This window comes from Limanda limanda, chromosome 21, assembly GCF_963576545.1.
Source record: "Limanda limanda chromosome 21, fLimLim1.1, whole genome shotgun sequence".
Taxonomy (NCBI): domain Eukaryota; kingdom Metazoa; phylum Chordata; class Actinopteri; order Pleuronectiformes; family Pleuronectidae; genus Limanda; species Limanda limanda.
This window is the reverse complement of record NC_083656.1, coordinates 6,032,198-6,164,231: the sequence shown is the minus strand read 5'-3', so window position 1 is coordinate 6,164,231 and position 132,034 is coordinate 6,032,198. Positions and strand designations below refer to the sequence as shown.

Genomic DNA, 132,034 nt, shown 5'->3' with positions numbered 1-132,034 from the left:
CATGTTAAAGCCCTCAAAAAGCCAATTCATTTGCCTGAATAATAATAATAATAATGATGATAATCCTTACAATTTCAATAGGGCCTCACCTGACCTTTGATATCAGTGCTCGGCTCTAATAATAATAATCCTTACAATTTCAATAGGGCCTCACCTGACCTTAGATGTCAGTGCTCGGGCTCTAATAAAATATCAATATCTAAAAGTAATATCAAAGGGGAAACATACTTATATAAAAAATATATATATATATATATATAAAATATATACAACTATGTAAAGTAATATAATAAATTAAATGTAATGGTATGACCTTATAAAGTAGCTTAGTTAAAGGCACTTGTGAATAACAAAGTTTTATGTGTGTCTGTTATGTATTTGGGAGCGGCTCCATTCAGAGATTTAAAAGTGAGCATCTCTATCTGGTTGGTGTACTAGAAGTAATAAATGATACTTACAGATGTAATGGTGTTTTTACCTATAGCACTAAAAATGATGCTAATAGTCACAGTCCGACTTAAACAGCAAAGGTCACAGTAAAAAATAGACACCCAGTAAAATAAAAATGTTTATTGGAAATGTATTTTTTTGCATTTGTTGACATATACATAATGTTTGAAGATGAAATATCTTTAATTTTGTATATTTATACATACATTTCAATTCAATAATCCCATTATTCCCAGACATTTTTCAGTGGTGCATATTTTCTATATCTCATTTTAACAGCAGATATAGAAAATAAGCTGACTAATGATACAATCAAGTGGAATTCCTTTGTTCACAGATGCATTATGTTCCTGTGAAGGGCTAGATCCAATATCCTGGGGGGGGGGGGGGGGGGGCTCCCTGAGGAAATGGACTACAGGCTCCTCTAGAGTCCAAATGTTCTCCACTCATAAACAGCATTTCTATGCCATCCGTCCATTACCTATACTGTATGTCCTTGAAAGGTCGCAGGGCTGCTGGAGCCGATCCCAACTGACACTGGGCGGGGGGGGGGGGGGGGTACAGCCTGGAGAGGCTACACATCCATCAAAGGGGCCGATTAACCGTTCACACTCACATGACCTGAAGGAAACCCCACACACTGACAGGATTGATATGGCAGATTATTAAAAAAAACAGATTTGCTCTCTCATAATATGTAGAAATTTGTTTGGGAATACACACCATGTAAGCCACAGTTATATAATTTTGTTATTCAGGTCAAAGTCTGTCACTGAGGCCCTTGTCAATATTATCAAATCCAGAATCCCGCTCTGGACTTAATGTCCGTGTTGGCGAGATCTCTGCTGTCCATCTCACCATCTAATACATATCAAACGTGATGTCACCTTCCTCTTCTTCCCCCATATCCTGTGGATCAAGAGTTGATATGTTATACTATCTGGATGCACAGCTGCAAACCTGAATATATATATCTACAACTATGATTTAGTTTTCAAACCTCATTGCAGTCTAGATGGACCTCTTCTTCGTTACTGCTGCTGTCCTCAATGTCTTCATCTTCTGAATCCTGTGAGACAACACATGAACACTGAGAAGCGAGCTTTTCAACCCCGAGTGCAGCATATAGAATATATCTTTATTCTATGAGATATATATAATATAACTTAAATGGTAATTTATGACTTCACTAAGTAAAATACCTTTACTTCAGTTTAGAAGAACAAATTCACACAAGATGTATTAACAGTGCAACTTACTGACGATCTTTTGACATTGAGGTATCGTGATTTCTGCAAAGACAGGTACATGTGCAGGTTATTGTGAATTTTAAAGAAATGGTCACAGAAACACTATTACAGAAAAATAAATAGCTACTAAAATACATACATTTGGATTATATGCCTGATATTCCTCTTGCTCTGCTGCCGTCAACGTCTGCAGAATGTAAAATGCGACACAATTTAAAGAAAAACAAACAATAAACGTGCTGAGATGAAAAAAATATTTGATATGGATATAAAATATTGAATATGGATTCTTTATACCTTAAACCACTTCTGCAGGTCATTTGAATATTCTATAATGTCTTCTAGTGCTTTCTTTTTTTGGCGATTGTTCTTTTTAAGACCGCTGAGAACAGACAACTGTAGAATTAATTTTGTTGCAAGTTGTAATGAATCCAGTGACGTAACTGTTGTCTGACGTTGCTCACCGAGATGTCACCTTGGGCTCGCCACTTTTCATATCAACCTTAGAAGAGAAGATTGATCCAATGTAATTTCCACAAGTGAAGAGCACACAAACTATCAACACTGAGTCTAAACTAATGTTAATATGAGGCAAAATGAAAAAGGCTTAATCGTCATTACAACAAAATAACCTCTCACCTTTTTAGATATGTACCTGGCATTTTCGGTTAAGATCCTCTTCTGTTTCTCCTCATCCAAAGTCTGAGAAACGTAAACAGCAACGTTACAAAAAGTCCATCAGAATCAGTTCGAAGCTGCATCTGAAATATTATAAATGACTCACCTTTATATATTTATGCAGCTTGATTGTATACGTTTTCTTCATCTGAAAGAAATCAACCAAGGACTACATTAAAATTTAACAGAATACTGCAATCAACCATGATGATCTTGATATCAGAAAATTGTGGCGCAACAATTTGTTCTGCACCTAAACTCTGCGCGCACGCGTGTGTTTGTGTATGTGTATGTGTGTGTGTGTGTTTGTTCATACCTCGGAGCAGTCTTCAGAGTACTCTCTCTTCTGACTCTTAGTAAGGTCCCGCCAACGTTGGGCCCACACTTTCATATAGTCTCTATGCGAGACCCCAGCCATGGACTCCAATTGCTCTTTGCAAAATATCTTATAGCCATTTCTAAAGATACACAGAAAAATAGAAAAGTAACAAAAAAGTGATTAGGAAGTATAATAAAGTCCAAAGGAAGCAAGACTAAATTAAATCCATTGTGTTTGTCCTCGACCAGGCACAAAATGTGATGCATCCTCTCTCTCGCTCTCGCTCTCTCTCTCTTTGTCGGGTGGGGTATGAAGAGGGTGTGCTTAAAACCCGACCGGCCTATTTAAACTGAGTGGTAGTGGCCTGTGTTCTGTTCAATTGAGGCAGATGGGCACGATACATGTATCGACAATGCTGTGATGATACCGACAACTTAACACATTTCACACATGGCTTGTCACGGGTGATTTACCAGAGAATAATTTGTGGATTTTGATGAAGAAAAAAATCAGGCATGTTTAGGGGACCGATAATTAGGAGTGTCAAATGTGAATTAGTGAATTTTAAATAAAGAGATAAATTAATTAACCAACATCTAGGTACCAATCATTGTCTCTAGAGTGTGTATGTGTGTGTGTGGCTTACATAGGAGGCTTGGGCGGCAGACCTTCTGCATCTTCACCCTGTTAACAAGTCACACATAAGTTTAACACAGGTGAGATTTAGAACCTTGTAAGAAGTTGAAGCAAAAACTATACAAACAGCTCACTGCAGTTCACAAAGAGAACTGCCTCATGTAACTTGGATCACTTACATCTACAGTCACCTGGTTACTCGTGTCCACAATATCTGAAAGCTTGAGATGCGTTTCCCTGAAAGATAAAGAATTTGCAAAACAGTGAACTTACAGTGGCTGCCTTCCAGTTCAAATCACATAGTGTATTGTAACACTGCATTTGTAAGTGTGTTCATTTCCTACCTGAACTCCTTTGTCTTTTGCCTGTATTCCTGATAGGCACGCTGGTATTTCTTCACATATAGAGCCTGTGATTTGCATAAAGGTCAGTACTTCATGTTAAACGGTGAAAGCAACACTGAATGTGAATGTTTCTGCAGTAGCCTCCCACTCAAAGTACCTTTTTGCTATCTGGGAGCTCTCTGTACGCCTTGCCCGTGGCCGCCACTACCTCAGTGTGACTCAGCTCTGGATGCTGTTCTTTAATCTTGACCCGGTTCTCCTCATAAAACAAGACACATGAAGTAGGGGGTCTACTCGGGAAGTCTGGATGGATCTGCAGCAAAAACATTCACTGTTAATTTTTCTTTTCTTGCTGGCAGCCTTTGTGACCGCAATAACAACATGTTACTACTTCACATCTATCAGTGTCATTGTCTAATAAATGAAAATATAACGTTGCACAGAGCCATCTTATACCCTTTTAAAGAGCTTGATCGTGCTGTTCTTACCTTGCTGTTCAGGACAGGGTCTGACAGGACATCTTCAGCTTCAACAATGAGCTCTGTGAGAGACCGTTGTTTGCGCATCTGAGAGACAACAGCAAGATTATTAAACTCTATTGAAGTTATAACGTTTGTTGCCTCTCTATTACTGACCAATATGGTTTTAGGGTTTCTGGTAGTGTAGCGTTAGCCAGAGCTAGCTAAAATGATGGCAATTTGGCAATATTTCATGCTGGAAAGTCCCCCAAGTAAAACATCTACATGATTGGTGCCTGTGTTCAGCAAAGGCCAGGTGTCAGAATCAGGAAGTGAAAAATGGTATCGATCATCCCTAATCGTAGTGCTCCATGTCACATAACTAAAGTCGTCTTAAACTGGTTCCATGAACATGACATTGAGCCCAGTTGGGATCTGGTAAAGTAGAATATTTTTGAGAAACAATGTGATGTAATCATTTTAACGTGCAGGAGAATCCCAAAGGTGTCTTTCCATCTTCTTGTGGAATCAATGACACAGAAATGAGGCTGATTCCAGACCCCAGGCAGACTCTAGTATAAAGTTCACAATAATGTTCATGTTGAGTGCAAAGAAATGAATCCTATCCTAAAAGAAAAGCTATTGTACACTATAGAATGAGTTTGTAACATGATAGAAAGCTCCAGAACAGCTGCTGAGTGGCTCCTGTCTGACATATTGATTTGAAACCCTGATTCACCTTCTTCATGAGCAGTCTCCACTTCTGCTCGCAGTCTCCCGCAGAGAAAGGAGCGAACGCCACCTTGTTCCAGTCAACGTGCTTCAGTCCCTTCGTGTACGAGCACGTCGCGTAGGTCCTGGGGATCCTGCGCTTCATTTCAACAATCAGCCTGTGGATGTTCTCCATGGTCCAACCTGAAGTCAGCAAAGACACAAGCATGGAGACGAACATGAGTGAATCCAAGTCCAGAGCTGCTGTTGAGTCCGGCGTGTGGTTTGTGTGATGTTGTGATGTTGTGAAGATGTTTACAGGTTTGTTTAATTATACTTACCAGATGTTTCTGCGTTCATTTTCCCAATAACACACGTTTCTGGTGTAGAGGTTCAGAGTTAGCGAGCCTAGCTAGCTAAGTTCAGTCCCCGACGAGTAAACTACGACCACGGGAATGAATACGTTCACTAATTATTTTGTAACCGTTCCGCTGTCTTGCAAAAAAAACAACACGTAGAATCATTCACGTATTTTGTATAAAAGAACCGAGAATGTGCTTCGAGCGTGTTTGTGTTTTATTTTGAAAATCGGTTGCATTTCTGGAAGGCGGGGTCCCTGCTGTGAGAGCAACCAATAAGAGACGAGAAAAGGGGGTGAGTCACCAGGAGAAAGGCAGCTAACAGCCAATGAGCTCACGCTTCGTTTTCTTCGTCATGGTTATTGTTGGCAAATGGAACATTTCGGTGAGAGGCGCCACCTACTGGGCCGGAGTGTGTAGAATAATGGCAGTAAATCATATTGATACTGAAAAAGTACAAATATAGGAAACATAAATGATTTTAAGTGTTTTGTGAACGAATGCAAATGAATAAATAAATCTATAATCCACAAAGATGGGTCTTTAAGAGGTAGTTTTTATTTTTATTTTTCCATATATAGAGAGATGGCAAGAAAATAGCAACATGTACATTTTCATCAACACACAAAAAATGCAACATTTTCTCTCTCCTTGTGTTTCCATTCAGTGGTGTTGTCATTTAGTATTAATGGTATAGAAATACTTCCACGTTTAGCTTGTAATGCATTCAGAGTTTGGACTTAATCCACATCAAACAAGTCAATGCAACAAAAACATTACATTCAATGTGCGATTGCCTGAGAGAACACACGATTTTGGCTTTAACATTGAAAGATTTTCCCCCAATCTTTGTGCTGACATGACTAACATTTATTTTATTTCATGTATGAGTGCCTTGCCCCAAACCTTCATGTGAAATGTATCAAGTTTTGGTTAAAGATTTCAATATCATACAAATATTTCCAGCTTCAGTGGTCGATAAGGCACTTAAAAACCAAACCACATGCGATGCAAATATTTCACCTGAGAGACGTTTGACAGTTTCTCAGAAATATACCATTGTCTTCCACACTGACACTACCTGGGTAACTATAGTTGCATTTTTCAATTAAAAAAACATGTCTTTGCTCATAGATTGTGGACACTATATAATCTGAACTATAAACAAAATAAATATATTTTTGTTAAAATAAAAGATTTCTGGCAGCAGACATGGAAGACGTCTACAATGGCATTTGAGATTCACAGTATACGTCCTGTCCCGGCTCCTCCTCGAACGTCACCTTGGCATCATCAGCATCCAACTGAAACACAACAGGTACAGAAGAATCAGGGCGTTGGGATACAGGGAAAAGATACATTACCACACACACATATTCCACATAACCACTCAGGCTCATCATTTAAGTTTTTAAAATGCCAAGACCATAACTTACACATTTCATTTCCACTTCAGTGAAGAGACGCCCAGTCATAAACATGCGTAGAGGGATGGTGAGGATGAGTATGAAGGGAAGTGCGAGGGAAACTGGACTGGACTTCACGATCCAGAGCAGCGCGAGGCACACTAGCTGAATGGCTGTGAACAAGTGCATCCGCCCCGTGCTCACCTGTGTCCAAGATAAACAAACATTAGCTACACGAACAAAGCAGCAGACATGGAGGTGGTTTAGCTGCAACAGACTGTTTTAGAGCAGTCATGTTCCCCAGAGGATGAATTCTAATGGCTTGGGTGAGATCATTTGTTTCCTCTGTTGCTACCATGTGGTTCGTGAGGTTCACAGTGAAATATCTCAATAACTGTCGGACGGATTGGCACAGTTAGTGCGAACATTCGTTGTCCCCTGAGGATGAATTCTAATAACTCTATTTGATGTTCCTTTGCCATTGTGAGCATCAAACCCTTTAATCCTGTTCAGTGTTAGCACCATAATCATCATGTTATGACAGGACTCTTACTCTGGTGGCGTAGGGCTCATCCGGGTGGTATTTCTTCGGGATGAGCAGAAGCAGGATACGATCCCACAGCTGGATGCCGTTCAGCGACGTGACTCCCATGTAGAGGAAGATCCCAAACAAGGCCGACATGGGGATCATCTTCAGGATCGGCTCCATCAGTATAGACAAACCTTAATACAAAGAAACGTGTAGATAAAGAATAATCTACTAACTTTTAATGACATTCTGATATTCTCAGATTCAAATCTAAACAAGCAGCTGTAGTACAAACGTTTATTTTGAAGGATTAAAATGCACCTACCGACCAGCAAAGCCACCACAATGCCACTGATCCTCTGCTCCATCGCTTTCTCTATCACAGGCTTTGGTCCTTTGCTCATGACGGTGAGGGCATTGGCGTGCGTGACAGACCGCACCGTGGCGGCGCTGAGCCACGGCACGCCGAATATCGCACCGAGCCCTCCCATGCCAACTAAAACCAGCAAGTCAAAGTGGAACCCGGAGCCCTTGACCATCTTCCTCTCGGGTTTACTCACAATCAAACTGTTGACAGATGCCACATTTGAGTCAAGCTTGTGGTGAGAGGCAGGAAATGTCAAGTTTTCAGAGCATGTATCCAGTGCGATTGAGATTTAAATCACTCACGTGGTGATCTGAGACTCCAGAAAGATGAGGATGAAGACGAGCAAGGCCGGGACGCAGCACGCAAACATCACCCACACAGGGAAGGGCTGGTGCTCTCCGAAGGGGTTGATGAGCCAGCCTCTTTTGGCCGGATTAGACACCATCAGACCTTTGGGAACCACTAGTTTCTGTGCAGAAAAAGCCACTGGTTAATATTGTGCACGAATTCAGACCATGAAGTGGAAAAGCGAAGCCCAACCTGAGTGTAGGTATCGTCGATGTTGTAGTCCACGACAATCATGAGGAAAATTGCGATAGGGACCCCAAAGTCGCCAATCAAACGTCTCACCTGGACACCACAGATGAGGAATATTATAATAAAGAAAAACACCTTGTCATAAGTGGCAGAAAAACAACAACAACAACAACAATAACAACATAGCAAACTCACATTCCCAGGAAGAAATGTCCCATTTTTAAACTGCCGCAGGAAAAAAGCAATAAAGAAACATCCTAACATGAGGCACATGGAGAGCAGAGCTGTGTTGGGATAAGGCGGCTTAATGGTTTGGATGAGGACAGTTGTATTGCCGGTAGCATTGTCAAAGATGACGGTCTCTTCCACCTTTGGGTGCCAGGGGTTTTCCAGAGTGGAATTCAGATGGTCGTAATTCAGAATGAGCGGATGTGCCTTATAGATCTGGAGAGAAGTCGGGAGAGAAAAGATCAAGAAGGATTAGAAGCTGAGTCATCTGTGATTTCGTTGAGATGAAACGTGGGAAATGGACGCGGATGATTTACCTTCGCCAGCTTGGCAAAAGTTTCATAGATGAAGATGAGGGAGATGAGGATGGAGAAGATTTCCTGGGTGAAGCGTGAGATGTATCGCACCAGGAAGCTGCCCTCAAAGGCCACAATGATCACCACGATGATGACCAGCCACACTCCGACCCACACTCGCCCCACGATGTACTCAATGTCCTGGGACTTGCAGAACTGATTGAGGCAAAGGGGGGATGAGTTGATGATTGATAACTGTGCCATTTGCCACAGTTTGCACATTTGAATGAGTTAGTCACAGTGTTATAACGTACAGCGTAGAAGGCCTCCTCAAACACTAACAGGGGACCAGAGAAGCCGATGACCAGGACGGGCTGAGCAGCAACAAAGCAGAAGATGATTCCCTGGATGCTGGTGGAGATGAGGAGCTCCGGAACGCCCATCATATTGTCCACCTTATCAGCTGAAGGGGGAGAGATGACGGCAAAGAGTAATTATCTGGGTCCACAACAACAATACATGTTGACTACAAATATAAACACACACACACACACACCCAGTAGCCCTCCGAAGGTGATGGCTGGAGACAGGGCGGCAAAATAGATGAAAATGATGGCGGCAAGGACCTGGGAGTTGAGAGCATCTGTGATGTCACTCTTGTAGTACCGGTAGCGTCTCTTTACGTCCCGAATCATCCCCCCAAATGGGCGACCCGTACGGGACAGGGGGTCTTCAGAGCGAGAAGACCCGCTAGCGATAGAAACTGTGGGGAAACAATTAGAATCTAATGGCAATAATGGACATTTATATTAAAACTATTCCATCAAATAATTGTTTATGTGTCGTCCAGGTCGGAAGCACCCCTGCGAGGTTTGGAGTCCAGAGGGAGAATGGGCTTGGAGGTCTGGAGTCGGCCCTGAAGCAGCTTCTTCTGAAAGCTGATGATGGAGCTGAGCATGGCTTCGTTCTGGATCTCGGTGGGGGGGATGACGATGCTGCAGTCCATGAAGTCGGCCACGGTGTCCGTCAGCTCCCGGGCACTCTTTGCCTTCAACGCCGCTTGATTGAACACCTGAGATGGAGAGAAGAGTGCAGCAGATTTCAAACCCCTTTAAAAGTCAACATATATTTTACTGTGTGTAATTTGTCAACGGTAGACCCGCTCACTCACCTTGTCGGCCATCAGCGCGGCCATAGCACGGCCCGTCTCGTGGTAGTCCATGTCCGTCTTGTTTGGGCCGACCAGAACAAAGATGAAGCGTACCGGCCCCCGGGCCTCCAAGGCCGAGTCGAGCACCAGCGCCTCCTTCAGACGCACAAACACGACTGTGGGCTTCTCCAGAAAGTCCAAGGCTCCTGGTTCGAAGAGAGTTAGTACATTTGACAAACAAAAACACATACATTGAAATCGGCTTACAAACACACACATATAACCACTCACGCTATATATCTTTAATGAAATATGGAAACAGTGACTCACCTACTAGCACCAAAGAGACCTCATCACGGTCAGATTCATCCTTCTACAGAAACACAGTGTGAACAGATCTAATGAGCAAACACCAGACTTTCCAATTCCTACATTTTTAAAGTGGCGCTCCTTCCTGAAAATGACTCTAACCCCTAAAATGGCAGGAGTCACTTTCCACCAACATCTCATCATTGTCATGATTCTAGATGAAGATATCAGCAACTTGATCACATCAGTGAGGAACTCACCCTCTCCTTGACTGAGAACCTCTGCAGGTCCACCCTATCAGTCAGCGCCTGGCTTTCTGGGTCGTCTGATTGGCTGAGGGGAGAAATCCACATGAGTCATTGGCTGAGTTTGTGTCAGGCTGAAGACTGAATGGCTGACAACACTGAAGGTGATGATAAAACAGATCAGCAGCTGGTGAATCTACATCTTTCGCTGACTGACATGAGACTTGTTCTTCAAACCTGTTTCACTAATTTAACAAAATAACCGGCAGTCTAAGAGGGGAGCGAATGAGAGTCATGGTTGGTGTCTCCTTTGTGAGTTTGCCTTTCACATATTGTGTTGTCAACATTGTACAAAATGCCTTTATGATATGCAGTGACAACATGTATTCTTGTTGGACACAGTGAGCTGGTGTTAAGTGCGAGCTCGGTGCAGCACTGACAGTCAGGCTGGTTTGGTGGTTACAGACCATAATTACAAGTTGGACCGCCACAATAGCTACATGCTCCGTTCAACTTTCTCCGGGCGAATTACTGACACGTCCCCCTCTCAGCTTCGGAAAACAGCATCAGCTAAAAGCCTAAATGTAGGTCATTTGTGTTTTGAGTCACTGTCGGGTGATTGTCTCCTGGAGGATACCTGCGGTTCTGGAGCAGAGCCTTCAGCACGCCCTCCCGGTCGCCAGGCCTGATCTCTTTCTTGTTAACCATTTCGTTCAGCATCTTCTCGGCGATGGTGTTCAGGTCCCGCTCTTCACAGTCGAAGATCGTGACGCCTTGATGAAGGAAAGTGTTGGAGAAGGGTGAGAAGCTTAGGATGGCATTTTAAGGGTTCGATTCCCATGGTGTCATACAGTCAGGGAAAGAGGACGCAGGCAAGAGAGCACTAACACGAAAATCTGATGCTATTTTTTTTAAACAAATTCATAAAGAGCTCCAACACTGTCCACTGAAAATTAAAACTTTTTATCTTTCTCTAAGTTGTCAATATGTAACCTTCAGTTTACATTTAGTGTTTCTATTAGTGTTAGAATCAGCATAAGACATTAAAACACAATAAACAAGTAACATCAAAATGTAAAAAAATGTACCTACCCTAGACGTTCCCCTAAATTATACCTAAAGTCCCATTGTACTTGATTATTGATGCACCAGTGATTTAACTGATACAAATTCATTAATTATGACAAAATAATATTGTTGACCGAGTTCCTTCACTGACCCGTGTTCATGGTGCGTCGCAGCTGGATGAGGCTCTTGAAGGTGAGGTAGGAGATGTGCGGGGACGCCCACGCCCCCGACTGAGGGTCGAAGGTCTCCTCGTAGCCCGCCCATCGGCCCGTCTCCTGCCAGTAGGTCTCCTGCTTCTGGTCCGTCATTGGCTCCTTTGGCTTCACAGGGGGGCACAGAGAGACAGAGAGGGGAAGAGGATGAATAAAAGTTTCACCTCACACCAGAACAGCTTAAAGGTCACAGAATTCACCTATTTCCAAATCTAAAATCTTATTCTGGGATGGGTGAAGAGCTTGTGAGCACCGCCTCTCTCTCTTACTGATGTGGAGGTTCAAAAAGCAAACTGTAAAACTAACTAACTAGAGAAGTGAAAGAATTTACTTTTTCACTAGTTCTCTGATCCATCTGTACATGTTTGCGCTTGAACTGGATGGAAACATGAGAGTGGACATCACAAACTTGTGCAGCAACACAGATTAGCACCTCTCTGTTTAGTAAACAGTAACGTAATATGGACATTGAACGTTGGAACATTAATTACAGCACGGAAAATAAGGGAAAGCACTTAATGAACTCTCTAAACTTGCAGTGGTTCGTCACCGTGAGTGAAATGTGGGAACAGGTTTTTGAATATTTTTATCATTTTTTACTTTTAGTCTGACGAAACGTGGAAATCCAAAATGGTTTTCACATTATTTTAGTAAATTTAACTGAAATTGAAATAGCGTCTTGTTTTCCAACAGTCCTGAAAAACTGCAAACATATCTTTAAAGTCATATATAATAAATGTGAAAATGTCCCCACTATTATCAATATTCAGATGTATTGATAGTTAATGCTGAGCTGATCATCTACTGGTATAATCTATTAATTGTATTGCTACTACTACAACCAATAATAATAATAATAATGAGCCTGTTTAAATAGAAAAAAGGTTTCTGGTAAATGTGAGTTTTAAAAAGCGACTTGACTTTAAACAGACTTCACTGAACCATGTCGGGAACTTTCAGCTGAGGGTCACACTTCTACAAAGAGACTCGTTCTACAGAGAAATCCTCTGGGGGACGATCGGATTAAAAACAAGTTCGTGCTTCACTACGATACACAAACACTGATGATATTTTGGGTGTTGTTTTCCACCACAGGAGCCACTATCCCTCCTGTCATCTTTTGGCAGCATCAAAGTGGATGTAGATCAGGCAAGCGTGTAGAGGTGATGTCCAGGTGACACTGAATGTCTATGAGGTAAACATGGTGGTTGTCCTGGCTCAACAACCAGCGGGGTCCAGGATCTGGGCCACTGCGATATCCGGTGAGGACACGGATGATGGTTTGTCCCAGGCATGTTTGGACTGTCAACACATGTCTTGTGCCTGGAGTAGGGATAACGTGCATGTGTGCGTGTGTGTGTGTGTGTGTCTTCCCCTCACCTGACACTCTGCACCAGGGTTGGTGTCAATGTTCCACGCAGCTGGAGAACAAACACAATGGACCCAGTTAGAAACTACTCAATTTGACCAGTAACAGTGATTATATCTTTCCTGTGTGTTGTAGTGAGACAGAATGAATGAGTGAATATTGTTTTTTACATGGGGTCAGGTTGTGGTTGGCGGGCGAGTGCAGTCTTATGTAAGTTATCCTCAGAGTGTCCATTTTATCTCAGATTGGACCGACACGCTGACATTGTCAGTCACAACAGGGAGATTTATTTCCAAAACACAGCTGAGCGAAGGGGTGGAAGATTCAGATCAGACTGATAGACACTGTCTACACTCCATACATGTGTGTTTGTGTGTGTGCATATATGGATCCTATACAAATGTGCATGTTTTTAAAGGTATATTATTATTTTGTATGAGTGCATGTGCACATGTCTGCAAATCTGTCTTTCTGTAAAGTGCATGTCTGTTGTTTTGTAAGTATTTATGCATCTAACACACACATACACGCTGAATAAAAATTAATATTAACAGATGTTTCAAATGTGTATGAAACTGAGAGTATTGTCTTGTGGTTAATATTCATGAGGGAACATAATTATTTATTTTTGCAAACATTAAATTAATTTTTATTAAATAAAATTAAGTTTAAGTTTTTCTCTCTCCTGCGATCACTCACACACGAGTCAGACCTGCTTTTACCTCCCTTGAAGTTGCATCATTACAATTAAATAATATAAAATAATATATTATATTCATTATTAAATAAAACACACCTACACGTTGGACCTGGACCTGCAGAGAAGACTTGTTTTGCGCCTAGGGCTCATTCCCTTGTCGTGACATGTGCGTTACCTCCTGATGTAGATGGCTGAGAGCCTCCATAGATGTATTACTATACACTGAAATAAAGTTACAATTTCCTCCTAAGTTGTCCCACATTATTAATTATTATTAAACTGCAATCTTTAGTCTTAATTTGATATATTGTTTGTTAAAAAGACTGAGATTGAAGACAACATCTTGTCTTCACCATCCCACTGCACAACTGACCATTAGACAATATTAATAATAGTGCAGATTCCTAGTTTTAATATTTTCCTATTTTTCATACAGTTTTACATTTTTTACATAAGCAAAATAAGAATGACACTTACCTCCTGCAGGTAATTGCCGAAGCCAATACCGACGACAAGTGACCCCAGAATGGCCGGAAAGTGTGACTTTATACACACGACCTCTTTACAGCTGCACGTGTGTGGATGTATGCTGCCTGATGATGGGTGGGACTATTGCACGTATTGCACACACACAGAAATGCACATGCACACTCGAATTCTCTCTGGAACACACACATACTTCCGACAGGTTGATGCATTCAGGTCTCACCCATAATATTGATAGTAAATACAGCGACTTGGTATGTGCAGAGAACCATACGCACTGTGTCATTATCCAACCAGCATCTTATCACATTTAATGTCTGTGTTTGGACGACAACAAAAGCTTGGATTACAGCGCCGGGCCCGCCTGCTCACCTTCAACACCATCAGGGCAGAGAGTTAAAATTTGGTTGTAGTCGTCTTTTGTCTCCTAATCCACCTGTATTATTGAGTAAGGTTGACATCTTGTGTGCTTCCAATACACACAAGGCCATTTATGGGGCAAGAGGGCGAAGAAGGCAGGTTTTGAAACGTAACATCAAGGCACTGACCAGGAGAAAGCTTTTAAGGTGACCCAACCTCTGAAAGGTAAACAGAGCTCACCTCTTCAATTTTGTTAAAAACTCAACAAATGGAACCTGATCTAAATTGATTTCTAATCTTGTTCTATTTTATATTCTATCAGGCTCTGGTAGGACTCGCAAAAGACAGGAGCTGAAAATGGAAGCAGCCAAGGGCTTCCTGACTTTAGGTCCCTCGTGTGGATGAAACTCAAAAGCTGCTGGATGCTACTTTACCCATAATTCTTTGCTTTTAAAGTAGCGTTAAGTGTCCACTGCTCGCCAAGGCCCTATATACAACTGTTCGCACAGGCTGAATACTGTACAGCTCATGGAACTGTGTAAATCACAGTAAATCTACTGTGTAAATCAGTGGAACAGCCATTCACATAAAAAACCTCACAGTCAGTGTCTCGGATAAATCCTTAATCCTCTGTGTGTGTGTGGATGCGTGTGTGTGTGTTTGTGTTGACTTACAGTCCGAGGCACCAGGTGAGAGTCCATTGAAAGTCAGCGAAAGAGCAGCATGCAGTCATCCATCCTTCAGTCAACAACAGGCTGAAGTCATCCAGGACCATTTCTGCAAAGTGTCTTTTCTCAGCGCCCTAATCACAATGACTCAAACTGGGTCTTTAACACACTGTCTCCCAGGTGTTATTACAGTAACCTTCACACTGCATGTTGCCTCACACACACAGACACACAGACACACACACACAGAGGCATTCTTACAGGTAGCTGACAGAAAATACAATAAGACACTATAGGCACGTCTTGTGTTATTTCCATGTACCTGTAGATATCACATTATACCCATTTGTATGGTCATTATTGTTTCATCGGGATGTTACTGGTCTTTCTGCAGTGATTGTGCATGAACTCAAATTACATAAGGACCTTGAATAATCATGTGACTTTGAGGCAACATCCACAAAACTATGTTTTAGTTTTAATACATTAAAAGGTATCTACTGTGTATAATTAAAACATCAAGTATAGAATTAGAATCTACATATTCTGAATATAGAAAGTTAAAACTAATCTATGGTACTAAAAAGAGGTCAAAAGTGTATGGAGATATTTGAAATGCTTATTTCTAAGGAAGGAACTATGTTTGTAAGGAAATAGTTCATTCATCTAGAAGGAAAAGATCAGACATATTTGATATTTCTCTTCGGAGTCACTCTGTCTAGAAGCGTACCAGTCAGAAAATCTTTGAGTTGAAACTGTGAATCTGCAGAACTTCTTTCCACACCACTGCCGCAAAGTAGAACTTCAGCCTCTTGAGGTCAGCAAAAAACCTTCTGCCTGTGTTACTCTTTAAATGATGTATCCACTCAAAACAATTGATTGTTGATGTATAATTATAGTTTGAAGCAGCTTTAATTAGACCAAACTTTAAAAAATATGTTTGATTTGATGTGATTTGAACTTTCTTCCCCTTGACCCACATGGACGCTGAGTAAAACATAATAGGACGACACAAACAAAGACCTTTACGGGTTTATTTTCATTACGCACAGCTTTATTTTCGTTAAAGGGATCCAAGGCCTTCACAAAAGGGTTGACTCTTGGTAGCTATACAGTGCTAACACGACACGCGACAACAACAGAAACAACACGGAAGGACTTATGTGAACGAGTGAGAACACAAATAAATAAGAGTTGAAAGACGTTTCATACAAGATCAAAACCGAGATGCATCAACGAAACCAATAGTCAGAGGAAAGTGAGCAGAAAACCCTGCAAACGACAGTAACAGTTTTTTGTACAATACTTGATTCCTTCTGCGAGTAGCTTGATTGTCTACAGCGGCTTATTTTTGGTCATGCACAGTTGATAGAGTCATTGCTATTCAATGGACAGTGAGGCAATGATTTCACAGTTTGTTATTATTACTTTTTACATTTGGATCTCCTCTACCTCCAGTTTTGATTGTCAGTCTCAGGTCTGTTTGTCACGATGCTTGATTGTCACTGGCTCATGGATATGTTTCATTAGTGCTAATACTGGGGACGCCTCATGATAAGTACAACACCCCAAAAACTGTCTCTAATTTAAAAAAAAAACTAACATCCTCATATTTGTGACAGAAGAAAAAACACAAGAGTAGTTTTTGGTAATAGTCTGTTAAACCTGTACATGATCTGTAGTATTTCTATGTTTCAGAAAACATCTGAATCCAACAGTGATATGGTGCGTCCCTATTATTTTATCCCAACAAATGAAACTTGTGCTTGGAGGATGATTCGAGTCCACAACATGCTACATTCTTCCCTCTGATAACATCTGACGATAGTCCGGTTAATCTTCTTCATACACAGACGTCTGTACAAAAATATGCAGTTTGAGTCTCAGTGTAACTTTGCTGGCAGGATAGGCAGGATGTTTTTTTTATGGTAAGTTTTTTGTTATACGTTTTAGTAAAAGTGATTGCCTTATGCAAGTCTAAAATCTTCCCAGCAGCTTCACACTAGCTTATGCTCGGGGGGGAACAAGCAAGTTATCACAATATCATTGAGCTGCTCAAGTAACAAGTAACTGTGGTTACACCTCACAATACATACATCTGCTGGCATTTACTTAGTACCACTCAATCCTTTCCTTATCTATTATAGGTCCATACTTATTGGTCACATGTTGATCATTTCAACGTTCAAGGCTACAGTTCTACTCACAGTTTGTTTTTAAATTTACTTCCATAAAATTAACTTTGGGGAAGTATCTATTGCCGGGGACTTCTGGTATTTTTCAACCTGGATCGTCTCCGCTATCAGCCCTGACACGGAGGCAGTAGCTACCATGTAACCCTATGGGTCAACTGCCACAGTCCAGCAAATTCTAACTAAAGGTCCTTTATTCTGTCAGGTCTGCTGAGATGTGGGTTGTTGCAGGAAGACAGAGGAGGAGGTGAGAGTTGGAGAGAAACTATTACGGCTGAATCTTATTCTGATGAAGTTGATGAAGCATTGTGAGGGAAGATGCAAAGACGCTGTGTCTTAGCTGCTGATTGAGATGATCTACTGTGCTCATTTCAAAAGTTTATATAAGTACCATTCATTTACACACCCATAGTTATAAACATAGGACCCAGGTTGAAACATACCAGAAATCAAACCTTAAAGCAGTCTCCTGCCACCTCTATGGTAAGAACACTAACTCCTCTTAGTGGTTATCCATTCCTCATGGTTCAGGCAGGTATCCGCCCTTCTTGTTTTTGTCGTTATAGTTTGTAAAAGCCAATTTATTTTGACTTCCCAAGGGTTCAAATCTATTTCTCAAATAGAGCTAATCCTAAAAATATACACTTCCACCATGATTAACACACTTATCCCCCCCAAAAAGTGCAACTCGATAATACTAAGCAAATACCAGAGTCCTGTCAAGTGCAACCAAAGCTGCTCTCGGCTGAATTTGTAAACATTTAATGCATTTGGGGGTCTGCGACTCATCCGGACCCCTCAAGAGCTCAGAACTGTGGTCCCTCTTGTGTCCCCCATAATTTTTTTATTCCCATTTTTTTTTTTACGTGCCCTTTTTCTCCTTCTTCTTCTTCTTCTTGTCCTACGACTGTTGGAAGTGAGTGTCTGTTGCTCATTGTAATCTGGCCCAGTACTGACCCAGGTTCTGACTCATGTTCTGCTGCTCACTTCCTGGGACCTGGACCGGCACTGAGACACCCGGCGATATGAGCCCTGAGAGACAGAGGGCGGAGGAGGAGAAGAAACACAGTTAGTCAGACAGATTCATATTTACCATGTAAGCACTGATAGACAGAGACATAAAATGAAGTGTGTCTGCCCCATTAGACAAACCCACATCTGCCTCAGAAACACTCACCAGTGTTGGAGTTGGCTGAGGACGGAGTCTGCAGATGAGGGGAGGAGTACGCCGATGAGTCAAAGCTGCGCGGGGTGGAGGGGGATGGAGGCAACATGCAGGAGTAGGACGAGGCCGACTGGGGAGAAATAGACTGAAAGTGAACACAGGAGCGGAGGAAAGATTTAGATTAGATATACATTCACAAGAAAAGATTAAATCAAGTAGGGATCTTTAAATATTGCCAATTGTTGTAAGTTACACCATGTGCTGTAAAAGCCAGTGACAATATGGTTTAATTTACACCACAAGGGGGTGCTAGAGTACTGTTAGTGATCGGAGTAACGCACAACCCCAGCTTCCACATTCATTGTCTCACATGTGGAAAAGTATTTCATGGATCTTTATGTGAACCTTATTCTGGCTTTTCTTCCTCCGTCGATACCATTTTATTTTTAATTGCAGTTTTTAATGATGAATCAAATCATATTTAATCTATATAGCGCATATTCACAAATCACTATTTGCTGCATGGGCCTTAACATGGTGTGACATCCCAGAGTTTAGAAAAACCCTTTTACAAAATGAATATTAATTAAATGATGGTTTCTTGTATAAATTAGATAAGTTCTTGCATTTTTATGATTTTGCAATTTTAATTATGATTAGTTCCTGTGACTATGTTAATATTATTAGAAATCTTACAACAGCAAAGATAAGATTACGATAGAAGAACAATAAATTCTATATTATGTATTATAATAATAATATTCTTATATATAATTTCTGCAGTATATCTATTATTAATTTTCATTTTCATTGTTGTACGTTGTAGACCCGTGACGTAAAGCAGCTTCTGACTCGCTCCTGCTGAGTGGTGACATCGTGTGTTGTTAAAAGTTTGGAAGGTGCTGATGAAGGATGAAAGTCTAACCTGGACTCCAGATGAGAAAACTGACAGGGAGCTGTAGCTGGGCAGGGACGACTCAGCCTGACTCAACATGGACCCTGGGGAGGAACACACACACACACAGAGCGAGATGGTGAGCGTGCACACACACACCCACACACTCATACACTTACACGCACACATATTTGTGCCTTTACACAGATGTGGTGGGAACATCTCGCTGTGGAGATGCTGTAATATAGATGTTCTCTAATGAAGAACCTCTGAGAGTTGGCCTGGCTGCAAATATCAAGCAGGAGGGATCTGAGGTTCTTACTAATAGACTATAAAATACATTTACATGTCCGTCACCATATATATATAAATCTGAAGACACCACATGTAGTGTAAGTGTAATTAAGATTAAGGGTTAAAGGTGCAGGGAGCAGCTGTTTACCTGAACTGCTGCCATGCTGCTGATGATGATAGACAGATGTGTTGAAGGAAGTGGTCAGAGGAGCTTGACTCTGAGAACAGGAAGTCACGCCCCCTGACCTCCTTTGGTTCCGCAGCTTCTCCTCCCTCCTCCACTTGGCTCTTCGATTGGAGAACCACACCTGTCAATCAAAGACTCCTGTCAGGCCGGTTTCTTTCATGCAGGAATAGATCTTTTTGAAAGCAGATGATTTATGGCGTGTTGCCACAGGTTGAATGAGATGCTCCCCACCTGTATCCTGGCCTCTGGCAAATCGATCTTGTTCGCCAATCTCTCCCTCGCAAAGACATCTGGGTAATGTGTCCTTTCAAACTCTGTGGAAGATATGAACTAATGTCAAACACACAGTGTGAGTCTTAATCGGGGCTGACAGGACGACTGGAGAGCAGCTCGCCACATCACACGTCCTGCCTGGTGTTATCATGTTTTGCATTCATCTGAACCTTTTTCTATTAATATGAAATATTAAAAATGTTAATTCTAATGACTTGTTTATTATCTTTAATCTCATCATCTGTGCAGATATTTCCCGACCTACTGGGGAATTACTGTTTAATATCAGCATGACTAATTATCTTTCAGTGGAGTATACAAACCCAGGAAGCTGAGATGTATCCTTACAACCATATTTGAAATATTTATCTGTTGCACTTTGTATAAATTATTTACCATTATGGAACATGCGGAAAGTTCAAATGAAAGGATTCAAGTTGAGAAGCTGCCTAAGCACTTCATTTCAAAGGAGAGGGACCAAAGCTAAACCGAAGAAGAATCCTGAGAGGTTTCTAATCTTGTCGTCATTTGTCGTTTTAAATTAAAAAGTATCTAGAATTGCATTTTGTGTGTGGTACAAATCTGTAGTCGACTAATTGAAGAGTATATCACAGACAGAGTCTCACTGCGAGTCCATTCCTCTCGTTATAGTTGCTTTAACGTTCATATCTAAGAGACTTTCTGTAGCAGAGTATCATTTCTCATTGTGGCAGCTAATTTATAGTTGACAAACTGCTGACATTTTTGTTGTTGACAAGTCGAAACAGGAGCCGGCCTCTCCTTCTAACTGACAGTCTGAGTCACTCGGATGAACTCGTCCAGTAACAGAGACGTCTTTTACAGATTGAACTGTCGGCACTCATGATGCTTAGCATTTGTTTAACAAGTCGATGACATGTCAACAGAGAAGCTATAAATCACCTAATGGTTTGTTTTAAACAGATGTGGTTGAATGATGGAAATGTAATTATGTTTTTTTTATACTGCTGAGAAAATAATATGAAACGCAGAACCTCTGCTTTGAATGACACTGGTAGCACGAGGTTAATAAATCCATATTGCACAAAGACAACAGCCCGATGAATTAAGTCTGTCTAACAAATTGTTCTAATTGGCTTGGTTATAATTGGCGTCTGTGTCAACACATGATTGTTATTGTGCCTTGGCCATGCACTGAGGTCAGGGTACCTCATTAATGTCATTTGCACGGAGTGACCACACTGATACGTTTCCACTCGGCTGCACAGCGGACATTGCGTCCTGATTTAGCTCAGGGGCCCGCTGCAGCCATATCCAGTCAAGGGTGGCTTCCTGATCCCTCTCAGTGGATGTCAGCGTGCGAGGGTTCAGATCTCGCTGCATAATGTAACCACGTAGATGCATTATCACAACTCTCTGCTGCACTCGCTGCCAGAGGCCACGAGAGTTTAGATTCTGAAAAATTTGCATCTGGAAGTCGGCCCAGATCCCTCGCAGGGTTTGATTGAACAAAAGTGTCCTAAAATTTCCAAGCAGTTACAAAACGTGATTAAGAGCTGGATTCATTGGGATTTCTCATATTTAATGCCTCCTGTCATTCACCAAAAAGCTCTAAACAAGGTGTAAAGGCTACAGTCCAATGACAAGAGTGTTGTCAGGACGAGCTGCGTCATGCCGCTCTCTGGAGGGTCATTGGCTGGAGAGCGGGAGAGAGTGCTGTGCGTGCGTGCATTGGCCTGACCTTTCTCCAGAGCCTCGATCTGCTCCTGTGTGAAGCTGGTCCTGTTCCTCTGCAGCTTCCTCTTGAGCTGCAGCCTCAGCTGAGACTCCTCGCCCTCGTCCCGCTCCACGGGTACTCCTCCCCCTCGGCCCGCTCCTCCACCCCCTGCCTCTCCCCCCATGCTCCCCTCGGTGTCCAGCAGACAGCCCTCAGACACTGGCAGAGAGGAAGGTGACAAAAGAGACGTGTGATTGCCAGGCACAATTCCTCCGATGGCGCGTCACAGATTGGCAGATTAACACTGTGAGCTGACAACAAGTTGGTGAGACAGTGCAGAGGCTACTTCTGATTTCTCTGTGGAAAATTCCCCTCACCTGTGCTGTGTTGTGTCTGAACTCCAGTGGGGTCATGGTACCAGTTGTTGGGCCCGCTCCAGTTTGAGCCGCTCTGCAGGTTCAGCATGGTTAACTTCTCATACATGCTACGAGTGTCCAAAACACCATGAAAAGAAGCCGAGACGTCCTGCGCGGTCCTGTGCGTGTCCGCCCGTGTTTACTGTCACCTTTGGCTCCTCGCTCCCTCCTTCAGACCTCACGCTCCTTCTCTGTGAAAAGAGGGTGGAGAGGGTGGGGGTGAGTGACGGAGGGAAAAGAAGATGGAGAAGGAGGGGTTCATATCGCATGAGTTCACACATGGTCGGCATTGTGGTGAATTAGCCTCATGATGACAGACAGAAATGGAGTTAGTTATGTGTGCGCTGTCGTACCGTGTGTGTGTTATACATTGTTAGGCTGGTATACCGTGGGGAGCAAAGGTACATTAGAACCCACTCTGATCATGCTAGTTGCTTTTAGCCCTATTTTCGCTGGGAAGCCGGAGCCTGAACTCGCACACACACGTATGCATGAAAAGACAGTGCATTTATATGAAGTCACAAACTGGCATCACGAACACACACTTGCACGCATCCAAACGTACACAGTCGTTGTTTTTTTTGCACAAAAATCGGATAAAAGCTTTCAACCAAGCCCATGTTTAACTTCCTGTCTAAGAGCAGCAGTACATCTATAAACATTAATAACGTGTCTATAATTCTGACGTTAAAACGGCTGATCTTACATTCACATTTTTTATTGAAATTAGCTTAAGGCAGAATCAGAAATGAAAACGACGATGTGTCGATTCTGAGTCGAATCTCGGCTACTGCAGGCACAAAATGTCAAAGGTCAAACTTCATTCGTTTGGATGATGCAGCCCCCTGAACAACAATTTACCAGTCTGCTTTTCATTAAATTACAGATAATATATGGTAGACACTGTCGGTGGCGTGTTGGATCCCAAAGCCTCCAGAGAAGTCAGGATTAAAGAAGTTACAGCTCCGAGCGAAAACACACAAAACCACCCTAAACACACAATTTCTGCAAACTTACCAAGTGTCCAGGTGAAATGATGCAGGGGTCCTGTGTGTTACTCTCCTCTTCCGTGGACCTTTATTCCCCTGCTCCCTTGTTCTCCAGCTTTGTTGACAATACTGTGTGTGTGTAAAGCAGAGAGATGGAGAGAGTTAGACAGGGTGAGAGAGAGTGAAAGAGGGAGAGCGAGGAGGAGGGGGGGGTGCTCTGGAGAGAAATGCGTCTGCGGGCACTCTTGTCCTCCAAGCGATGGAGGATGGAGAGAGAGACAGAGGGAGAGGCAGAGGGAGAGAGAGAGAGAGAGAGAGAGAGAGAGAGAGAGAGAGAGAGAGAGAGAGAGAGAGAGAGAGAGAGAGAGAGAGAGAGAGAGAGAGAGAGGGAGAGCCACCGAGGGGTGACAAAGTGAGTCAACATCAGTGTCAAGTTTGAACTTAATGCCAGCAAGAGGAGGAGGGGAGGCCGAGAGAGTCGAGCAAAAAGCCCAGATAATGGAGAGATAGTGGATGATAAATAGATGATGGAATTCAATTTTAGCCATAAATTGCTCATCGGTATTGAGGACAATTGTCAGTCAAGTGTGTTTTTCTTTTCTTTTTTTTTAACACTAAAACATGTGCAACCAGACAACTGAGATTATCGGATTAAATGTCATGTTCACACTCAGGACTCGTGTCCATTGATCCTCATTTACATGCTCAGGAGAGATCAATTAAAACTTTGATAAAGCTTTTATAAGATCACATGCATCTGTTGTGGAACTGCATTCATTGTGCTGCGATAGTAAAATACTGACAATTCTGCAGCCGCACGTAGCCATTAACCTCAGGCCTATCACATTGTCATATGGATTTTTCTTATTGTTTAAATAAATCATGATAAAACAAACTTATCTTATTAAGAGTTACTTCTCTGTAATAATACATGGTAGTATTAAAACATTACTTGGTTATTTGCTTGAGTGAGATCTGAGACGTCACAAAACAAGGGGACAAAATGAGATGTTTCAAGATAGTAATACGCAGTAATATTAAGTTTAAAATTACATTAAAGTTTATTTATTTAAGACGACATGAGAAATGATGTCGCAAAAGATTCCCAGTCTGTATCATTAGCTATTGAAACACATTGAATTTCTTTGTAACCAGACATTTTCTATGTAAAAAGGTATTTTTTTGTTTATTACAAGTTATTTTGTAATAACAATATATAAAATGTTAATTTAGCAAAGGCATTGCAGTGACAAATTTAAGGTCAATGACTAAAACAAAAGCATTTGAATAACAATACATATTATATGATGATATAGAATTAAAAAAACATGGTATGGATAGTATCTTAAGGCTGGGAGATAAAACAATATCCATAGTTACAGCAATATAATTTTCATAAATAACAATATAACAATATAATATATTGCTTATGCATTATGAAAGCACAGCCAGGATCTAACACATAATTGATCTACCTCAGATTTATATAATGTTTGGTTGTTTACTAAGTGCTTGTCATATTTTGCTCATAATTAAGATAAATAAGAGTTTAAAACCACGACCTTCACTCAACCTACCCACTCAAAATGAAAAGTAAGGAATTGCGTGACATTTATCGTGATAATTATGAACCTTTATATCTTGATGTTAATTTTTAAATCAAAGCTCATCCCTTTTGTATCAATTGTTTTACAAAATTACGCTCTGTATCTATATCTTTAAGCAGAAACTAAAATATTGTAAAATAGCAATAACATTATTGGTGATCAATCTACAACCCCAAAATATTCAGTTTACATCAAGAAAATATAGCAACTTATCAGATAAAAGAAGCTGGAAATGGATAATGTTTTTGCTTGACAAATTATTGGTGGTTGATCTGTTTCCTGATCATCTAAGTGATAATTTGATTAATAGCTTCAGCTCAGCTTCTGTTCATAATCAGATATTTGCTAAGTTGCATGTAACAAAACCCCAGCACCAGTACATGTGGCCTGTTGGGCTGTTTCACAGAGTTTGAGTCGCAGCTTTTTTCAGAACACCTGAGCATTGTCCTCTGACAACAGAGGTATTGTCTCCTGCTATAAAACACTGAGCTGCAAGCTAGGGGGACAATAAACAATGGCACTGTATGGCCCCCGAGTGAAGGAGCACCACACCGAAACCCAGGGCAATAAAGACACAAGGTTTGATGTGAGGTAATGACGCAGGTATGACGGTATGTATGGTGGAGTCAAAGAGCGAGAGCAGGGTAGAACCGGGGTTTAAATATATCTCTGCAGCGGAAGGGAGAGAAGAACAGAGAGATAGAAGATGGAAGCAGGGAGGCAGAGGAGAGAGACGGAGAGAGTGAAGAGGAAGTATGTGACTTTGGGGTGGGTGTAGGGGCTTGGGGATGGGGAGGGTGCCAGCTTGTTTTATTTCCGGTTGACAAGACTTTGCGCTCCCTTTCTCTCTGTCGCTCCCTCTCTCTTTCATACTCTGCTATTCTTTCTCCGCTGCCCCCGCTGCTCTGTCTCTCTTACCCCCCCTCTTCCTCTGTTACTTTCCTCCGAGACGTGCCTCGGAGAAAGGAAAGGACTTGACAAGTTCAAAGGTAAAAAAAGGAGTAAAAGCAGGGGAAGAAGTAAAAGTACAGTACAAGCACAGGAATCACACTAGTCAAATACTCAATTACAAGTACGAGGCCAGTAATCCACATTTTAAAAATGAAAAAGTATATACGTATCAGCAAATATACTCTAAGTTTGAAAATGAGTCCTTATTATGCAGGTATAATTAAATATATTGTATTAATGTATTATTATTTCTAATGCATAAACATACTGTATATCTGTCATTGTAATATATGTAGGGGGAAATTAATAAAACTACCAAATGTATTTATCATCACTATGTGTGTTTTTGTGTTTAACGTATCTATATTCTATTTTATTCTATTTTATTATTATTATATTGTTTTTATCATTAATAATTCTGTACTTTGGCTGCTGTAATACCAGAATTTCCTCCATACGGATCAACAAAGGATTTTCCTTTCTTGTCTTTATTTTAAAATTACACATTTTATAAATTCATGATATGTTTTATTCAAAATAAAAAATCTACACTGTCATAAGTACAAGTAAATTTTAAATAAATGAGATTGAGTAAAACTTGCAGTGTTTCTCTTGTGAAAATTAAGCATAAAGAAGCTGGAAACTGGAAGTAAGTATCTCATATTTGTACCACTTGAATTCATTTTTTAGTAAGAGGACAGAAACGGGAGGAAAGAAATGAAGTACACAAGGGAAAGTTGAGTAACACAACTGCTTGGTTAATTTAAATCTGAGCTCAACAACATACACTTCTATTCCATGTTTTCTAGCCGGTTACTTTCCTTTACTCAGAAATCATGATAACATCTTATTGTGTTCCAGTTGTTGGAATGTGGCCTAACCTATGTGATCCCGATGTGCTGAGTGCAATACTGTGTGTGTGTGTGTGTGTGTGTGTGTGTGTGTGTGTGTGTGTGTGTGTTGAGCTGTGTGTGTGTGACGGCGCGTGCTTCGCTGCAAAGATTCATGTAGCTCCAGGACATGCATTTTTTTTTAGTGCATCTTGTTAGTTCATTCCTGTCACCTCTCTCTCTCTCCCTCTCTTTCCCTCCCTCGCCATCCCTCGCTTTTTCAGCGCTGGAGGGGGGATGGGGAAGGGGCGGTGGACGGGGCTGGGAGGGGAGGGTGGGGGAGGCGGCGGCGGTGGAGGCAGTCGCCATGGTTACAATGCCATGACAAATATTCATCAAGTCGTTAAAATAAAAACAAACGGGAGTGCATTATAATTGCTCTTACTGACTGGATCCTATAATGCGTTCATATATTATGAGTGAGAGGAGCCGAGTGGAAAGGCCTCACGCACGGAAATATGCCGCCAGAAGTGAATATCAGCTGACCTGGAGGCAAATGCATGTGGCACACAGACACACACGCACACTTGCTTACTTGCACATACTTCTTCAGCTGATTTTGTGCAACTTTATCTCTACATTACCTGTTTATGGAATTCCCTTCGAGTACTTTCGTGAGTCTCTCCTTTCCTCTCTCTTTGTCCCTCCATCTCTTGCTCTTCCTCTGCTGTTGTGTAGCCCCAGGCGATACTGTGATGTGTCCTCCCTCTGTCCCGCCCTCCCTCTCCCTCTCTCTCTGTCCCTGTCACCTTCAATTGCTCTGTGAAACTAGACACACTGCCTGGGGCGGGGAGGCAGGGTGGGAGGAAGAGATGGAGGGAGGGAGGGAGGGAGGGAGGGAGGGAGGGAGGGAGGGAGGGAAAAGAGGAAGAGAGAGGAAAACGGGAGACAGACAAACAGCTTTAAAGACAGACATGAGGGATACATTTTTGGTGTCATTAAAAACAGGACAACCACGGCCCAGATGTATGGCACACTCTGAAAAAAACCAACAAGTTATGTTAACGTCACGTCACAATCCAGCCTAAAATATACAACACTTAAATAATGTATCAGTGGAAACATTAAAAACACATAATGACTGTGTATGTACACACATCTACCCAATTTATAGGAGTGTTTTGACCTGGATGTTTTGTCCTATTAACAGGATGTTATTTACCGTCTGGATGATCCAGTCTTCTCTCCTCCAGTTTGGACCTGTTAGACTGGTTTGTATTTTTCTAAAGGAGCAAGGAAGACGTGAGCGTTCCTTGCTCCTTTCTCCCTATAAGCCCTGAGTTAAAGTTACAATGACGCCTCAGCAATCATGTCCCAAAGAGGGGAATGTAATTCATGCAAGGCCTATTATAGTGATGGAGATATTACAAGTGATACAAAATCAGCAGAGTAATCATTTCCAAGAAGAACGTTAAACAAGCTTACTGCTTCTTATGATGATTTAACCCAGGTCAAACTTGTGGTAGTAAATTGCTATAAATTGCCTCTAAATGTTGAGTGTAATGTTAGTCTGATGTGTAAAGTATAGAGAGATAAATTATATTATTAAAATAAACTAAATATTCACATGTAAAGAGGCTCCTTTTTTTTTTTTTATCCCAAAGACCTAAAACATGCTGGTCTTTACCTTTTTTTTGATTTGATAAAGCTTTGAAATGTCCACATGTATCTGCAAATTTGTAAAAAATAAATAAATAAACAAATAAGTATATGCAATTATAAAAGCAATGCATCCAACAATTTCACCATAGAAGCAGATACTCTTTTGGTAAAGATGAATCTTATTGGGCTTAAAATAGTCATGTGTATAATACAGTAAAACCACCATAACTATACAATTCAAAAGGACATTATAATGTGTAAAGTATAATCAGTAAATGTAGGCAACTTTAAGTATCAAAATCAGTGCCCGTTATGCAGATGTAATTTAAATATATTATATTATATTTCTATTAATGATGCATATCATATCATCAACAAACAAGCAGTATTTAAATATTTATATCTTGTGGAAATTCAGTTAAATGAAAACACTTTTTCACTTACTGTTGATTAGATTTAATCTAAATTGTTGCCTCATTTACAAATAAAAAATGAGTTTTGTTTAAAATCTGTTTGAAAGTGAAAATAATAAATAAACTCCCCAGGAGGTTTGAGGACTGAAGACCTCAGTTCACCTGGGCACGATCTGATTGGTCCGCCGCTGCATCTCTTCGACGCCATTGGTTCAGGTGCGTTGCGGAGGCGGGACATGAGCTCTGATTGGCTGACGGTGAGCAAACAGGTAGTCAGCTGACAGGGGTTTGGGAGGAATTCGCCTGAAACGGTTCACGATGAAATCTGGATCCGTTACAGAAGCGAGTCCGTGGATCTGATGACTCCCCCCACAGAGCTGTGTTAAGAAGAAGAAGAAGATAGACGAAGAAGATAGAAGAAGAAGAAGAAGAAGAAGAAGAAGAAGAAACTTCCTTCAGATTTGTGTCTTCTTCTTCGTCGCTTGTTGACGCTTTTGCTGCCGCGAAACGTCCCAAAATGTCTCCGAATTCCCGGTTTTCGGCCATTTTCTGGTTCACAACAGGTGAGTGTCGCCTCCACCCCCCCCCCCCCCCTCCATCCCCCCCCCCCCCTCACCCACCTGCTCCTCCTTTGTCTGCCGGGTCTTTGTCCCCCTGGGAGACACCAGTTTAGCTCCCCTTGCTAACTCCGTACACCTGAAACATGATGTCCCGTCCCCCCCCTAATGTCTCCGTGTAAGCGATTCAAAAATGTCCTCAACGTTTTTCCACGCAGGGGTTTTGGCTTCCTACGCCCAGGAGTGTGGCCGACCCCCGCTAACGGAGAACCGGATCGTGGGGGGCATGGACGCCCAGGATGGGGCTTGGCCCTGGCAGGTGGACTTGCAGGTGGGTCTTCCGTTTCCTGTAGCGGTCTATCATGGGGTGTGTGCACCACAGATGGTGTGCACTTCCCTAAATCTAAATGTGTTGGTTCCATGTCTGAGTTTCCTTGTTTCAAATCGACTGTGATTAATATCAACAACAGTCTGAGGTTAAACAGCGCGTCATTCCATTATCATCACTCTTGTTGTTTTCATTATAACAACGAGTCTGTCAGAGCTGAAACGTGATGGTGTTCCTCGTCTCTCTCTCTCTCTCTCTCTCTCTCTCTCTCTCTCTCTCTCTCTCTCTCTCTCTCTCTCTTTTATCAATCTTATCTCTCTCTTTTATCTCTCCCTCCCTTCACCCATGTTACTCTGCTCACTCCAACCAAGGTTTCTCTTTCATTTGAAGGTCTAGCCAATCCATGTAAAGTGACTTGACAGGATGCATTTTAGGATTTGGTGTTATACAGTCGGAACTTGTGGCCCAAATATACTTCAACGTAACAATTTACATGTAATAATATCATTTCTTTTCATTTAAAAGACCAAAATAAGTGCTTTGGTAATAAATAAGACGCTTGACAGAACACTAGATGGATACTTTATGGATCCTAAGGGAAATTCATGCCGCCAGTAACACAAGGCACAGTCAAAACACAAGAACATAAGAACAATAAAAGGTCAAAGTAAGTTCACTGCAGTGAGATGAAAGTCCAGCCACCAGAACTAATACCAAGCTGTCACTGTAATGAAGTATGTGCTCTTGGAGATATTGACAATACAAATATTGGTAAGTATAAGGTGATTGCAAGACGCAAGCAATCGAGGCAGAGTATTGAAATATAAAATATAAATACAGATAAAAAGAAAAATAACTGTAATAAGTGTTAAAACAGCAGCACGGACCAAATAGGGTTTGGTCTTCTAGGGTTCTGTCATGTGTGCCATAGCAAACATCTGATTAAGAAGCTGAGCTGAATCCATTAATTGAAAAATCCCTGAGATGACTGACAGAAAACAAATCAACCATCAGTCATATCTGATCATTTGCTGCTTCTCCTTGATGTAAATTTAATATTTTGACTTGTTTTTGCTGCAGTTAAACAGCAAAAACATTCTATACAAATCAAATTCAGGGGTTTTGTGTTTGGTAATGCGTTGATGTGTTCCATTTCTTCATTATGATTATTGATATTGTCTTATTGCCCAGCTCTAGTATCACTTCTGCCTGTGGCTAGCTCTCTGAGTGGGTTAGTCAGGGTTTTGTTGATGAATACGAACTTGCTGAGAGAGGCTTTTGCCTGTGATGCTGAGGTGACTCACTCTCTCTCTCCCCTCGGCTTCCAGACAGACCGTGACGGTCATATCTGCGGAGGCTCCATCATCACGGAGAACTGGGTCCTATCAGCCGCGCATTGTTTCCCCAAGTAAGAGAAGTTACACACAGGCTGTCTGCTTCTTCATCGAGCCGTCTGAATCACTTTGTCTGAATCCTGGCAGGGGCCGCTGCAGAAAGCCCCTCAAGGAAACTCTACTTATTCAAAGAGAATGTTTGAAATGTGCATAATCAGGAAACTGACTTCATCACGTTAAACTCCTAATTCATAAGTATATGCACACAAAAACTGCCTGTGAGGAATATCAAAGCTTTCTGTTAATCATTTACAGGTGATTCACTTCATTTGTACCCGATGAGTATCTGAGGAGCTAAACTAAAATGTCACTCAGTAGAGCGCTTGCCTCTGCCAAACTCTACAATTACATTAAATTCAAAGTCCCACCAAATTGTACACACTCATAGATATTGGTCTCCTAAATATGCCTGTTCCTGATTCATGGATTATTTCTCGAAAAATTCACAAAAATCCCCAAATCTCACAGCATTTTTTAGAAATCAATTCCATGTCAGGAAAAATCAGTTCAATTTTCTTATTGCATAATCCTGCTAATAAACAGACACAGCAATTGGCGGCAGTAAAAAGTGAATATTGTTGTACAGGAATATGACAAACATCAACGTTCAAAGTCCCCTTTATATCCAGTCTAGCAGGTTCTGTTCATTGTTCCTCTTCTTCTCCTTTCAGTCCATCGGACGTGAGCGATTACATCATCTACGCTGGCCGGTACCAGCTGAATGGCTTCAACCAGCACCAGTCATCGCATCGCGTGAGACAGGTGGTGATCCCATCCGGTTACAACGAGCCTCACAACGGGAAGGACGTGGCGCTGGTGCAGCTGAAAAGCCCGTTGACCTGGTCGGATCACATTCGTCCCGTCTGTTTACCGGCATCAAACACGCTGTTCCCAAGTGGCATGGAGTGCTCCGTCACCGGCTGGGGGAACACCAGGGACGACGGTAGGACATACTGGATTCTTTACATTATTTACAACAGTTCACGAATAGCTGTTTTGTTTATCTGGAAAAACAAGGGCGTAAATTTGGTTTGAACATTCATTATTCTTTTCCTGATCTCCTTTTAATAAATATAATTCGTTGACCTGCTTGCACCAGCTCTGCACCCAATTCTGGTTACATAGTACTGAACATCATACGCTCATTCAATTTAACATTATGTGTAAAATCCTTTTAAAGTTCTCTGACCCACACCCACCAGCAGTCTTTGTGTTATGTTGTGGGGTCTCTCTGCCTTCAGTGTGGTCTTCACCAGGTGGAATGCTGCTCAGTAGGACTGAGATCAGGTGTCTCGGCCAGTCGAGGACATTCCAGCTCCTAACCCTGAAAATCTCTTTTGCTTTGTTCGACAGTTGTCCTGCAGAATGACTAAAGTTTAGATTTGATGCACTTGATCAGAGTAAAATTAAAGTGTGTCCTTTGCTTTAACACCCTGGTAATTTCTACACAAAGTCCAATATCCAACCCTTTATCATTAAAGATTTAAACCCTCAACTTGCCCATTGAACCTTGATAGTAGTAGAACAAAGCGTAACTGCCACCTGTTCCTGCTGCAGACATTTAAGAGGCTCGTACTCCCTTTGTTGTTCATTCTCCATCTGGCCTCGTGTCCCCCTCAGTCCCTCTGTCAGGAGTGGGGACACTGCAGGAGGTGCAGGTGCCAATCATCTCTCAGGGTTCATGTCAGAGCATGTACCAGACGAACCCATCGGACCAGGTGGACATCCTGTATGACATGATCTGCGCTGGATACCAGGAAGGCGGCAAGGACTCCTGCCAGGTACTGTTGGATCAACTGTTCTTGCTGCCGTGTTAACGTTCACAAGGCATGTTTAGATGAGCAAAAACAAGAACGTGCTTCGACAATAACCTGGATGGTTGCCTTTCTGCAGCCATTCACCGTCTAGTGTGTAAGGACATTCCTTTTGAGAACTTTGATACCTCCCAGTGGCGAAAGTTGAATGTGTATGTTGTTTGTTTCCAGGGTGACTCAGGAGGGCCTCTTGTGTGCCGGATGATAAATGGTACATGGGTGCAGGCCGGGGTGGTGAGCTTTGGACTGGGCTGTGCTCACCGAAATAAGCCAGGTGTGTACACCAGAATGACCAGCTACACGAGCTTCATCAGCAACACGATACCAGAGATCAGGCTGTACGGCCGAGCGGATCAGAACTGGTGTGGGAGGGCTGCCATCGTGGTCAGTTGCCTGTCCTCTCTACTGATCCTGCTTCAGAAATAAACCCTGAAAACTGGATTTTTGGGAGGAAGGATGTAATCCAGGTCAATCGTAAATGTTGACCGATGTCCAAAGTGATCCTGAATAGTTCACCTAATGTGATGTGCACATGGAGCCATATTTAATATTGAGTGTCTTAAACATTTTTTGTAATGAAATTGATTTATCTTTTGAGTCACAGTAGCTTTGATAGGTTTGTATTTTAAATCAGAAAAAATGGCTAAATAAATTATGTCTTCTATATTTGAAATAAAATGCTAATTTGATTATTGAAATCATCTCGGTGCTCTTTTAACCTCTAAGCTGTTACTGTATGAATCAATTTCTGCTCTCACCTGTAAATGTTTCCCTTTGATTATGTATTACGAAAAGAATAAAACAATTTCTGTGCACAGCCCTTTTGAATGTTTTCTTGGTTAAAATGAAGGTAGTTTTAAAATGGTCTGAAGTTCATCAAATATTCAGAAACAATGAAAGTTTTCTTTATTATAAAGAACGGACAGCATGTCAACATGGTAAAAAAACAGCTTGGTAGTAACGATGAAAAAAATAAAACAAGACCAGCGTTTAAATTAATTTGATAAGTCTTCATTTAAGGTTTTCATGCTAAAAAATAAAATAACTTCTACACATTCCAAGTTTCTTCTTTCCATAATTAAGGAAAAGGAAAGTTAGGCGTCAGGGGGAATGGTATCAGAGAGGATCATGGGAGAGCCGAGCTGCAACTCCTGCTGCAGTGATTCCAGATCAGCCGGAGTCATGCGGTGCACCTCGCTCCAATCAGATAAGAGGGAGGCCGAGAGGGGAGCCGAGTCGTAGCTGATGGAGGAGAATGTAGAAAGCATTAAGAGTGGCCCTTCTTCTGATCATTCAAAAGTATATTCATGTAGAACTTAATGTTTTTCAGAGCTGGGTCAAAGCTCACAAATTCACTTTTCATTCGCTGGTTTGAGACTTTTAGCAGTTATTCACAGTGCAGCTTGACACTTAGGAAACAAGTAAGACCTCACCTGTCCCGGTCACAGTGTTGCAGGTCTGTGAGAGACTGGTTGAGGAGGTCGTCCAGGTCGAAACCCACGCCGTACCCAGCGCCGCTACCTTTAGGGGTGACTGAGAACACCGGGGGTAGAATGTCCTCCACCTGACAGGAAAACAGGGACAATATTAGGTCAGAAGAACTTTGTATCCCTCAGATTAGTTCAAGGCAAAAGAAGATTGTGACATTTAAGGCTGTATCAACAAATGTATGCAGAAGAAAATGTTTTTATTTAGGTCTGTCAATACATACTACACTGATCGTCTCAGGTAAAATGCTACTTTGGAAATCACAAGAATATATCACAAACCTGGGACTTTGACAGTTGCAGTGTTACTGTGTGGATGTCAGGGGCAATGGAGGGCCCATGTTGTCCTGTGTCAGTGAATCCTAAGCTGGGATGAGGCTGTGACGGGACCCCTAAAGCCCCACAGAGAGGGTTTGTCGGCTGTGGCCCAGACTTCTCTCCCGCGGTGGGACACAGCTTCTCCATCGGCCCAGCCCTTGTAGTCGGGTGGGAGTTGAGGTTATTTTGGCCTCTGATGTCCACGTTCCCATTTGTCTCTCTGCTGGTTAGAGTTGGAGCCTTAGTCAAAAAACTCTCCAGAGGGAGCAGCTGCGACTGAGGTTGAGGGTCGGGTTGGGTTTGGCTTTGTGGTTGGAGCTGCGGCTGAAGAAAGCCTGACGGTAGCGTCTGCTGTTTCCTGTTTAGTTGTGGTTGTTGAGATGGCCTTGTCTCTAATTGCTGCCCGCTCCAATTCCCCAAACAGTTGAAACCACTTTGTCCGTTGCCCTCGTTGTGGGGTTTGAGCGTGTTGTTTTTAACGAAGCTGCTAGTGACACTCGCTAGATCTATCCCTCCACTGACAACTAAATCTGCGGGAGGTTTCCTCTGGCTCATGGGTAAAACTAATGATGCTTGCTGGCTGCTGGGTGGTTGGAACAAACTCGGCTGGTTAGGTTTAACTCGAGAGATTAACTGTTTGTGAAGATACATCCTCCTCAGCTCCTTGTCTGTTTTATTGCTCAGAGCTCCTTCAGTGCTATCAGCGATCCCCACGCCCCGGTGTGAGTTACACTCATTTTCAACAACCCTCTCATTGCGCGTGTCCATCATCATCGTCCACCGCTGCAAAAGGCTTTTGTCGTTGTCACTCAGCAGAACCCCGCCCAGAGAGTCCCCCTGTTTTCCCTCTCTTCTCTCCTTTTCCTTCATTTTCCTCTCCCTCTCTCTGGCTCGTTCCTGCCTCTTCCTTCTCTTCTCCTCTCTTTCTCGTTGACGCTCTTGGGCTGTGACAGGCCGACGCGAGTCCTGAACAGATGACAGGGAGGACAATATACCTCCTCCACTAGCATCCAGCACAGACATACCTCCATCTGTGTTGAAGACAACAAATTAAGTGTAAGCATGACATTTTAACGCTGTACATTTAAAAATGAAAAATACACTGAGGACGATGCACTTACCACCCCTGCATTTATTTCTGAGAGCGGATTTCAATAAAGCTGCTTTAAGTGCAGCTTTAGTATCCTCCGAAATGGCTCCTTCTTTTCTGGTTCCCTCTCCTGCACCAGGAGGAGGCCTGGCGGTCTTGGACAGTGACTGTGAAAGGGACTGAGACAGTGACTGGGCTTGTGCCACAGACAGGGAAAGGGAAGGCACAGTGGTGGGTAGGGGTGTCATGGTCTGTGCTGGTGCTGCAGGAACACTGGTGGGAACCTGGGTCATGGACTGGCTCTGAGTGGGTTGAGTCAGGGGAGCTTGACTGCTGGTGAGCTGCTCCTGTGCCTCACTGTCTCTCATTGTTTCTGAGGGGGCCTCCTGACTAGACACTGGTGTTGTTAAATCTATGGTCTCTAGCTGACTGCAGTCTGAGTTGGCACTGGGCATGTCCACATCAAGTGGGCCACTTTCATTTTTAGAGAGCATAGGCAGATTATGGGTCACACGAGGTGGAGTTACCTCTAGGAGTGATGTGGGCTTATTAAAGGTCTGCATGTCATTTGTAAATGCATAGTTCCCTTTTGCTGGTGTGTGGTCTTGTTGCTGATGAGATTCCACTTCTCTCATTTGCTGCTGTTGTATCTGTGCTGCTTGTGAGTGTTGTGCCATGGGAACCAATGCTGATTTGGTTACAGTGGAGGCCTGAGCGTTAGCCTGGTTGCTGCTCTGCGCTGCAGCTCCGCCATTCACCCTGACCAGAGGCCTGAACTGCAGTCTCTGACGAGTGATTTTTTTGTTTTTATGAAAGTCCTGGATCTCCATCAGAATCGCCTCTTTGATCTGCTCCTTGTTCATTTGGAGGTTGTCAAATTCAAAGTCAAAAGCTGGCACACAGATCGGCTCGTCATCTGGGTCGTGGTACTTGGCCAGGTAAGGATGCTCCAGCGCTTGTGTCACACCTATTCGTTCACGAGGGTCAAAGCGCAACATGGCCGCCAGCAGGTCCAAGGCCTCTGGTTCAGCCTGTGGATAGAGTTTGGCCAAAGGCACGGCCAACCTCGTTGGAAGACTCTGAACGTAGGAGCGTACTCTGTCGGCTCTGATAGCACCGATTAAACCCTCCGGAGGAGTGCCTAACACAGACAGAATGAGCTGCAGCTGATGCACGTAGTGCTTCCCAGGAAAAATCTGCTTACGCCCCAACATTTCTGCAAAGATGCAGCCCACCGACCACAAGTCAATGGCCAAAGTATAGTGATTCAGAGACAGCAGGAGTTCAGGAGCACGATACCATCGCGTCGCCACGTATTCAGTCATGAAGGAATGACACTCGTCTGGGTGCGAACTGAGACCCCTCGCCATGCCGAAGTCTCCGATTTTCAGCTCACAGTTCTCGTTCACCAACAGGTTGGAGGGTTTGAGGTCACGGTGGATGACGTTGGCTGAGTGCACATACTTAAGGCCACGCAGGAGCTGGTACAGAAAGTAGCGTGTGTGCTCCGGAGTGAGCGTTTGGGCAGAGTGTATGATCTGGTGCAAGTCGCTCTCCATGAGGTCCAGCACCACGTACCTGCGCACATGGAAAATGGAAAAGAGATGAGCTTTAGAACGGTGGTCACTCAACACTCAAAATGACCTAATGAAATTAGGTCATTTTGATGTACTGAGGTGAACTTTGGACACATAAACATATTGGTATTATGTGGCATTATTATCCTCTAATGCTAATGCTCCATAAAATGATTTCTAAGAATACAACCATCTTTAAACCTATAAATACTTTTATTGAGAAGCTGATCAAATAGTTTTGTCACCAGCATCAGTAAACTATTTCCAGTCTGATTAGAATTATTATTGATCCATTAATACATGTTTTAATAAATATAACCGTCTTACACCTGAAATATTATGTCTCCCAGTTACATAACATTCTTAAGACAGTTCCCACCAATACAATAATGTCAAATATAAACTATATTTAGGGGATGGGTTTTGTTCTCTGCTAATTATTTCACATCCACATTTTTGAAATATATTTGTGTATTCTGGTTATAAATCTGTATTACTGAATCCTCAGCTCGATGAGTAAATGAATTATTTTAAATAGTCAGCTTGATATTAATTACCTTAATGACCTGACAGACTTTCCTGGTCTGAGGTGTGTGTGTTTTTTTGTGTGTGTGTGTGTGTGAGTGTACACATACACAGACTTGAAGGCAGAGTGAGGGAGGTTCGGCTGCAGGATGTCTTTGATGGCGATAATGTTGTCATGTTTGAAGTGCTTCAGAATCTTGAGCTCTCGCAAAGTGCGCTTGGCATTCGTCACCACTTCAAAAGCATTGGAGATCTTCTTTATCGCCACCTGCTGGCCTGTGAAATGCAAACATGATTCAGGAAATAAACACACAAACTTCCTCATTCATCACTGAGCATTGTGGTCAAATCAAAATAAGATTTTTTTCTTCTTCTTCAGTAAATCAGCCCTACCACTGTCCCGTCTCCTGGCAGACGACACGACTCCATAGGCCCCTGTGCCGATGGTTTCTATGACGTCATACTCCTCCCCGACGTCGAACTTCACATCCAGGGAGTGAGCTTTGAGCAGGGCCAGGTTTTTTGCTGATGTGCTGGTCTCTGTGGTTTCTCCCGTCGCCTCGACTCTGCACTCGTTCTGGTTTCCTCTGCTTTTGTCGGTGGACATTCTTTCGGGCGACATGGCCACAGGTTGACCGTTTTTACCTTCTCCGTCCTCCTTGGTCGACATTTTTCTGTAAAAAAGAATCAAAAACACCAACATGAGAGTTTTTCATTGGTGTCAGTTTACAATACTTCACAGTGAGGCCCTCAGGAGCAACTTCAGGATTACTGGTGCCTGTGTCAAACTCCACAGTGAGGCCCCCAGGAGCCACTTCAGGGTTATTGATATTTTAGTGTAACTCTACAGTGAGGCCCCCAGGAGCCACTTAAGGGTTACTGATACCTGAGTTTAGATCTATCAATCAATCAATCAATCAATCAAGTTTTATTTGTATAGCCCACATTCACAAATCACAATTCGTCTCATAGGGCTTTAACATTTTGTGACATCCTCTGTCCTTAACCCTCAACAAGAGTAAGGAAAAACTACTAAAAACCCTTTTAACAGGTAAAAATATGTAGAAACCTCAGAGAGAGCCACATGTGAGGGATCCCTCTCCCAGGACGGACAGAAGTGCAATAGATGTCAAGTGTAAGAAAACGTCATCAGGATTAAAGTTTTTAGCAGCATCGATGAGGGTAAACATTTTTTTAAATACTATATCTACTGGTACCTGAGTCAAACTCCACAGTGAGGCCCCCAGGAGCGACTGATACCTGAGTTTAAATCGACATCGAGGCCCCCAGGAGCCACTTAAGGGTTACTGATCCCTGAGTTTAGATCTACTGGTAACTGGGTCAAACTCCACAGTGAGGCCCTCAGGAGCCACTTCAGGGTTACTGATACCTGAGTTTAGATCTACTGGTACCTGAGTCAAACTCCACAGTGAGGCCCTCAGGAGCCACTTCAGGGTTACTGATACCTGAGTTTAGATCTACTGGTACCTGAGTCAAACTCCACAGTGAGGCCCTCAGGAGCCACTTCAGGGTATTGATGCCTGAGTTTAACTCCACATTGAGGCCCCCAGGAGCCACTCCAGGGTATTGATGCCTGAGTTTAACTCCACATTGAGGCCCCCAGGAGCCACTGGTACCTGAGTTACACAGGTGTACAGTAGATTGAAAAACCTCATAGAAAACCAAACTCCACAGCAGGTGAAGGTGCATTTATTTAACGGTATTACTATGTATCAGCAGAAGGTGGTGGGACAAGGACGAGCCGGGACCTGACCCGTTAGGCCTGGATGACAAGGGACCGAACCCTGTGGCTCCCGGACCGGACCCCAGGCTACGACCCAGCGGCGGTGAACAGAACCCCAACCCGGAACGAGCTGCCCTTGAGGCCGCTTCTACCTTTCCCATTAAACAGATTGAAACCCACCGACTCCATGATACCTCACCCGCTCTTTGACGCAGGGGCGTAGGCTGCTCACCTGCAGCTCAGACCCAGGAGCGATGAACCGGGTCCTCCTCGGTCACGAACCGGACCGAGACATCCCGGAGACCAGCCTGAGAGTCACCGAGCACCGGTCCACTGTGTGGAGGAACCACAACACGTGTAAGTGTGTTCGCAATCCCGTGGTAGAGCTGCTTTCTCTTGTTATTGTCCGCCGCCTCCTCCGCGCTGCACTTCCGCGTCGCGTTTGAGTGACGGGCGGCGGACCAATGAGGTGAGAGCACCTACAAGAGCCCGTCCAATGGGAGCAGAGGACGTGGTGGAGGGCGGGGCGTCGCGCTGTATAGTAGGCTCTCTGTTTTTTTGTGTGTGTTTTTTTTTATAGGACGTGATGACGCAATTTTCCAGAAGTTACTTAGTTGAGGAGGAGCCACAGTTTATCCAACAAAAACTCTAACGCACACAGATCTTTGTATAACGGATCTACACTAGTATAATGACAGTGTATAACAATAAACACTTCTACTGTCAACAATACACAAATAACTACTAATATTTGTATATAGAGAATGAAGAATGGGATACTTCAATTATTTTATTTTGCCAATACTTACATTGGTAGGACAATAACCGCCAATACTACTACCACTACAAGATATATGGATAGATATACATATACGTTAATAAGTACAATTCATATACTTTGCTTACTTAGATTTAGTAGTAGTGTAAACCTATAACTACCACTACTACAACTACTAATAGACAAATATCTACTCTAATTTCTATATCTATAAGAATGAGTTATAGATAGATAGATGGATGGATGGACATCAGAAGAGGGGGTGAAAGTGTAAATATTCATAGTATCTAAGAATATACTCAAGTAATTAAGTACAGTAAATACAACCAGATGAAATGCATCAAAACTTTGGTGCAGCTGGGTGATATAATCTCCAACATAGGACAGGAGTATAAAGTAGTTAAACTTCTTGTTCAATTGTTAAAATCCTGCTAAAATAATACTGCAATATCATGTCCAACGAGTACTTTGAGTTTTGTGACTTTATTAGCTGATAATTCTTCAGTTCGTCTGTAAAGATAATTACTCTAATAATTCATACGTCTTCTGCAAAGTCTGTAATATATTGCACATATGTCACATTTATTCATATTGTAGTTTTTTCCACAAATTTTATATTTGATTTATCTTTATCTTTCACCTTGAACGACATAACCCCTATTTTTCTACTTGTGTGACATGTATCAAACACCAAAAATCCTTATGACTGAACACTTACTGATTAATGTGAGTTCCTTCCTCCACCACTGGTCGTATACATGGCACTACTGTGTCCTTTGGTTTAATTTATTACAATTACAGTACTTTTAATTATAGACTGCAGATGCTTAAACCTGTAGTGTTGTGTCCCTGGAGGCCACAGAGACTGAAGTCCACAGTAAACACACAGTACACACCCCCTCATCCTGGCTGTCCAACATCTGCACCCAGCTGTCCAATGAGATCCAGCTGCAAAAATCCCCCCCACCAATCAGAAGGGAGAATCTGGCCTTTCTAACACGTCTCCTGCAGAAGAGCAGGAAAGAAACTCTGCAGCAGCAACAACACAGAGATTAATTTAACTCTTCCTCAGTCTCCTGCAGACTCGTGTGGTTTTGAACATGGCCGGTGAGATGCCGAGGTGGGAGAGGAAAGTTCGAGTGTTCCTGTGCGTCTTCGGTTTGGCTCTGTCACTTTACGCGCTCCACGTCGAGGTGTCCAAAGAGTCCAACCCGGACTACAGAGCCATGTGTGACCTGGGGGAGTCGGTGAGCTGCTCCAAAGTCTTCACCTCCAGGTAAACTGTTCACTCATCATGTGCTGGTTCCAGTGGTGTATAAAGTAAAAGTACAGATATCTTACCTGAAAGTTACTTCGGTAAAAGTGTAAGTCACCCGTCAGAAAATGACTTGAGTAAAAGTCTTAAAGTAGCTCACATTAAAAGTACTTAAGTATCAAAAGTATCTGGTGTTGAAATATACTTAAGTATCAAAAGTAAAAGTACAAGTATCAAAATTAAAAATGCAAAGTGCTTTTTATTGTAGGCCTATACAGACACAAAACAACCCAAAATGTTTCTCCTCAAGATTTATCTCAACTGACTGAACAATTATAACAAAAATATGAATATAATGTATATAATGTATTATTTTACAAATTTTGAACCCTAGATGAGAGAGAGAGAGAGAGAGAGAGAGAGAGAGAGAGAGAGAGAGAGAGAGAGAGAGAGAGAGAGAGAGAGAGAGAGCTGCGTCAACCTTTGCCGCTCAAGTAACGAGCCAGTTTGAGAATGTAAGAAGTAGAAAGTACACATATTTTTGTTCAAATGTAACAAGTAAAAAGTCGTCAGGAAAATAAATACTCAAGTAAAGTACAGATATGTGAAAAATCTACTTAAGTACAGTAACAAAGTATTTCTACTTCGTTACTTCCCACAACTGGCTGGTTCTCTTTGGTTCTACTGGGTCGAGCCTGTGGTGCAGCAGCAGCAGCAACAGCAGCAGCACACCTCCACCTCGTCTCTCTCCTGCATTGGTTCATTCATGCTTCTACGTTTTGCCTGTAAACTGTGAAATGTGCATTCTTCAAGTCCCTTTCATCTCGGTGCCAAGTGCTACATTCCTCAGCTACTGTTGCACAAACAACTGAGTGAATAGGCCTGGACTTTTCCTGACAATAATTATAATCTCTGAAATATATAGTAGAATTCAGCCGGGCTATCTTTTCACTTTTGTCCTTTTGTTTTGTTTTGGCAGATGGGGACGTGGTTTTGGTTTGGTCCAGTTCTTCGTGGCCCAGGACAGTCTTCTGAACCAGCCCAACAGTTTGCTCGGCATCTTATTCTACACTCTGCAGATGGGCCTCGGTTAGTCTGTCATCATCTTCTGCTGATTATAGCCCAGTGCTTTTAGGGAAGATACTGTTTACATTCCAGCCTTTCTATGAACCATGACTGGCCCTGCTCTTCAGGTTTTTCAGAAAAGTAAAGAAAGTAAGTAAAAGAGTAAATAAAGTAAAGTTAAAGCAATGTAAGTAAAGTAAGACAGGCAAGTAAGTTAGTGGGTAAAGTATAAAATAAAGTAAGGTAAGTTTTTAGATAATGTAAGAAAATTAAAAGTTAATTTAGAAAGTAAGTTACTAAGTTAGTAAGTTAGTTAAATAAAGCACTTTTCTCTACTTTTCAAAGTCACAAATTCCTTTTCAGAAAGACAACAAAAACACAAGGATTTTTAAAAAAAAGCACACGTTGAGACATACAAATCAGTGTGAATAATTGGGTTTCCAGTTACTGCCGAACGTAAATCTATGGGAAGAGTATTCCATAATAACGGGGCCAGAACTTAGAAAGCACAGTTGCCTGTAGTTTTTTAAACGGATGTGTGGTACAAGCAGCCAGTGTGCGACAGGTCTGGACGACTTCAAGAGTTTTACTTCAAAAGTAAACGTAAGATATAAGCACAACATAGTATTTGATTGCTTATCAGTTAAGCTTATCACTGATAGATTCTGCTGTGTTTCCTTAAATTGCTACTGTGTCTTTTTATTGATGGTCTAAAGTCCTGGTGTCTGTCTTCATTACAGGTCTGTCACTGTCAAGGAAAGCTGCAAAGTTGCTGGTCTTCTTCTCATGGGTGTCGGTGGCCGGCTCTCTATATCTGGCGTTCATTCTGGCCTTTGTCCTGGGGGACTTCTGCATGGTCTGCGTGTCCACGTACATTGTCAACTTCGCACTGCTCTTCACCAACCTCAGGCGAAGGAGAGCAATCGGGGGAATGAAGGAAAAGAGAGGATAGAGTGTATTACTCGTGAAATTCAAGGCCTCTGCTGAGGTGAAGCCACACTAGAACCGGAAATTCACCCCCACAGTATTTGTGTTACTCAGAGAAACAGGACTGGATGTGTGTCTCATCTCAGCTTGATACTGGATAAAGCAAAAGTGACTTTTCTGCTTCATTTGATTTTTTTGTGATGCTGATGCACACACACACACGTATATTTGAATAGTGCTGTTTGTCAAATGTGATTTTAGTCCACAGAAGCTTTAAAAAATAAAAATACATTACAGTTTTTCTCAATTGGTTTGGCTCATTTCACGAAACAGAAATGACATTCTCAAAACTACACGTGCAAACCTCCAAACCACTGGGCACTTGTTCACAACAGATTGGCAGATCTCATTCCTTTAATCAAATTGCAATTGTATTAGCACAGCCTTGCACATGACAAGCACAATTTTCATATGATTTAGGACACCTTGCAAACGGTTAGGTACAATTGCCTTCAGTTAGCCCAATTACCAATTGAACATATCTTGCTGGTCTAAACTGAATGTTGCTTCTCAGTCAAGTGGTTGTTCTCTGCAGAACATGTTGGCATAATTTCATTGTTTACATCATCACCTGCACAGTAGTTCACTCCACTGTCAAAATCTTTCAGGCACATTATACCATGAAAAACATCATGGTATATACTGTAATATGGATCTCTTGGATCATCGGCCTAATTTTCAGGTGCAACTAGAACTTTACTACAGTTTTTTTCCATCGCTAACGAGCGCTTACCTATACTTAAAATACTTTTTCTAAACTCTTAACACAGACTTACACCTACAAAACACAATTGGCCAAATAGATCATTTTCTTCTCAAAAGCACATTTTGTTAACTATATACTAACTCTTCATTTCAAAATAGAAGACATCTTTCTCTGCACACACTAACTTTACCAAAACACTGGACATCTGACTCAAAATGAAATTATTCTTTCAAAGAATAACTCTTGTTTTCACTTCACAAGGAACATGCAGCCAATCAAAGTACACCAGGTTTCAAAATACTGGCTATTGTGGACATTACAAAACTGCATAGACTTTTATGTTTCAGTTTTACAGGTATTTGTATGCAAAACATGCAATCCACTGTTTTTTATGCCAAATTTTTTGGTTGGGAACTGTACTGTATATCCACATGTAATGTTCACATTCAAAAGCATTCCAGTAAAAAGCAAATCAGTTTTTTTTTCTTTACTGTTTACTACAGGAGGTATAGTAGAAATACTGTTTACAGTATGATACAACAGAAAACGTTTTACAGTATTGTTTAAAGTTAACAAAATATCCATGAACAAAAAAGCAACACCAAAAAGCCCAGTAAAAAGGGAGAACTAAAAAAAAGCACAAAATTCCTTTATCTAATCCCTGCGATCTTCAGGGTTAGGCCACAAGTTTTCATCCACATCGCATCTGATGTTATCCAAGGCGATACACCTTGGATAAAACTGCTTGGAATGCCTGATCCACCCTTGACAATCATCAACTGTGATGTCCCTGCAGCCAGCATCCATGGCTTCAAGGAGGGACAACTGGTCATGTGGCTGATGGTCATAGACTTTCCACCTCCATGTAGAAAAGAACTCCTCTATGGGGTTGAGGAAAGGTGAATAGGGTGGAAGAAATAGACGAATCAGTCTTGGGTGGACCTCAAACCATGCTGTAACTGCTTGTGAGTGATGGAAGGCCACGTTGTCCCAGGTGATAACGAAGGTCCTCCTGTTTTCACCCTCCTGATCCTGCTCTGGAACCACGTGCTGGTGGAGATCATCGAGAAAAGCAAGGAGGCGCTCGGTGTTGTAAGGTCCAACCTGACATTTGTGGAGGAGTGATCCTGCATTTGAAATTGCCGCACACATAGTGATATTTGCCCCTCTCTGTCCAGGAACATCAACTGTGGCCCTTTTTCCAATGACATTTCTTCCACGTCGACGCCTTTTGGCCAGATTAAATCCTGCCTCATCCACGTATACGAATTCATGAGGGGCCTGGTTGGCCTCCAATTCCATAACTCTCTGAAACAAAATTTATGTAAATCATGCCATTATAGTACTATATACCATACAGTACTGTAACCTATTACTGAGTAGGTTACCTACTTGAAAAGTGCAAAGCTTATAGAACTGTACATTGAATTGAATATACACACTATACCTGGACATATTGTTGTCGTAGCACCTTGACTCGCTCACTGTTCCTCTCAAAGGGAACAGTGTAGAGCTGTTTCATCCGCACTCTGTGTTTGGACAATGTCCGCGTAATGGTTGCGAGGCTGATGCTATTGATATTGTGAAATATCTCTTGGTCCTCCAAAATTCTGCTTTGAATCTCATGCAGTTTAATTGCGTTATTTGCAACAACCATATCTACTATGGCAAGCTCTTGTTGATGATTAAGGAGCTTACCTCTTCCCCCAGAGGGAGGAAGACGTTGCATTCTTTTGAGGGACACAAAAAATCAACATATGCATTACTGTATGGCCTCATTGACATGTCAAGTGAGAATAGAAACAATCCATGTAAAATGCAAACTTACCTGTTGGTTTGTTGAAAGATGCGTATAATTGACGCAACCGTTGACCGCCCCAAATTGGGCTGTACTCTTTCACCAGCCTCCCTTAGTGAAAGACCGTGGTTTATCACATGGTCAATGATAGTGGCACGAATTCCATCACTCACCACTGCCCTTGTAGCCCTTAGAATGCCACCACCACGCATTCTTATACCTCTACCTTGCCCTCTCCTTAGGCCTGCTCTTCTCCCTGGACCTGCTCCTCTCACTTCTCCTGCTCCTCTCACTACTCCTGCTCCTCTCACTACTACACCTCTCACTGCTCCTCTCACTGGGCCTGCTCTTCTCCCTGGGCCCCTTGCTCTAACTCTTCCTCGTCCAGACATCTTTTTCGGTTTCTGTTTCCAAAAACATCACTCCTCAAAGTCCTCCTTTTAGTAATGCCATTGATTCTAAGCCAGAGTGGAATCAGCTGTGGTTGACCCAATATACCCAACATACATCAGCTGTGTGTCAATTATTCAATTGTTTGTGATTGTTTGTGATTGGGCGCTGAGATATATTGTTTTAGAACTGATATTACTGTATTACAGAAGCAGAGGTTTTTATACTGTATCTAAGGTTTGGAATATTGTGTTTGCAATTGTGGGATGTTGTGTGTTAACATTTGTAAATAATACAAAAACAATCCATAATTTTGTTTGGAGGTATAGCTTGTCTGTTAAGAAAATGTAAGCATTATATAAATGTGTTCACTGACTGCATATTGTGTGAAAACAACATGAAATGTGTGAATGGTATGGCCACAAAGGACCGATGTTGTGCTAAATGTGTTTAGAGTTTTGAAAATGTGACTACTGTTTAGAAAAACGCTTGTTAGCGACTGAAAAAAACTGTAATCAAGGGGGAGTTTCACACATCCGATCACCAATCACACAGTAAGTTTAGTTAGCTGACAGGTGCTATCCAGGGAATAAATGCTTCCATCAAATATCTAGAGCTTGACCAAGTTCAGTACAATTTATGAACCTGGAAGCACCTGGCCAGGGAAACAACCAAGGGCAACTGCCTGCTCGCGGAAGAAGAGGAAGAGGAGCAAGGGTGCGTGGTGGTGGAGAAGGGGGAAGAGGCCGAGGAGGACCAAGACAACAATTTGTGCCAGATGAAATTCGGGCTACACTTGTGGACCATGTGGTCAACCATGGCCTCACAATGGCAGAGGCAGGTCGTCGAGTTCAGCCTAATGTGCCACGCTCTACAGTGTCCTCTATCATCCAAACATTCCGCAGGGAAAACAGGTATGTGGTCAGTCAACTATGGAATTATTGATGGTAGAGTTAACTGTAGTATTCAAATTTATTGAACTAAAGTCAAAGTAAACAAGTAAATACAAATGGTAATAGTGTCTATTCCCACACATTTTTCATTGTGTGGGACAATGTAAGCTTCCACCGTGGCCCGCTCATCAGGGCGTGGCTCACTGCCCATCCAAGAATGCTGATGGTGCTCTTATCACCTTACTCCCCATTCCTCAATCCTATCGAGGAGTTTTTATCTGCATGGAGGTGGAGAGTCTATGAGCATCAGGCTCAAAACCAGAGGTCCCTTCTCCATGCAATGGATGCTGCTTGTGGTGTTGTCACAGCAGAGCAGTGTCAGGGATGGTTGCAGCATGCACGCCGATTCTTCCCCCGTTGCATAGCAAGGGAGAACATCAGATGTGATGTTGATGGAAGTCTGTGGCCAGACAGACGAGAGCGCGAGGATGAGCAGGCGAGTGAGGATGAAACTGGTGAAACTCCAGCTTTACTTTAGTTTGTTACTGTATGTGTTGTTATTGTAGGCTATACCTAATTTTAGTTTTGATGTGCTAATTGTCCCGCAGTATATTGTGCTATACATATTTTCTGTTACTGTAACCACGATGTATGGCAATTACTGTAACAATTTCCATGGCTGTATGACTGCAATAAAGTATTTTATGTGAAACCCTGAATTAATCTTTTTTCTGTTTACACATAGTATTCTGGAAAGAAAACATCTACTGAAACCATTCAGTGTCAAAGGACTGAGCCAAGATTGAAATGTGCACATGAGGGATATTTCTATGGTCCACTGCCACACTGACAAAACATCTAAACATTTTGACCTGTAGTGTTTAAACAATGCCAAAGGGACTTTTCATTTTGGGGGCACTGACTATTTGTATGAGAAAAGGATTTAGTTTTGACTGATGAGTTGTCTGTTTTGGGAGAGATATGACCTTTTGCAGGTGTGCCATGGAGTTTTGCTGAACCATCCAGGTTATTTTGGCAAATGTATTTAAACCTTGGAGAATGTCCTTTTTCCACTGAGAGATGAGCCACAGCAATCGAGAAGGAACTTTTCATTTTGGGGGCACTGACTATTTATATGAGAAAATGATTTGGTTTTGAAGCTTGAGTTAACTGTTTTGGGTGAGATATGACCTTTTGAAGGTGATCCATGTAGTTGTGCTGAACCATATAGGCTATTTTGCCAATTGCACTTAGTGCTCTGAGAATGTAATTTCTGTTTCGTGAAATGAGCCAAACCAATTGAGAAAAACTGTAATGTATAGTAAATCAAATGTTGTCGGAGCAATACAGATTCGTACCAGTAGATGGGGCCACATGTCTATTTCTGTTCATTTAAAATAACTGGGGGTCTGTTCGTCTTCTTTTTGCCGTGATGCTGTGAACTTCAGCCTCTGTGAAGGAAATCTTGACTCAAAAACTCCACTTTACTTCTCATAAGTTTACAACCTTTTGATCAACTTCTCATTTACACTTGGCAAGTTGCAGATTCTCAACAAAGGGGAGGTCGTTGGTGCAGTTTGATACATGTCAATCATGGCTCTTCTTCAGAGGTGCAGCCTTTTCCTGTGGTGGCGCTGTTGAACGCAGCTTCACACACTATCTAGCAGTGGTTGAGGAAGTGCTCAAACATTTTACTTAAGTAGCTACTTAAATATACTGTAAGTATTGAACGTGAAAGTAACTTGCAGTGATGCTGCTCAGTCTAATGTGACCTGTCTGCTCTTATTGGATCAGTGGAACAACTCCCCTATCATTATTGATTATGTTAAAAATATATATTTTCTTTAAATACGATCATGTAACAGTACATCGTAAACATGAACAGATATTTGCTGATATAAATGAGGAAAAGTACCTGAAAACAAATCTACTTAAGTAAAGATACATGAATAAATGTACTTTGTTACATCCCATCACTGTTTTCTAGATTCACAGTCCTGTAGCACAGTGACGCCCTGAGTGGTATAAAATCAATCCTCTAACGAGTATACAACAGACAATTTGCTAAAGGTAAGAAAACTCAAACTTTGCTGCTTTAAGGAGAAAATGTAAAGCCACAAGAACGCACATTACTGTGGAATTAGCGACAGAGAAACAATAGATAAAATGACTGCAGCAATTAGCAGGGTTCAGATTTTCTAATGCCTGTTGATTTTTTTTTTCTTGTAAAAGTCAATCTGAATTCACAATTCCCCAGTGTTTTAAAGAATAAACAAATAATTGCTCACCTGAGGAACTCGACAGATTGATAATAATAATCATAACCATTAGTTCTGCCCTTCACCTGAAATACAAGTCCATGTTTCACATCAGCTACAACAGAACGGGTTTTTCAGGAAAAACCAACAAATTCATCATTTTAACAAAACCAAAATGACATTTGTGTCTAATTTTAACTTTCTTCTCTGGCTGTACGTCATGATCTCAAACTCTCACACGATTATTTACTCTTTCACCAACCCACCTCTTTGAGATTCTCTCCTCACAAAAGTTTTCCACAGACTGCGGCAGGTAACTGACTCTTACTCAATCCACTTGTTTAACAGATTTAAATCCTCACGTCATCACTGATTCTCTTCTCAAGCAGCAGATATGAACTTCCTAGGTGTGCATGCAAGTAAAACCTCTTTTCTTAACCTGCAAACTATAAGAGGCTTCAGATTTGTTCATGGTATATGTGACAAATGATAAGGAGTCAGCTCAATAGTTAAGTAAATAAGTAAATCTTACATTTAGCAATCCTCCATAAAGTCACTTCTAAAGTCACAATCTTATCTGGACCCCATTTTATTCCATGATCATGAAGCTGACATCTACTTACTCTATTAACTCTCAGGACAGCAGGAGTACAGTTATGTTTTCATCTGTATTTGTTTGTTTGTTATTTAGTTGGATTCTGCATAAATCATGTGACCGTTTTCCTTGAAGTTTTGTTGACCCAGGGAATAACCCAAATCGGATCCAGTGTTGTTTAATTTTCTTCATCATTGTGATTTTCAACATTTTCATTAATTTCTCATTGCTTCGTGATGCACTTTTCTGTTGTTCAAGAATCTTCAAGATTCAAGATTCAAGAGTTTATTGTCATATGCACAACAATTACATTAAGCATTCGCTGGCAATGAAATGCTTGGGTCACAGGCTCTCTTGTATCAATGCTTTTTATAGAAAATAAAATATACAGTAGATATATCTAAAATATAGATACCTAAAGAAAAAAACAATAGTGCAAATATGCTAAGGTACAGAATTAGTGGAATTATGACAGATTGGAGGAGTTTAAAAGTCGTATGGCCTGGGGGATGAAACTGTCTCTGAGCCTGGTGGTGCGGGCCTGGATGCTGCGGTACCGTCGGCCAGACGGCAGCAGCCAGTTTATGGCTGAGGTTTCGTTATATTTCGACACATAATGTTGATTAAAAGTTGCCACACGTGAACATTTTAGAGGGACAAAGTTAACTCCTGCCTCACTGAGAACAAAGAAGAGGAGAAATGTGCAATAAGAAAACAGGAGCGTGTGTTGTGAAACGTTACATAACGTTATGACCTTTACATTTGTAAAGGTCTTTATCTGCACTGTCAAAATACATATTTGCACTCAGAATATAGAAAATGATGGATGAGGACTAAAGGTTTCAGCCGTATCTTTGAATGTCATAAGCCGTATCTATAGAATTGTCTCTCACTGCAACGTCACTAACTTGTCATCAGGGAATTCTTACCTCTGTGGTATTGTTTTTACCCACATGGCACTGAAAGACAAGTATTGTCGTTATCGGTGATGAGTTGAGTCGTGGAAAGGTGTTTGTGTGAATGACTTGTTTGACTGGTTACGTACGTGTGCTGAAGGGTCAAACCTCTACGCTTGATCCACAGCTTCCTGCCCAATAAACCTCACAGCCAAAGTGCGATAGCTACGATTGTTGATTAAAATTAATGCATTTATGAGTGGGCCTCAGCAGGTTTTTGGTTTAAATCCTGGTTCTGTGTGGAGTTTGCACGTTCTTCCCGTGTGTGTGAGATTTCTCCAGGTACTCTGGCTTCCTGCACAGTCCAAAGACATGTAGATTGGGTTTAGGTTCATTTGAGACTCTACTTTGAACATATAGGTATGTGAACAGGAGTGTAAATAGTTGTTTTCTCTCTGACTGTTGTCCCTGTGATAGACAGACGATCTGTCTGGGGTGTACTGAGCCTCTCGCCCAAAGTCAGCTGGGATTAGCTCCAGCTCTCCCCTCGACCCTTACAAGCCGTACAGATAATGGACGGATAGATGGATTCGGGAAAGTATCATTAATTCATTCAACTCATACTGTGGATTAAATAATTAATTATTTTGGCAAGTCACGTGGTGTGGTGGTCAGCACTGTCACTGCAAGGAGGTTCCTGGCCTTTCCTAGTTGACTTTGCAGGTTTTTCTTGTGCTTGCATGTTGTTTTTTTTCCAGTTACTCCTGCTTCCTCCCACAGTCCAAAGTGATGCAGACTGAGGTTAAAGGGATATTTCACCCAAACATGAAAAGTTGATAGAGGGGTGGGGGAAGTGTTTGAGTTAAAAAAACACTTTCAGAGATTCAGGGGTAAACAACATAGCAACCAAAATTCCAATGCAACTGAAGTAACTTGTGACCGGTTCTTCAAACTGGAAAAAAACTGAAAAATATCCCTTCATCCTGCTCCTGTGGTGTCATCCAAGTGTCCGTACGCCCTGACATTCTAATTCAACTTGAAACTGCGTAATTTACACCTTTTTTCAGCCAAAATGTCTGATCAGTGATTAGAAATGTAGGCATTTATTCCATAGGTTACACAATAGGATTGCAACAGGTAATGTGCGTGCTACCAGTGACATAACCAGGTAACTTCACTTTATCTCCACGAGGTGCTGAAATGCACCATTGTCCGACACAAACAGTGACAGCAGACACTTCTGTCTCATTTTGTGGAATGTTCCACTTCAGTTATTTTTGCCGTCTGGTTAAGCAATTGACATGTCGGGGTTTTTACTCACACTCTCACACTGGGTTTGCAAAACATGTGATACTGTTTGTGATGGTTTGTCATCACCATCGGTTTGAATATTCATGCAGTAAATCTGAGCTGTGTATAGATTGAGATAGGGACAAAATGTAGCAATTAATCCACTAATCATATGTTTTATCACAAAAAAAAAATCATATTATTAGTTATATGTTTACTACATTTGATTGTGTCTAGTTGTGTCCGTGTTGCACATCTCCTTTAATTCCTCTTTCTAATAGGGACAGTGGCCTCTAAACTGTGTACGTATGAACTTACATAACTCGATTGTTTTAGATGTTTTTCTACAAGAATGAATGAAAAGGAAGGAGGAAACTGTTTCTTATTGACAGTGAAGAAGGGTGTCATGTGGGAGGGGCACAGTTCCCCGTAGCTGGCTGATAAAACCAAGCTTAAATAGAGAAACGAGCAAGAGCCGTGCACTCAAACGATGGCTTTGGTGAGATGGATCTGCGCGGTCACTCTGACCAGCCTTTTCTCAACAGGTGAGTCACACTGAATTGAAAAAAACTTATTTGTTAATCTGCAGATGCTGGGAAATTGTTTTCAAGTATAGCAGGCCTATGTAGAAATAAACAATACCACACATTTACCTACCCAAGGTGACCTGATGTCACTTTAAAGTGACCTGAAGCTGTTCTTATTTAGTTTGGGGAAATTGTCTCATAAGGGAATAACCGCCATGTGTTTTCAGCACAGTGATGTTAGATGAGGACCAAGTACAACTTTAAATTAATTATTAAACTTAAGTTAAGTTAACAATTGAGAAATTATGTGCCTTGTAATTACAAATTAACCAGATATTGTCAGATGTCAGCAAGGAACCAAAATGTAATACTTTCTAAATATTTGTTTTAATATGTAAATTATTTAGAAATGTTTTTCCTGCCAATTTATCTATGAATGCTGAAATAACTAACCTGACACTGTAATTGAATCAACACATTATCAAGTCAAGTCAAAGACTTAAAATATAAAAATAAAACAATTTGAAAATAAAGAATCAAAAATAAAAAAGCAAGAAAATGTTAAACATCACAAATATTTGATAGATAAAATATTGCACAATAACAGAGTCTCAAACTCAAATTGAAGCCGAAATGGAATCTTGAGCAGGTAAAAGTCCTCATTACTTTAAAAGGTAGTTTGTGAATGTTATTTAATTAAATCAAATTCACCCAAGTAATTTTATTTACTGAAACTAGCATGATATAAAACACTGGGCTGGGGGCTGTATATAACTTACATCCGAAATTATGAAAGTATGAAACAAAGTTTATCATTTAAGTTTATTACAAGTATCTTCAGTAAAGTGCAAATGTTAATTGGTATGTTCTTTATTAAAGTTTTATTTAAATCCATAAATGGAGATGACTGAATGCATACAAATTAAAATACTTTTTGCTGTATTGGCCTAAAGAAAAGGACAACCTTTAGATTTTTCTAATTTGTTGACTTACCTTCAATGAGCTCCTCTTATTAGAATAAGTTCTTGATGAAACATTAATACCAGTAATACAGCGATTACATTAGGTAATTAATATATTAAATGTGCAAACCAAAAAGGTGTATATTGTTAAAATAAATTCCAAAGGAGAACTGTCTTTTTAACTATAGGGAATTGTGTCTATTGTTGAGCTTATATTTTACGACATCACACACTCCTCACATATCTGTGATTAACCAATTTGTTTTGTTGCCTCTAGAGTTACGTGCTCAGCTGGATGGTAAGATCATTATATTTTTTCTTAAATCTTAACATGATTCCAAGTCAAACTGGCAAATAATAAGATAATGGGAATAATTTTGGAATTTCTTCTTTCCAGTATGTGGAATCACTCCCCTGAACACCAGGATAGTTGGAGGAGAAGATGCTCCACCTGGAAGTTGGCCTTGGCAGATTAGTCTGCAGATGTTTGGCGGCCATTTTTGTGGTGGTTCCCTCATTAACAGAGAGTGGGTGATGACTGCTGCTCACTGCTTCTCCAGGTGGGTAACTAGTCTATAATAGATGATGCATTTGTGTGTGTTCCAGTCTATGGTTCAGCAGTGATTTCTTCTTAAAACTGACGCATATCTTTATTATTTTAGCACAAGTACATCGGACTTGCAAGTTTCTCTCGGCCGTCAGAACCTGCAGGGCACAAACCCAAACGAAGAGTCCAGAAGTGTTTCCAGAATCATTTTGCATCCAAAGTATGACAGCGACAGCAGCAACAACGATATTGCTCTACTCAGACTCTCGTCACCAGTGAATTTCACTGACTACATCAGACCTGTGTGTCTGGCAGCCAGTGACAGTGTGTTCAACAATGGTACAGATAGCTGGGTCACTGGCTGGGGCAACGTCAAGGAGGGAGGTGAGTCCGCTTGTTGCTGACAAGGAGTGTTGTCTAAGTGCTATATAAACTGTAGGTGGATGTATGAATTCTGTCTCTTCTTGTTGGCCTCTCAGTGTCATTATCGTTCCCTGAAACTCTACAAGAAGTGGAGGTTCCAGTTTTGGGCAACAGACAGTGTAACTGTCTCAATGGAGTCGGTACAGTCAACGACAACATGATTTGTGCTGGTGTTCTGGCAGTAGGCAAAGACTCATGTCAGGTGAGCATCTTTTTTGATCTGTAACCTGTTGGTCATTGTGTTGAGGACTTTGTAAAATCCTCAGCTGTGTCTTCTTTTTGTCCTCAGGGTGACTCAGGAGGTCCAATGGTGAACAAACAGGGCTCCGTCTGGGTCCAGTCTGGAGTAGTTAGTTTTGGTTTTGGTTGTGCTCGGCCCAATCTGCCAGGAGTTTACTCCAGAGTTTCCCGTTACCAGTCCTGGATCAACTCCATCATTCGCTCTGATAGGCCAGGATTTGTGCAGTTCACCTCCAGTGGACTGGATGCTGACAGCAGCTACACCTGTCCTGGTCTCCCACCTCCTCTTATTACAACCACTACTGCTACTGGTCCTAGTACTGAAGGACCAGAAGCTACAACCACAGAAGCAGTCTCTCAAACCACAAGTCCCGACTTGACCATGTCAAGTGCTGAATGTATGTATTCTGACTGCCACCTTTTCCTAAGTTGGTCATTATATTATGTCTCTGCTCCGGCAACATGTGGTGAAACTGCACTGGTCAGTGGAGGCATACATCTACAGTGCAGTAATTAGGTTACCATCGAAGCAAATACTCTGTTTATCTTGTTGGTACTTCTTTCAGTAGCATGTACTTTCCTTAAATTCTGTGAATTTATTCTATGGGTAAGTCACGTTAATTTGAGCTCCACTTTCTTTGCTCTGTTGTTTGCAGTGTGTGGCATCACTGCCTTGAACACCAGGATAGTTGGAGGAGAAGATGCTCCACCTGGAAGTTGGCCTTGGCAGATTAGTCTGCAGATGTTTGACGGCCATTTTTGTGGTGGTTCCCTCATTAACAGAGAGTGGGTGATGACTGCTGCTCACTGCTTCTCCAGGTGGGTAACTAGTCTATAATAGATGATCCATTTGTGTGTGTTCCAGTCTGTGGTTCAGCAGTGATGTCTTCTTAAAACTGACACTTATTTCTATAATTTTAGCACAAGTACGTCTGGCTTGCAAGTTTCTCTCGGCCGTCAGAACCTGCAGGGCACAAACCCAAATGAGGAGTCCAGAAGTGTTTCCAGAATCATTTTGCATCCAAAGTATGACAGCGACAGCAGCAACAACGACATTGCTCTACTCAGACTCTCGTCACCAGTGAAATTCACTGACTACATCAGACCTGTGTGTCTGGCAGCCAGTGACAGTGTGTTCACCAACGGTACAGATAGCTGGGTCACTGGCTGGGGCAACGTCAAGGAGGGAGGTGAGTCTGCTTGTTGCTGACAAGGAGTTTTGTCTAAGTGTTATATAAACTGTAGGTGGATGTATGAATTCTGTCTCTTCTTGTTGGCCTCTCAGTGTCATTATCGTTCCCTGAAACTCTACAAGAAGTGGAGGTTCCAGTTTTGGGCAACAGACAGTGTAACTGTCTCAATGGAGTCGGTACAGTCAACGACAACATGATTTGTGCTGGTGTTCTGGCAGGAGGCAAAGACTCATGTCAGGTGAGCATCTTTTTTGATTTTAAACCTGTTGGTCATTGTGTTGAGGACTTTGTGAAATACTTAGTCGTGTCCTCTTTTTGTCCTCAGGGTGACTCAGGAGGTCCAATGGTGAACAAACAGGGCTCCGTCTGGGTCCAGTCTGGAGTAGTTAGTTTTGGTTTTGGTTGTGCTCGGCCCAATCTGCCAGGAGTTTACTCCAGAGTTTCCCGTTACCAGTCCTGGATCAACTCCATCATTCGCTCTGATAGGCCAGGATTCGTGCAGTTCACCTCCAGTGGACTGGATGCTGACAGCAGCTACACCTGTCCTGGTCTCCCACCTCCTCTTATTACAACCACTACTGCTACTGGTCCTAGTACTGAAGGACCAGAAGCTACAACCACAGAAGCAGTATCTCAAACCCCAAGTCCCGACTTAACCATGTCAAGTGCTGAATGTAAGTATTCTGACTGCCGCCTTTTCCTAAGTTGGTCATTATATTATGTCTCTGCTCCGGCAACACGTGGTGAAACTGCACTGGTCAGTGGAGGCATACATCTACAGTGCAGTAATGAGGTTATCATCGAAGCAAATACTCTGTTTATCTTGTTGGTACTTCTTTCAGGAGCATGTACTTCCCTTAAATTCTGTGAATTTATTCTATGGGTAAGTCACGTTAGTTTGAGCTCCACTTTCTTTGCTCTGTTGTTTGCAGTGTGTGGCATCACTCCCCTGAACACCAGGATAGTTGGAGGAGAAGATGCTCCACCTGGAAGTTGGCCTTGGCAGATTAGTCTGCAGATGTTTGGCGGCCATTTTTGTGGTGGTTCCCTCATTAACAGAGAGTGGGTGATGACTGCTGCTCACTGCTTCTCCAGGTGGGTAACTAGTCTATAATAGATGATGCATTTGTGTGTGTTCCAGTCTGTGGTTCAGCAGTGATTTCTTCTTAAAACTGACACTTATTTCTATAATTTTAGCACAAGTACGTCTGGCTTGCAAGTTTCTCTCGGCCGTCAGAACCTGCAGGGCACAAACCCAAATGAGGAGTCCAGAAGTGTTTCCAGAATCATTTTGCATCCAAAGTATGACAGCGACAGCAGCAACAACGACATTGCTCTACTCAGACTCTCGTCACCAGTGAAATTCACTGACTACATCAGACCTGTGTGTCTGGCAGCCAGTGACAGTGTGTTCACCAACGGTACAGATAGCTGGGTCACTGGCTGGGGCAACGTCAAGGAGGGAGGTGAGTCTGCTTGTTGCTGACAAGGAGTGTTGTCTAAGTGTTATATAAACTGTAGGTGGATGTATGAATTCTGTCTCTTCTTGTTGGCCTCTCAGTGTCATTATCGTTCCCTGAAACTCTACAAGAAGTGGAGGTTCCAGTTTTGGGCAACAGACAGTGTAACTGTCTCAATGGAGTCGGTACAGTCAACGACAACATGATTTGTGCTGGTGTTCTGGCAGGAGGCAAAGACTCATGTCAGGTGAGCATCTTTTTTGATTTTTAACCTGTTGGTCATTGTGTTGAGGACTTTGTGAAATACTTAGTCGTGTCCTCTTTTTGTCCTCAGGGTGACTCAGGAGGTCCAATGGTGAACAAACAGGGCTCCGTCTGGGTCCAGTCTGGAGTAGTTAGTTTTGGTTTTGGTTGTGCTCGGCCCAATCTGCCAGGAGTTTACTCCAGAGTTTCCCGATACCAGTCCTGGATCAACTCCATCATCGGTTCTGACATGCCAGGATTCGTGCAGTTCACCTCCAGTGGACTGGATGCTGACACCAGCTACACCTGTCCTGGTCTCCCACCTCCTCTTATAACAACCACCACTGCAGCTGGTCCTAGTACTGAAGGACCAGAAGCTACAACCACAGAAGCAGTCTCTCAAACCACAAGTCCGGACTTGACCATGTCAACTGCTGAATGTAAGTATTGTGACTGCCACCTTTTCCTAAGTTGGTCATTCTATTATGTCTCTTCTCCGGCAACACGTGGTGAAACTGCACTGGTCAGTGGAGGCATACATCTACAGTGCAGTAATTAGGTTATCATCTAAACAAATACTCTGTTCATCTTGTTGGTACTTCTTTCAGTAGCATGTACTTTCCTTAAACTGTGAATTTATTCAATGGGTAAGTCACGTTAATTTGAGCTCCACTTGCTTTTCTCTGTTGTTTGCAGTGTGTGGCATCACTCCCCTGAACACCAAGATAGTTGGAGGAGAAGATGCTCCACCTGGAAGTTGGCCTTGGCAGATTAGTCTGCAGATGTTTGGCGGCCATTTTTGTGGTGGTTCCCTCATTAACAGAGAGTGGGTGATGACTGCTGCTCACTGCTTCTCCAGGTGGGTAACTAGTCTATAATAGATGATGCATTTGTGTGTGTTCCAGTCTGTGGTTCAGCAGTGATTTCTTCTTAAAACTGACACTTATTTCCATAATTTTAGCACAAGTACGTCTGGCTTGCAAGTTTCTCTCGGCCGTCAGAACCTGCAGGGCACAAACCCAAATGGGGAGTCCAGAAGTGTTTCCAGAATCATTTTGCATCCAAAGTATGACAGCGACAGCAGCAACAACGACATTGCTCTACTCAGACTCTCGTCACCAGTGAAATTCACTGACTACATCAGACCTGTGTGTCTGGCAGCCAGTGACAGTGTGTTCCACAACGGTACAGATAGCTGGGTCACTGGCTGGGGCAACGTCAAGGAGGGAGGTGAGTCTGCTTGTTGCTGACAAGGAGTGTTGTCTAAGTGCTATATAATATGTAGGTGGATGTATGAATTGTGTCTCTTCTTGTTGGGCTCTCAGTGTCATTATCGTTCCCTGAAACTCTACAAGAAGTGGAGGTTCCAGTTTTGGGCAACAGACAGTGTAACTGTCTCAATGGAGTCGGTACAGTCAACGACAACATGATTTGTGCTGGTGTTCTGGCAGGAGGCAAAGACTCATGTCAGGTGAGCTTCTTTTTTGATTTTAACCTGTTGGTCATTGTGTTGAGGACTTTGTGAAATACTTAGTCGTGACCTCTTTTTGTCCTCAGGGTGACTCAGGAGGTCCAATGGTGAACAAACAGGGCTCCGTCTGGGTCCAGTCTGGAGTAGTTAGTTTTGGTTTTGGTTGTGCTCGGCCCAATCTGCCAGGAGTTTACTCCAGAGTGTCCCGTTACCAGTCCTGGATCAACTCCATCATTCGCTCTGATAGGCCAGGATTCGTGCAGTTCACCTCCAGTGGACTGGATGCTGACACCAGCTACACCTGTCCTGGTCTCCCACCTCCTCTTATTACAACCGCCACTGCAGCTGGTCCTAGTACTGAAGGACCAGAAGCTACAACCACAGAAGCAGTCTCTCAAACCACAAGTCCGGACTTGACCATGTCAACTGCTGAATGTAAGTATTGTGACTGCCACCTTTTCCTAAGTTGGTCATTCTATTATGTCTCTTCTCCGGCAACACGTGGTGAAACTGCACTGGTCAGTGGAGGCATACATCTACAGTGCAGTAATTAGGTTATCATCTAAACAAATACTCTGTTCATCTTGTTGGTACTTCTTTCAGTAGCATGTACCTTCCTTAAACTGTGAATTTATTCAATGGGTAAGTCACGTTAATTTGAGCTCCACTTGCTTTTCTCTGTTGTTTGCAGTGTGTGGCATCACTCCCCTGAACACCAAGATAGTTGGAGGAGAAGATGCTCCACCTGGAAGTTGGCCTTGGCAGATTAGTCTGCAGATGTTTGGCGGCCATTTTTGTGGTGGTTCCCTCATTAACAGAGAGTGGGTGATGACTGCTGCTCACTGCTTCTCCAGGTGGGTAACTCGTCTATAATAGATGATGCATTTGTGTGTGTTCCAGTCTGTGGTTCAGCAGTGATTTCTTCTTAAAACTGACACTTATTTACATAATTTTAGCACAAGTACGTCTGGCTTGCAAGTTTCTCTCGGCCGTCAGAACCTGCAGGGCACAAACCCAAATGAGGAGTCCAGAAGTGTTTCCAGAATCATTTTGCATCCAAAGTATGACAGCGACAGCAGCAACAACGACATTGCTCTACTCAGTCTCTCGTCACCAGTGAAATTCACTGACTACATCAGACCTGTGTGTCTGGCAGCCAGTGACAGTGTGTTCACCAACGGTACAGATAGCTGGGTCACTGGCTGGGGCAATGTCAAGGAGGGAGGTGAGTCTGCTTGTTGCTGACAAGGAGTGTTGTCTAAGTGCTATATAATATGTAGGTGGATGTATGAATTCTGTCTCTTCTTGTTGGCCTCTCAGTGTCATTATCGTTCCCTGAAACTCTACAAGAAGTGGAGGTTCCAGTTTTGGGCAACAGACAGTGTAACTGTCTCAATGGAGTCGGTACAGTCAATGACAACATGATTTGTGCTGGTGTTCTGGCAGGAGGCAAAGACTCATGTCAGGTGAGCTTCTTTTTTGATCTGTAACCTGTTGGTCATTGTGTTGAGGACTTTGTAAAATCCTCAGCCGTGTCCTCTTTTTGTCCTCAGGGTGACTCAGGAGGTCCAATGGTGAACAAACAGGGCCCCGTCTGGGTCCAGTCTGGAGTAGTTAGTTTTGGTTTTGGTTGTGCTCGGCCCAATCTGCCAGGAGTTTACTCCAGAGTTTCCCGTTACCAGTCCTGGATCAACTCCATCATTCGCTCTGATAGGCCAGGATTCGTGCAGTTCACCTCCAGTGGACTGGATGCTGACAGCAGCTACACCTGTCCTGGTCTCCCACCTCCTCTTATTACAACCACTACTGCTACTGGTCCTAGTACTGAAGGACCAGAAGCTACAACCACAGAAGCAGTCTCTCAAACCCCAAGTCCCGACTTGACCATGTCAAGTGCTGAATGTAAGTATTCTGACTGCCGCCTTTTCCTAAGTTGGTCATTCTATTATGTCTCTGCTCTGGCAACACGTGGTGAAACTGCACTGGTCAGTGGAGGCATACATCTACAGTGCAGTAATGAGGTTATCATCGAAGCAAATACTCTGTTTATCTTGTTGGTACTTCTTTCAGTAGCATGTACTTCCCTTAAATTCTGTGAATTTATTCTATGGGTAAGTCACGTTAGTTTGAGCTCCACTTTCTTTGCTCTGTTGTTTGCAGTGTGTGGCATCACTCCCCTGAACACCAGGATAGTTGGAGGAGAAGATGCTCCACCTGGAAGTTGGCCTTGGCAGATTAGTCTGCAGATGTTTGGCGGCCATTTTTGTGGTGGTTCCCTCATTAACAGAGAGTGGGTGATGACTGCTGCTCACTGCTTCTCCAGGTGGGTAACTAGTCTATAATAGATGATCAATTTGTGTGTGTTCCAGTCTATGGTTCAGCAGTGATTTCTTCTTAAAACTGACACTTATTTCTATAATTTTAGCACAAGTACGTCTGGCTTGCAAGTTTCTCTCGGCCGTCAGAACCTGCAGGGCACAAACCCAAATGAGGAGTCCAGAAGTGTTTCCAGAATCATTTTGCATCCAAAGTATGACAGCGACAGCAGCAACAACGACATTGCTCTACTCAGTCTCTCGTCACCAGTGAAATTCACTGACTACATCAGACCTGTGTGTCTGGCAGCCAGTGACAGTGTGTTCACCAACGGTACAGATAGCTGGGTCACTGGCTGGGGCAACGTCAAGGAGGGAGGTGAGTCTGCTTGTTGCTGACAAGGAGTGTTGTCTAAGTGCTATATAATATGTAGGTGGATGTATGAATTGTGTCTCTTCTTGTTGGGCTCTCAGTGTCATTATCGTTCCCTGAAACTCTACAAGAAGTGGAGGTTCCAGTTTTGGGCAACAGACAGTGTAACTGTCTCAATGGAGTCGGTACAGTCAACGACAACATGATTTGTGCTGGTGTTCTGGCAGGAGGCAAAGACTCATGTCAGGTGAGCATCTTTTTTGATTTTAAACCTGTTGGTCATTGTGTTGAGGACTTTGTGAAATACTTAGTCGTGTCCTCTTTTTGTCCTCAGGGTGACTCAGGAGGTCCAATGGTGAACAAACAGGGCTCCGTCTGGGTCCAGTCTGGAGTAGTTAGTTTTGGTTTTGGTTGTGCTCGGCCCAATCTGCCAGGAGTTTACTCCAGAGTGTCCCGTTACCAGTCCTGGATCAACTCCATCATTCGCTCTGATAGGCCAGGATTCGTGCAGTTCACCTCCAGTGGACTGGATGCTGACAGCAGCTACACCTGTCCTGGTCTCCCACCTCCTCTTATTACAACCACTACTGCTACTGGTCCTAGTACTGAAGGACCAGAAGCTACAACCACAGAAGCAGTATCTCAAACCCCAAGTCCCGACTTAACCATGTCAAGTGCTGAATGTAAGTATTCTGACTGCTGCCTTTTCCTAAGTTGGTCATTATATTATGTCTCTGCTCCGGCAACACGTGGTGAAACTGCACTGGTCAGTGGAGGCATACATCTACAGTGCAGTAATGAGGTTATCATCGAAGCAAATACTCTGTTTATCTTGTTGGTACTTCTTTCAGTAGCATGTACTTCCCTTAAATTCTGTGAATTTATTCTATGGGTAAGTCACGTTAGTTTGAGCTCCACTTTCTTTGCTCTGTTGTTTGCAGTGTGTGGCATCACTCCCCTGAACACCAGGATAGTTGGAGGAGAAGATGCTCCACCTGGAAGTTGGCCTTGGCAGATTAGTCTGCAGATGTTTGGCGGCCATTTTTGTGGTGGTTCCCTCATTAACAGAGAGTGGGTGATGACTGCTGCTCACTGCTTCTCCAGGTGGGTAACTAGTCTATAATAGATGATGCATTTGTGTGTGTTCCAGTCTATGGTTCAGCAGTGATTTCTTCTTAAAACTGACGCATATCTTTATTATTTTAGCACAAGTACATCGGACTTGCAAGTTTCTCTCGGCCGTCAGAACCTGCAGGGCACAAACCCAAATGAGGAGTCCAGAAGTGTTTCCAGAATCATTTTGCATCCAAAGTATGACAGCGACAGCAGCAACAACGACATTGCTCTACTCAGACTCTCGTCACCAGTGAAATTCACTGACTACGTCAGACCAGTGTGTCTGGCAGCCAGTGACAGTGTGTTCAACAACGGTACAGATAGCTGGGTCACTGGCTGGGGCAACGTCAAGGAGGGAGGTGAGTCTGCTTGTTGCTGACAAGGAGTGTTGTCTAAGTGTTATATAAACTGTAGGTGGATGTATGAATTCTGTCTCTTCTTGTTGGCCTCTCAGTGTCATTATCGTTCCCTGAAACTCTACAAGAAGTGGAGGTTCCAGTTTTGGGCAACAGACAGTGTAACTGTCTCAATGGAGTCGGTACAGTCAACGACAACATGATTTGTGCTGGTGTTCTGGCAGGAGGCAAAGACTCATGTCAGGTGAGCATCTTTTTTGATTTTTAACCTGTTGGTCATTGTGTTGAGGACTTTGTGAAATACTTAGTCGTGTCCTCTTTTTGTCCTCAGGGTGACTCAGGAGGTCCAATGGTGAACAAACAGGGCTCCGTCTGGGTCCAGTCTGGAGTAGTTAGTTTTGGTTTTGGTTGTGCTCGGCCCAATCTGCCAGGAGTTTACTCCAGAGTTTCCCGTTACCAGTCCTGGATCAACTCCATCATCGGTTCTGACATGCCAGGATTCGTGCAGTTCACCTCCAGTGGACTGGATGCTGACACCAGCTACACCTGTCCTGGTCTCCCACCTCCTCTTATAACAACCACCACTGCAGCTGGTCCTAGTACTGAAGGACCAGAAGCTACAACCACAGAAGCAGTCTCTCAAACCACAAGTCCGGACTTGACCATGTCAACTGCTGAATGTAAGTATTGTGACTGCCACCTTTTCCTAAGTTGGTCATTCTATTATGTCTCTTCTCCGGCAACACGTGGTGAAACTGCACTGGTCAGTGGAGGCATACATCTACAGTGCAGTAATTAGGTTATCATCTAAACAAATACTCTGTTCATCTTGTTGGTACTTCTTTCAGTAGCATGTACTTTCCTTAAATTCTGTGAATTTATTCTATGGGTAAGTCACGTTAATTTGAGCTCCACTTTCTTTGCTCTGTTGTTTGCAGTGTGTGGCATCACTGCCTTGAACACCAGGATAGTTGGAGGAGAAGATGCTCCACCTGGAAGTTGGCCTTGGCAGATTAGTCTGCAGATGTTTGACGGCCATTTTTGTGGTGGTTCCCTCATTAACAGAGAGTGGGTGATGACTGCTGCTCACTGCTTCTCCAGGTGGGTAACTAGTCTATAATAGATGATCCATTTGTGTGTGTTCCAGTCTGTGGTTCAGCAGTGATGTCTTCTTAAAACTGACACTTATTTCTATAATTTTAGCACAAGTACGTCTGGCTTGCAAGTTTCTCTCGGCCGTCAGAACCTGCAGGGCACAAACCCAAATGAGGAGTCCAGAAGTGTTTCCAGAATCATTTTGCATCCAAAGTATGACAGCGACAGCAGCAACAACGACATTGCTCTACTCAGACTCTCGTCACCAGTGAAATTCACTGACTACATCAGACCTGTGTGTCTGGCAGCCAGTGACAGTGTGTTCACCAACGGTACAGATAGCTGGGTCACTGGCTGGGGCAACGTCAAGGAGGGAGGTGAGTCTGCTTGTTGCTGACAAGGAGTTTTGTCTAAGTGTTATATAAACTGTAGGTGGATGTATGAATTCTGTCTCTTCTTGTTGGCCTCTCAGTGTCATTATCGTTCCCTGAAACTCTACAAGAAGTGGAGGTTCCAGTTTTGGGCAACAGACAGTGTAACTGTCTCAATGGAGTCGGTACAGTCAACGACAACATGATTTGTGCTGGTGTTCTGGCAGGAGGCAAAGACTCATGTCAGGTGAGCATCTTTTTTGATTTTAAACCTGTTGGTCATTGTGTTGAGTACTTTGTGAAATACTTAGTCGTGTCCTCTTTTTGTCCTCAGGGTGACTCAGGAGGTCCAATGGTGAACAAACAGGGCTCCGTCTGGGTCCAGTCTGGAGTAGTTAGTTTTGGTTTTGGTTGTGCTCGGCCCAATCTGCCAGGAGTTTACTCCAGAGTTTCCCGTTACCAGTCCTGGATCAACTCCATCATTCGCTCTGATAGGCCAGGATTCGTGCAGTTCACCTCCAGTGGACTGGATGCTGACAGCAGCTACACCTGTCCTGGTCTCCCACCTCCTCTTATTACAACCACTACTGCTACTGGTCCTAGTACTGAAGGACCAGAAGCTACAACCACAGAAGCAGTATCTCAAACCCCAAGTCCCGACTTAACCATGTCAAGTGCTGAATGTAAGTATTCTGACTGCCGCCTTTTCCTAAGTTGGTCATTATATTATGTCTCTGCTCCGGCAACACGTGGTGAAACTGCACTGGTCAGTGGAGGCATACATCTACAGTGCAGTAATGAGGTTATCATCGAAGCAAATACTCTGTTTATCTTGTTGGTACTTCTTTCAGTAGCATGTACTTCCCTTAAATTCTGTGAATTTATTCTATGGGTAAGTCACGTTAGTTTGAGCTCCACTTTCTTTGCTCTGTTGTTTGCAGTGTGTGGCATCACTCCCCTGAACACCAGGATAGTTGGAGGAGAAGATGCTCCACCTGGAAGTTGGCCTTGGCAGATTAGTCTGCAGATGTTTGGCGGCCATTTTTGTGGTGGTTCCCTCATTAACAGAGAGTGGGTGATGACTGCTGCTCACTGCTTCTCCAGGTGGGTAACTAGTCTATAATAGATGATGCATTTGTGTGTGTTCCAGTCTGTGGTTCAGCAGTGATTTCTTCTTAAAACTGACACTTATTTCTATAATTTTAGCACAAGTACGTCTGGCTTGCAAGTTTCTCTCGGCCGTCAGAACCTGCAGGGCACAAACCCAAATGAGGAGTCCAGAAGTGTTTCCAGAATCATTTTGCATCCAAAGTATGACAGCGACAGCAGCAACAACGACATTGCTCTACTCAGACTCTCGTCACCAGTGAAATTCACTGACTACATCAGACCTGTGTGTCTGGCAGCCAGTGACAGTGTGTTCACCAACGGTACAGATAGCTGGGTCACTGGCTGGGGCAACGTCAAGGAGGGAGGTGAGTCTGCTTGTTGCTGACAAGGAGTGTTGTCTAAGTGTTATATAAACTGTAGGTGGATGTATGAATTCTGTCTCTTCTTGTTGGCCTCTCAGTGTCATTATCGTTCCCTGAAACTCTACAAGAAGTGGAGGTTCCAGTTTTGGGCAACAGACAGTGTAACTGTCTCAATGGAGTCGGTACAGTCAACGACAACATGATTTGTGCTGGTGTTCTGGCAGGAGGCAAAGACTCATGTCAGGTGAGCTTCTTTTTTGATTTTAACCTGTTGGTCATTGTGTTGAGGACTTTGTGAAATACTTAGTCGTGACCTCTTTTTGTCCTCAGGGTGACTCAGGAGGTCCAATGGTGAACAAACAGGGCTCCGTCTGGGTCCAGTCTGGAGTAGTTAGTTTTGGTTTTGGTTGTGCTCGGCCCAATCTGCCAGGAGTTTACTCCAGAGTGTCCCGTTACCAGTCCTGGATCAACTCCATCATTCGCTCTGATAGGCCAGGATTCGTGCAGTTCACCTCCAGTGGACTGGATGCTGACAGCAGCTACACCTGTCCTGGTCTCCCACCTCCTCTTATTACAACCACCACTGCAGCTGGTCCTAGTACTGAAGGACCAGAAGCTACAACCACAGAAGCAGTCTCTCAAACCACAAGTCCGGACTTGACCATGTCAACTGCTGAATGTAAGTATTGTGACTGCCACCTTTTCCTAAGTTGGTCATTCTATTATGTCTCTTCTCCGGCAACACGTGGTGAAACTGCACTGGTCAGTGGAGGCATACATCTACAGTGCAGTAATTAGGTTATCATCTAAACAAATACTCTGTTCATCTTGTTGGTACTTCTTTCAGTAGCATGTACCTTCCTTAAACTGTGAATTTATTCAATGGGTAAGTCACGTTAATTTGAGCTCCACTTGCTTTTCTCTGTTGTTTGCAGTGTGTGGCATCACTCCCCTGAACACCAAGATAGTTGGAGGAGAAGATGCTCCACCTGGAAGTTGGCCTTGGCAGATTAGTCTGCAGATGTTTGGCGGCCATTTTTGTGGTGGTTCCCTCATTAACAGAGAGTGGGTGATGACTGCTGCTCACTGCTTCTCCAGGTGGGTAACTCGTCTATAATAGATGATGCATTTGTGTGTGTTCCAGTCTGTGGTTCAGCAGTGATTTCTTCTTAAAACTGACACTTATTTCCATAATTTTAGCACAAGTACATCGGACTTGCAAGTTTCTCTCGGCCGTCAGAACCTGCAGGGCACAAACCCAAATGAGGAGTCCAGAAGTGTTTCCAGAATCATTTTGCATCCAAAGTATGACAGCGACAGCAGCAACAACGACATTGCTCTACTCAGTCTCTCGTCACCAGTGAAATTCACTGACTACATCAGACCTGTGTGTCTGGCAGCCAGTGACAGTGTGTTCACCAACGGTACAGATAGCTGGGTCACTGGCTGGGGTAACGTCAAGGAGGGAGGTGAGTCTGCTTGTTGCTGACAAGGAGTGTTGTCTAAGTGCTATATAATATGTAGGTGGATGTATGAATTGTGTCTCTTCTTGTTGGGCTCTCAGTGTCATTATCGTTCCCTGAAACTCTACAAGAAGTGGAGGTTCCAGTTTTGGGCAACAGACAGTGTAACTGTCTCAATGGAGTCGGTACAGTCAACGACAACATGATTTGTGCTGGTGTTCTGGCAGGAGGCAAAGACTCATGTCAGGTGAGCATCTTTTTTGATTTTTAACCTGTTGGTCATTGTGTTGAGGACTTTGTGAAATACTTAGTCGTGTCCTCTTTTTGTCCTCAGGGTGACTCAGGAGGTCCAATGGTGAACAAACAGGGCTCCGTCTGGGTCCAGTCTGGAGTAGTTAGTTTTGGTTTTGGTTGTGCTCGGCCCAATCTGCCAGGAGTTTACTCCAGAGTTTCCCGTTACCAGTCCTGGATCAACTCCATCATCGGTTCTGACATGCCAGGATTCGTGCAGTTCACCTCCAGTGGACTGGATGCTGACACCAGCTACACCTGTCCTGGTCTCCCACCTCCTCTTATAACAACCACCACTGCAGCTGGTCCTAGTACTGAAGGACCAGAAGCTACAACCACAGAAGCAGTCTCTCAAACCACAAGTCCGGACTTGACCATGTCAACTGCTGAATGTAAGTATTGTGACTGCCACCTTTTCCTAAGTTGGTCATTCTATTATGTCTCTTCTCCGGCAACACGTGGTGAAACTGCACTGGTCAGTGGAGGCATACATCTACAGTGCAGTAATTAGGTTATCATCTAAACAAATACTCTGTTCATCTTGTTGGTACTTCTTTCAGTAGCATGTACTTTCCTTAAACTGTGAATTTATTCAATGGGTAAGTCACGTTAATTTGAGCTCCACTTGCTTTTCTCTGTTGTTTGCAGTGTGTGGCATCACTCCCCTGAACACCAAGATAGTTGGAGGAGAAGATGCTCCACCTGGAAGTTGGCCTTGGCAGATTAGTCTGCAGATGTTTGGCGGCCATTTTTGTGGTGGTTCCCTCATTAACAGAGAGTGGGTGATGACTGCTGCTCACTGCTTCTCCAGGTGGGTAACTAGTCTATAATAGATGATGCATTTGTGTGTGTTCCAGTCTGTGGTTCAGCAGTGATTTCTTCTTAAAACTGACACTTATTTCCATAATTTTAGCACAAGTACGTCTGGCTTGCAAGTTTCTCTCGGCCGTCAGAACCTGCAGGGCACAAACCCAAATGAGGAGTCCAGAAGTGTTTCCAGAATCATTTTGCATCCAAAGTATGACAGCGACAGCAGCAACAACGACATTGCTCTACTCAGACTCTCGTCACCAGTGAAATTCACTGACTACATCAGACCTGTGTGTCTGGCAGCCAGTGACAGTGTGTTCCACAACGGTACAGATAGCTGGGTCACTGGCTGGGGCAACGTCAAGGAGGGAGGTGAGTCTGCTTGTTGCTGACAAGGAGTGTTGTCTAAGTGCTATATAATATGTAGGTGGATGTATGAATTGTGTCTCTTCTTGTTGGGCTCTCAGTGTCATTATCGTTCCCTGAAACTCTACAAGAAGTGGAGGTTCCAGTTTTGGGCAACAGACAGTGTAACTGTCTCAATGGAGTCGGTACAGTCAACGACAACATGATTTGTGCTGGTGTTCTGGCAGGAGGCAAAGACTCATGTCAGGTGAGCTTCTTTTTTGATTTTAACCTGTTGGTCATTGTGTTGAGGACTTTGTGAAATACTTAGTCGTGACCTCTTTTTGTCCTCAGGGTGACTCAGGAGGTCCAATGGTGAACAAACAGGGCTCCGTCTGGGTCCAGTCTGGAGTAGTTAGTTTTGGTTTTGGTTGTGCTCGGCCCAATCTGCCAGGAGTTTACTCCAGAGTGTCCCGTTACCAGTCCTGGATCAACTCCATCATTCGCTCTGATAGGCCAGGATTCGTGCAGTTCACCTCCAGTGGACTGGATGCTGACACCAGCTACACCTGTCCTGGTCTCCCACCTCCTCTTATTACAACCACCACTGCAGCTGGTCCTAGTACTGAAGGACCAGAAGCTACAACCACAGAAGCAGTCTCTCAAACCACAAGTCCGGACTTGACCATGTCAACTGCTGAATGTAAGTATTGTGACTGCCACCTTTTCCTAAGTTGGTCATTCTATTATGTCTCTTCTCCGGCAACACGTGGTGAAACTGCACTGGTCAGTGGAGGCATACATCTACAGTGCAGTAATTAGGTTATCATCTAAACAAATACTCTGTTCATCTTGTTGGTACTTCTTTCAGTAGCATGTACCTTCCTTAAACTGTGAATTTATTCAATGGGTAAGTCACGTTAATTTGAGCTCCACTTGCTTTTCTCTGTTGTTTGCAGTGTGTGGCATCACTCCCCTGAACACCAAGATAGTTGGAGGAGAAGATGCTCCACCTGGAAGTTGGCCTTGGCAGATTAGTCTGCAGATGTTTGGCGGCCATTTTTGTGGTGGTTCCCTCATTAACAGAGAGTGGGTGATGACTGCTGCTCACTGCTTCTCCAGGTGGGTAACTCGTCTATAATAGATGATGCATTTGTGTGTGTTCCAGTCTGTGGTTCAGCAGTGATTTCTTCTTAAAACTGACACTTATTTACATAATTTTAGCACAAGTACGTCTGGCTTGCAAGTTTCTCTCGGCCGTCAGAACCTGCAGGGCACAAACCCAAATGAGGAGTCCAGAAGTGTTTCCAGAATCATTTTGCATCCAAAGTATGACAGCGACAGCAGCAACAACGACATTGCTCTACTCAGTCTCTCGTCACCAGTGAAATTCACTGACTACATCAGACCTGTGTGTCTGGCAGCCAGTGACAGTGTGTTCACCAACGGTACAGATAGCTGGGTCACTGGCTGGGGCAACGTCAAGGAGGGAGGTGAGTCTGCTTGTTGCTGACAAGGAGTGTTGTCTAAGTGCTATATAATATGTAGGTGGATGTATGAATTCTGTCTCTTCTTGTTGGCCTCTCAGTGTCATTATCGTTCCCTGAAACTCTACAAGAAGTGGAGGTTCCAGTTTTGGGCAACAGACAGTGTAACTGTCTCAATGGAGTCGGTACAGTCAATGACAACATGATTTGTGCTGGTGTTCTGGCAGGAGGCAAAGACTCATGTCAGGTGAGCTTCTTTTTTGATCTGTAACCTGTTGGTCATTGTGTTGAGGACTTTGTAAAATCCTCAGCCGTGTCCTCTTTTTGTCCTCAGGGTGACTCAGGAGGTCCAATGGTGAACAAACAGGGCCCCGTCTGGGTCCAGTCTGGAGTAGTTAGTTTTGGTTTTGGTTGTGCTCGGCCCAATCTGCCAGGAGTTTACTCCAGAGTTTCCCGTTACCAGTCCTGGATCAACTCCATCATTCGCTCTGATAGGCCAGGATTCGTGCAGTTCACCTCCAGTGGACTGGATGCTGACAGCAGCTACACCTGTCCTGGTCTCCCACCTCCTCTTATTACAACCACTACTGCTACTGGTCCTAGTACTGAAGGACCAGAAGCTACAACCACAGAAGCAGTCTCTCAAACCCCAAGTCCCGACTTGACCATGTCAAGTGCTGAATGTAAGTATTCTGACTGCCGCCTTTTCCTAAGTTGGTCATTCTATTATGTCTCTGCTCTGGCAACACGTGGTGAAACTGCACTGGTCAGTGGAGGCATACATCTACAGTGCAGTAATGAGGTTATCATCGAAGCAAATACTCTGTTTATCTTGTTGGTACTTCTTTCAGTAGCATGTACTTCCCTTAAATTCTGTGAATTTATTCTATGGGTAAGTCACGTTAGTTTGAGCTCCACTTTCTTTGCTCTGTTGTTTGCAGTGTGTGGCATCACTCCCCTGAACACCAGGATAGTTGGAGGAGAAGATGCTCCACCTGGAAGTTGGCCTTGGCAGATTAGTCTGCAGATGTTTGGCGGCCATTTTTGTGGTGGTTCCCTCATTAACAGAGAGTGGGTGATGACTGCTGCTCACTGCTTCTCCAGGTGGGTAACTAGTCTATAATAGATGATCAATTTGTGTGTGTTCCAGTCTATGGTTCAGCAGTGATTTCTTCTTAAAACTGACACTTATTTCTATAATTTTAGCACAAGTACGTCTGGCTTGCAAGTTTCTCTCGGCCGTCAGAACCTGCAGGGCACAAACCCAAATGAGGAGTCCAGAAGTGTTTCCAGAATCATTTTGCATCCAAAGTATGACAGCGACAGCAGCAACAACGACATTGCTCTACTCAGTCTCTCGTCACCAGTGAAATTCACTGACTACATCAGACCTGTGTGTCTGGCAGCCAGTGACAGTGTGTTCACCAACGGTACAGATAGCTGGGTCACTGGCTGGGGCAACGTCAAGGAGGGAGGTGAGTCTGCTTGTTGCTGACAAGGAGTGTTGTCTAAGTGCTATATAATATGTAGGTGGATGTATGAATTGTGTCTCTTCTTGTTGGGCTCTCAGTGTCATTATCGTTCCCTGAAACTCTACAAGAAGTGGAGGTTCCAGTTTTGGGCAACAGACAGTGTAACTGTCTCAATGGAGTCGGTACAGTCAACGACAACATGATTTGTGCTGGTGTTCTGGCAGGAGGCAAAGACTCATGTCAGGTGAGCATCTTTTTTGATTTTAAACCTGTTGGTCATTGTGTTGAGGACTTTGTGAAATACTTAGTCGTGTCCTCTTTTTGTCCTCAGGGTGACTCAGGAGGTCCAATGGTGAACAAACAGGGCTCCGTCTGGGTCCAGTCTGGAGTAGTTAGTTTTGGTTTTGGTTGTGCTCGGCCCAATCTGCCAGGAGTTTACTCCAGAGTGTCCCGTTACCAGTCCTGGATCAACTCCATCATTCGCTCTGATAGGCCAGGATTCGTGCAGTTCACCTCCAGTGGACTGGATGCTGACAGCAGCTACACCTGTCCTGGTCTCCCACCTCCTCTTATTACAACCACTACTGCTACTGGTCCTAGTACTGAAGGACCAGAAGCTACAACCACAGAAGCAGTATCTCAAACCCCAAGTCCCGACTTAACCATGTCAAGTGCTGAATGTAAGTATTCTGACTGCTGCCTTTTCCTAAGTTGGTCATTCTATTATGTCTCTTCTCCGGCAACACGTGGTGAAACTGCACTGGTCAGTGGAGGCATACATCTACAGTGCAGTAATTAGGTTATCATCTAAACAAATACTCTGTTCATCTTGTTGGTACTTCTTTCAGTAGCATGTACTTTCCTTAAATTCTGTGAATTTATTCTATGGGTAAGTCACGTTAATTTGAGCTCCACTTTCTTTGCTCTGTTGTTTGCAGTGTGTGGCATCACTGCCTTGAACACCAGGATAGTTGGAGGAGAAGATGCTCCACCTGGAAGTTGGCCTTGGCAGATTAGTCTGCAGATGTTTGACGGCCATTTTTGTGGTGGTTCCCTCATTAACAGAGAGTGGGTGATGACTGCTGCTCACTGCTTCTCCAGGTGGGTAACTAGTCTATAATAGATGATCCATTTGTGTGTGTTCCAGTCTGTGGTTCAGCAGTGATGTCTTCTTAAAACTGACACTTATTTCTATAATTTTAGCACAAGTACGTCTGGCTTGCAAGTTTCTCTCGGCCGTCAGAACCTGCAGGGCACAAACCCAAATGAGGAGTCCAGAAGTGTTTCCAGAATCATTTTGCATCCAAAGTATGACAGCGACAGCAGCAACAACGACATTGCTCTACTCAGACTCTCGTCACCAGTGAAATTCACTGACTACATCAGACCTGTGTGTCTGGCAGCCAGTGACAGTGTGTTCACCAACGGTACAGATAGCTGGGTCACTGGCTGGGGCAACGTCAAGGAGGGAGGTGAGTCTGCTTGTTGCTGACAAGGAGTTTTGTCTAAGTGTTATATAAACTGTAGGTGGATGTATGAATTCTGTCTCTTCTTGTTGGCCTCTCAGTGTCATTATCGTTCCCTGAAACTCTACAAGAAGTGGAGGTTCCAGTTTTGGGCAACAGACAGTGTAACTGTCTCAATGGAGTCGGTACAGTCAACGACAACATGATTTGTGCTGGTGTTCTGGCAGGAGGCAAAGACTCATGTCAGGTGAGCATCTTTTTTGATTTTAAACCTGTTGGTCATTGTGTTGAGTACTTTGTGAAATACTTAGTCGTGTCCTCTTTTTGTCCTCAGGGTGACTCAGGAGGTCCAATGGTGAACAAACAGGGCTCCGTCTGGGTCCAGTCTGGAGTAGTTAGTTTTGGTTTTGGTTGTGCTCGGCCCAATCTGCCAGGAGTTTACTCCAGAGTTTCCCGTTACCAGTCCTGGATCAACTCCATCATTCGCTCTGATAGGCCAGGATTCGTGCAGTTCACCTCCAGTGGACTGGATGCTGACAGCAGCTACACCTGTCCTGGTCTCCCACCTCCTCTTATTACAACCACTACTGCTACTGGTCCTAGTACTGAAGGACCAGAAGCTACAACCACAGAAGCAGTATCTCAAACCCCAAGTCCCGACTTAACCATGTCAAGTGCTGAATGTAAGTATTCTGACTGCCGCCTTTTCCTAAGTTGGTCATTATATTATGTCTCTGCTCCGGCAACACGTGGTGAAACTGCACTGGTCAGTGGAGGCATACATCTACAGTGCAGTAATGAGGTTATCATCGAAGCAAATACTCTGTTTATCTTGTTGGTACTTCTTTCAGTAGCATGTACTTCCCTTAAATTCTGTGAATTTATTCTATGGGTAAGTCACGTTAGTTTGAGCTCCACTTTCTTTGCTCTGTTGTTTGCAGTGTGTGGCATCACTCCCCTGAACACCAGGATAGTTGGAGGAGAAGATGCTCCACCTGGAAGTTGGCCTTGGCAGATTAGTCTGCAGATGTTTGGCGGCCATTTTTGTGGTGGTTCCCTCATTAACAGAGAGTGGGTGATGACTGCTGCTCACTGCTTCTCCAGGTGGGTAACTAGTCTATAATAGATGATGCATTTGTGTGTGTTCCAGTCTGTGGTTCAGCAGTGATTTCTTCTTAAAACTGACACTTATTTCTATAATTTTAGCACAAGTACGTCTGGCTTGCAAGTTTCTCTCGGCCGTCAGAACCTGCAGGGCACAAACCCAAATGAGGAGTCCAGAAGTGTTTCCAGAATCATTTTGCATCCAAAGTATGACAGCGACAGCAGCAACAACGACATTGCTCTACTCAGACTCTCGTCACCAGTGAAATTCACTGACTACATCAGACCTGTGTGTCTGGCAGCCAGTGACAGTGTGTTCACCAACGGTACAGATAGCTGGGTCACTGGCTGGGGCAACGTCAAGGAGGGAGGTGAGTCTGCTTGTTGCTGACAAGGAGTGTTGTCTAAGTGTTATATAAACTGTAGGTGGATGTATGAATTCTGTCTCTTCTTGTTGGCCTCTCAGTGTCATTATCGTTCCCTGAAACTCTACAAGAAGTGGAGGTTCCAGTTTTGGGCAACAGACAGTGTAACTGTCTCAATGGAGTCGGTACAGTCAACGACAACATGATTTGTGCTGGTGTTCTGGCAGGAGGCAAAGACTCATGTCAGGTGAGCATCTTTTTTGATTTTTAACCTGTTGGTCATTGTGTTGAGGACTTTGTGAAATACTTAGTCGTGTCCTCTTTTTGTCCTCAGGGTGACTCAGGAGGTCCAATGGTGAACAAACAGGGCTCCGTCTGGGTCCAGTCTGGAGTAGTTAGTTTTGGTTTTGGTTGTGCTCGGCCCAATCTGCCAGGAGTTTACTCCAGAGTTTCCCGATACCAGTCCTGGATCAACTCCATCATCGGTTCTGACATGCCAGGATTCGTGCAGTTCACCTCCAGTGGACTGGATGCTGACACCAGCTACACCTGTCCTGGTCTCCCACCTCCTCTTATAACAACCACCACTGCAGCTGGTCCTAGTACTGAAGGACCAGAAGCTACAACCACAGAAGCAGTCTCTCAAACCACAAGTCCGGACTTGACCATGTCAACTGCTGAATGTAAGTATTGTGACTGCCACCTTTTCCTAAGTTGGTCATTCTATTATGTCTCTTCTCCGGCAACACGTGGTGAAACTGCACTGGTCAGTGGAGGCATACATCTACAGTGCAGTAATTAGGTTATCATCTAAACAAATACTCTGTTCATCTTGTTGGTACTTCTTTCAGTAGCATGTACTTTCCTTAAACTGTGAATTTATTCAATGGGTAAGTCACGTTAATTTGAGCTCCACTTGCTTTTCTCTGTTGTTTGCAGTGTGTGGCATCACTCCCCTGAACACCAAGATAGTTGGAGGAGAAGATGCTCCACCTGGAAGTTGGCCTTGGCAGATTAGTCTGCAGATGTTTGGCGGCCATTTTTGTGGTGGTTCCCTCATTAACAGAGAGTGGGTGATGACTGCTGCTCACTGCTTCTCCAGGTGGGTAACTAGTCTATAATAGATGATGCATTTGTGTGTGTTCCAGTCTGTGGTTCAGCAGTGATTTCTTCTTAAAACTGACACTTATTTCCATAATTTTAGCACAAGTACGTCTGGCTTGCAAGTTTCTCTCGGCCGTCAGAACCTGCAGGGCACAAACCCAAATGAGGAGTCCAGAAGTGTTTCCAGAATCATTTTGCATCCAAAGTATGACAGCGACAGCAGCAACAACGACATTGCTCTACTCAGACTCTCGTCACCAGTGAAATTCACTGACTACATCAGACCTGTGTGTCTGGCAGCCAGTGACAGTGTGTTCCACAACGGTACAGATAGCTGGGTCACTGGCTGGGGCAACGTCAAGGAGGGAGGTGAGTCTGCTTGTTGCTGACAAGGAGTGTTGTCTAAGTGCTATATAATATGTAGGTGGATGTATGAATTGTGTCTCTTCTTGTTGGGCTCTCAGTGTCATTATCGTTCCCTGAAACTCTACAAGAAGTGGAGGTTCCAGTTTTGGGCAACAGACAGTGTAACTGTCTCAATGGAGTCGGTACAGTCAACGACAACATGATTTGTGCTGGTGTTCTGGCAGGAGGCAAAGACTCATGTCAGGTGAGCTTCTTTTTTGATTTTAACCTGTTGGTCATTGTGTTGAGGACTTTGTGAAATACTTAGTCGTGACCTCTTTTTGTCCTCAGGGTGACTCAGGAGGTCCAATGGTGAACAAACAGGGCTCCGTCTGGGTCCAGTCTGGAGTAGTTAGTTTTGGTTTTGGTTGTGCTCGGCCCAATCTGCCAGGAGTTTACTCCAGAGTGTCCCGTTACCAGTCCTGGATCAACTCCATCATTCGCTCTGATAGGCCAGGATTCGTGCAGTTCACCTCCAGTGGACTGGATGCTGACAGCAGCTACACCTGTCCTGGTCTCCCACCTCCTCTTATTACAACCACCACTGCAGCTGGTCCTAGTACTGAAGGACCAGAAGCTACAACCACAGAAGCAGTCTCTCAAACCACAAGTCCGGACTTGACCATGTCAACTGCTGAATGTAAGTATTGTGACTGCCACCTTTTCCTAAGTTGGTCATTCTATTATGTCTCTTCTCCGGCAACACGTGGTGAAACTGCACTGGTCAGTGGAGGCATACATCTACAGTGCAGTAATTAGGTTATCATCTAAACAAATACTCTGTTCATCTTGTTGGTACTTCTTTCAGTAGCATGTACCTTCCTTAAACTGTGAATTTATTCAATGGGTAAGTCACGTTAATTTGAGCTCCACTTGCTTTTCTCTGTTGTTTGCAGTGTGTGGCATCACTCCCCTGAACACCAAGATAGTTGGAGGAGAAGATGCTCCACCTGGAAGTTGGCCTTGGCAGATTAGTCTGCAGATGTTTGGCGGCCATTTTTGTGGTGGTTCCCTCATTAACAGAGAGTGGGTGATGACTGCTGCTCACTGCTTCTCCAGGTGGGTAACTCGTCTATAATAGATGATGCATTTGTGTGTGTTCCAGTCTGTGGTTCAGCAGTGATTTCTTCTTAAAACTGACACTTATTTCCATAATTTTAGCACAAGTACGTCTGGCTTGCAAGTTTCTCTCGGCCGTCAGAACCTGCAGGGCACAAACCCAAATGAGGAGTCCAGAAGTGTTTCCAGAATCATTTTGCATCCAAAGTATGACAGCGACAGCAGCAACAACGACATTGCTCTACTCAGTCTCTCGTCACCAGTGAAATTCACTGACTACATCAGACCTGTGTGTCTGGCAGCCAGTGACAGTGTGTTCACCAACGGTACAGATAGCTGGGTCACTGGCTGGGGTAACGTCAAGGAGGGAGGTGAGTCTGCTTGTTGCTGACAAGGAGTGTTGTCTAAGTGCTATATAATATGTAGGTGGATGTATGAATTGTGTCTCTTCTTGTTGGGCTCTCAGTGTCATTATCGTTCCCTGAAACTCTACAAGAAGTGGAGGTTCCAGTTTTGGGCAACAGACAGTGTAACTGTCTCAATGGAGTCGGTACAGTCAACGACAACATGATTTGTGCTGGTGTTCTGGCAGGAGGCAAAGACTCATGTCAGGTGAGCATCTTTTTTGATTTTTAACCTGTTGGTCATTGTGTTGAGGACTTTGTGAAATACTTAGTCGTGTCCTCTTTTTGTCCTCAGGGTGACTCAGGAGGTCCAATGGTGAACAAACAGGGCTCCGTCTGGGTCCAGTCTGGAGTAGTTAGTTTTGGTTTTGGTTGTGCTCGGCCCAATCTGCCAGGAGTTTACTCCAGAGTTTCCCGTTACCAGTCCTGGATCAACTCCATCATCGGTTCTGACATGCCAGGATTCGTGCAGTTCACCTCCAGTGGACTGGATGCTGACACCAGCTACACCTGTCCTGGTCTCCCACCTCCTCTTATAACAACCACCACTGCAGCTGGTCCTAGTACTGAAGGACCAGAAGCTACAACCACAGAAGCAGTCTCTCAAACCACAAGTCCGGACTTGACCATGTCAACTGCTGAATGTAAGTATTGTGACTGCCACCTTTTCCTAAGTTGGTCATTCTATTATGTCTCTTCTCCGGCAACACGTGGTGAAACTGCACTGGTCAGTGGAGGCATACATCTACAGTGCAGTAATTAGGTTATCATCTAAACAAATACTCTGTTCATCTTGTTGGTACTTCTTTCAGTAGCATGTACTTTCCTTAAACTGTGAATTTATTCAATGGGTAAGTCACGTTAATTTGAGCTCCACTTGCTTTTCTCTGTTGTTTGCAGTGTGTGGCATCACTCCCCTGAACACCAAGATAGTTGGAGGAGAAGATGCTCCACCTGGAAGTTGGCCTTGGCAGATTAGTCTGCAGATGTTTGGCGGCCATTTTTGTGGTGGTTCCCTCATTAACAGAGAGTGGGTGATGACTGCTGCTCACTGCTTCTCCAGGTGGGTAACTAGTCTATAATAGATGATGCATTTGTGTGTGTTCCAGTCTGTGGTTCAGCAGTGATTTCTTCTTAAAACTGACACTTATTTCCATAATTTTAGCACAAGTACGTCTGGCTTGCAAGTTTCTCTCGGCCGTCAGAACCTGCAGGGCACAAACCCAAATGAGGAGTCCAGAAGTGTTTCCAGAATCATTTTGCATCCAAAGTATGACAGCGACAGCAGCAACAACGACATTGCTCTACTCAGACTCTCGTCACCAGTGAAATTCACTGACTACATCAGACCTGTGTGTCTGGCAGCCAGTGACAGTGTGTTCCACAACGGTACAGATAGCTGGGTCACTGGCTGGGGCAACGTCAAGGAGGGAGGTGAGTCTGCTTGTTGCTGACAAGGAGTGTTGTCTAAGTGCTATATAATATGTAGGTGGATGTATGAATTGTGTCTCTTCTTGTTGGGCTCTCAGTGTCATTATCGTTCCCTGAAACTCTACAAGAAGTGGAGGTTCCAGTTTTGGGCAACAGACAGTGTAACTGTCTCAATGGAGTCGGTACAGTCAACGACAACATGATTTGTGCTGGTGTTCTGGCAGGAGGCAAAGACTCATGTCAGGTGAGCTTCTTTTTTGATTTTAACCTGTTGGTCATTGTGTTGAGGACTTTGTGAAATACTTAGTCGTGACCTCTTTTTGTCCTCAGGGTGACTCAGGAGGTCCAATGGTGAACAAACAGGGCTCCGTCTGGGTCCAGTCTGGAGTAGTTAGTTTTGGTTTTGGTTGTGCTCGGCCCAATCTGCCAGGAGTTTACTCCAGAGTGTCCCGTTACCAGTCCTGGATCAACTCCATCATTCGCTCTGATAGGCCAGGATTCGTGCAGTTCACCTCCAGTGGACTGGATGCTGACACCAGCTACACCTGTCCTGGTCTCCCACCTCCTCTTATTACAACCACCACTGCAGCTGGTCCTAGTACTGAAGGACCAGAAGCTACAACCACAGAAGCAGTCTCTCAAACCACAAGTCCGGACTTGACCATGTCAACTGCTGAATGTAAGTATTGTGACTGCCACCTTTTCCTAAGTTGGTCATTCTATTATGTCTCTTCTCCGGCAACACGTGGTGAAACTGCACTGGTCAGTGGAGGCATACATCTACAGTGCAGTAATTAGGTTATCATCTAAACAAATACTCTGTTCATCTTGTTGGTACTTCTTTCAGTAGCATGTACCTTCCTTAAACTGTGAATTTATTCAATGGGTAAGTCACGTTAATTTGAGCTCCACTTGCTTTTCTCTGTTGTTTGCAGTGTGTGGCATCACTCCCCTGAACACCAAGATAGTTGGAGGAGAAGATGCTCCACCTGGAAGTTGGCCTTGGCAGATTAGTCTGCAGATGTTTGGCGGCCATTTTTGTGGTGGTTCCCTCATTAACAGAGAGTGGGTGATGACTGCTGCTCACTGCTTCTCCAGGTGGGTAACTCGTCTATAATAGATGATGCATTTGTGTGTGTTCCAGTCTGTGGTTCAGCAGTGATTTCTTCTTAAAACTGACACTTATTTACATAATTTTAGCACAAGTACGTCTGGCTTGCAAGTTTCTCTCGGCCGTCAGAACCTGCAGGGCACAAACCCAAATGAGGAGTCCAGAAGTGTTTCCAGAATCATTTTGCATCCAAAGTATGACAGCGACAGCAGCAACAACGACATTGCTCTACTCAGTCTCTCGTCACCAGTGAAATTCACTGACTACATCAGACCTGTGTGTCTGGCAGCCAGTGACAGTGTGTTCACCAACGGTACAGATAGCTGGGTCACTGGCTGGGGCAACGTCAAGGAGGGAGGTGAGTCTGCTTGTTGCTGACAAGGAGTGTTGTCTAAGTGCTATATAATATGTAGGTGGATGTATGAATTCTGTCTCTTCTTGTTGGCCTCTCAGTGTCATTATCGTTCCCTGAAACTCTACAAGAAGTGGAGGTTCCAGTTTTGGGCAACAGACAGTGTAACTGTCTCAATGGAGTCGGTACAGTCAATGACAACATGATTTGTGCTGGTGTTCTGGCAGGAGGCAAAGACTCATGTCAGGTGAGCTTCTTTTTTGATCTGTAACCTGTTGGTCATTGTGTTGAGGACTTTGTAAAATCCTCAGCCGTGTCCTCTTTTTGTCCTCAGGGTGACTCAGGAGGTCCAATGGTGAACAAACAGGGCCCCGTCTGGGTCCAGTCTGGAGTAGTTAGTTTTGGTTTTGGTTGTGCTCGGCCCAATCTGCCAGGAGTTTACTCCAGAGTTTCCCGTTACCAGTCCTGGATCAACTCCATCATTCGCTCTGATAGGCCAGGATTCGTGCAGTTCACCTCCAGTGGACTGGATGCTGACAGCAGCTACACCTGTCCTGGTCTCCCACCTCCTCTTATTACAACCACTACTGCTACTGGTCCTAGTACTGAAGGACCAGAAGCTACAACCACAGAAGCAGTCTCTCAAACCCCAAGTCCCGACTTGACCATGTCAAGTGCTGAATGTAAGTATTCTGACTGCCGCCTTTTCCTAAGTTGGTCATTCTATTATGTCTCTGCTCTGGCAACACGTGGTGAAACTGCACTGGTCAGTGGAGGCATACATCTACAGTGCAGTAATGAGGTTATCATCGAAGCAAATACTCTGTTTATCTTGTTGGTACTTCTTTCAGTAGCATGTACTTCCCTTAAATTCTGTGAATTTATTCTATGGGTAAGTCACGTTAGTTTGAGCTCCACTTTCTTTGCTCTGTTGTTTGCAGTGTGTGGCATCACTCCCCTGAACACCAGGATAGTTGGAGGAGAAGATGCTCCACCTGGAAGTTGGCCTTGGCAGATTAGTCTGCAGATGTTTGGCGGCCATTTTTGTGGTGGTTCCCTCATTAACAGAGAGTGGGTGATGACTGCTGCTCACTGCTTCTCCAGGTGGGTAACTAGTCTATAATAGATGATCAATTTGTGTGTGTTCCAGTCTATGGTTCAGCAGTGATTTCTTCTTAAAACTGACACTTATTTCTATAATTTTAGCACAAGTACGTCTGGCTTGCAAGTTTCTCTCGGCCGTCAGAACCTGCAGGGCACAAACCCAAATGAGGAGTCCAGAAGTGTTTCCAGAATCATTTTGCATCCAAAGTATGACAGCGACAGCAGCAACAACGACATTGCTCTACTCAGTCTCTCGTCACCAGTGAAATTCACTGACTACATCAGACCTGTGTGTCTGGCAGCCAGTGACAGTGTGTTCACCAACGGTACAGATAGCTGGGTCACTGGCTGGGGCAACGTCAAGGAGGGAGGTGAGTCTGCTTGTTGCTGACAAGGAGTGTTGTCTAAGTGCTATATAATATGTAGGTGGATGTATGAATTGTGTCTCTTCTTGTTGGGCTCTCAGTGTCATTATCGTTCCCTGAAACTCTACAAGAAGTGGAGGTTCCAGTTTTGGGCAACAGACAGTGTAACTGTCTCAATGGAGTCGGTACAGTCAACGACAACATGATTTGTGCTGGTGTTCTGGCAGGAGGCAAAGACTCATGTCAGGTGAGCATCTTTTTTGATTTTAAACCTGTTGGTCATTGTGTTGAGGACTTTGTGAAATACTTAGTCGTGTCCTCTTTTTGTCCTCAGGGTGACTCAGGAGGTCCAATGGTGAACAAACAGGGCTCCGTCTGGGTCCAGTCTGGAGTAGTTAGTTTTGGTTTTGGTTGTGCTCGGCCCAATCTGCCAGGAGTTTACTCCAGAGTGTCCCGTTACCAGTCCTGGATCAACTCCATCATTCGCTCTGATAGGCCAGGATTCGTGCAGTTCACCTCCAGTGGACTGGATGCTGACAGCAGCTACACCTGTCCTGGTCTCCCACCTCCTCTTATTACAACCACTACTGCTACTGGTCCTAGTACTGAAGGACCAGAAGCTACAACCACAGAAGCAGTATCTCAAACCCCAAGTCCCGACTTAACCATGTCAAGTGCTGAATGTAAGTATTCTGACTGCTGCCTTTTCCTAAGTTGGTCATTATATTATGTCTCTGCTCCGGCAACACGTGGTGAAACTGCACTGGTCAGTGGAGGCATACATCTACAGTGCAGTAATGAGGTTATCATCGAAGCAAATACTCTGTTTATCTTGTTGGTACGTCTTTCAGTAGCATGTACTTCCCTTAAATTCTGTGAATTTATTCTATGGGTAAGTCACGTTAGTTTGAGCTCCACTTTCTTTGCTCTGTTGTTTGCAGTGTGTGGCATCACTCCCCTGAACACCAGGATAGTTGGAGGAGAAGATGCTCCACCTGGAAGTTGGCCTTGGCAGATTAGTCTGCAGATGTTTGGCGGCCATTTTTGTGGTGGTTCCCTCATTAACAGAGAGTGGGTGATGACTGCTGCTCACTGCTTCTCCAGGTGGGTAACTAGTCTATAATAGATGATGCATTTGTGTGTGTTCCAGTCTATGGTTCAGCAGTGATTTCTTCTTAAAACTGACGCATATCTTTATTATTTTAGCACAAGTACATCGGACTTGCAAGTTTCTCTCGGCCGTCAGAACCTGCAGGGCACAAACCCAAATGAGGAGTCCAGAAGTGTTTCCAGAATCATTTTGCATCCAAAGTATGACAGCGACAGCAGCAACAACGACATTGCTCTACTCAGACTCTCGTCACCAGTGAAATTCACTGACTACGTCAGACCAGTGTGTCTGGCAGCCAGTGACAGTGTGTTCAACAACGGTACAGATAGCTGGGTCACTGGCTGGGGCAACGTCAAGGAGGGAGGTGAGTCTGCTTGTTGCTGACAAGGAGTGTTGTCTAAGTGTTATATAAACTGTAGGTGGATGTATGAATTCTGTCTCTTCTTGTTGGCCTCTCAGTGTCATTATCGTTCCCTGAAACTCTACAAGAAGTGGAGGTTCCAGTTTTGGGCAACAGACAGTGTAACTGTCTCAATGGAGTCGGTACAGTCAACGACAACATGATTTGTGCTGGTGTTCTGGCAGGAGGCAAAGACTCATGTCAGGTGAGCATCTTTTTTGATTTTTAACCTGTTGGTCATTGTGTTGAGGACTTTGTGAAATACTTAGTCGTGTCCTCTTTTTGTCCTCAGGGTGACTCAGGAGGTCCAATGGTGAACAAACAGGGCTCCGTCTGGGTCCAGTCTGGAGTAGTTAGTTTTGGTTTTGGTTGTGCTCGGCCCAATCTGCCAGGAGTTTACTCCAGAGTTTCCCGTTACCAGTCCTGGATCAACTCCATCATCGGTTCTGACATGCCAGGATTCGTGCAGTTCACCTCCAGTGGACTGGATGCTGACACCAGCTACACCTGTCCTGGTCTCCCACCTCCTCTTATAACAACCACCACTGCAGCTGGTCCTAGTACTGAAGGACCAGAAGCTACAACCACAGAAGCAGTCTCTCAAACCACAAGTCCGGACTTGACCATGTCAACTGCTGAATGTAAGTATTGTGACTGCCACCTTTTCCTAAGTTGGTCATTCTATTATGTCTCTTCTCCGGCAACACGTGGTGAAACTGCACTGGTCAGTGGAGGCATACATCTACAGTGCAGTAATTAGGTTATCATCTAAACAAATACTCTGTTCATCTTGTTGGTACTTCTTTCAGTAGCATGTACTTTCCTTAAACTGTGAATTTATTCAATGGGTAAGTCACGTTAATTTGAGCTCCACTTGCTTTTCTCTGTTGTTTGCAGTGTGTGGCATCACTCCCCTGAACACCAAGATAGTTGGAGGAGAAGATGCTCCACCTGGAAGTTGGCCTTGGCAGATTAGTCTGCAGATGTTTGGCGGCCATTTTTGTGGTGGTTCCCTCATTAACAGAGAGTGGGTGATGACTGCTGCTCACTGCTTCTCCAGGTGGGTAACTCGTCTATAATAGATGATCAATTTGTGTGTGTTCCAGTCTGTGGTTCAGCAGTGATTTCTTCTTAAAACTGACACTTATTTCCATAATTTTAGCACAAGTACGTCTGGCTTGCAAGTTTCTCTCGGCCGTCAGAACCTGCAGGGCACAAACCCAAATGAGGAGTCCAGAAGTGTTTCCAGAATCATTTTGCATCCAAAGTATGACAGCGACAGCAGCAACAACGACATTGCTCTACTCAGACTCTCGTCACCAGTGAAATTCACTGACTACATCAGACCTGTGTGTCTGGCAGCCAGTGACAGTGTGTTCCACAACGGTACAGATAGCTGGGTCACTGGCTGGGGCAACGTCAAGGAGGGAGGTGAGTCTGCTTGTTGCTGACAAGGAGTGTTGTCTAAGTGCTATATAATATGTAGGTGGATGTATGAATTGTGTCTCTTCTTGTTGGGCTCTCAGTGTCATTATCGTTCCCTGAAACTCTACAAGAAGTGGAGGTTCCAGTTTTGGGCAACAGACAGTGTAACTGTCTCAATGGAGTCGGTACAGTCAACGACAACATGATTTGTGCTGGTGTTCTGGCAGGAGGCAAAGACTCATGTCAGGTGAGCATCTTTTTTGATTTTAAACCTGTTGGTCATTGTGTTGAGGACTTTGTGAAATACTTAGTCGTGTCCTCTTTTTGTCCTCAGGGTGACTCAGGAGGTCCAATGGTGAACAAACAGGGCTCCGTCTGGGTCCAGTCTGGAGTAGTTAGTTTTGGTTTTGGTTGTGCTCGGCCCAATCTGCCAGGAGTTTACTCCAGAGTGTCCCGTTACCAGTCCTGGATCAACTCCATCATTCGCTCTGATAGGCCAGGATTCGTGCAGTTCACCTCCAGTGGACTGGATGCTGACAGCAGCTACACCTGTCCTGGTCTCCCACCTCCTCTTATTACAACCACTACTGCTACTGGTCCTAGTACTGAAGGACCAGAAGCTACAACCACAGAAGCAGTATCTCAAACCCCAAGTCCCGACTTAACCATGTCAAGTGCTGAATGTAAGTATTCTGACTGCTGCCTTTTCCTAAGTTGGTCATTATATTATGTCTCTGCTCCGGCAACACGTGGTGAAACTGCACTGGTCAGTGGAGGCATACATCTACAGTGCAGTAATGAGGTTATCATCGAAGCAAATACTCTGTTTATCTTGTTGGTACTTCTTTCAGTAGCATGTACTTCCCTTAAATTCTGTGAATTTATTCTATGGGTAAGTCACGTTAGTTTGAGCTCCACTTTCTTTGCTCTGTTGTTTGCAGTGTGTGGCATCACTCCCCTGAACACCAGGATAGTTGGAGGAGAAGATGCTCCACCTGGAAGTTGGCCTTGGCAGATTAGTCTGCAGATGTTTGGCGGCCATTTTTGTGGTGGTTCCCTCATTAACAGAGAGTGGGTGATGACTGCTGCTCACTGCTTCTCCAGGTGGGTAACTAGTCTATAATAGATGATGCATTTGTGTGTGTTCCAGTCTGTGGTTCAGCAGTGATTTCTTCTTAAAACTGACACTTATTTCTATAATTTTAGCACAAGTACGTCTGGCTTGCAAGTTTCTCTCGGCCGTCAGAACCTGCAGGGCACAAACCCAAATGAGGAGTCCAGAAGTGTTTCCAGAATCATTTTGCATCCAAAGTATGACAGCGACAGCAGCAACAACGACATTGCTCTACTCAGACTCTCGTCACCAGTGAAATTCACTGACTACATCAGACCTGTGTGTCTGGCAGCCAGTGACAGTGTGTTCACCAACGGTACAGATAGCTGGGTCACTGGCTGGGGCAACGTCAAGGAGGGAGGTGAGTCTGCTTGTTGCTGACAAGGAGTGTTGTCTAAGTGTTATATAAACTGTAGGTGGATGTATGAATTCTGTCTCTTCTTGTTGGCCTCTCAGTGTCATTATCGTTCCCTGAAACTCTACAAGAAGTGGAGGTTCCAGTTTTGGGCAACAGACAGTGTAACTGTCTCAATGGAGTCGGTAAAGTCAACGACAACATGATTTGTGCTGGTGTTCTGGCAGGAGGCAAAGACTCATGTCAGGTGAGCATCTTTTTTGATTTTTAACCTGTTGGTCATTGTGTTGAGGACTTTGTGAAATACTTAGTCGTGTCCTCTTTTTGTCCTCAGGGTGACTCAGGAGGTCCAATGGTGAACAAACAGGGCTCCGTCTGGGTCCAGTCTGGAGTAGTTAGTTTTGGTTTTGGTTGTGCTCGGCCCAATCTGCCAGGAGTTTACTCCAGAGTTTCCCGTTACCAGTCCTGGATCAACTCCATCATCGGTTCTGACATGCCAGGATTCGTGCAGTTCACCTCCAGTGGACTGGATGCTGACACCAGCTACACCTGTCCTGGTCTCCCACCTCCTCTTATTACAACCACCACTGCAGCTGGTCCTAGTACTGAAGGACCAGAAGCTACAACCACAGAAGCAGTCTCTCAAACCACAAGTCCGGACTTGACCATGTCAACTGCTGAATGTAAGTATTGTGACTGCCACCTTTTCCTAAGTTGGTCATTCTATTATGTCTCTTCTCCGGCAACACGTGGTGAAACTGCACTGGTCAGTGGAGGCATACATCTACAGTGCAGTAATTAGGTTATCATCTAAACAAATACTCTGTTCATCTTGTTGGTACTTCTTTCAGTAGCATGTACTTTCCTTAAACTGTGAATTTATTCAATGGGTAAGTCACGTTAATTTGAGCTCCACTTGCTTTTCTCTGTTGTTTGCAGTGTGTGGCATCACTCCCCTGAACACCAAGATAGTTGGAGGAGAAGATGCTCCACCTGGAAGTTGGCCTTGGCAGATTAGTCTGCAGATGTTTGGCGGCCATTTTTGTGGTGGTTCCCTCATTAACAGAGAGTGGGTGATGACTGCTGCTCACTGCTTCTCCAGGTGGGTAACTAGTCTATAATAGATGATGCATTTGTGTGTGTTCCAGTCTGTGGTTCAGCAGTGATTTCTTCTTAAAACTGACACTTATTTCCATAATTTTAGCACAAGTACGTCTGGCTTGCAAGTTTCTCTCGGCCGTCAGAACCTGCAGGGCACAAACCCAAATGAGGAGTCCAGAAGTGTTTCCAGAATCATTTTGCATCCAAAGTATGACAGCGACAGCAGCAACAACGACATTGCTCTACTCAGACTCTCGTCACCAGTGAAATTCACTGACTACATCAGACCTGTGTGTCTGGCAGCCAGTGACAGTGTGTTCACCAACGGTACAGATAGCTGGGTCACTGGCTGGGGCAACGTCAAGGAGGGAGGTGAGTCTGCTTGTTGCTGACAAGGAGTGTTGTCTAAGTGCTATATAATATGTAGGTGGATGTATGAATTCTGTCTCTTCTTGTTGGCCTCTCAGTGTCATTATCGTTCCCTGAAACTCTACAAGAAGTGGAGGTTCCAGTTTTGGGCAACAGACAGTGTAACTGTCTCAATGGAGTCGGTACAGTCAACGACAACATGATTTGTGCTGGTGTTCTGGCAGGAGGCAAAGACTCATGTCAGGTGAGCTTCTTTTTTGATCTGAAACCTGTTGGTCATTGTGTTGAGGACTTTGTTAAATCCTCAGCCGTGTCCTCTTTTTGTCCTCAGGGTGACTCAGGAGGTCCGATGGTGAACAAACAGGGCCCCGTCTGGGTCCAGTCTGGAGTAGTTAGTTTTGGTTTTGGTTGTGCTCGGCCCAATCTGCCAGGAGTTTACTCCAGAGTTTCCCGTTACCAGTCCTGGATCAACTCCATCATTCGCTCTGATAGGCCAGGATTTGTGCAGTTCACCTCCAGTGGACTGGATGCTGACAGCAGCTACACCTGTCCTGGTCTCCCACCTCCTCTTATTACAACCACTACTGCTACTGGTCCTAGTACTGAAGGACCAGAAGCTACACCCACAGAAGCAGTATCTCAAACCCCAAGTCCCGACTTGACCATGTCAAGTGCTGAATGTAAGTATTCTGACTGCCGCCTTTTCCTAAGTTGGTCATTATATTATGTCTCTGCTCCGGCAACACGTGGTGAAAGTGCACTGGTCAGTGGAGGCATACATCTACAGTGCAGTAATGAGGTTATCATCGAAGCAAATACTCTGTTTATCTTGTTGGTACTGCTTTCAGGAGCATGTACTTCCCTTAAATTCTGTGAATTTATTCTATGGGTAAGTCACGTTAGTTTGAGCTCCACTTTCTTTGCTCTGTTGTTTGCAGTGTGTGGCATCACTCCCCTGAACACCAGGATAGTTGGAGGAGAAGATGCTCCACCTGGAAGTTGGCCTTGGCAGATTAGTCTGCAGATGTTTGGCGGCCATTTTTGTGGTGGTTCCCTCATTAACAGAGAGTGGGTGATGACTGCTGCTCACTGCTTCTCCAGGTGGGTAACTAGTCTATAATAGATGATCAATTTGTGTGTGTTCCAGTCTGTGGTTCAGCAGTGATTTCTTCTTAAAACTGACACTTATTTCTATAATTTTAGCACAAGTACGTCTGGCTTGCAAGTTTCTCTCGGCCGTCAGAACCTGCAGGGCACAAACCCAAATGAGGAGTCCAGAAGTGTTTCCAGAATCATTTTGCATCCAAAGTATGACAGCGACAGCAGCAACAACGACATTGCTCTACTCAGACTCTCGTCACCAGTGAAATTCACTGACTACGTCAGACCTGTGTGTCTGGCAGCCAGTGACAGTGTGTTCAACAACGGTACAGATAGCTGGGTCACTGGCTGGGGCAACGTCAAGGAGGGAGGTGAGTCTGCTTGTTGCTGACAAGGAGTGTTGTCTTAAGTGCTATATAATATGTAGGTGGATGTATGAATTCTGTCTCTTCTTGTTGGCCTCTCAGTGTCATTATCGTTCCCTGAAACTCTACAAGAAGTGGAGGTTCCAGTTTTGGGCAACAGACAGTGTAACTGTCTCAATGGAGTCGGTACAGTCAGCGACAACATGATTTGTGCTGGTGTTCTGGCAGGAGGCAAAGACTCATGTCAGGTGAGCATCTTTTTTGATTTTAAACCCGTTGGTCATTGCGTTGAGGACTTTGTGAAATACTTAGTCGTGTCCTCTTTTTGTCCTCAGGGTGACTCAGGAGGTCCAATGGTGAACAAACAGGGCTCCGTCTGGGTCCAGTCTGGAGTAGTTAGTTTTGGTTTTGGTTGTGCACGGCCCAATTTGCCAGGAATTTACTCCAGAGTTTCCCGTTACCAGTCCTGGATCAACTCCATCATTCGCTCTGATAGGCCAGGATTCGTGCAGTTCACCTCCAGTGGACTGGATGCTGACAGCAGCTACACCTGTCCTGGTCTCCCACCTCCTCTTATTACAACCACTACTGCTACTGGTCATAGTACTGAAGGACCAGAAGCTACAACCACAGAAGCAGTATCTAAAACCCCAAGTCCCGACTTGACCATGTCAAGTGCTGAATGTAAGTATTCTGACTGCCGCCTTTTCCTAAGTTGGTCATTCTATTATGTCTCTGCTCCGGCAACACGTGGTGAAACTGCACTGGTCAGTGGAGGCATACATCTACAGTGCAGTAATGAGGTTATCATCGAAGCAAATACTCTGTTTATCTTGTTGGTACTTCTTTCAGTAGCTTGTAGGCTACTTCCCTTAAATTCTGTGAATTTATTCTATGGGTAAGTCACGTTAGTTTGAGCTCTACTATCTTTGCTCTGTTGTTTGCAGTGTGTGGCATCACTCCCCTGAACACCAGGATAGTTGGAGGAGAAGATGCTCCACCTGGAAGTTGGCCTTGGCAGATTAGTCTGCAGATGTTTGGCGGCCATTTTTGTGGTGGTTCCCTCATTAACAGAGAGTGGGTGATGACTGCTGCTCACTGCTTCTCCAGGTGGGTAACTAGTCTATAATAGAGGATGCATTTGTGTGTGTTCCAGTCTATGGTTCAGCAGTGATTTCTTCTTAAAACTGACACTTATTTCTATAATTTTAGCACAAGTACGTCTGGCTTGCAAGTTTCTCTCGGCCGTCAGAACCTGCAGGGCACAAACCCAAATGAGGAGTCCAGAGGTGTTTCCAGAATCATTTTGCATCCAAAGTATGACAGCGACAGCAGCAACAACGACATTGCTCTACTCAGACTCTCGTCACCAGTGAAATTCACTGACTACGTCAGACCTGTGTGTCTGGCAGCCAGTGACAGTGTGTTCAACAACGGTACAGATAGCTGGGTCACTGGCTGGGGCAACGTCAAGGAGGGAGGTGAGTCTGCTTGTTGCTGACAAAGAGTGTTGTCTAAGTGTTATATAAACTGTAGGTGGATGTATGAATTCTGTCTTTTCTTGTGGGCCTCTCAGTGTCATTATCGTTCCCTGAAACACTACAAGAAGTGGAGGTTCCAGTTTTGGGCAACAGACAGTGTAACTGTCTCAATGGAGTCGGTACAGTCAACGACAACATGATTTGTGCTGGTGTTCTGGCAGGAGGCAAAGACTCATGTCAGGTGAGCATCTTTTTTGATTTTAAACCTGTTGGTCATTGTGTTGAGGACTTTGTGAAATACTTAGTCGTGTCCTCTTTTTGTCCTCAGGGTGACTCAGGAGGTCCAATGGTGAACAAACAGGGCTCCGTCTGGGTCCAGTCTGGAGTAGTTAGTTTTGGTTTTGGTTGTGCTCGGCCCAATCTGCCAGGAGTTTACTCCAGAGTTTCCCGTTACCAGTCCTGGATCAACTCCATCATTCGCTCTGATAGGCCAGGATTCGTGCAGTTCACCTCCAGTGGACTGGATGCTGACAGCAGCTACACCTGTCCTGGTCTCCCACCTCCTCTTATTACAACCACTACTGCTACTGGTCCTAGTACTGAAGGACCAGAAGCGACAACAACAGAAGCAGTATCTCAAACCCCAAGTCCCGACTTTACCATGTCAAGTGCTGAATGTAAGTATTCTGACTGCCGCCTTATCCTAAGTTGGTCATTCTATTATGTCTCTGCTCCGGCAACACGTGGTGAAACTGCACTGGTCAGTGGAGGCATACATCTACAGTGCAGTAATGAGGTTATCATCGAAGCAAATACTCTGTTTATCTTGTTGGTACTTCTTTCAGTAGCTTGTACTTCCCTTAAATTCTGTGAATTGATTCTATGGGTAAGTCACGTTAGTTTGAGCTCCACTTTCTTTGCTCTGTTGTTTGCAGTGTGTGGCATCACTCCCCTGAACACCAGGATAGTTGGCGGAGAAGATGCTCCACCTGGAAGTTGGCCTTGGCAGATTAGTCTGCAGATGTTTGGTGGCCATTTTTGTGGTGGTTCCCTCATTAACAGAGAGTGGGTGATGACTGCTGCTCACTGCTTCTCCAGGTGGGTAACTAGTCTATAATAGAGGATGCATTTGTGTGTGTTCCAGTCTGTGGTTCAGCAGTGATTTCTTCTTAAAACTGACACTTATTTCTATAATTTTAGCACAAGTACGTCTGGCTTGCAAGTTTCTCTCGGCCGTCAGAACCTGCAGGGCACAAACCCAAATGAGGAGTCCAGAAGTGTTTCCAGAATCATTTTGCATCCAAAGTATGACAGCGACAGCAGCAACAACGACATTGCTCTACTCAGACTCTCGTCACCAGTGAAATTCACTGACTACGTCAGACCTGTGTGTCTGGCAGCCAGTGACAGTGTGTTCAACAACGGTACAGATAGCTGGGTCACTGGCTGGGGCAACGTCAAGGAGGGAGGTGAGTCTGCTTGTTGCTGACAAAGAGTGTTGTCTAAGTGTTATATAAACTGTAGGTGGATGTATGAATTCTGTCTTTTCTTGTGGGCCTCTCAGTGTCATTATCGTTCCCTGAAACACTACAAGAAGTGGAGGTTCCAGTTTTGGGCAACAGACAGTGTAACTGTCTCAATGGAGTCGGTACAGTCAACGACAACATGATTTGTGCTGGTGTTCTGGCAGGAGGCAAAGACTCATGTCAGGTGAGCATCTTTTTTGATTTTAAACCTGTTGGTCATTGTGTTGAGGACTTTGTGAAATACTTAGTCGTGTCCTCTTTTTGTCCTCAGGGTGACTCAGGAGGTCCAATGGTGAACAAACAGGGCTCCGTCTGGGTCCAGTCTGGAGTAGTTAGTTTTGGTTTTGGTTGTGCTCGGCCCAATCTGCCAGGAGTTTACTCCAGAGTTTCCCGTTACCAGTCCTGGATCAACTCCATCATTCGCTCTGATAGGCCAGGATTCGTGCAGTTCACCTCCAGTGGACTGGATGCTGACAGCAGCTACACCTGTCCTGGTCTCCCACCTCCTCTTATTACAACCACTACTGCTACTGGTCCTAGTACTGAAGGACCAGAAGCGACAACAACAGAAGCAGTATCTCAAACCCCAAGTCCCGACTTTACCATGTCAAGTGCTGAATGTAAGTATTCTGACTGCCGCCTTATCCTAAGTTGGTCATTATATTATGTCTCTGCTCCGGCAACACGTGGTGAAACTGCACTGGTCAGTGGAGGCATACATCTACAGTGCAGTAATGAGGTTATCATCGAAGCAAATACTCTGTTTATCTTGTTGGTACTTCTTTCAGTAGCTTGTACTTCCCTTAAATTCTGTGAATTTATTCTATGGGTAAGTCACGTTAGTTTGAGCTCTACTATCTTTGCTCTGTTGTTTGCAGTGTGTGGCATCACTCCCCTGAACACCAGGATAGTTGGAGGAGAAGATGCTCCACCTGGAAGTTGGCCTTGGCAGATTAGTCTGCAGATGTTTGGCGGCCATTTTTGTGGTGGTTCCCTCATTAACAGAGAGTGGGTGATGACTGCTGCTCACTGCTTCTCCAGGTGGGTAACTAGTCTATAATAGAGGATGCATTTGTGTGTGTTCCAGTCTATGGTTCAGCAGTGATTTCTTCTTAAAACTGACACTTATTTCTATAATTTTAGCACAAGTACGTCTGGCTTGCAAGTTTCTCTCGGCCGTCAGAACCTGCAGGGCACAAACCCAAATGAGGAGTCCAGAAGTGTTTCCAGAATCATTTTGCATCCAAAGTATGACAGCGACAGCAGCAACAACGACATTGCTCTACTCAGACTCTCGTCACCAGTGAAATTCACTGACTACGTCAGACCTGTGTGTCTGGCAGCCAGTGACAGTGTGTTCAACAACGGTACAGATAGCTGGGTCACTGGCTGGGGCAACGTCAAGGAGGGAGGTGAGTCTGCTTGTTGCTGACAAAGAGTGTTGTCTAAGTGTTATATAAACTGTAGGTGGATGTATGAATTCTGTCTTTTCTTGTGGGCCTCTCAGTGTCATTATCGTTCCCTGAAACACTACAAGAAGTGGAGGTTCCAGTTTTGGGCAACAGACAGTGTAACTGTCTCAATGGAGTCGGTACAGTCAACGACAACATGATTTGTGCTGGTGTTCTGGCAGGAGGCAAAGACTCATGTCAGGTGAGCATCTTTTTTGATTTTAAACCTGTTGGTCATTGTGTTGAGGACTTTGTGAAATACTTAGTTGTGTCCTCTTTTTGTCCTCAGGGTGACTCAGGAGGTCCAATGGTGAACAAACAGGGCTCCGTCTGGGTCCAGTCTGGAGTAGTTAGTTTTGGTTTTGGTTGTGCTCGGCCCAATCTGCCAGGAGTTTACTCCAGAGTTTCCCGTTACCAGTCCTGGATCAACTCCATCATTCGCTCTGATAGGCCAGGATTCGTGCAGTTCACCTCCAGTGGACTGGATGCTGACAGCAGCTACACCTGTCCTGGTCTCCCACCTCCTCTTATTACAACCACTACTGCTACTGGTCCTAGTACTGAAGGACCAGAAGCGACAACAACAGAAGCAGTATCTCAAACCCCAAGTCCCGACTTTACCATGTCAAGTGCTGAATGTAAGTATTCTGACTGCCGCCTTATCCTAAGTTGGTCATTATATTATGTCTCTGCTCCGGCAACACGTGGTGAAACTGCACTGGTCAGTGGAGGCATACATCTACAGTGCAGTAATGAGGTTATCATCGAAGCAAATACTCTGTTTATCTTGTTGGTACTTCTTTCAGTAGCTTGTACTTCCCTTAAATTCTGTGAATTTATTCTATGGGTAAGTCACGTTAGTTTGAGCTCTACTATCTTTGCTCTGTTGTTTGCAGTGTGTGGCATCACTCCCCTGAACACCAGGATAGTTGGAGGAGAAGATGCTCCACCTGGAAGTTGGCCTTGGCAGATTAGTCTGCAGATGTTTGGCGGCCATTTTTGTGGTGGTTCCCTCATTAACAGAGAGTGGGTGATGACTGCTGCTCACTGCTTCTCCAGGTGGGTAACTAGTCTATAATAGATGATGCATTTGTGTGTGTTCCAGTCTGTGGTTCAGCAGTGATTTCTTCTTAAAACTGACACTTATTTCTATAATTTTAGCACAAGTACGTCTGGCTTGCAAGTTTCTCTCGGCCGTCAGAACCTGCAGGGCACAAACCCAAATGAGGAGTCCAGAAGTGTTTCCAGAATCATTTTGCATCCAAAGTATGACAGCGACAGCAGCAACAACGACATTGCTCTACTCAGACTCTCGTCACCAGTGAAATTCACTGACTACGTCAGACCAGTGTGTCTGGCAGCCAGTGACAGTGTGTTCAACAACGGTACAGATAGCTGGGTCACTGGCTGGGGCAACGTCAAGGAGGGAGGTGAGTCTGCTTGTTGCTGACAAAGAGTGTTGTCTAAGTGTTATATAAACTGTAGGTGGATGTATGAATTCTGTCTTTTCTTGTGGGCCTCTCAGTGTCATTATCGTTCCCTGAAACTCTACAAGAAGTGGAGGTTCCAGTTTTGGGCAACAGACAGTGTAACTGTCTCAATGGAGTCGGTACAGTCAACGACAACATGATTTGTGCTGGTGTTCTGGCAGGAGGCAAAGACTCATGTCAGGTGAGCATCTTTTTTGATTTTAAACCTGTTGGTCATTGCGTTGAGGACTTTGTGAAATACTTAGTCGTGTCCTCTTTTTGTCCTCAGGGTGACTCAGGAGGTCCAATGGTGAACAAACAGGGCTCCGTCTGGGTCCAGTCTGGAGTAGTTAGTTTTGGTTTTGGTTGTGCTCGGCCCAATCTGCCAGGAGTTTACTCCAGAGTTTCCCGTTACCAGTCCTGGATCAACTCCATCATTCGCTCTGATAGGCCAGGATTCGTGCAGTTCACCTCCAGTGGACTGGATGCTGACAGCAGCTACACCTGTCCTGGTCTCCCACCTCCTCTTATTACAACCACTACTGCTACTGGTCATAGTACTGAAGGACCAGAAGCTACAACCACAGAAGCAGTATCTAAAACCCCAAGTCCCGACTTGACCATGTCAAGTGCTGAATGTAAGTATTCTGACTGCCGCCTTTTCCTAAGTTGGTCATTCTATTATGTCTCTGCTCCGGCAACACGTGGTGAAACTGCACTGGTCAGTGGAGGCATACATCTACAGTGCAGTAATGAGGTTATCATCGAAGCAAATACTCTGTTTATCTTGTTGGTACTTCTTTCAGTAGCTTGTAGGCTACTTCCCTTAAATTCTGTGAATTTATTCTATGGGTAAGTCACGTTAGTTTGAGCTCTACTATCTTTGCTCTGTTGTTTGCAGTGTGTGGCATCACTCCCCTGAACACCAGGATAGTTGGAGGAGAAGATGCTCCACCTGGAAGTTGGCCTTGGCAGATTAGTCTGCAGATGTTTGGCGGCCATTTTTGTGGTGGTTCCCTCATTAACAGAGAGTGGGTGATGACTGCTGCTCACTGCTTCTCCAGGTGGGTAACTAGTCTATAATAGAGGATGCATTTGTGTGTGTTCCAGTCTATGGTTCAGCAGTGATTTCTTCTTAAAACTGACACTTATTTCTATAATTTTAGCACAAGTACGTCTGGCTTGCAAGTTTCTCTCGGCCGTCAGAACCTGCAGGGCACAAACCCAAATGAGGAGTCCAGAAGTGTTTCCAGAATCATTTTGCATCCAAAGTATGACAGCGACAGCAGCAACAACGACATTGCTCTACTCAGACTCTCGTCACCAGTGAAATTCACTGACTACGTCAGACCTGTGTGTCTGGCAGCCAGTGACAGTGTGTTCAACAACGGTACAGATAGCTGGGTCACTGGCTGGGGCAACGTCAAGGAGGGAGGTGAGTCTGCTTGTTGCTGACAAAGAGTGTTGTCTAAGTGTTATATAAACTGTAGGTGGATGTATGAATTCTGTCTTTTCTTGTGGGCCTCTCAGTGTCATTATCGTTCCCTGAAACTCTACAAGAAGTGGAGGTTCCAGTTTTGGGCAACAGACAGTGTAACTGTCTCAATGGAGTCGGTACAGTCAACGACAACATGATTTGTGCTGGTGTTCTGGCAGGAGGCAAAGACTCATGTCAGGTAAGCTTCTTTTACTGATTTGTAACTTGTTGGTCAGTGTGTTGAGAACTTTGTAAAATCCTCAATCGTGTCCTCTTTTGTCCTAAGGGTGACTCAGGAGGTCCAATGGTGAACAAACAGGGCTCCATCTGGGTCCAGTCTGGAGTAGTTAGTTTTGGTTTTGGTTGTGCTCGGCCCAATCTGCCAGGGGTTTACTCCAGAGTGTCCCGTTACCAGTCCTGGATTAACTCCATCATTCGCTCTGATAGGCCAGGATTCGTCCAGTTCACCTCTAGTGGGTTGGATACTGATAGCAGCTACGCCTGTCCTGGCCTCCCACCTCCTCTTATTACAACCACCACTGCAACTTTTCCTAGTACTGAAGGACCAGAAGCTACAACCACCGAAGCAGTGTCTCAAACCACAATACCTGACTTGACCATGTCAAGTGCTTCCCCAACCACTGCATCTACAACAAAGCCAATTATCTTAGTGACTCCTACAAGTGAGTGTCCTGCTTAATGTCTTTTGAATCATAACTTTACACTTCTTGTTTAACCTATCTACAAGTTAATTCTGCCTCTCCTCATTCATCAATTTCTACCATGAAGGACCAGTGTGTGGCAAAGCTACCTTAAACAGTCGTGCTGTAGGTGACAGCAGTGTTGTTCTTGGAGGATTGTGGCCCTGGATGGTGAGCCTCCACAAAAACGGGGTCTTTACATGTGGAGGAACCTTCATCGCTGATAAGTTTGTCCTCACCTCCGGCCAGTGCTTCTCCACGTAAGTATAAACGTAATTGTATTTGATTATTTACAAATATCTTCTAACTGACTTTCTAAAGATGCGTTTTTATACTCCTTACAGCTCCAGTCCAAATGTTCTCGAGTGGAGAGTGTTTCTTGGCCAGCGACTTGTGGGCAGTTCTGAAGAGTTTGAGATGTCTGTGGGTGTTGTGAAGATTACCCTGAGTAAATTTACAGGCTTTAACATTGCTTTACTACAGCTGGAGAAACCCGTCAGCTTCACAGATTATATCCAGCCTGTGTGTCTGGATAGCAACAATGACAGATCCTTCCCCGTTGGTAGTCAATGCTGGGTGCCAGGCTGGGGGAAGGACAGTAAGAATGGAGGTGAGGATCCTTCAAACTATGTTACCCTGCTCAGACTTGGTAGTAACATCCATCCTGCGTGATCCAATCACAAGTGGTCAGCACGCACCCGAATGCGTCATGAGATCTGATCAAGCAGACCACGTTGGGAGGTGGTTTTGGATGCATGGGGCCTCATTATTTTTGCTGTGTGATGACAAATGTGCGTTTTGTCGAGACGCTTCACACAAGTGCATTGACAGAAAGCATGAATGCAAAAACATGAGCACAAAAGCCACAGCACGAATACTAAAGTACTTGTGATCAGTCCTCTCAGAACGGATGTCAACACCAGGTCTGAATAGGGCCTGGTTTTAATTAGATTTTAAGTTTTAACTGACATTAGTCTGGCTTCATGATGTGTAAGACATAGACTGATAATTCACAAAAACTGTATTCTTGTGTTTTTAAGGTGCTGACAAAGCTGGCTCAAGTCTGCGAGACCTTGAAACTCAAGTGGTAAACTGTGGGAGCGTTTCTGATTCGGACAACATTTGCACTTATGCCGTAGACCTTCAAGAGGTAAAAACTCAAAGTTTCCCATCCACCTGAATTTCTGAAATCGATTTGCTCTTCTCATCAGGGAAGAGGGTTTCAGATCAAAACCTGACTGATGTTGAATTCTCATTTTCTCCTTGCAGGGGGATCAGGGCAGCCCTCTGCTCTGTAAATCAGACTCCTCTTGGTTCCAGGCGGCCGTTGTCACAATGAGTGGGAATAAATCTGTCCGGGCAGATATTCAGTCATTTGCCAAAACCTCAAGATTCGGGTCATTCTTAAAGGAGATAGTTGGTGATATGCCTCCTCCTCTTGTTACAACAACTACTTCTACTGGTCCTAGTACTGAAGGACCAGAAGCTACAACCACCAAAGCAGTATCTCCAACCACAAGTCCCGACTTGACCATGTCAACTGCTGAATGTAAGTATTCTGACTGCCGCCTTTTCCTAAGTTGGTCATTATATTATGTCTTTGCGCCCGCAACAGGTGGTGAAACTGCACTGGTCAGTGGAGGCATGCATTTACAGTGTAGTAATTAGGTTATCATCTAAACAAATACTCTGTTTATCTTGTTGATATTTTTGTCAGTAGAATTGTGCTTTCATTTAACTCTGTGAATTTATTCTATGTGTAAGTCACGTTAATTTGAGCTCCACTTTCTTTGCTCTGTTGTTTGCAGTGTGTGGCATCACTCCCTTGAACACCAGGATAGTTGGAGGAGAAGATGCTCCACCTGGAAGTTGGCCTTGGCAGACTAGTCTGCAGATGTTTGGCGGCCATTTTTGTGGTGGTTCCCTCATTAACAGAGAGTGGGTGATGACTGCTGCTCACTGCTTCTCCAGGTGGGTAACTAGTCTATAATAGAGGATGCATTTGTGTGTGTTCCAGTCTGTGGTTCAGCAGTGATTTCTTCTTAAAACTGACACTTATTTCTATAATTTTAGCACAAGTACGTCTGGCTTGCAAGTTTCTCTCGGCCGTCAGAACCTGCAGGGCACAAACCCAAACGAAGAGTCCAGAAGTGTTTCCAGAATCATTTTGCATCCAAACTATGACAGCGACAGCAGCAACAACGACATTGCTCTACTCAGACTCTCGTCACCAGTGAAATTCACTGACCACATCAGACCTGTGTGTCTGGCAGCCAGTGACAGTGTGTTCAACAACGGTACAGATAGCTGGGTCACTGGCTGGGGCAACGTCAAGGAGGGAGGTGAGTCTGCTTGTTGCTGACAAGGAGTGTTGTCTAAGTGTTATATAAACTGTAGGTGGATGTATGAATTCTGTCTCTTCTTGTTGGCCTCTCAGTGTCATTATCGTTCCCTGAAACTCTACAAGAAGTGGAGGTTCCAGTTTTGGGCAACAGACAGTGTAACTGTCTCAATGGAGTCGGTACAGTCAACGACAACATGATTTGTGCTGGTGTTCTGGCAGGAGGCAAAGACTCATGTCAGGTGAGCTTCTTTTTTGATCTGTAACCTGTTGGTCATTGTGTTGAGGACTTTGTAAAATCCTCAGTTATGTCTTCTTTTTGTCCTCAGGGTGACTCAGGAGGTCCAATGGTGAACAAACAGGGCTCCGTCTGGGTCCAGTCTGGAGTAGTTAGTTTTGGTTTTGGTTGTGCTCGGCCCAATCTGCCAGGAGTATACTCCAGAGTTTCCCGTTACCAGTCCTGGATCAACTCCATCATCGGCTCTGATAGGCCAGGATTCGTCCAGTTCACCTCCAGTGGACTGGATGCTGACAGCAGCTACACCTGTCCTGGTCTCCCACCTCCTCTTATTACAACCACCACTGCAACTGGTCCTAGTACTGAAGGACCAGAAGCTACAACCACCGAAGCAGTGTCTCAAACCACAATACCTGATTTGACCATGTCAAGTGCTTCCCCAACAACTGTATCTACAACAACGCCAATTAGCTTAGTGACTCCTACAAGTGAGTGTCCTGCTAATGTCTTTTGAACCCATAGCATTAGACTTATTGTTTAACCTATCTACAAGTTAATTCTGCCTCTCCTAATTCATCAATTTCTACCATGAAGGACCAGTGTGTGGCAAAGCTACATTAAACAGTCGTGCTGTGGGCGACAGCAGTGTTGTTTTTGGAGGATTGTGGCCCTGGATGGTGAGCCTCCACAAAAACGGGGTTTTTACATGTGGAGGAACCCTCATCGCTGATAAGTTTGTCCTCACCTCCGGCCAGTGCTTCTCCACGTAAGAATATACTTGATTTACTTTTATTATTAACAAATATTTTCTATCGGACATGACTTTCTAAAGATGCGTTTTTATACTCCTTACAGCTCCAGTTCAAATGTTCTCGAGTGGAGAGTGTTTCTTGGCCAGCGACTTGTGGGCAGTTCTGAAGAGTTTGAGATGTCTGTGGGTGTTGTGAATATTATCCTGAGTAAATTTACAGGCTTTAACATCGCTGTACTACAGCTGGAGAAACCCGTCAGCTTCACAGATTATATCCAGCCTGTGTGTCTGGATAGCAACAATGACAGATCCTTCCCCGTTGGTAGTCAATGCTGGGTGCCAGGCTGGGGGATGGGCAGTAAGAATGGAGGTGAGGATCCTTCAAACTATGTTACCCTGCTCAGACTTGGTAGTAACATCCATCCTGTGTGATCCAATCACAAGTGGTCAGCACGCACCCTAATGCGTCATGAGATCATCTGATCAGGCAAACCACATTGGAAGGTGGTTTTGGATGCATGGGGCCTCATTATTTTTGCTGTGTGATGACAAATGTGTGTTTTGTCGAGACGCTTCACACAAGTGCATTGACAGAAAGCATGAATGCAAAAGTATGAGTACAAAAGCCACAGCACGAATACTAAAGTACTTGTGATCAGTCCTCTCAGAACGGATGTCAACACCAGGTCTGAATAGGGCCTGGTTTTAACTGGATTTTAAGTTTTAACTGATATTAGTCAGGCTTCATGATGTTTAAGACATAGACTGATAATTCACAAAAACTGTATTCTTGTGTTTTTAAGGTGCTGACAAAGCTGGCTCAAGTCTGCGAGACCTTGAAACTCAAGTGGTAAACTGTGGGAGCGTTTCTGATTCGGACAACATTTGCACTTATGCCATAGACCTTCAAGAGGTAAAAACTCAAAGTTTCCCATCCACCTGAATTTCTAAAATCGATTTGCTCTTCTCATCAGGGAAGAGGGTTTCAGATCAGGACCTGACTGATGTTGAATTCTCTTTTTCTCTTTGCAGGGGGATCAGGGCAGCCCTCTGCTCTGCAAATCAGACTCCTCTTGGTTCCAGGCGGCCGTTGTCACAATAAGTGGGAATAAATCCGTGCGGGCAGATATTCAGTCATTTGCCAAAACCTCAAGATTCGGGTCATTCTTAAAGGAGACAGTTGGTGATATGCCATCTCCTGCAGCGTCTACAACAGCAAATGCAGCAGAAAAAGCATTTTCCTTTCTCTTTAGTTTTGCTGTTGTTATTACCTCCATGTTCCTGTTGTAATGATGTGGTATTTGTTGAAGCTGCGTGAAATAGTCCAATACTGTGAATGCACTTACAATACTCAGGTCGAACAAAAGAGAATACACCATGAGGTACTTCCAATCAAATGCAAAATGCAAATTCTATCAAAATGTGTTAATCCATCTGAATGAGGTTCTCTCATCCTTGAAGCCATGTCTATTTTCTTTGATTCACATTATAAAAGTCATATCAAGTCTTGAAATAAACATTAATGAAGCATAAAACAAATGTTTTTTCTAGTTCATTCCAAAAACAAAGCAATTCAGTTTAGCAAGAGAAGCTGCTCCTAAGCATATTTTATTGTAGCAGTTGGGATGATAAGCAGAAGCCAGCAGATCCAAGTGCATTTTGTTTTTTTCACTTCCACCTAAAAAACAAACACAGATAGTTTGCAGAAAAAATAAACAAATTGGTGCTGCTTGATTGCATGTAAGAGGACTGTTGGGGCTTGGCAGCAGTATATGTGCCAATTATGTTTATTATTCTGGTATGGCTAAAGGTTCATCAGCCCCTGGTTCTACTGCTGCTGCTGCTTCTGCCTCATTCATTATTTCTTTGTATTTACTCCTGAAAAATCCAGCCTGAGAGAAGAAAAGAAAGAAAGTGACATTAAAACACGGGATTAAGGGAAAGAAGAGAATAACTGCTCAATAGTTAAAAAATGAAAGGATAGTGTTCATTTACTTTTATTGGGAGTGGAACACCGTTCATTGACTCCATAAACCTGTATAATAAACTAAAATAATGTATATATTTCGAGAGTCTCACCTTATACAGACCGGCAGTGAGTAAAGCCAGCATAGCTAACCCTCCCAGTGATCCCCCGACGATTTCTTTAGTGAAATCTGGTTGTGGATACACTTCTATCTCTGCTTCAATCTGAGACATGAAATGACATGAAGGTGGATTAAAATCAAGCTTATTTGAAAGACAAGTAAAATAAATAGAACGTGGAATCACCTTGTGAATCAGAGGCTTGTTATTAGACCCTGTAGAAAAGAAGATGTACTGGTTTGTGTCGTACTCCAGAGTAGCCGTGCTGGTCAAGAGGAATTTTGCAGAGTTGAGTCCAATCTGTTTAGAAAATAAAAGACTTTGTGATGAGACCGGCATTGCCTTTGGTGACATTCAATTTCGTTAATAAATTACTCTAATTTAACCACTTTAGAATGAGCACCAGTTGTAAAATACTTCAAAATGCATGTTACAATATGACACATGCACATCAGTTACCTGCTCTATCCATCCTGAACTGATGTTGGCAGAGATTTTGTACTTTTTACTCTCCAGTCTTCCCATGAACCTACTGCACCTGAACACTCCGCACCTGGCCACAGAGCAGTCCTGTGGGTGAGGAAGAGGCGACAGAAGTTGTAATACTGTGTAAGTACTTGAATCCCCCAATGTAGATTGTTTACTCACCACTACATTATTCTCCTTTATCATAGCAACAAAGTCTGTGACAGTACGTTCTTCGTCTGCGTCTCTTTGGCAGTCTGGAATCTGGAAGAGAACAGGTTTGCGTCAGTTTAACAGACGACCAGATGTGGTTCTCATGTCCCTCCGGTTCTTGAGGCTGCAACAGCGACATGAGAGACTTTTCATGGATCAGTAACGTCACCTGCAAACTGCTCGAATCCACCCAGATGTCTTTATCACCGAGCTTGACAGGCACCTTGATCACCACCGTGAAGTTCAACGCCCTGATGTTGTTTGTGACCTGTCAGAAGAGGAGAAAAGGAAAGGATCGATCTGGAGAGGCTGAGCAAGCATCAGGATCAAAATGATGAACAAGTTATTAAACTCAGCCAAGATGATTCTGTTTTCCTTTGGGTTTGATGTTTAGAAGGATTATGCAAGAAAAGAGAAAGAAACTTTTTGATGTGTATACTTTTTTTAATCTTTAAAATTGCAATATTTTCTTTATTTTCTTTATTTTCATGGATCTTGAAACTATACCAGGTATGTTTAGGGGGCTGATATTGATGAGCGTGGGTAATTTGGTGCAGATCTAGTTAAAACATCTATCAATTTAAATTTGGTTTGATAAGGGGACAGTTGGGCCTCGGCGAAGGATATGATCATGTGAGGAGATACTTTACCACAATTGATTGCTTGTGAGGTTTCAGCAAATCGTTCTTTCCAGATGTGAAGTTGTTGTAGCTGAGGGAGCTGAAACAGATATTTTAATTTCAGGTTATAGACTGTAGACTTTGAAATTATTAATATTTTAATGTGATTTCTTTGTCTAACGTAGGGAAAATAACACCAGACCTTTCAATCGTGACAAAAATGCTATACTTCACGTCCAACCATTTCATTTGGTAGAGTTCACTTGAAGTGGAATGTTCCTGATTCTCACTAAAAGAGAGAAGTGAAATTATTTCTGTGAAATATGTATTAGTGAAGTAATTATACTATTAAACGTTGTAGAGAGGCACAGTACCTGGAAGCATTTGCAGAGATAAAAATATTCCTGTCAAATCGTCTGTTGCTTTCGATCCCATAGGAGACGGTGAACAAAGCCTGTAATGAAAGACGGGTGAGATTGTCTCTGCGTTTTGCTGCAGCAATGGGAAGAGATGTAACACAAACAACAACACATAACACAAACCTTAGTTTTGCTCTTGAAAATGGGGTTGTTAATAGTGCAGGTTGTCATTCCTCGCGATAAGCCATCTTCACTGTCCAAGGAGTTGCACTTGATTCTTCCCTTCATAAAAAGGCAATCAATGAAACAACATTATTGCTGTGGGAGTGGTAGACTATATTTCTAAATCAGCAATGTGTCTCCACTTCCTCCCGTGAATTCATCACGTAAATATCCTGAACCTAAAAGTAAGGGTGCTGCCATCTTGATATTTTGGCATAATTTTGAGAATAGGCAGTGTGCGCAGTAAAGATGTTTTGTTGTTAATTTAGACCGATACGGTCGATATGGTCAAGAAATCCATTATACCATACCAGATGCTAATGATTTACGGCGAATTTTTGCTAAATGCTGGATATGTATACGTAAATTGGAGCCTTGTTCGTATTCTGCATTCATTTAATCTTTATTTTGTTTTTTTGTGCACATCTTCTGAAGGTTTATGGATATTGATAATACAGACAAAATGGAGCAGTACCACCGGTAATCATGGGGGGCAATGTAACCAATCGTTTAAGTGAGACAGGACATGAGAAAGACATTTTAGCAATGGCGGAACTTTATGAGGAGAGATTTGAAACTCTTGACTTGGTGCTGCCCTCTAGTGGATGTACAGCTTAACAACCACACCAATGTAAACGACGCATTGGAAGTCGTCAGTGACCGTTGAGCCCTTACCCTCAAACCTGTGAACTTCCTGTAGGAGAGCCCAGCTGGGTACGTAAGTTTAACGTAGCTGTTGTAGGAGTCTTCTTCTCGGTTCTCCACTGATACGGTGACGTCCAACAGTTCATCGATGCCCACCTTCAACTCTGAGGAGCTGACAGAGAAAAGGGAAGGTGAAAGCATAGAAAAACAATAAATCTAATAGTCTCCTTTTGTGCTAGCAGCTTGCGATCCCCTCAGCTAGATGCTCACAGTCTACTATGCCAGACATGTTCTTGCAGAGAAGAGAAATGTAACCTTGCCCACACCCTTAGGTTGGGCTTCACTTTTGGTTCTCACCTGTCGAAGTTGAAATCCACTTTCAGGTTATCTACACACTTGTTGTCAGTGCCACAGTTGATCTCAAATTTCAACTGTGGAAGAGAGCATGAAGAAAAACATGACAACAGGATTTTTATGAACAGAATTCATAAAAGTTCAAATTAAAGCTGTTCACTTACTCACTCTGTTTAGTTAAATTGACATTTATTGCAAGTTTGTTTAAAGGTCACTTACAGAATGATAGGTGGTGGTTTGAGCCTGCTGGGCAAGACTTGGTTTAAGGTTTGCAGTTGAGGGAATACCATCAAAGGTGAATCTGAGCTCATTCCTAAGTACATTGAGAGCATCCTGAGGACAAGCCTGTGAGAGGAGGGCACAGTTGGAAAATACCGTGAGTTTGTTTTGTTTTGTTTTTCAGACAGAAACCTCTTTGGGTTGTGATATAATCTGATGTCAACAACTCACCGGAATAAAGAATTTCACGTCGAAGCATTTTGGCCCTTGTAAGTCAACTTCAAGTGACCCGGTCTTCTCTCGTTGTTTGCCAAGGATGTAAGCTCTGTTGTTTGGGACCTTGCGGGTGGCATCCAGTGTTAAAGTATAATGGATCTTTGCTCCAGCTGGAACGAATGACGGTTGAATCTACATGTTACTCATGTACACAAACATGTATTGGAACAGATAGACAGTGGGTCTGTGGTTCAAGAAAAGTGAGAGGAATGAGTAACCTGTGGAAACTGTAGAAAGTTTGGTCATGGTAAAGCAGATTTGAGCTGTGTTCTCCAGTGGGTTCTGACAGATTGGGTTTTTTGTAGGGACCTGGTTTGGGTTGAACGACATTGTAGCCTCTATCATTACCACAGGCTTTGACCTGGAAATGGATAGAGCACGGAAAAATGAGGACCATACAGTGTGCTCACAGTATTTATATTTTGCAGGACTGAAAGAGAACCACACCATGGAGGAAGAACACACATTTTCACAGCCGAACAGGAGACTGAAATTGTAGATATGGTTCATGAGAACAAGGCTATCACACTCAGACAAATAAGAACTAGGATCCTGGCTGACCATGCTACATTTAGAAACGTCCAGACCGCCAGCCTCTCTACATTAGACCGTATTCTTCATAGGAATGCCATGCGGATGAAACAAGTGAACAGGGTCCCATTCAAACGGAACACAGACGCATCAAGGAGTTACGGCAAGAGTTTGTGCTTGTTAGTACCAAACATTCAGCACTGACACATGCATGTATTTTACCTGTAATCCAATATTGTTCCTTTTCTACAGTGTCTCACTGTAGCCCACTGTGTTGACCTCTGTGTGTCCATACTGTAACTTGCATTCTCATGCTGTCTGTGTCAGTACTGTACTGTTCTCTGTGTGTACCGAAATAAACCTTTTTTTGCTGCATATTTGTGTGCTGTTTTATGTTTGACTATGAAAAAAGTAGGCCTACACTGAGACAGTTTACAAAAGGAGAAATGGCTAATTCTCCAGAGTCATTGTCATTCATATGGTGTGTTCCATTTTGATGATTGTGTTTTCAATTTTGCACTTCAGTGTGCTATAAATGCTTGGAAGTGTGCAAGCAAATGCTTAGTTGTGTGTACTCAATAAATGGTATGTGTGTGTCATTTGAAAATATGGCTGTGTGTACCAAATGAAAACACGAGTTCCATTTTGTGAACAGTTAAGAGATTTGATGGCAAAGAGTCATCTTGCAAAGGGAGTGTCAGGTTTAGCATTTTGTGTGTGAGGTTTTCAGTCTTCTGAGTGCAGTTTTGACAAAGCCGTAATTGTTTTGAAAAACGTGTGTTAGCAATTGTGAAAAACTGTAATCCGGCCCGCCGAACTTGTCCAAATATTATTATTATTACTATTATTTATTTTGTATTTTTTTGTGTTTTTATGTTCATTGTATGCGCCAACAACCAGTGCAAATTCCAGGTAGGTGTAAACCTACAAGGCAATATATACATTCTGATTCTGATTCTTATTCCGAAATTAAATTTTACCTTTCTCCTGTAATGCCCACATTTCTCCATTAGATGGCGCACTTTGACCGGGAGGGTGGTGTATAGGGCTCGAAAGGGCACATGATCTCCCTTCACTTTTTCGCTTTGCCCTATGAGCCCTTCTGTAAAATGAGCGGATCAAGGAAATGAAAAATGGACAATGGGTGCAGAGTGTTTAACACAGATTGGACAACAAAATACTTTTTCACTGAAGTCCAATCGAAAGCTGTATGCCTAATATGCCGAGAAACTGTCGCAGTTTTCAAGGAGTACAACATCAGCCGTCACTTTGCTACAAAGCATGCTAACTACGCTAGCAAGCAGTCAACGCAAAAACCGGTGGCTATGGCTCAGAGGTTTGTGGCTAATTTAAAGACTCAGCAACACTTTTTTCACCGACAAACCGCGATTAAAGAGTGAACTACCAAGGAAAGTTTTTTGGTGGGACTCGAAATAGCAAAGGCTAGCAAGCCTTTCTCCGAAGGCATGTTTGTAAAAGAATGCATGGTACAGACAGCAGACATCTTGTGTCCGGAGATCAAAAGCAAATTTGAAAAAGTCAGTTTAGCACGCAGGACTGTGACTCGCCGTGTGGAATTGATTGATGAAAATATAGGCAGCCGATTAAACAAAAAGTCTGATTCCTCTGAGTTATATTCACTAGCACTGGATGAAAGTACGGACGTAAAAGACACTGGTGAGCTTTGTGACCACGGAGTCCCTGAAAGGAACAACGCAGGGAGAGACTTGTATAACCAGGTGTCTGCTGTCATCGAAAGAATGAAGCTACCTTGGAGTAAACTTGTCAATGTCTCAATGGATGGAATACCAAATTTAACTGGAAAAAATGTTGGGCTTCTGAAAATAATCCAGGATAAAGTGAAAGAGGAAAAAAACAGGATCTGATTTTCCTTCACTGCATCATCCATCAGGAATCCCTGTGTAAGTCTGTATTGCAGCTTAATCATGTCGTGAATCCAGTCGTAATACTTGTGAACTTTATACTAGCAAGGGGACTTCAGCACTGTCAGTTTATTACGTTCCTGGAGGAAACTGATGCGGATCATCAGGACTTGCTGTACCACTCTCGTGTCAGCTGGTTAAGTTTGGGGAAAGTGTTACAACGAGTGGGGGAGCTGAAAGAGGACATCATCGCATTTTTGGAGTTGATGGGGAAATCTGACAAATTTCATGAGCTAAGCGACAAGAACTGGCTTAGTGACTTTGCGTTAGCTGTGGACATATTTTCACACATGAATGAGCTGAATGTGAAACTGCAGGGGAAAGATCAGTTTGTTCACGACATGTACAACCATGTGAAAGCCTTCAAATCCAAGCTCACTTTGTTCTCCAGACTAATTGCGAACAAATCTTTTAGTTTTTCTAATCACGACTTATGTGTGTGAAGCTATTTTTGATTTAGTCTTAGTCTTAGTCTTTTGACGAAAATGCATATTAGTTTTAGTCACATTTAGTCATTTTTATCCTTCTTAGTTTTAGTCTAGTTTTCGCCGACGAAAACTCAGAACATTTTAGTCTAGTTTTAGTCACATTTAATAGCCACATTAAACTCCTTATCTTCCCTTCTCAGGTCCAGGGACCCACTGTGTTGTGTCTACAACTGCATACTAGTCTAGCTTTCAGTACTTAGGTTGTCCATTAGATGTCCCTCCTATAGGTCTATGGCAGGGGTCGGCAACCTTTACTATCAAAAGAGCCATTTTGCCCCCTCTTCCCCCAAATAAAATTTGTCTGGAGCCGCAAAACATATTTGATAACAAAGCTGATAAAATTTTATATAAAGTTATTCTATACTAATCTGTAGATTATTGCATTTATGAAATTATAGAACAACAATAAAGAAAATTATTTTTACCTGTTACAACAAAGGGAAACACCAAATGCTTATGAAGAGGAGAAGAAAATACACAGGCAAGTGTAGGCCTACTTTGAAATAAATTAAACGCAGAACTATGTAGGGTTATTTGAGTCATCCCCATATTTGTGGGAAATGTATGAAATAAGAAGTACCCTATTTTGAAATGAATAAAAACATAGCTGCAGCCTATATATTTTAGTTGGCGAAATGTGAAAAAAAAAAGTGAAAGCAGATCAGACTGGAGGCGGACAGTGAAGCTGCAGCTTGGTAGAAACCAGCTGCAGCTTCTGCTCTGATCCAGAAGCTGCGGCGCTGATCTCAGAGCAGCTGAGACCAGAGAAACTCTGTGTTTTCACTGTTTCCATAGTTAAGAAGCAGCCGGTGAGTCAGTGACCGGCCTGCTTCACATGAACGAGCTCTGATCTCAATGTGTCTCTCTGAGCGAGTGCGCGGGGGCGGAGCCGCGGGACCGGAGCACACACACACACACGCACACACACACAGACACACACACACGCCGCTCCGGGTACTTCATGACGGCCTGATACGATTATGTTTTTAAAAATTGTTGTGACTTAGTCAACCGCCAACATTTTCGTTTCGTCTCGTTAACGAAAATTAAAATAGATTTCGTCATAGTTTTTATTTTCAAAGATCCGTTTTCTTTTCGTCTTCGTCTCGTCTTAGTCATGGGAAAAGGGGCGTTAACGAATATTTTTCGTTATCGTTATCGTCAACGAAATTAACACTGGTGTGAACAGACATTCAGCATCATGAACGCCAACATAGCCCGTCACAGATCAAAGTTAACGGATCAGCACCTCAGATGCACGCATGCTTGGATGCACTGGCAAAAATGGGAGCTCAACAACACTGTTCCCACTGAAACTGAAAGTGATGATGTGTTGCTGCAGCGAGGTTGGAGCCAAATCTCTGACACACAGCCTGCTTGGCTGCTCTAACCTGTTAATGTAACGGGTTAGAGCAGGCCTCAGATGTTTTCATGATGTTCGATCAGTCACGTTACGACATGTTTTTGTATTGTTCATGTTCGTGAAATTTGTTAAATTGCCTGGCAAATAAATGCTTTTCTACCTGTTAAAGACCAAATCCTTCAATTTAAGGATTTTTACATTTCATTTATATAAGTTCACACAAACACTCCATCCATTTGTTCCTGGCCCGGCCCCTCTGTCAAATTTTAGAACCCATTGTGGCCCGCGAGTCAAAAAGTTTGCCCAACCCTGGTCTATGCTATTATTATATTTTTATATAATTGTAAGCTTAAAAATTATAACTTTACAAATGAATAAAAGCAGTAGGTTAACAAAGGACTGTAATGATGACAGACAGTAGACTCTTGTACAAACCTGAGTAAGACAACTGTGCCCTTTGACCCCACTGCTAAGTCAGGCAGACTGTCGCCACTGCGGTCAAAAGACGAGTCACTGATTGACATAACGAAGAATCTAAGTTGTGGCCGGACTTCAGAGGCAGCAATTCTCTGTGGAATTTAAGTATTTTAGAAAAATATGTTAATCTATCAAAAACAATTGGGCCTCACACACTGAATCTGTTACAGTCCTACTAAATTCCCCTTAAACTCTTATTTGTTCTTCATAATAACATATTCAAAGGGTTTGACATGAACAAAAATTCCCCTCATGGCCTTGAAACAACTTAACTCTACAACTTATGGCCCAGGCCCTGCCCCCAATATCCATACCCTCACTCACCTGTGAGTAAGTTGAACTGACTCTGCTTCCTCCTTCACCGTGGAATATGTAGATGCTGCCTTGACCACCATTCTCCAGAGGTGCACCGACTGCCACCTCCTTGAGGTCATCTGCGTTGAGATCAGGCAGCACAGCAAGAGAAGAGCCAAACCTCGCCTGGTCGGACTCATCCCCTCTCAGCACTAACGGAGATTCGAAGTGACACTCGACCCTCTGTTCAAAATATATGGAGAAGAGTCAACGTTTGCTTGAATCTTAAGATTTTTTTTTAAATTTAATGGCACTAGAAGAAATCGTCACTTACCCAACGAGCTAAACTGCAAACGTAAACTCTTCCCTCTCTATCAGCTTCCTTGTACATCGGGGCAGATATGAGGATTAGGTCGGTGAATCTGTCAGCGTTCACATCCATGGCACGAACCTCTGCCCCAAAATATTCACCAGTATGAAACTGTTTAAGAAACAAGAAGAAAACAAGGCTGTTTATTCCAAATCTATGTACACGTTGATCATCTATATATCCAATCAGAAACACGCACCTGCCATGGACAGGGATCAATCTTTTGATTGATCTGTCCATGAACTGCCATCACAAGTCCTCTGTGTTTATATCTCGGAGCGCCAACAATTGTCAATTGGCCTTGTCTGGTTCTTGCGATAGTCATGGAGTAACCTGAAATTTAAAAGTCAAAGCAAATAAAATTAAAACATCCTAAGCTTTAGCTACACTTGACGAAAGGGTCTTTTATAAAAACTAACTAACTTTAGTAGTGGGTGTAGTGTTTTTCTTTTCTTTGAAGGGTTTCTAATTTACATTTAAATGTAACTTTGGTGATTTTTGGAGCTTGGTGTATGGCATGTGAACATGTTTTACCCACATGACCCTTGCATGTACAGTACTTTCCTTGTTCTTCATTTGCCTTTTTACCTTCCTTTGCTCAATTTGTGTGGTAAGCGTGGGAGGGAGAGTTACAGTACAAAAGTACTAATAACGTGTGTATTAGTTTGTAATTACTGTAAAATTCTTACCCAGATAACTGTCTTGTTCCATGAACAAAGGCTCATATGAACTCCGCTTCTGGCCTGATAGCGTGTATTCCATGTAGCCTCCTTTCCACTGGTTGGCGCCAGGAGTGGCCATTTGAATTCCCTGTAATTCAGAACCACAATCAGCCCACAAAAGCCAAAGATAAATGGATTATAGTGTTAAAATATGTCGCCTGTGTGTATATTTTCTATCACAAAGGCAGGTGTCGGTGTCTGTGATTATTATTACCCCTGGCACATAAGCCACACTGAATCCCTCCTGAGCCATTTCCATTTTCAGTGTCCCTCCAGTGGACTGAGATCCTGAAACAGCAAAAGAAATGAGCACTGAGCTGAATCCCACAGTTACATATCAGCTGTTGTTGAATGGATTTACAGTGGCAAGCTCGTTAAACCAAGTTCAAATTATTTTAATATAATAATTATTTCAGTGTTGGAAAACATAACATAAGAACTGGATGTGTATCACGAAAGGAGCCCAATAAACAACAGTAATGCGGATATTTGTTAACTGAGAATTTAAATTAGATTTTAAGCTGTAAGTTTACATCCGTACCCTCAATAGAGAAGATTTTGTCCTGCACATTCTTCGTTATTGCAGCAAGTGCGTCAAAGCTCTCTACTTGAAACACGTGATTTGTCGAGAGCAAAGATGCAATGAGTTCCAGTTCCTGTTTCCCCCTTGTGGAAGAGAACGCTCTCCCCACCTAGAGGCATGTTGAGAAAATAGTTTTAACGCTGTTCAAGTTGAGTTGACTTTTTAACTTGTTCATAGATAGTTTATCCACCTGCACCTATCACAAAGGTATTTATGTAAAAAAATTTAGAGAAGGCAAATAAGAGAGTAATTAATTGAATACAAAAATAATAAAGAATGAAAAGATATATCTGTAAAAAAGACAAATTAAGAGGGAGATTAAAAAGTAAAATTAAATGAAAAGACTGACTCAAAGGTAGGTCTTGAGTTTGATATCCACAAAAAAAGGTTTAACAGATTTTTAAACCAATAAACTTTTTTCAAAATCAATTTTAAAAGCAGCAGAATTGGTGTTAATGAGATGTGGTGAAGGATTGTAAACTTATTAATGAAATTTCACTAACAATTCACAGGGTAGAATCATGTAACTGTATGTCTGGATGTATGGTCAAAACACAAACAATGCCTTTTTTGTAAAACACATTTTGCTCATTGGAATGAACTGAACTTACCCCAATAGCAAATCGAACAATCTTTGCATTCTCAGCTAAACGTATTGCATTTGGCAAGTGTTCGCAGTCAGTAGAGTCTTTATCAGTAATGACGATCAGGATCTTCTTCACGTTTGGTCTGGAACCTCCTGCTGATGTGAAAACATTTTGGCTGCCAAAACAAAAACAATATCATTTTAATACACGTTTGTCCAGTTCTTTGGTCAATAACGTAACATAACAATTTCCTCTCTGGAAATCTGCATATGAGTTATGTTTGAAAATATGTTCATTATGCAACTGACTTTGTTTTTCCCACATTTAGCTTTACCAGTTATCCAAGAAAATTCAACATTATCAATAATTATTGCAATATAATTTCAATCAATAGCAATATAACCAATGTTCAGTCACTATATTGCGATTATTATTATTATACATTGTGCACAGTGAGGAGGTTTAACACATACGTTGTAAAATGTTTTGTTGTTTATCAAGTTTGTTTAAAACCACAACCCTCTCTTAGAGCTGTTTTTACTCTCAAAAGAAATTTAGATGTGACATTTATTGTGATAATTGTCGATATTGACGTGGAAAGTTTGGTATAACTTTTGGTCATACTGTCCAGCCCTATTTTTACGTCTAGCTCACTTTAGGGTTTGTCTCATCCACTGCACGGGAGACAAACTACACACACAACACCAAGAACTACTCCCTCAAAAGTGTGTTAACTGCTTCTGTGTCAAAAATTAAACCACCATCATATACATTATCACATCAGGATCACATCAGCACTTACACCACATATCGGATGGCACTAGCTGTGTTAGTTTTGCTGCCTTTTTGACTTATTCCATCGATTTTCGACTCCCAACGTCCAGATGAGAAAAAGTCACGAAAGTTCAATTCAACAGTGACATCATAAGAGAACTGGACAACAGCAAACTGCAAAGAGAGAAGAAGCAGGATCAATTTGATCTTTCAGTGAATTCTCTGAGTGTCTGCAATAGTTGAAGTGGCAGTGGGAACATCGTCCTGTGAACATAACTGTGTATCTTTTCCCACAAATGGACGTACCAGCGTTTTCACAAATCTCTTCATTGTTTCAAAATCTCGATAGTCGACGCTGCCTGAACCATCCAAAAGAAAAACAATATCTGCTTCGGCTCTGCACTCTGTCAAAGACACGGGCCAGGATTGAATCATTTGTTAAAATCCACATAGCACATCTTTGACAAAAATCTATTTGATGTTTACTTTGTCATGTCTGTTAACATGGAGGAGGCAGGGTTTATGAGCTACACTGCAGACATCTAGTCCGCCCCTCTGAACGTCAGTTCTAACAGCTAGGCAAACTGAGACTAATTGACTTAAACTACTCTCACTTTAAATAAGATAAAAAAGAATCAAATAAAAAGGAAGAAAACAATTGTGAGCATGAATAAATGTTCTGGAGGAAAAGTTCACCAAAAGTGTATCATGGTACATGTTCACAAACTCACCCGGAGAGGACAGAGGCACCGCGGATCCAAACCGATTAAACCGGTCGATCTGGAAGCATGCGCCGCTGTACATGGTGATACTTTTGCAATCCTTTGGGATGGTTGGGCCACACGCCTGAAAAGAGACAAGATCATACCTGATTGAATTAGCGGACTATTTCATTGTGTAGTCGCTCCTTAAAACAACCGTTTTCCAAGCTGCAAGGCGATAAGAAAGTTATAAGAAGTGAACATATCAAATGTTTAATGGACTTTTGACTGATCTCTATATTGATTATAACTATGTCCTGCAAAACTGTGAAGTTTAAAAACTCACCATAGTGTTTTGTGAGATGGGGTCATTTGTCATTGACTAACCAAGGGACATGTTGACTGCAAATTCTGGCGCTGCATAGAAAACATTGAACACTTGTGTTCCAAAGCTCATATGATACGAATGCTTGGTGTCAAAATATATGTTTTTCTTTTTCTTTCTCTGGAGACGTTATCAGCCGCCTACCTGCAAATGGCAGACTTGTGCAGGTATCATTGCACTTGTATATTTTCCCCCTTCCCGATGGTGGATACTGTTCAAGGGGAGGGCTGATGAGCACGCTGAGGAAATAAAACCCAGAGAAATATGGAACAGAATCTGTCTCGATAGCGCCATGCAGATGTTTTCTTCTGTCAAGAAATGCCATATGTTATTGCAGCTGTGAGACGTGGGACTGACTTACTCTGACTGTCTTTGCACCACCTGGTAGCCAAACCCTGCAGCATCGTTGGCCCAGGTCTTCCAAGCCACGGGGTCGATATTGAAATATAGAGCCGTATTCAACACTGAGAAACGATAAGATCAGAATCATATTTGATGAAGTGTTATAACAACTGTAAAACTACTACCTCTTTGTGAACTTCTGAGTAATTTGTAAAAGCAGAAACAGTTTTTCATCATGGAAACAAGCACATATACGCACATATCTTTTTGAACATGTGTATATTCGCATTAATCTTGCATAAAAGTTAAAACCTGAGGTTCTGCTGTGTTTCACTTTTCATTTCTTCTGACACTATTGGTTTTATTTTAAGCCGCTTAATATAACCAGCTTTATACTAACTTACAGTGGGTCACATAGCACAAAATAGATGTGGTATGATGGATAAGTAGAATGTTTCCTAAGTCATTTAGTAAACGCACATTATGATGAATTTTAATAGCTTTAATAGCTTTTTTGCAGCCAGCTTCTTTTATGGTCAGTTTAAATGTAAAACACCATTTTAATTCAGGATGTCTGCCTCTAAAGATTGAGAAGTCGGGGTGAGCAATGTCTCCAGTCTCCTCTCTGCACAGGACGAGCAGATATAGATAATAACTTGGTGGGTTGTTGATAGTTTAGCCTCTTCTCATGTGTTCCTGTGATTATTTTCCAGATTCTTGCCGACCTAATTTATTCATGTAGCACATGCATGCAGGTCATGTGAATGATAGATGCTGTTAAACCAACAAAATTAATCTAAATGGTCAAAACGATGTATCTACAAGTATGAGCAGTTGAAATGGGATCAATACGGAGACTGGGGTCTGTCTGGGGTGTGTTCTATATTTTCTAAATATTGTAATTATTGTTCATTTATCCTTTAGCTCTGTTAAAACAAGGCAAATAATAGCATTTCTGCAGGAACACTTAAATGTCAATAAACAAAATAGATTACATTTTTACTGCCTCACACATGTATAGAAAAACGTTTTCTCCATCTGTAAGGATGGTGGATATATTATCATTTTATTTTTTTACAATTTAAGAGAAAAAACTGCAAGTTTCCTTACCTAAAATGAATACTGCAGCAGCAAATATCACAGCCATTGTGTTATCCTGTCGGGAAAATGCATGAACTGCGATGGTTTGCTCACATGAATGTATGTGGAAGTGAGAGAGGTGACTATTTCTACTGCGTGTGCAGAAATCTTGACTAGTTAAGGACTAGTTAAAATTTGAGGTTAGAGGAACTCGAAGTAGGTGGGGTCACAATCCTTATCCCTTCTGTCACCACTCCCAAGAAGAACAGGAATTTTGTTTTTATGGTACCACGGTGGCCCTGAGAGCTCAAAACAATTTCAATTGCGCAAATACAGAAATGCGCAGCAAATAGAGGAACCGTCATCGGAAGTGTTTCCAGAGGACAAGTCCGCTTGTTGTTGCTGTCGCAGTTTGGAGTTGTTTAAGTTGTTGTCTGTCAGTGATTTTGGAAAATTTGCCAAACATTAAACGTTTTAGGTTTATTTTAATAAATAACAAACTTTATTACTGCAGATGTATCCTGTTAACCCTCTGAGAGACACTGGGCTTGATACGATCTCAAATATCTTGTTGTCTTAAGAGCGTCTTGACTCCTCTGGTCTGAGCTGGAGACATGCCGTCTTCTCCTGTTAAACTGAATAAACAGCGCTAACAACCGGGAGACATTGTATTGTCCATATTATGCAGGGGTAGGAAACCTTCACTATCAATGAGACATTTAATCTTTTATCCGAGCTCCGATCTCACTGTGTCTCCGAGCGAGTGGGCGGGGCCGCATCGGCTCCAGAGCCGTGGTTTGCAGACCCCTGTGTGGAACCGAATCTGTTCGATGTATTGGACGTTTTTGTGTCTCCTGTGGCAACAGTTGTAGCATCCCCGGCTGAATGATGGTCAGATCTCTTTTACTGATGGTTCACAGTCCTTTATTTTCTTCTTATTACAGTCCGTGACATATAAACACACCGTAAGAACTTGTGCCCTTTTTCAGCCAGGCGCTAAAAAACAACAAACAAGAATACTTTTCATGCACCGGCAAAGTAGCGATCTCTTCCTTATTTACCAGGAAGTGCCTTTTCAAAATAAAAGAAACCATTTCAAAATAAACGTAACAAAAAAAACAATAAGGCATTAATGGGTAATTTACAACAGTGTCCATCACTTTTAGGAGTCCTGTTGAGCGTGGATAAGTAAATGAATGCATGTAACTGTATTTGTTCAGGAGGAGGCGCTGTTGCACCTCATATGGCATGGAGTCACGTGTGACTGATGACACCACTACCTTATAAGGGAGATGTTACCACCCTCTCACTCCATGTACCTGACTCTCATGGAGAGCAACCTGTTGTGCACAGTTCTTCAATAAACAACGCCACGAGACCGATGGCCGAAGAAACAAATGTTTGTTCATCCCTTAGAATAATTATTCCGCTGTGCAGGTAGGCAGAAGGAATAAGCCTACCTGTTAACAAGTCCTATGTAAACACGTCGTTTTGTCTATTTGCTGCGCGCTTCTGTAATGTGCTGTGCTGTGTTGTGAAATTGATGAAGATGTTTTGTTACTTTGCTTGTTTTTTGTCCACTTGCATGTGTTTTCTTAAGTTGCAGTGCGTTGAGCTCTCAGGACCACTGTATGATACAATACATTAAGAACATTACTGTTAAAAAGACACCAGAAGAATACAACCTTAACTTCAGCTCTTGTTGGCTGTTGTGGCACTTTTTGCTGGAAAAGGGGAAGTGGATGCAGACACAGATATGAAGGAGTTTTATTTATAACAAAACATCTATAAAGTCACTTTAACTTCAAGGATACATCCACAGCAGTGAGAAAACATCAGGATTTATTTCTGTAGATAAAAAAACAATATACTTGTTTTGAGATGTATAGGATGTTGTCTTTTGCTAATGTTGATGTCTTTCCTGACAACTTTGGCAGTAAGGAAGTCAAATATCATGCAGCTCCATTTCTTCCTCTGTCCCATCGCACGCCATTTGAGAGAAAGAGGTCGGCACTATGAGCATGGAGAGTCACTATCTGTTGACTTTATTACCTCAGATAGAGAGGTATGTTTTCGTTTATAATGGATTACCATAAAACTCTGATGGGCGGTTGTTCGATGTGTCAAGAAGGAATCAAAAAAATGGGGGGCAAAATACATCAACTTGCCTTTATTATAAAACATATTTAAAAAAAATAAAGAAGAATGATTCATTACTAAGTCACCCTGCTTTTATCTTTTTAACAGAGCTCTGCATGTAGAGTCACTCTGCAGCTCACAGCTGCCTCTGCTCAGGAAGTGGACGTCCTTCACAACCACTGCTCACTGATGATAACATTTTCCTTTTTCTTTAGTTTTGCTGTTGTTATTACCTCCATGTTCCTGTTGTAATGATGTGGTATTTGTTGAAGCTGCAAGAAATAGTCCAATACTGTAAATGCACTTACAATACTCAGGTCCAACAAAAGAGAATAAACCATGAGGTACTTCCAATCAAATGTTTATATATCTAACAGAAGGTATTTTACTGTAAGAAATCTGTAGACAAATAGTACTGCAAAATGCGAATTCTTTCAAAATGTGTTAATCCATCTGAATGAGGTTCTCTGATCCATCAAGCCATGTCTATTTTCTTTGATTCACATTATAAAAGTCATATGGAGTCTTGAAATAAATATTAATGAAGCATAAAACAAATGTTTTTTCATAATCATTCCAGTTTAGCAAGAGAAGCTGCTCCTTAGCATATTTTATTGTAGCAGTTGCGATGATAAGCAGAAGCCAGCAGATACAAGTGCATTTTGTTTTTTTCACTTCCGTCTAAAAAACACAAAGGAACACAGATAGTTTGCATGAATAATTAACATATTGGTGCTGCTTGATGCATGTAAGAAGACTGTTGGGGCTTGGCAGCGGTATATGTGCCCATTATGTTGATTGTTCTGGTATGGCCAAAGCTTCATCAGCCCTTGGTTCTGCTGCTGCTTCTGCCTCATTCATCATTTCTTTGTATTTACTCTTGAAAAATCCAGCCTGAGAAGAGAAAAGAAAGAAAGTGACATTAAAACACTTCGATCCTGCGTTAAAGCTGCTTAATACATGAAGGGAAAGAAGAGAATAACTGCTGAATAGTTAAAAAATAAAAGGATAGTGTTCATTTACTTTTATTGGGAGTGGAACACCGTTCATTGACTCCATAAGGCTGTATAATAAACAAAAAAAATGTATATATTTCGAGAGTCTCACCTTATACAGACCGGCAGTGAGTAAAGCCAGCAGAGCTAACCCTCCCAGTGATCCCCCAACAATTTCTTTGGTGAAATCTGGTTGTGGATACACTTCTATCTCAGCTTCAATCTGAGACATGAAATGACATCAAGGTGGATCAAAATCAAGCTAATTAATAGAAGTCAAATTAATAGAACGTGGAATCACCTTGTGAATCAGAGGCTTGTTATTAGACCCTGTAGAAAAGAAGATGTACTGGTTTGTGTTGTACTCCAGAGTAGCCGTGCTGGTCAAGAGGAATTTTGCAGAGTAGAGTCCAATCTGTTTAAAAAATCAAAGACTTTGTGATGAGACCGGCATTGCCTTTGGTGACATTCAATTTCGTTAATAAATTACTCTAATTTAACCACTTTAGAATGAGCACCAGTTGTAAAATACTTCAAAATGTGTGTTACAATATGACACATGCACATCAGTTACCTGCTCTATCCATCCTGAACTGATGTTGGCAGAGATTTTGTACTTTTTACTCTCCAGTCTTCCCATGAACCTACTGCACCTGAACACTCCGCACCTGGCCACAGAGCAGTTCTGTGAGTGAGGAAGAGAAGACAGAAGTTGTAATACTGTGTAAGTACTTGAATCCCCCAATGTAGATAGTTTACTCACCACTACATTATTCTCCTTTATCAAAGCAACAAAGTCTGTGACAGTAGGTTCTTCGTCGGCGTCTCTTTGGCAGTCTGGAATCTGGAAGAGAACAGGATTGCGTCAGTTTAACAGAAGACCCGATGTGGTTCTCATGTCCCTCCGGTTCTTGAGGCTGCAACAGCGACATGAGAGACTTTTCATGGATTAGTAACGTCACCTGCAAACTGCTCGAATCCACCCAGATGTCTTTATCACCGAGCTTGACAGGCATCTTGATCACCACCGTGAAGTTCAGCGCCCTGATGTTGTTTGTGACCTGACAGAAGAGGAGAAAAGGAAAGGATCGATCTGAAAAGGCTGAGCAAGCATCAGGATCAAAATGATGAACAAGTTATTAAACTCAGCCTAGATGATTCTGTTTTCATCAGGGTTTGATGTTTAGAAGGATTATGCAAGAAAAGAGAAAGAAACTTTGTGATGTGTATACTTTTTTTAATCTTTAAAATTGCAATATTTTCGACATTTTCTTTATTTTCATGGATCTTGAAACTATACCAGGCATGTTTAGGGGGCTGATATTGATGAGCGTGGGTAATTTGGTGCAGATCTAGTTAAAACATCTATCAATTTAAATTTGGTTTGATAAGGGGACAGTTGGGCGCCGGCGAAGGCTATGATCATGAGAGGAGATACTTTACCACAATTGACTGCTTGTGAGGTTTCAGCAAATCGTTCTTTCCAGATGTGAAGTTGTTGTAACTGAGGGAGCTGAAACAAATGTTTTAATATCAGGTAATAGACTGTACACTTTGAAATTATTAATATTTTAATGTGATTTCTCTGTCTAACGCAGGGGAAAAAACACCAAACCTTTCAATAGTGACAAAAATGCTGTACTTCACGTCCAACCATTTCATTTGGTAGAGTTCACTTGAAGTGGAATGTTCCTCATTCTCACTAAAAGAGAGAAGTGAAATAACCTCTGTGAAATATGTATTAGTGATGTAATATGACTATTAAATATTGTAGAGAGGTACAGTACCTGGAAGCATTTGCAGAGATAAAAATATTCCTGTCAAATCGTCTGTTGCTTTCGATCCCATAGGAGACGGTGAACAAAGCCTGTAATGATAGAGGGGTGAGATTGTCTCTGCGTTTTGCTGCAGCAATGGGAAGAGATGTAACACAAACAACAACACATAACACAAACCTTAGTTTTGCTCTTGAAAATGGGATTGTTAATAGTGCAGGTTGTCATTCCTCGGGTTAAGCCATCTTCACTGTCCAAGGAGTTGCACTCGATTCTTCCCTTCATGAAAAGGCAATCAATGAAACAACATTATTGCTGTGGGAGCGGTAGACTGTATCTGTAAATCAGCAATGTGTCTCCACTTCCTCCCGTGAATGAGCCTTAAATATCCTGAACCTAAAAGTAAGGGTGCTGCCATCTTGATATTTTGGCATAATTTTGAGAATAGCCAGTCTGCGCAGTAAAGATGTTTTGATGTTAATCAAGACCGATATATACATCTTCTGAAGGTTTATGGATATTGATTAAACAGACAAAAGGGAGCAGTACCACCGGTAATCATAGGGGGAAATGTAGCCAATCGTTTAAGCGAGACAGGAAATTAGGAATTCTTGACTTGGTGCTGCCCTCTAGTGGATGTACAGCTTAACAACACACCAATGTAAACTACGCATTGGAAATATGTCAGCAGTGACCGTTAAACGAATGAGCCCTTACCTGAACACCTGTGAACTTCCTGTAGGAGAGCCCAGCTGGGTACGTAAGTTTCACGTAGCTGTTGTAGGAGTCTTCTTCTCGGTTCTCCACTGATACGGTGACGTCCAACAGTTCATCAATGCCCACCTTCAACTCTGAGGAGCTGAAAGAGAAAAGGGAAGGTGAAGGCATAGAAAAACAATAAATCTAATAGTCTCCTTTTGTGGTATTAGCTAGCGATCCCCTCAGCTAGATGCTCACAGTCTACTATGCCAGACATGTTCTTGCAGAGAAGAGAAATGTAACCTTGCCCACACCATTGGGTTGGGCTTCACTTTTGGTTCTCACCTGTTGAAGTTGAAATCCACTTTCAGGTTATCTACACACTTGTTGTCAGTGCCACAGTTGATCTCGAACTTCAACTGTGGAAGAGAGCATGAAGAAAAACATGACAATGACAAGAATTCATAAAAGTTAAAATTAAAGCTGTTCATTTACTCACTATGTTCAGTTAAATTGACATTTATTGCAAGTTTGTTTAAAGGTCACTTACAGAATGATAAGTGGTGGTTTGAGCCTGCTGGGCAAGACTTGGTTTAAGGTTTGCAGTTGAGGGAATACCATCAAAGGTGAATCTGAGCTCATTCCTAAGTACATTGAGAGCATCCTGAGGACAAGCCTGCGAGAGGAGGGCACAGTTGGAAAATACCGTGAGTTTGTTTTGTTTTGTTTTTCAGACAGAAACCTCTTTGGGTTGTGATATAATCTGATGTCAACAACTCACCTGAATAAAGAATTTCACTTGTAGGCATTTTGGCCCTTGTAAGTCAACTTCAATTGACCCGGTCTTCTCTCGTTGTTTGCTAAGGATGTAAGCTCTGTTGTTTGGGACCTTGCGGGTGGCATCCAGTGTTAAAGTATAATTGATCTTTGCTCCAGCTGGAATGAATGACGGTTGAATCGACATGTTACTCATTGACACAAACATGTATTGGTACAGATAGACAGTGGGTCTGTGGTTCAAGAAAAGTGAGAGGAATGAGTAACCTGTGGAAACTGTAGAAAGTTTGGTCATGGTAAAGCAGATTAGAGCTGTGTTCTCCAGTGGGTTCTGGCAGATTGTGTTTTTTGTAGGAACCTGGTTTGGGTTGAACGACATCGTAACCTCTACCATTACCACAGGCTTTGACCTGGAAATGGATAGAGCAGGAAAAAATGAGGACCATCAAGTTTTCATAGCATCAAATCAAGAAAATATTAAAAATGAACACTGGGAAAAACATCAGTGTGATAAGATCTACCGAATAATGTGAGAAAGCGTTATTTGACGTGCACTCTGACTGTTTAATTGAGGCCATGTCCTATCAATGAACATGGAGGAGGATGTGAACTAATTTCAAGACAAAAATAAATCTGATTGACAAGAGCTGTGACACTGTTGAGACAAAAAAAGTTTGTAAACTTTTCAAGTAAAGGTTTATGACATATACTGCATCCAGTCAGCAGGTGGTTATCAAGAAGCTTTGGCTTCACTTTTGGGACCTAACAAATCTTCCATCAAAAGCAGTATGTTAACAAAGGACTGTAATGATGACAGACAGTAGAATCTTGTACAAACCTGAGTAAGACAACTGTGCCCTTTGACCCCACTGCTAAGTCAGGCAGACTGTCGCCACTGCGGTCAAAAGACGAGTCACTGATTGACATACCGAAGAATCTAAGTTGTGGCCGGACTTCAGAGGCAGCAATTCTCTGTGGAATTTAAGTATTTTAGACAAAACATGTTAATCTATCAAAAAGAATTAGGCCTCACAGACTGGTTTTGTTACAGTCCCACTTAATTCCCCTTAAACTCTTCTGTGTTCTTCATAATAACATATTCAAAAGGTTTGACGTGAACAAAAATTCCCCTCACGGCCTTGAAACAACTTAACTCTACACCTTATGGCCCAGGCCCTGCCCCCAATATCCATACCCTCACAGTGCCACCTGCAGGTGATGGGCCTTTTTCAGCTGCTTGGCCCCACCCACAAGTTGACTTTCTTAGGTTTGTGACATCACAAACCCCGCCTGTATCCATATGATGCGGCTTTATGGTGGAAAAACTCTTGTCTTTGATCACGTCAAACCCTAACATATGAATGTTTTCATGATTTTCACCCGAGGGGGACATTGATTTTTTTTTTGAGCCTACTCACCTGTGAGTAAGTCGAACTGACTCTGCTTCCTCCTTCACCGTGGAATATGTAGATGCTGCCCTGACCACCATTCTCCAGAGGTGCACCGACTGCCACCTCCTTGAGGTAATCTGCGTTGAGATCAGGCAACACAGCAAGAGAAGAGCCAAACCTCGCCTGGTCGGACTCATCCCCTCTCAGCACTAACGGAGATTCGAAGTTACACTCGACCCTCTGTTCAAAATATATGGAGGAGAGTCAACGTTTGCCTGGATGTCAAGATTTTGTATTTTATTTAATGGCACTAGAAGAAATCGCCACTTACCCAACGAGCTAAACCGCAAACGTAAACTCTTCCCTCTCTATCAGCTTCCTTGTACATCGGGGCAGATATGAGGATTAGGTCAGTGAATCCGTCAGCGTTCACATCCATGGCACGAACCTCTGCCCCAAAATATTCACCAGTTTGAAACTGTTTAAGAAACAAGAAGAAAACAAGACTGTTTATTCCAGATCTATGTTCACGTTTAACGTTTATATATCCGTTCAGAAAACACGCACCTGCCATGGAAAGGGATCAATCATCTGATACTTCTGTCCATGAACTGCCATCACAAGTCCTCTGTGTTTATATCTCGGAGCGCCAACAATTGTCAATTGGCCTTGTCTGGTTCTTGCGATAGTCATGGAGTAACCTAAAATTAAAACATCCAAAGCTTTAGCTACACTTGACAAAAGAGTGATTTATGAAAACTGACTAACTTTAGTAGTGGGTGTAGTGTTTTTCTTTTCCTTGCAGGGTTTCTAATTTACCTTTCAATGTAACTTTGATGATTTTTGGAGCTTCGTGTATGACATGTGAACCTGTTTTACCCACATGACCCTTGCATGTACAGTACTGTCTTACTCCTTGTTTTTCATTTGCCTTTTTACCTTACTTTGCTCAATTTGTGTGGTAAGCGTGGGAGGGAGGGTTACAGCAGAAAAGTACTAATAACTTGTGTATAGTTTGTTATTACTGTCAAATTCTTACCCAGATAACTGTCTTGTTCCCTGAACAAAGGCTCATATGAACTCCGCTTCTGGCCTGATAGCGTGTATTCCATGTAGCCTCCTTTCCACTGGTTGGCGCCAACAGTGCCCATTTGAATTCCCTGTAAATCAGAACCACAATCCGCCCACAAAAGCGAAACTTAAATGCATAATAGTGTCAAAATGCGTCGCCTGTGTGTAGCTTTTCTATCACAAAGGCAGGTGTCGGTGATTATTATTACCCCTGGCACATAAGCCACACTGAATCCATCCTGAGACATTTCCATTTTCAGTGTCTCTCCAGTGGACTGAGATCCTGAAACAGCAAAAGAAATGAGCACTGAGCTGAATCCCACAGTTACATACCAGCTGTTGTTGAATGGATTTACAGTGGCAAGCTCGTTAAAACAAGTTCAAATTATTTTACTATAATTATTATTTCAGTGTTGGAAAACATAACATAGGCTAAGCACTGGATGTGCATCACAAAAGGAGCCCAATAAACAACATCAACGCTAATATTTGTCAACTGAGAATGTAAATTAGATTTTAAGCTGTAAGTTTACATCCGTACCCTCAATAGAGAAGATTTTGTCCTGCAAATTCTTCGTTATTGCAGCAAGTGCGTCAAAGCTCTCTACTCGAAACACGTGATTTCTCGAGAGCGAAGATGCAATGAGTTCCAGTTCCTGTTTCGCCCCCGTGGAAGAGAACGCTCTCCCCACCTAGAGGCATGTTGAGAAAATAGTTTTAATGCTGTTCAAGTTGAGTTGATTTTTTTACTCGTTCATAGATAGTTTATCCACCTGCACTCACCAACGAAACCAGAGTTAAAAAGTAAGGTATCTTTGCAAAAAAAATTCAGAGAAGGTAAATAAGAGAGTAATTAATTGAATACAAAAATAACAAAGAATGAAAAGATATATCTGTAAAAAAGACAAACAATGCCTTTTTTGTAAAACACATTTGCTCATTGGAATGAACTGAACTTACCCCAATAGCAAATCGAACAATCTTTGCATTCTCAGCTAAACGTATTGCATTTGGCAGGTAATGGCTGTCATAAGATTCTCCATCAGTAATGACGATCAGGATCTTCTTCACGTTTGGTCTGGAACCTCCTGCTGATGTGAAAACATTTTGGCTGCCAAAACAAAAACAATATAATTTCAATACACTTTGTCCAGTTCTTTGGTCAATAACATAACATGACCATTTCATCTCTGGAAATCTGCATATTATTTATGTTTGAAAATACGCAAATATGCAATTGACTTCGTTTCCAACATTTAGCTTTACCAGTTATCCAAGAAAATTAAGCATTAGCAATAATTATTGCAATATAATTTCCATCAATAGCAATATAACCAATGTTTAGCCACTTAATTGCGATTATTATTATTACACATTATGCACAGTGAGGAGGTTTAACACATACATCAAGTTTGTTTAAAACCACAACCCTCTCTTAGGAGCAAAAAACAGTATATTGATGTGCAAAGTTTGGTATAACTTTTGGTCATATTGTCCAGCCCTATTTTTACGTGTAGCTCAGGTTGTAGTTTGTCTCGTCCACTGCACGGGAGACAAACTACACACACAACACCACAAACTACACCCTCAAAAGTGTGTTAACTGCTACTGTGTCAAAAATTTGACCACCATTTCCTATACATTATCACATCAGGATCACATCAGCACCTACACCACATATTGGATGGCACCAGCTGTGTAAGTTCCTCCGCGTTTTTGACTTATTCCATCGATTTCCGACTCCCAACGTCCAGATGAGAAAAAGTCACGAAAGTTCAATTCAATAGTGAAATCATGAGAGAACTGGACAACAGCAAACTGCAAAGAGAGAAGAAGAAGAAGAATTCAAATCATATCTAACAGTCATGGAGGCAGTGACAAACTGGAGAATTTGATCTTTCAGTGAATTCTCTGAGTGTCTGCAAATGTATAAGTGGCAGTGGGAACATTGTCCTGGGAACATACCTGCGTATCTTTTCCCACAAATGGACGTACCAGTGTTTTCACAAATTTCTTCATTGTTTGAAAATCTCCAGAGCCTACGCTGCCTGAACCATCCAAGAGAAAAGCAATATCTGCTTCGGCTCTGCACTCTGTCAAAGACACGGGCCAGAATTGAATAATTTGTTAAAATCCACATAGCTCATCTTTGACAAAAAAGTATTTGATGTGTACTTTGTCCTGTCTGTTAACATGGAGGAGGCAGGGTTTATGAGCTACACTGCAGACATCTAGTTCGCCCCTCTGATAGTCAGTTCTAACAGCTAAGCAAACTGAGACTAATTGACTTAAACTACTCTCACTTCAAATAAGATAAAAAATAATCTAATAAAAAGCAAGAAAACATTTGTGAGCATGAATAAATGTTCTGGAGGAAAAGTTTACCAAAAGTGTATCATGGTACATTTTCACAAACTTACCCGGAGAGGACGGAGGCACCGCGGATCCAAACCGATTATGCTGGTCGATCTGGAAGCATGCGCCGCTGTACATGGTGATACTTCTGCAATCCTTTGGGATGGTTGGGCCACACGCCTGAAAAGAGACAAGATCATACCTGATTGAATTAGCAGACTATTTGATTGTGTAGTCGCTCCTTAAAACAACCGTTTTCCAAGCTGCAAGGCGATAAGAAAGTGATAACAAGTGAACATATCAAATGTTTAATTGGACTTTTTGACTGATCTCTATATTGATTATAACTATGTCCTGGAAATCTGTGATGTTTAACAACTCACCATAGTGTTTTGTGAGTCGGGGTCCTTAGTCATTGACAAACCAAGGGACATGTTGACTGCAAATTCTGGCGCTGCATAGAAAACATTGAACACTTGTGTCACGAAGCTCATATGATACGAATGCTTGGTGTCAAAATATCTGTTTTTCTGGTCTTTCTCTGGAGACGTTATCAGCCGCCTACCTGCAAATGGCAGACTTGTGCAGGTATCAGAGCACTTGTATATTTTCCCCCTTCCCAATGGTGAATACTGTTCAAGGGGAGCGCTGATGAGCACGCTGAGGAAATAAAACCCAGAGAAATATGGAACAGAATCTGTCTCATCAGCGCCGTGCAGCTGTTTTCTTCTATCAAGAAATTATGTTATTGCAGCTGTGAGACGTGGGACTGACTTACTCTGACTGTCTTTGCACCACCTGGTAGCCAAACCCTGCAGCACCATTGGCCCAAGTCTTCCAAGCCACGGGGTCGATATTGAAACATAGAGCAGTATTCAACACTGAGAAAGGAGAAATGATAAGATCAGAATCATGTGTGTTGTAACAACTGTGTTATAGTTGTTATAACACTATAGTTATATTGTTATAACAACTGTTAAACTCATCAGAATGTTTGTCTCTAGGAAAATCTATAGACTCCATGTGTGGCATTCAGTTTGTGTTTGGTTTACAATGGTGTGAACTGAGGGTTACCACATTGTCTGTTAATGGATAACACCGCTAGGGGGCACCAAAGCAGAGCCTTTCAAACTCTGGACTCACTAGTGCAGTGACAGACAGACCTGGAGATGAGAAAATGCTCTTAAATCTTTATATTTTATCCCCAACCTCTCATATTGTGAATAATAGAGGTGTAAGGTAAGTTTAAGAAGGACTTCCTCAAACAGGCCCTTCACAATATGTCACTGTTCTATCTTTGGTGAGCAGGACGTTGAGTTTTATAAACAGTCTTTGCTGCAGAGTGAAGTAAGAAAACTATGTGTTCATCCCACCTGGTTTATCTGCGGTAAAGTTTCTTCATAAAATGAAATTGACTTTGTGTTTTTTTTTACTGTTCACATCTGTGACAGATGTTTGTAAGAACTTGCAGGTAGATATAGTGGCTCAAAAAAATAATTAATTTAAACATTCGTGAGACAGTTACTACCTCTTTGTTAACTTCTGAGTAATTTGTAAAAGCAGAAACAGTTTTTCATCATGGAAACAAGCACAACTTCCTTCTATACTTTTTCTATACTTCTCTCTTCTTTTTCCTTTTTTGGATTCTCCAAAAATGGTCAACATGATACATACTCTTCAACCGTCTGACAAATGATGTTCTCATGGTGAACAGCAGGAGAACAGATGACGTTGAACCTCCAGGGGATGATGTCTGTGACTTTAGCAATATTTTGGTATCTTGTACGTTTTGAACATCATGTGTATATTCGCATTAATCTTGCATAAAAGTAAAAACCTGAGGTTCTGCTGTGTTTCACTTTTCATATCTTCTGAAACTCTTGGTTGTATTTAAAGCCACTTAATATAACCAGCATTTAGTAAACGCACATTATGATGACTTTTAATAGCTTTAATAGCTTTTTTACAGCCAGCTTCTTTTATGGTCAGTTTAAATGTAAAACACCATTTTAATTCAGGATGTCTGCCTCAAAAGATTAAGAAGTCGGGGGTGAGCAATGTCTCCAGTCTCCTCTCTGCACAGGACGAGCAGATATAGATAATAACTGGGTAGGTTGTTGATAGTTTAGCCTCTTCTCATGTGTTCCTGTGATTATTTTCCAGATTCTTGCCGACCTAATCTATTCATGTAGCACACGCGCGCGGGTCATTTGAATGATAGATGCACAATTAATGTAAATGGTCAAAACAATGTATCTACCAGTATGAGCAGTTGAAATGGGATCAATACGGAGACTGGGGTCTGCTCTATATTTTCTAAATGTTGTTATTATTGTTCATTCATCCTTTAGCTCTGGTAAAACAAGGCAAATAATAGCATTTCTGCAGGAACACTTTAAATGTCACTAAACAAAATCGATTACATTTTTACTGACTCACAAATATATAGAAAAACTTTTTCTCCATCCATCTTTTTTCTCTTAAAGACAATTTAAGAGAAAAACCTGCAAGTTTCCTTACCTGAAATGAATACTGCAGCAGCAAATATCCAGGCCATTGTGTTATCCTGTCGGGAAAATGCATAAAGTGCGATGGTTTGCTCACATGAATGTATGTGGAAGTGAGAGAGGTGACTACTTCTACTACTGCCTGTGCAGAAATCGTGAAAGGACTAGTTAATATTTGAGGTTAGAGGAACTCGAAGTAGGTGAGGTCACAATACTAACCCTTTCCATTTAATGTAGGCTATAATGACAATATGACACCACTTCCAGGAAGCAAAGGCAGGTTTTTATTATGATTCAATACATTAAGAACATGTTTTAATAAGACACCAGAAGAAAACAACCTTAACTTCAGCTCTTGTTGGCTGTTGAGGCACTTTTTGCTGGAAAAGTTGATGCAGACACAGATTTGATGTTTTATTTACGACAAAAAATCTATAAAGTCACTTTAACTTCAAGGTTACATCCACAGCAGTGAGAAAACATGAGGATTTATTTCTGTAGATTAAATTAAAAACCAAATATACTTGTTTTGAGATGTATAGGTTGTTGTCTTTTGCTAATGTTGGTGTCTCTCCTGACAACTTTGGCAGTGAGGAAGTAAAATATAATGCAGCTCCATTTCTTCCTGTGTCCCATCGCACGCCATTTGAGAGAGAAAGGTCAGCACCATGAGCAGGAAGAGCCACTATCTGTTGACTT

The 132,034-nt window shown here is 42.9% G+C and overlaps 12 protein-coding genes and 1 pseudogene across 14 annotated transcripts; 7 read left to right on the top strand and 6 right to left on the bottom strand.

Moving 5' to 3' along the window:
- Nucleotides 1–1,738: 1,738 nt before the first annotated feature.
- On the bottom strand, nucleotides 1,739–5,430 carry LOC133027996 (nucleolar transcription factor 1-A-like). Its single transcript, XM_061095186.1, has 13 exons — nucleotides 5,188–5,430; nucleotides 4,875–5,050; nucleotides 4,166–4,243; nucleotides 3,835–3,990; nucleotides 3,678–3,742; nucleotides 3,513–3,570; nucleotides 3,344–3,381; nucleotides 2,695–2,836; nucleotides 2,485–2,526; nucleotides 2,340–2,402; nucleotides 2,165–2,202; nucleotides 1,998–2,082; nucleotides 1,739–1,887 (listed from the first exon to the last, which is right to left on the bottom strand). Exons 1-13 carry the CDS (start codon nucleotides 5,204–5,206, stop codon nucleotides 1,792–1,794), a joined length of 1,056 nt encoding a protein of 351 aa, XP_060951169.1. The 5' UTR covers nucleotides 5,207–5,430; the 3' UTR covers nucleotides 1,739–1,791.
- Nucleotides 5,431–6,428: 998 nt separating this feature from the next.
- slc4a1b (solute carrier family 4 member 1b (Diego blood group)) lies at nucleotides 6,429–11,648 on the bottom strand. The gene is made up of 16 exons (XM_061095185.1): nucleotides 11,492–11,648; nucleotides 10,910–11,045; nucleotides 10,288–10,360; nucleotides 10,049–10,091; nucleotides 9,740–9,924; nucleotides 9,430–9,640; nucleotides 9,125–9,331; nucleotides 8,883–9,031; nucleotides 8,590–8,784; nucleotides 8,240–8,488; nucleotides 8,048–8,137; nucleotides 7,810–7,976; nucleotides 7,466–7,707; nucleotides 7,165–7,334; nucleotides 6,642–6,815; nucleotides 6,429–6,509 (listed from the first exon to the last, which is right to left on the bottom strand). The coding sequence occupies exons 1-16, from the start codon at nucleotides 11,646–11,648 to the stop codon at nucleotides 6,429–6,431; spliced, it is 2,529 nt and encodes an 842-aa protein (XP_060951168.1).
- Nucleotides 11,649–18,258: 6,610 nt separating this feature from the next.
- Nucleotides 18,259–22,320, bottom strand: pax10 (paired box 10). The gene is made up of 7 exons (XM_061095573.1): nucleotides 22,215–22,320; nucleotides 21,862–22,056; nucleotides 20,100–20,182; nucleotides 19,830–19,989; nucleotides 19,418–19,491; nucleotides 18,505–18,637; nucleotides 18,259–18,359 (listed from the first exon to the last, which is right to left on the bottom strand). Exons 1-7 carry the CDS (start codon nucleotides 22,318–22,320, stop codon nucleotides 18,259–18,261), a joined length of 852 nt encoding a protein of 283 aa, XP_060951556.1.
- Nucleotides 22,321–28,973: 6,653 nt separating this feature from the next.
- On the top strand, nucleotides 28,974–33,618 carry zgc:92313 (uncharacterized protein LOC436869 homolog). The gene is made up of 6 exons (XM_061094514.1): nucleotides 28,974–29,268; nucleotides 29,481–29,593; nucleotides 30,919–30,998; nucleotides 31,656–31,927; nucleotides 32,605–32,765; nucleotides 32,970–33,618. The coding sequence occupies exons 1-6, from the start codon at nucleotides 29,223–29,225 to the stop codon at nucleotides 33,222–33,224; spliced, it is 927 nt and encodes a 308-aa protein (XP_060950497.1). The 5' UTR covers nucleotides 28,974–29,222; the 3' UTR covers nucleotides 33,225–33,618.
- Nucleotides 33,619–33,687: 69 nt separating this feature from the next.
- On the bottom strand, nucleotides 33,688–41,065 carry mapk7 (mitogen-activated protein kinase 7). 3 transcript variants are annotated; one of them, XM_061094513.1, is made up of 7 exons: nucleotides 41,036–41,065; nucleotides 38,189–38,469; nucleotides 37,906–38,071; nucleotides 35,725–37,271; nucleotides 34,568–35,634; nucleotides 34,232–34,362; nucleotides 33,688–34,040 (listed from the first exon to the last, which is right to left on the bottom strand). In XM_061094513.1, the coding sequence occupies exons 2-7, from the start codon at nucleotides 38,463–38,465 to the stop codon at nucleotides 33,893–33,895; spliced, it is 3,336 nt and encodes a 1,111-aa protein (XP_060950496.1). In that variant the 5' UTR covers nucleotides 38,466–38,469; nucleotides 41,036–41,065; the 3' UTR covers nucleotides 33,688–33,892. The 3 variants fall into 3 exon arrangements, with proteins under 3 accessions (XP_060950496.1, XP_060950494.1, XP_060950495.1); XM_061094511.1 differs by lacking the exon at nucleotides 41,036–41,065 and adding an exon at nucleotides 39,739–39,947; XM_061094512.1 differs by lacking the exon at nucleotides 41,036–41,065 and adding an exon at nucleotides 39,772–39,947.
- Nucleotides 41,066–41,295: 230 nt separating this feature from the next.
- Nucleotides 41,296–43,871, top strand: vkorc1 (vitamin K epoxide reductase complex, subunit 1). Its single transcript, XM_061094705.1, has 3 exons — nucleotides 41,296–41,593; nucleotides 42,552–42,661; nucleotides 43,378–43,871. The coding sequence occupies exons 1-3, from the start codon at nucleotides 41,418–41,420 to the stop codon at nucleotides 43,587–43,589; spliced, it is 498 nt and encodes a 165-aa protein (XP_060950688.1). The 5' UTR covers nucleotides 41,296–41,417; the 3' UTR covers nucleotides 43,590–43,871.
- A 9,069-nt stretch (nucleotides 43,872–52,940) lies between these two features.
- On the top strand, nucleotides 52,941–62,869 carry LOC133028208 (uncharacterized). The gene is given in 23 exon segments (XM_061095402.1): nucleotides 52,941–52,995; nucleotides 54,217–54,237; nucleotides 54,337–54,510; nucleotides 54,625–54,870; nucleotides 54,966–55,111; nucleotides 55,199–55,517; nucleotides 55,806–55,968; nucleotides 56,077–56,339; nucleotides 56,435–57,016; nucleotides 57,275–57,437; nucleotides 57,546–57,808; nucleotides 57,904–58,485; nucleotides 58,742–58,904; nucleotides 59,013–59,275; nucleotides 59,371–59,516; nucleotides 59,603–59,951; nucleotides 60,208–60,370; nucleotides 60,479–60,741; nucleotides 60,837–61,418; nucleotides 61,677–61,839; nucleotides 61,948–62,210; nucleotides 62,306–62,761; nucleotides 62,808–62,869. Coding segments are annotated over 23 exon segments (5,850 nt in total).
- A 278-nt stretch (nucleotides 62,870–63,147) lies between these two features.
- On the top strand, nucleotides 63,148–68,954 carry LOC133028207 (transmembrane protease serine 9-like; annotated as a pseudogene).
- Nucleotides 68,955–69,018: 64 nt separating this feature from the next.
- LOC133028206 (uncharacterized) lies at nucleotides 69,019–89,598 on the top strand. The gene is given in 50 exon segments (XM_061095401.1): nucleotides 69,019–69,179; nucleotides 69,282–69,550; nucleotides 69,646–69,791; nucleotides 69,878–70,226; nucleotides 70,483–70,645; nucleotides 70,754–71,016; nucleotides 71,112–71,257; nucleotides 71,345–71,663; nucleotides 71,952–72,114; nucleotides 72,223–72,485; nucleotides 72,581–73,162; nucleotides 73,421–73,583; nucleotides 73,692–73,954; nucleotides 74,050–74,631; nucleotides 74,890–75,052; nucleotides 75,161–75,423; nucleotides 75,519–75,664; nucleotides 75,752–76,070; nucleotides 76,357–76,519; nucleotides 76,628–76,890; nucleotides 76,986–77,167; nucleotides 77,170–77,566; nucleotides 77,823–77,985; nucleotides 78,094–78,356; nucleotides 78,452–79,033; nucleotides 79,290–79,452; nucleotides 79,561–79,823; nucleotides 79,919–80,064; nucleotides 80,151–80,499; nucleotides 80,756–80,918; nucleotides 81,027–81,289; nucleotides 81,385–81,530; nucleotides 81,618–81,936; nucleotides 82,225–82,387; nucleotides 82,496–82,758; nucleotides 82,854–83,435; nucleotides 83,694–83,867; nucleotides 83,982–84,227; nucleotides 84,323–84,904; nucleotides 85,161–85,323; nucleotides 85,432–85,694; nucleotides 85,790–85,935; nucleotides 86,023–86,341; nucleotides 86,630–86,792; nucleotides 86,901–87,163; nucleotides 87,259–87,840; nucleotides 88,097–88,259; nucleotides 88,368–88,630; nucleotides 88,726–89,298; nucleotides 89,594–89,598. Coding segments are annotated over 50 exon segments (13,377 nt in total). The 5' UTR covers nucleotides 69,019–69,102.
- Nucleotides 89,599–89,702: 104 nt separating this feature from the next.
- On the top strand, nucleotides 89,703–99,866 carry LOC133028204 (uncharacterized). Its single transcript, XM_061095397.1, has 26 exons — nucleotides 89,703–89,728; nucleotides 89,831–90,099; nucleotides 90,196–90,341; nucleotides 90,429–90,777; nucleotides 91,041–91,203; nucleotides 91,312–91,574; nucleotides 91,670–91,815; nucleotides 91,903–92,221; nucleotides 92,510–92,672; nucleotides 92,781–93,043; nucleotides 93,139–93,720; nucleotides 93,979–94,141; nucleotides 94,250–94,512; nucleotides 94,608–95,189; nucleotides 95,448–95,610; nucleotides 95,713–95,993; nucleotides 96,092–96,628; nucleotides 96,922–97,084; nucleotides 97,187–97,455; nucleotides 97,551–97,696; nucleotides 97,784–98,180; nucleotides 98,287–98,458; nucleotides 98,543–98,808; nucleotides 99,239–99,348; nucleotides 99,468–99,747; nucleotides 99,814–99,866. The coding sequence occupies exons 1-26, from the start codon at nucleotides 89,703–89,705 to the stop codon at nucleotides 99,864–99,866; spliced, it is 6,534 nt and encodes a 2,177-aa protein (XP_060951380.1).
- A 145-nt stretch (nucleotides 99,867–100,011) lies between these two features.
- Nucleotides 100,012–102,818, top strand: LOC133028203 (transmembrane protease serine 9-like). The gene is made up of 9 exons (XM_061095396.1): nucleotides 100,012–100,169; nucleotides 100,272–100,540; nucleotides 100,636–100,781; nucleotides 100,869–101,097; nucleotides 101,182–101,265; nucleotides 101,378–101,543; nucleotides 101,633–101,898; nucleotides 102,332–102,441; nucleotides 102,561–102,818. Exons 1-9 carry the CDS (start codon nucleotides 100,093–100,095, stop codon nucleotides 102,816–102,818), a joined length of 1,605 nt encoding a protein of 534 aa, XP_060951379.1. The 5' UTR covers nucleotides 100,012–100,092.
- A 299-nt stretch (nucleotides 102,819–103,117) lies between these two features.
- On the bottom strand, nucleotides 103,118–117,693 carry LOC133028202 (integrin alpha-M-like). Its single transcript, XM_061095395.1, is given in 28 exon segments — nucleotides 103,118–103,420; nucleotides 103,608–103,718; nucleotides 103,800–103,913; nucleotides 104,073–104,183; nucleotides 104,262–104,342; nucleotides 104,461–104,559; nucleotides 104,942–105,011; nucleotides 105,114–105,200; nucleotides 105,286–105,365; nucleotides 105,454–105,552; nucleotides 106,168–106,309; nucleotides 106,495–106,568; nucleotides 106,711–106,836; nucleotides 106,942–107,096; nucleotides 107,205–107,347; nucleotides 111,747–111,880; nucleotides 112,113–112,325; nucleotides 112,417–112,563; nucleotides 112,652–112,785; nucleotides 113,142–113,262; nucleotides 113,389–113,462; nucleotides 113,716–113,866; nucleotides 114,369–114,519; nucleotides 115,882–115,964; nucleotides 116,166–116,236; nucleotides 116,349–116,443; nucleotides 116,566–116,668; nucleotides 117,657–117,693. Coding segments are annotated over 28 exon segments (3,108 nt in total). The 3' UTR covers nucleotides 103,118–103,318.
- A 2,861-nt stretch (nucleotides 117,694–120,554) lies between these two features.
- On the bottom strand, nucleotides 120,555–131,411 carry LOC133028068 (integrin alpha-M-like). The gene is made up of 30 exons (XM_061095264.1): nucleotides 131,349–131,411; nucleotides 129,607–129,709; nucleotides 129,394–129,488; nucleotides 129,212–129,282; nucleotides 128,894–129,008; nucleotides 128,439–128,566; nucleotides 128,146–128,291; nucleotides 127,434–127,584; nucleotides 127,015–127,165; nucleotides 126,683–126,756; nucleotides 126,442–126,562; nucleotides 125,970–126,103; nucleotides 125,734–125,880; nucleotides 125,430–125,642; nucleotides 124,850–124,983; nucleotides 124,279–124,421; nucleotides 124,016–124,170; nucleotides 123,785–123,910; nucleotides 123,580–123,653; nucleotides 123,253–123,394; nucleotides 122,716–122,814; nucleotides 122,548–122,627; nucleotides 122,376–122,462; nucleotides 122,204–122,273; nucleotides 121,723–121,821; nucleotides 121,524–121,604; nucleotides 121,335–121,445; nucleotides 121,062–121,175; nucleotides 120,873–120,983; nucleotides 120,555–120,659 (listed from the first exon to the last, which is right to left on the bottom strand). Exons 1-30 carry the CDS (start codon nucleotides 131,383–131,385, stop codon nucleotides 120,555–120,557), a joined length of 3,417 nt encoding a protein of 1,138 aa, XP_060951247.1. The 5' UTR covers nucleotides 131,386–131,411.
- Nucleotides 131,412–132,034: the final 623 nt, after the last annotated feature.

Excerpts from the sequence above, each read along its gene's own strand:
- LOC133027996 (XM_061095186.1), bottom strand. Across the intron at positions 4,244-4,874 it reads GGAGACTGCTCATGAAGAAG|ATGCGCAAACAACGGTCTCT; the intron begins GTGAATCAGGGT and ends GTTGTCTCTCAG. Across the intron at positions 2,203-2,339 it reads CCAGGTACATATCTAAAAAG|GTTGATATGAAAAGTGGCGA; the intron begins GTGAGAGGTTAT and ends TTCTCTTCTAAG.
- slc4a1b (XM_061095185.1), bottom strand. The coding sequence starts at position 11,648 with ATGACGGACCAGAAGCAGGAGACCTACTGGCAGGAGACGGGCCGATGG. Across the intron at positions 9,332-9,429 it reads GGACTCCAAACCTCGCAGGG|TTTCTATCGCTAGCGGGTCT; the intron begins GTGCTTCCGACC and ends GTTTCCCCACAG. Across the intron at positions 6,510-6,641 it reads CTGAAGTGGAAATGAAATGT|TTGGATGCTGATGATGCCAA; the intron begins GTAAGTTATGGT and ends GTTGTGTTTCAG.
- pax10 (XM_061095573.1), bottom strand. The coding sequence starts at position 22,320 with ATGTATGAGAAGTTAACCATGCTGAACCTGCAGAGCGGCTCAAACTGG. Across the intron at positions 22,057-22,214 it reads TCAGACACAACACAGCACAG|TGTCTGAGGGCTGTCTGCTG; the intron begins GTGAGGGGAATT and ends CCTCTCTGCCAG. Across the intron at positions 18,638-19,417 it reads TTTTCTCATCTGGAGTCCAG|TCTATTTCTCCCCAGTCGGC; the intron begins GTTAGACTTTCA and ends GTTCACTTTCAG.
- zgc:92313 (XM_061094514.1), top strand. The coding sequence starts at position 29,223 with ATGTCTCCGAATTCCCGGTTTTCGGCCATTTTCTGGTTCACAACAG. Across the intron at positions 29,269-29,480 it reads CATTTTCTGGTTCACAACAG|GGGTTTTGGCTTCCTACGCC; the intron begins GTGAGTGTCGCC and ends TTTTCCACGCAG. Across the intron at positions 29,594-30,918 it reads CCTGGCAGGTGGACTTGCAG|ACAGACCGTGACGGTCATAT; the intron begins GTGGGTCTTCCG and ends CTCGGCTTCCAG.
- mapk7 (XM_061094513.1), bottom strand. The coding sequence starts at position 38,465 with ATGTCGACCAAGGAGGACGGAGAAGGTAAAAACGGTCAACCTGTGGCC. Across the intron at positions 37,272-37,905 it reads CACTCTGCCTTCAAGTCTGT|GTACGTGGTGCTGGACCTCA; the intron begins GTATGTGTACAC and ends CCATGTGCGCAG. Across the intron at positions 34,363-34,567 it reads TGCAACTGTCAAAGTCCCAG|GTGGAGGACATTCTACCCCC; the intron begins GTTTGTGATATA and ends TTTTCCTGTCAG.
- vkorc1 (XM_061094705.1), top strand. The coding sequence starts at position 41,418 with ATGGCCGGTGAGATGCCGAGGTGGGAGAGGAAAGTTCGAGTGTTCCTG. Across the intron at positions 41,594-42,551 it reads TCCAAAGTCTTCACCTCCAG|ATGGGGACGTGGTTTTGGTT; the intron begins GTAAACTGTTCA and ends TTGTTTTGGCAG. Across the intron at positions 42,662-43,377 it reads CACTCTGCAGATGGGCCTCG|GTCTGTCACTGTCAAGGAAA; the intron begins GTTAGTCTGTCA and ends TCTTCATTACAG.
- LOC133028204 (XM_061095397.1), top strand. The coding sequence starts at position 89,703 with ATGACTGCTGCTCACTGCTTCTCCAG. Across the intron at positions 93,044-93,138 it reads GGGCAACGTCAAGGAGGGAG|TGTCATTATCGTTCCCTGAA; the intron begins GTGAGTCTGCTT and ends TGGGCCTCTCAG. Across the intron at positions 97,085-97,186 it reads GCTGCTCACTGCTTCTCCAG|CACAAGTACGTCTGGCTTGC; the intron begins GTGGGTAACTAG and ends CTATAATTTTAG.
- LOC133028203 (XM_061095396.1), top strand. The coding sequence starts at position 100,093 with ATGTTTGGCGGCCATTTTTGTGGTGGTTCCCTCATTAACAGAGAGTGG. Across the intron at positions 100,170-100,271 it reads GCTGCTCACTGCTTCTCCAG|CACAAGTACGTCTGGCTTGC; the intron begins GTGGGTAACTAG and ends CTATAATTTTAG. Across the intron at positions 100,541-100,635 it reads GGGCAACGTCAAGGAGGGAG|TGTCATTATCGTTCCCTGAA; the intron begins GTGAGTCTGCTT and ends TTGGCCTCTCAG.
- LOC133028068 (XM_061095264.1), bottom strand. The coding sequence starts at position 131,385 with ATGGCCTGGATATTTGCTGCTGCAGTATTCATTTCAG. Across the intron at positions 124,422-124,849 it reads GGCACAGTTGTCTTACTCAG|GTCAAAGCCTGTGGTAATGG; the intron begins GTTTGTACAAGA and ends ATCCATTTCCAG. Across the intron at positions 121,822-122,203 it reads CTCACAAGCAGTCAATTGTG|GTCACAAACAACATCAGGGC; the intron begins GTAAAGTATCTC and ends CTCTTCTGTCAG.